This window comes from Podarcis tiliguerta, assembly GCF_965153285.1.
Source record: "Podarcis tiliguerta genome assembly, chromosome: 5".
NCBI lineage: Eukaryota > Metazoa > Chordata > Lepidosauria > Squamata > Lacertidae > Podarcis > Podarcis tiliguerta.
The window spans coordinates 75,542,780-75,682,838 of NC_139538.1; the positions used below are offsets into that span (position 1 = coordinate 75,542,780).

Consider the following 140,059-nt stretch of genomic DNA (forward strand, 5'->3'; position numbering starts at 1 on the left):
GATCTTTTAGAACCTAAGGTGCCCAGGTGGATATCACCAATGGAAGCCCTAGCGGTTAAAAGGAAAAACACAGAAGGAAACTGGCCGACGTACCAAATATTATTGAAAGAAGAAGAGAACCAACTAAAGCTGAAATAATTTGAAGTAAGAGAATATGTTGTTGATTGGTTACAATATTATCAATTACTTGAGAGATTTAAAGTGGACAAAGGAGAAGGCTTTGCTCAAGAAAGTTCAAGATTTGAGTTAGACTTAATTAGGACAAAAACTAGAGCCCTCTCGAAAGTATACCGACTCCAAGGTCAAACCAACAATGCTTAGATGGGCCCAAAATTTGGGCCACAATATAGAGGTGTCTCAGTCAGAAAGTCTTTGGAGGGTAAATTGGAAGTTTACATCTTTTTATACTATAAGGGAAAACCTCCAAAAGGTTTTTTATCAATGGCACTTGACACCTTGTGAACTCGCAAAGATATATAAAAATCGCTCTAATAACTGTTGGAGATGTGGAGAACCTGGCAGGAATACATTACATATGTGGTGGACATGCAGGGAGATTAAACCATTTTGGAATGACATTATATTTGGAAAAAATAATTTTGAAAGTGAATATTCAACACCCCCCGAATCATTCTTATTAGGTATTACTGGTTTGGATATCCCCCCCCCCCCCCAAACAAGGAAAATCTTTCTGTATGCCACCACAGCTGCAAGGGTTATAATAGTTACACATTGGAAAAGTAGATATAAACCCACCTGATCTGATTGGATGCAAAAGGTAACCAAGTATGCAGAGTTAGACTATTTATCAGAAAGAATCAAAGATAAATCCAAACAGGAATTTGTCTCAAACTGGAATTGTTTTAAGGAATACCTGAAGAGTAACTGCTGCAATTTAAAAATGGCGACGGTTTTTGAGTAGTTTCTGTGGATAATAATTTCAAAAGGAAAACTGATATATAAGAAAACATTATAAATAAAAAGACAATTGATGGATATAGACAATAAGTTTATTGGTACAAAATACAAGAGACAGGAATTCACTTATTTATGAAGAATATTATCAGTTTAAAATAACATATTTTTTCTTTTTTTCTTTTCTTCTTCTTTGTGTACAGCGATGTTTGCCGATCTATGATAATAACAATCATGAACCTACTTTGAAAACAAGAATATGTATAATTGCAAGATGTAAAGTTACGATGTAAAGATACACTTGTGAGTACTAAAGGAAAACCAATAATAAAAAAGAAGTTTGTCAGATTCATTTATTTGTTACCTATAGCCACCAGACTTCCACAAAGCAAAAGTTTAGCAAAGTAACATGTAAAAAAGGTAGCCCAAATAAAGTCTTACTGAGTTCCATGGAGCACTGAGAAGACACATAAGGCCACGGATCCTAAGTAGTGCCAAGGAGGTTGACATCTGCATACTATCTACAGTAAATGATAATGCCTTGATGTTGCAGAATTATGACTAGGCGAATTCGAGGAAGTACTCTGACGAATGCTGTTGAAGCTCATTAAGCCTGCCAGTGGTACAACTTTTGGCATTAGTATGGAGTCCAGACCATCTTTATTTGTGTTATCAGTCTGCTGAGGCCAGCAGGAAAGGCAGTGGTTATAATAATAATAATATAATAATAATATAATATAATATAATATAATATAATATAATATAATATAATATAATATATATTTATTATTGATAATAATAAATTATAATAATAAATTGATAATAATAAATAATGGCTTCCAAGAGGATATTAAAAACACACTAAAACATCAAATATTAAAAACTTCCCTGAACAGGGCTCCCTTCAGATGTCTTCTAAAAGTCAGGTAGTTGTTTATTTCCTTGACATCTGGTGGGAGGACATTCCACAGGGCGGGTGCCACTACCAAGAAGGCCCTCTCCCTGGTTCCCTGTAACCTCACTTCTCACAGGGAGGGAGCTGCCTGAAGGCCCTCAGAGCTGGACCTCAGTGTCCAGGCTGAACGTTGGGGGTGGAGACGCTCCTTCAGATACACAGGGCTGAGGCCATTTAGGGCTTTAAAGGTCAGCACCAAAACTTGCGCTCGGAAATGTACTGGGAGCCAATGTAGGACCAGTATTATATGGTTTTAGTGGCCACTCCCAGTCATCAGTCTGGCTGCTGCATTCCGGATTAGTTGTAGTTTCCGGGTCACCTTCAAAGGTAGCCCCACATAGAGTGCATTATAGTAGTCCAAGCGGGCAGGTGAGGTTTCAGCCTGCGTACCAGATGGAGTTGGTAGACCGCTGCCCTGGACAGAGAATTGACCTGCGCCTCCATGGACAGCTATGAGTCGAAAATGACTCCCAGGCTGTGCTCCTGGTCCTTCAGGAGCACAGTTACCCCATTCAGGACCAGGGAGTCCCGTTGGCAGTAGCAGGCTGCTGTGTAACATTTAGTGGGGATGGTCAAATGTATTTTCTCAGCGAGCTGCCCTACAAGTTCCGTCACAGGATGGAGACTTTGTCAGAGGATCTGACCCCCTCATGTGTTATTAGGTTTGAGTTGTGTAGCGCATGTATATACCCCTGCCTGAGATGTTCCTATGCAAAATACAAATAGAGACCCCTGACCGAACCCCTGAATAAAGTTTGGTAAGCTGGCTGTGAGTCCAATAAGACCTGTTGGCTTCGCAGCTACTGGTTTGTCATTGCTGGTTTAGTCTTCAAAGCTCATCTGCGCCAAACTGCAGAATCATGAGGTGCAGTTCCTGCTGGCTGGCGTCCCGTCTTGTTGCAGCTGGGAAATTGCAAGACTGAATTGCTTTCCTTGTGTCAATTGCTTCTTGATCAGAGCAGGCAAGATCCCATGAAGAAGGCTTCTAGCTTGGCAAGTTAGTTCTTTTTGGGCAGGATGTTGTGTGTGTGTGTGTGTGAGAGAGAGAGAGCATCAAAACATATGCCCCCCCCATTTTGAAGTGGAACAGTCCAGGAACATTTCTACCGCATGATCAGGGCACAACTATGACATAAGTACACAAAGGAATGCCTGATTCAATGTGAAATTGCTTACTTAGATTAGCTTTAGAGTGTCTGCCCAGGAATTAGACAGGAGATGGCGGATGGATGGAACCATTTCTATAATGGCAGTCCGGATGCAGAATCACCACCTCCAGAGATGTTCCCCTGGTTTCTACCTTGTTGTGTTGTGGACTCCAGGTTAAAACTGTTTTATTTACCCAGGCGTTTAATGAACAAGGAAGTGGGTTTTTTTTAGCACTGTTACTGCCATTTTATTGCTGTCTTTACTAGCTGCTTCTACTGGTTGCATATTTGGTAACTGTGGGAATGTTCAGGGATGCAGGAGAGGATATATTGTCTGATTATATCCTTATCCAACTTGTGTTAACAAGTTCCACAATTTCAGCAGGGTAACATTCCCCTTAATTCTAAGCTTTGCAACGGATGTGTTTGCTCAGGCTCGCTAAAGCCTCTATAATAACTGTTCTGGTATTTTCCCCTTATTCCCTCATAAAATAGAAGAGACGACACAGTCTTTTACAAAAGTATAAAAAGAGTTTACTCACATTCTGTTCACAATCAGATCCCAGAAGGCAGACTTAAGCTTAATGAAGTAATATACATTTGGAATCTATCTCTTAAGAAGATGTTCCCTTTGTCCTCTCTTGGCTGGAAGCCAAGAGGGCATCTTTCACTCAGTAGATGTTGTGTCTTTGATGCATGTGGTGAAAAAGAGAGAGAGATGTCTGCCCTGCCCTGTGCTTTTGTCATTACCTGCACAGGTGAGGCCACACCCACCTATAGTCACATGTAGAGGAAGTCTGTCCCAGCCCAGAGGGAAACAGGAAGTTTACCTGCTGACTGGACAAACATCCCTCCCCATGTGTAAACATGTTCATTCTAGGAATGTTGTACTTGACTGCTCTTGTGTTTCACATCCCACAGTAACTATGATTTTATTTTGGTTTTGCAATTGGAAGCTTCCTTGTGAATTCTTTGAACTGGAAGGCAAGGTATGAATAAATATCAGAGAGAAGATTCATTATGTGCAAACACTGTTTCATTTGTACACTGCCTTTCCACAGTTCAAACCATGCTCAAGGCAGCTTACAGCATGAAAAAAGGTTACACAGTTCAAAACACTACAAAAATTGCCATCCGCAATGAATGAAACATCAAAAAGTACACAACCAAATTGAACCATTTCCACATAAATCACAATAAAAATACGAAATAACGATTAAAAAAAAATAGCAGCAACAACTCTGCCCCAACTAAAACCTCTAAGCAATATTTCAGCTCAAGAGTCTGTTTAGCACCTTTTGTAGCTGCCATCCTCCATGAATTTGTCGGATCCTTTAAAAAAAAAAAAAGAACAAATGGCAGTCGCTGTATCCATCCATTTCTAAGACAGCTTGTATCTTTACATCTTTACAAAAGTGTCTCTCATCAAGAAGGATCTCTTATCCTCTTAACCAGAGCTTTTTTTCAGCCAGAATTCTCCAGAACTCAGTTCTGGCATCTCCCAGGTGGGTGCCAATACCATTTTAAGAGTTATGGTGAGTTCTGGCACCTCTTTATACTGTATTGTTTAATTAGTGTTTTTATGGAGCAGTCAAGTAATTTCGTTGTCCCCGAAGGGGGCAATGACAATAAAGATATTATTATTATTATTTTTCTAGAAAAATAACACCAATCTTAACTAGGGATGGGGAACCTGTGGTTGTTTGGATGCTACTGTACTCCGACTCCCATCTGCCCCAGCCAGTATGCCCAATGAGCAGGGACGATGGAGTTGTAGTTGAGCCACAGGTTCCCCATACCTAAGTCATTGTCTGCAGGTCTTAGATGGATGCATTAAGTTGTCATGGGGCTTTTAAAAAGAGGTCCTCTACAGACGAAACCAAGAATGTATAAAGGAGGAACTTAGCTGAAGGGCGCTCTCCTTAATTTGAGATGCAGGTCACATCCGCAACAAATGGTAATGGGTTTTGTGGCTGCAGTACGAAGAGGGACATTGACTTTGTCTTACTGCTGTGCGGCAGCCAAGAGTATTGGAATCTTGGCCCTTGCTTGACGATGCACTCTATTTGATTAGTCCCTCTTTTAATCAAAGATAAAGCCATTTCCCATCACGAAAATGGAATCTGTCCGAGCTGGAAGGCGGGGTGGAAGAGGACGAGTTGTGTCTGGAAAATGCAAAGGTCTCTTTTCCAGTCTCAAGGGAACCAAAAGCGACATTTTTTATTATTATTATTAGCAAGGAGAAGCTGGGATTACATTTGCTAAGAGGGGCATAATAAATTTAGCCTTCTGGACAAATCAAATCAGCTGATTTGGTTACAGCTGTGGTGGATGAGTCATTTGTACGTGGACTTCATTGAGTGGGCAACACAAAGGGTACCTTTGCAATGCGACTATCCTTGAAGGCGCCACTGCAGTATTTTGGAATGAAATATCAATGCGGGGACGCTTACAGGCCAAAATTCTCATTTCAACAAAGGGCCGCAAGCTGATTGGAGGCAAAATAGCATGTCATATATATATAATTTTTCAACTTAAAATTTTACAGAGATATATCAAACATAAATAATAAAAACAAGATTCCAAGGAATCTCCTGGACTTCCACCCTCCCCTATGTGGGTCCTATTATTAATCAATTCCTCATACATCTTTTACGATAATCCAAACCCTTTACCTTTTCCATTATGTCCGGAATCAGCCTTAAACTACAAGAGATATTCCAATCCTACTAATGATTTTAACTGTTTACAATGGTCTTTAAGATAAGTTATAAAATTTCCCCATTCCTTGTTAAAATTTTGCTTTTCCTGATTTCTGACTCTTCTGGTCATTTTAGCCATTTCAGCAAAGTCCATTAAGTTAATGGACTATGCTCTGTAAGGTTTTTAAAATGTTGTAACATCTTTGGAACTCAAATGGTAAAAACTACAGGGTGATATTTTTTTAAACTAGCCCTTCCATTTTTACATTTGCAGTCCAAAGACAAAATAAAGGGTTTTTTCCCCCCAGACGTGGATAATTTATTAGCACTAAACCATTGCTGCCCTTGCTTTAAGCTGGAAGTGGGGGTTACTGTTCTGTTTCTAGATTTCTGGCACTCTTTTCTCTTTTTCGAAGCCCATAATGATTGGGACCATTACATAGGTGAAAGAGTGAAAAACATGTTTCCCCACTCTTCACTGTGCTCCTGTTCATAAAACCAAATTCCAATAACATGGGGTGGGGGGGGAGGAGGAAGAAAATTAAAAATATAAAATGAATGCAGTGCTATTTGCAAAAAGATGGGTTGAAGTAATTGAGAGGGATTTGAGTGCAGAAGCAGGTTCCCAGCTTCCCAGCCCCCCCCCCCCAATTTTTACATCAACTTTTAAGAGTGTAGGTTTTTGCATTGTCACCTGGAGTCAACTCCTGGTGGCTGCAGGTGACTGCAAGCATCTTCTATAGAGCTGAGTCAGCATTTTGTGAACGTCATTTTTTTGGTGCCAAATACTTGAACTACTGCACCACACTGGCTTAAATTCTATATATCTAATCACAGAGGTATGAGATAATTTTAGATCTTTATCAAGAAGAAAAAATAGGTCTACAACTGGTGACAAATCATAATCAAATAATCTTGATAAGATAATTTTAGATCTTCATCAAGAAGAAAAAATAGGTCTATGACTGGTGACAAATAATAACCAAATAATCTTAAGTGGCTTCACAACATTGCAATGCAGACTTGGTATATAATATCACATAAATATCAGCACAGCCAGATATTCTACAACATATTTAGGGCATTTTACACATTGCAGTGTTGTGAAGCCACTTAAGAATATCTGGTTATTATTGTACATTCTTTTGGCCACCAGCCATAGACCTCTATTTGTTATGTTTTAAAATTATTTAATCCTATGTTATAATATATAAATATTACATTTGTTTAGACCTTGGCATTCATTCATTTGTATCCATATGATTGACAGGATCTCAACCTACCACTTCCCACACTACAGAATCTATAACCTCCCACACCATAGCGTACTTCATTGAAGAGGTTCATGAGCCTTTGAAACTGTACAGGCATCTAACCAAGAAACCCATGTCTAACTAGGATGGAACCAGTTGTAGGGACCAGGTCTAGGTGGTTTTGTCACACATGAGGTCATCAGACTGAACCCTTGAAACAAGCACTCTTTATCAAGACCTGGGAGGCAACCCACCATCATAGGCACACCTCTAATAGTGCAGTGCAAGACTCAATCATAGTTAACTGCCTAGCTCTTCTTCTTTTTAAAAAATATAATTTTCTTAAATTTTCTGTTTTACAACTTAGAATACTCACTTAAACATCCTTAAAATGCCAATGACTTCCCATCTTCTCTTTCCATGGTTCATTTTACATATCATAATTCCCTGCATATTTTAGGTAAGCTAAACCATTCAGTATTCCATTAGTACGTCCATCAAAACTTATTTACACTATTGAATTTATTTTAATGCTGCCAGCATTTTCAGCTGTACACAGTTATTTCCCATATATTCAATAAACGTTGTCCAACGTATGTTCTCCTTGTTCTCTTATTTCATATGTTAAGTCTGCAAGCTGCACATAGTCTGTCAACTTAAGTTGCCATTCTTGTTTAGTTGGGACCTCTCTCGTTTTCCATGCTGGGGCTAACGAAACACAGGCCACATACATAACCCTTTTTTGACACCTGGTGTTAAAACTGCCTAGCTCTTCTGTGACTCAGGTTTATTAAGTCCATTGGCCTACTCCCCTTCAATCCATCCCCATCTTCATTTGCTTCATTGCTAATGCTGGCTGGTTACTATCCCAGCAAGGCCTCGTTGTCCATCACCCTGCTTCTATTTTCCATGTCCTGCAGCCCAGTGATATGGTTCACCCCACCAGGAACCAGGGGGCTCATGAGCTCTTAGGATCCTGCCCCCTTTCCTCTCTCAGGCTTCCAGAGTATGGATAAAATGCAGGTCCCGAGCCCTGGTTGTGTGTGTGTGTGTGTGTGTGTGAGAGAGAGAGAGAGAGAGAGAGGAGAACTCCTTGGGGACCTTCCCAGTGAAAGTCCCATCCCGAGGAGATCAGCTTGACAATCCTGAAGTCAGAGATGGAGTGACCTCAGAAAGCAAGGCAGATGCAAGGGGCTAGCCAACCTTCTTCTTCTAGCAGGGCTCCTGTGCTTTTGAGAGGCGGACAACAGAGGAGCCGCTGGCAGTGCAGCTGTTAAGGATTCCACCTTGCCTGTCCCCTTGCATGGCAGAAGGGGAAACACTTTGGTGTAAGGACACTTAATGATTCATCAAGTTAAGGTCGTTGATATCTTTCAAAATACCCATTTCCTTAATGGCTCCTCCTGCACTTAATGTCTTTAATAAAGATTTCATCCTTTTAAGGATCTGGCAGTACATTTTGGCATTCATCTCCGAGCTGACTTCTTCTTTCTCACTGGGACCACAATGTCTTTTTCCTTTACGTGGGAGTGGGGTGGGGAGGAAGAGGAATAATTATTTTAAAGCAATTGTACGAGGTCCTCTTGGACAGGGAATTGAGGAAACAGACTCAAGAGACAGACAGGCAACGCAATGTGTTCAATGGGACTTACTTCCAGGCAAGGGAATACAGGGTGGAAGTGAGTGGTGTGTAGTCAGTAGACTAGTGAGACTAGGCTAGCCTCCCACCACCTTCCGAAAACCAGGTTTGAGAAGGAGGGCTCCAGCATCTTGTTGGAGGCCTGCTGCCTCCTCCCCAAAGCCCAGGAAGCTTCTGTCCAGCTTAGGGAGGGAGGTGTGATGCTTGTGATGTCACAAAGCCACCCCCATCACCCTCACAAGCTGCCCCCTCTAGCCTTAACTTTCCCCCTCCGAAAAATTTCACTGCATGCCACTGAGACAGTCATCTACATATATCCAATCAAGGATCACCATCAGCAATGTTGGCAAAGACCTTGACCCATGACTGTGGAGTATTATTTATTTTTATTTACTACATCTTATACTCCACATTTCTTCTGTCATGAAGCTCAAGACAATGTACATGGGATTCCGGGGCAATCCTGTGGGAATGTTGTGGATACTAGGAGAGGATATATTGATTAAATATTATCCTTCCTCACTTATGCTTGTGAGACAGCAGCAGAATATATTCCCCAGCATATAGCAGGAAGCTAGTTGGTAGATTGGTTTGAATCTCTTTACTTAAGCAATCCAATCTGGCTTTGTCCAGATTGGGTTTTGTTCCTGGTAATAATACCTTTATTGTCATTGTACAACCTGTATACAATTAAATTAAATGAGCCTCCCCCCCAAAAAACACACACTCAATCTCTTATTGAACAACATACCACCTCAAAAGTCAATTTCGCTATGTTATTTTCCACTCAACAGCCTAACAGCCCACGGATAGAAGCTATTTTTTAGCCTGTTGGTACAGCTGATTATACTTCTATATCCTGTAGAAGATTAAAGAGGTGATGGCCGGGGTGTGAGTCATCCCTGAGAATTTTTCTTGCTTTCCTAAGGCAACGATCCCTTGCGATGTCATCTAGCGGACTCATGATATCATGTGCTGTATTCACCACCCTCTGTAGAGACTTTCTGTCCATGGCTGTCAGGCCAGCATACCACACTGTGATACAATATAAAAGGACACTTTCTATTGTGAACTGATAAAAGGAGTTCATCAATTGTTGTTTAACATTATTCTTTCAGAAGACCCTGAGGAAATGGAGTCTCTGTTGGGCCTTTCTGACCACCTATGTTGATTTCCCAAGTGAGGTCCTCACTAAGGTAAGTGCCCTTTTATTCCTCCTAAAAAGAATAAAACAACAATCTTCTTTTAAAAGTAATAAGAAGTTTACTCACGTTCAGTTCACAGTTGGATCCCTGAAGGCAGGCTTTAGCTTAGAGTTACAGAAAAGGGTTTGAGTTCACCCCATATGGGAATGAGCCCAAGTCCTAGAGGCTGAGAGCCAGCAGACAGCAAAATACATCAGTATCAAGAGATCATGCCATCAAGAAGAAGAAGAGACAAAAGAGGAAGATGGCTGCATGACCAGCCCCTTTTATGGGGTCTCCCAGGGTCATGTCCACCTACCTGGTCACATGCAGGGGGAGGAAGCTCCAGACCAGGATTGACAGGAAGTCCTCCTGGCTGGAGTAACACCCCCCTGCGTGCCCACTCTGGGTAAACAGGAAGTGTTGTACTTGACTGCTTATGTTACATCCCACAAATCTCCCATCTGAACACTGGCCAGACCAAGATCTGCTTGGCTTCAGCAAAACAGGTACAATGTGCCCTTAGGCAATGCTGGTATTTATTCTACCTGCTCCTTTTCCTCATAACTTGGGGGGTTGGTTTGTGCATGGTTATGCATTATGACAGCTCCAGCATCCATTGGTGACCCCAGAACTAAGTCTACAGGTAGAGCTTCCACATCAGCTCATACGCAGTGCTTTTCAGGTATAAAATACCCACAAGTCACTTCAACAGAAAGTCTTGATTTAAATCCAATCAAGAGAATGGTCAGGGGATCATACCGAGGCTTTCAGCTAGACATCTTTAAAAATGCCATGAAAACCTACCAAAGATGAAACAAAATTCAGTGTGGCGACATGCCCACCATTTGACGGGTTATAAATTCTGTTAGGTTACCTTGCAGTAAGATACCGCGGATAATTAATAGGGATGAATGGAAAAGCAAGCAACACTTTAAAAGGGTTTTGGCAGAAAGGGGAATGAATGCATCACCACTCTTCTCAGCTGAACCCCTGGAGGGGATTAAGACATATGGAAGAGATTCAGCAATAGATTCTTGGCATGTGCTGGGAGACCCACAGTGCCTAGGCCTCCGTAAACTTGCTCCAAATTCTTCAGCGTGTAGATGAAATGATGATACCACTGCCCTCCTTTGGGCACTGGAGACTTTGCAGCGCACACCTCCCCATGCCCAATAATTGATCTTTCATATTTGGCGACATAAATAGCATTTAATTGCCAGTCTCAGAACTAAAAATACAACGGCTAGCTTATGCATGTCTGTGTAAAATCTCATCAGTAACAATAGGAGACTCAAATGTATTTCCTGTTAGCTTAGAACTAACCTTTGCGTCTCATTACCAGTCCGATCAAAGCCTCTCTTGGTAGGAAGTCGTCTTTCCTTCATGGCAACAAAGCTGTCTTTATTCACCTGTGCTTTCTGACAGGACCTTCAGTTTTCATGCAGGCTATATGTGCCTGCCTTCATATAACCACACCTATTCTCTCCCTACCTGTAAAAGTTGCTTCAAAACAGCTTTTTCAGCCAACTTCAACGCCTTATGCAGAGAATCAGGTTTCGTGATTACCGTAGTTAACCGAGCGATGTTTTCCAGCATTGTGGGCATTCTGATCATGCTTCAGGTGCAGGAGCAGCGTCATAAACAAGCAATCTGGAGAGTCATGTTAAGCAACCAGTAGGATGATTGATAGGTCTCGTGCATCCAAAACACGAACAAACTGGCTTTGGCAGTCAGACTGAATGGATGATGCAGTGGAAGGAGAAGCAGGGAACTTCCGCCGCTCACGGAACAAAGTGTCTAGTGACTCTAATCTTATGACACCTTCATGGCGCACAACTGCCTTCTGGCTTAAAAGACTTTTGACATGTGCTGCTGACACAGGCAGGCAGAGGACAGATGCACAGATATGTGCCTGGCACATTTCAGTCATTTTCATCACTGCATTTTCCAGTATCACGGCAAGTTAAAAAAAGAGATCAACACTGCGGCCAGAGATTTCGAATGTTGCAATAACTTCCCATATGTTAGCTCATTCGTCTGTACAACAATCCAGTGAGGTAGGTGCGGTTGTGTAAGTTTAAACAACAACCACGACACTTTTACATACTGTATATGCAGTCTTTTCTTCCTTTTTTCCCCTAGAGGAAAGTGTCTCACGGATTCGGAAGCTGCCTTTTAATGAGCCAGACCCTTGGTTCATCTTGTCCAGTGTACACAAAGCGGCAAGGGCTGTCCAGGGTTTTGGGCAGAGAGTATTCTTAGCCCTACCTGGAGAGGGCAGGAATTGAAGGTGGGATCATCTTCATTCAAAGCAGGTGCTCTGCTACTTGGGTCATGACAATTCATGTGAAAATGGGGGGGGGGGGGATAGATTTTTAGTTTCATTTAGGTAACTTTATCTGCAATGTGAAAAGGCTTGTCAGTCTGGCAAGTACAGTGGTACCTCTGGTTACGTACTTAATTCGTTCCGGAGGTCCATTCTTAACCTGAAACTGTTCTTAACCTGAAGCACCACTTTAGCTAATGGGGCCTCCTGCTGCCGCCGTGCTGCCACCGCATGATTTCTGTTCTCATCCTGAAGCAAAGTTCTTAACTCGATGTACTATTTCTGGGTTAGCGGAGTCTGTAACCTGAAGCATTTGTAACCTGAAGCGTATGTAACCTGAGGTACCACTGTATTCTCTCTCTCTCTCTTTCTCTCTCATCTATCTCCTCCTCCTCCTCCTCCTCCTCCTCCTCCTCCTCCTCCTCCTCCTCTTCTTCTTCTTCTTCTTCTTCTTCTTCTTCTTCTGTCTCGGAAGAGAATGGAAGAGTGTCCCTTTGGGGAGTGAAGTCAAACTGTTGAAATGTCCTCTCCATCATTATAGTCATCATCATCATTTTATTTATTTATACTCCACCTTTCAGGACAACTCCTTACAAATAGCTTACGGCTTTCAAAATATACAACATCATGTAAAACAAAATACAAAACAATCTCTTCTTAAAAATTTATCAGTCTCAGGTGACAACAAATGGGACTTCCTTCTCGCCTCCAACTCACAATGCTTTTCCAGTGGTTCAGTGGTTCATCGGTTCAGCTGTCAATCACTGAATATTGAGACTGGCAAGAACTGACTGGCAAGCAATCCAATAAATCAATAAATATGTGTACATGTGTGAACCTGGCAACCTGCCCTTTGAGGACCGTGGTTCCATTAGATGACTTTTTTTTAAAAGAGTGGTGCCAATGGCTTGAGGCACATAGCAGCCATGGAAGAGGTTGGGACCATAGTAAGGGCAAATGATTAAAAAAACCCCGTCCAGCTATGGTTCTGATCAGACTCCCCCAATTACTTTAGATCAGCTTCCCCCAATTAAGGGTCTTTCATTTGTTGCGGAACGCCAGCTCTTATCAGACCCTGTTAGCATGGCCAAAATGATCAGCAATTATGGGAGTCATGGACAACAACATCTGGAAGGTAACAGGTATGGGAACAACAAATCATACACATGCTAATAATCAGAAAGAGCACCATGTGTTGCGCAGCTCTGAATGTGAAAGGACTCTAATGTTGGGGGAGTCTATCTGGAGCGGAACAAAGGAGGTGAGAGGTTGCTCCAATCTACCTAGTAGTCCTTGTGACACCTTGTGGCTGAAAAAAAAAATACAGCTTGAGTGTGGAAAATGGTTTTTCTTTTACACAACAGCCTCTCCTTTTAGTTGACTTAAAATAAATAAATAAAAGAATGACTTATTCCCTTTGATTGCCTGGGGGCAATCACTTGAAGTGCACGTTCCATTTTAAAGGTAGATTTGTCGAGTCTGTAGGTTGTCCTGGCAGGTGTCAAAAGGTCAGGTGTCCACGCTGATTCCTTTAGAAGCATCAAAGTAATCTTTGATACCATGGGGACAGCCAAGTGCATGATTCATAATTAATACATTTTCTCAAGGAACTGAGCTGTTCCTGCTTATGAGCTGATTTCTGAGTGATCTGGGTTTGTATCACATTCATAATCTTCTCCCAGGCCTTTGGCCAATTAAACAACCAATGTCCTTTTAAACTGGGTGTGTTTTGTTTGTTACTATGGGCTAACACCCACCTTTTTGCCCTGCTCTTTCAAGGCAGATGTCTGCGCTTTAACGCTCCATGTCCGTGTGTGTGTGTGTGTGTGTGTGCCACAAGCTTCCCTCACGAAAATCAACTCTTTAAAGATGAACCGGAGCAAAGACAATTTCCCACGGATTGCTGTTTGCTCCAATTGAGTTTTAAAGAGCAGCTGTTCTTGGGGAAAGCTCCAGACTGCAGTGCTTCCCAAACTTGGGTCTCCAGCTGTTTTTTGACTACGACTCCCATCATCCAGCAAGACCGCTGGTCAGGAATGATGCGAATTGTAGTCCGAAAGCAGGTAGAGATTCAAGTTTGTGAAACACTGCTCCAGAGCAAAACAGGATGCTCATACGCAGAGCTTTAATTTGTGGACCATGCCTAGAAAGAGTGGAGGAAAGGTAAATGTGGATATGCTATGTATTTTTGTGTTTTTATATTGTAAACCCCCCTGTGTTCCTCAGATGAAATTTAATAATAATAATAATAATAATAATAATAATAATAATAATAATAATACACCGGACTGGCAGTTTAGTAAAAACACTTTATGTACCAGTTGGTCTTCATCTGCTGTTTCCTTTCCAGAGCTATGAGCCCTTTCTGCTGTTCTCTTGACGCATGATCTTTTACATGCTCCTCCGCCACTCAAACTTGGCACCAAAGCTGTGGGAAACCTACACAAGTGTGTCTGACCTCGTACTCTTGTGGAAAGCTCATAAATGGATTCTGGTGCTATGATTAACATCTGGAGGGCTGCCATAAATCAAACTATATGTACTTAAGAAGGCTGGGCTAGTCTAATGGGAAACAATGTGCAGGAGCGATGAAAAAAATTAACCCGGGGCAGTGCAGATCAATGCAGTCATATGATGCATCCCTTAATGTTCTGATCAGTGCTACTACGATAAGGATCATAGGGACTATCCAAATCTCTCTCTCTTAAAAAAACCACCATGGTCCCAAAGATATCTGACCGAAGCCTCTTGGGTTTTTAAAGGCTAATTGGCTGCAAAGATTGAATTGTTTTTGGCTGGTGAACATGCTCTCCATTGGGTAGAATAAACTCTGCTCTTTATAGGATATTTTCAGCTGAAAATGTTTTTTTAATTTTTTTGCTGCTTCTCAGATATTTGCTGATGGTTTGAATATTTGCTAAAGGGTCGCTGAATTTGATTAATGACTACATTTAATTTTAAGATTCATTTTTTATGTTTGTTTTAAGTTCTTTTCATTAGTTTGCCAAATGAAATATAGGTATGCATTTTAAGCACATTCTCTGTCTATTCCACTGTGGTAGGCTAAATGCAATCATTGGGTTGTAGCCAACCATGTCATCCCATTAGCACAATAACTTCAATCAATACAATTTTTCCTGTATCACTATCTTCCAAGCTCAGAGCAACCAGCTGCTTATCATGGGAATGCCCTGACTTTAATATCTGCATGCTGCCTTAATTCTTGGCAATGCTGAATTAAACTGGTTACTAATTCTACATCTATATAATAGGTATCGCTCAACCCAGCCTCCTCATACTGTGAATAGTGGGACAACTTTGCACCCAGCAATGGATGAGGTACAGGCAACAGACATGTGTACAAATTTTGTTCAGCCAGGTCAGTGTGGAGGCACAGCTCTGGTTGTTAGAAAGCAGAGGTGGGGAAATGAGAAGTGAGGTTACAGGGAACAAGGCAGAGGGCATTCTCGGCAGTGGCGCCCACCCTGTGGAATCCCCTCCCATCAGATGTAAAGGAAATAAACAACTATCTGACTTTTAGAAGACATCTGAAGGAAGCCCTGTTTAGCGAAGTTTTTAATGTTTGATGTTTTATTGTGTTTTCAGTGTTCTGTTGGGAGCCAACCAGAGTGCCTGGGGAAACCCAGCCAGAAGGGTGGGGTATTATTATTATCATCATCATCATCATCATCATCATCATCATCATCATCATTATTATAGATGTGGAGCATTGACACCTGCAGCCTCAGCCTAGGGAGCTACCTGGACTGGTGGAGGTTTAGTTCAAGTTAAGGCACTTGAATATTCTGTTGGACTTGTATACCCATTCACCTTGGAGTGAGGTCCATTGAAGACAGCAGGGTTTCTTTCTGAGTAGACACTTTTTTTTTTTTTAGAAGAAGACTTTGGATATGATATCCTGCTTTATCACTATCCTAAGGAGTCTCAAAGCGGCTAACATTCTCCTTTCCCTTCTTCCCCCACAACAAACACTTTGTCAGGTGAGTTAGGCTGAGAGACTTCAAAGAAGTGTGACTAGCCCAAGGTCACCCAGCATCTGCATGTGGAGGAGCGGGGACGCGAACCCGGTTCACCAGATTACGTGTCTACTGCTCTTAACCACTACACCACACTGGCTCTCCTGAGTAGACACTGTTAATGTAGCTGTAATGTAGATGTGTGGCCCCTTGTCTAGATTTTTAAGTTTAGATCAGTGCTTGGGAAATAGGTCTACAGGCAACTCAATGGACCTTCCCTGTTCAGAGGCCAACTACATGCAGAGGGGGACAGTTAACGTTGGAGGGTTGTGGTCTGCTGGATCAGGGTATTGGTCCATCTAGTCTAGCATCCTGTTCTCACAATGGCCAACAAGTTGCCTAATGGGAAGCTTAAAAGCAGGACCTGAGCACAACAGCACTCTCCCCTCTTTTGACTCCCAGCCATTAGCCTTCAGAGGCATACAAACCCACCCAGTTTATACACAAACACACGTCCCCCATTTAGGAAGCTCATGTACTGAAGCCACTGCGCACAGCTGTTTCTTTCTCCCAAGGTACCTTTGGGAAAGTTCTGCTCTGTGACCTCTGCACCTGCACCACCCCCCTAAGTGCTAAGAGTTATGTTTAGCCTACTAATAGCATGTCAAGAAATGTCTCGCCCAGCATCTGCTAAGGCTTGCTTACCCCGCAGGGATCTCCTCAGTGTGGTTGTCAGAGGGACACAGATCATTTTGTTCCCACCTGACATGATCAGCCTTCAAGGTTACCAACAGATTATTTAAAGATGACTTGGCATGGCCCCTTTGGTTTATCATGTTGGTGACAGAATGTCATTTCCTTTACTGCAGGGCTGGAGCGCACCTTTGTCCCAGCATGTCGCCATCTCTTCAGAAGCAGAGATGGGACCCTCAAGTCCTGAAATAGCTTCAGTCTGGAGATTGGCTAAAACTGGCTAATGCGAGTCTCTCTGCAGGTCTAGTTTATTGTCAGAGAGCATTGTCTCTATTAATGAATGCCTTTTATGGTTGGCAAACAACGCCCATTTACAGTGAAAGATTTCCTGGTTCTCACCCCATTAATAAACACACATCTCTTTTTAATGTGTTTCCTTGTTCCCAATCAATTCAAATAATACTTGTTTTACAAACGAAGACTAAAACCATGCTCCCCCACCCCCCTGCTTCATAAAAGGAAACTTTTTAAAAAAATTAAAAAATTATTGATATACAAAATATATTAAAAGGGATAAGTGTAACCAATACAAATGCATGCAGAAATTGAAAAAAAAAACCACACAAATAATATGAAAATGCAGTGCAGAGGAAAATCTGAAAACAACTGACAATACAACATGACACAATACAATAAAAGGAAACTTGAAACATTAGGGAATGGAGCATGAAAGAGAGGAAAAGGCTAGGAAGAGAGGCTGTGACAGAGCTTTTTCCTCTGAGTCACAAACAGTCTGATCTGAGAAACAAGGTTTTGAGGGAGCATTTTCTGTGTGAGATAGGCAAAATGATAGGCTATTGGGTAGTGGTAAGCGCATAGGAAAGCAAATTCTCGTTCAGGTCCTGGAGTCTGCACTCTTAGAACAAACTTGTAGATAAGTGTGCTCAGAGAATTGTGTTCAGCTGGGAATTGCTGTGGATCGTGACTGGGATCATGTCCCTTTCTGGTGCTCCTTGGCTGATTTTTCTTCAGACTAAAAGTGATATAAAAGGATGTCACATAGAGGAGGGAGAAAGGTTGTTTTCTGCTGCTCCAGAGAAGCGGACACGGAGCAATGGATCCAAACTACAAGAAAGAAGATTCCACCTAAACATTAGGAAGAACTTCCTGACAGTAAGAGCTGTTCGACAGTGGAATTTGCTGCCAAGGAGTGTGGTGGAGTCTCCTTCTTTGGAGGTCTTTAAGCAGAGGCTTGACAACCATAAGTCAGGAGTGCTCTGATTGTGTTTCCTGCTTGGCAGGGGGTTGGACTCGATGGCCCTTGTGGTCTCTTCCAACTCTATGATTCTATGATTCTATGATCCGTTGAAAGGCCCTCAAGCACACACAATTAACTAGCATGAAGGGTAGCCTGGTATTGTGTAGCCGGGGAAAGGGAAAGCACAGCGGTGGGAAGTCCAAGGTTCAGTACTTGACACTTGCACTTCAAAGGAACAGGGAGCAGGTGAAGAATTGCCTGATGCCCTGGAGAGCCACTAGCAGCTGGACTAGACAACAGCCCCCTCCATGCTTTAACATGTTTTAGAGCCTGTGAAGGACAGATGGTAGCTGGAGGGGGGGTGAAGGGGCAGCTGCTGGAGCTCAGTTGCTGTGCCGCTGAAGCTGTTGGCAAGACCAGAAACAAACAAAGTTCAGAAGTTTTAAAAACTCTAAAAAGAAAGAGAAATGAGAAAGGGTGGTGGTGGACAGAGACGAGCAAACCCCCCTGCCAAGAATTGTAAGCTCCTCCCCACCAAGCACATTGGTTCCAATTCTGAACCGTTTTATCACACCCCTTTTATATCTCTGCTGGTTTCAGTCTAAATGCCCCACCCTTAGATTCCACCAAAGTGGAACGAAATGAGACCAGCCAGCTAGCTAGATGAATGGATCTAGCCTGATCTGGTCTAAAAGAGCTTCCTAAAGGCTGGATATAAATTCTCTTTTACATAATTGCTCAAATAGCTTTATCAATAAGTTCATTGGGTCGCGCTCTCTCTCTTGCTGAATAAGCAAGCAGAAGATGCTACAGGCTGAGCAAGCTCCCCAGTTTTATTTCGCAGCCAGTGTTGTTATTTGTGAATCGAAACAATAAAGGCCATTTAGTAATCAGTCAAAACAGATTTGGCTGTCCCTTAACTTTGCACAGAAAAGGGAATGCCATTGACAATGTGGGACGACCACCTGCTCTGACTCCCAGGCAAGCACACGAGCAGAGAGATATAGTGAAACATTAATACAGTGGTACCTCAGGTTACATACACTTCAGGTTACATACGCTTCAGGTTACAGACTCCGCTAACCCAGAAATAGTGCTTCAGGTTAAGAACTTTGCTTCAGGATGAGAACAGAAATCGTGCTCCGGCTGCGCGGCAGCAGCAGGAGGCCCCATTAGCTAAAGTGGTGTTTCAGGTTAAGAACAGTTTCAGGTTAAGAACGGACCTCCAGAACGAATTAAGTACTTAACCCAAGGTACCACTGTAGTCATTATTGTACTATTAAAATGGCATATAAAATTCCCCTTTGTGCAGTATAAACCATCTGGAAAGGTAGAATGTATCTGAATTCCGCCTCCCCACCCCCCAGAAGCCACCTTTTGGAATAGGACCCATTTTACATACAACCTATAGTACAGTGGTACCTCAGGTTACAGATGCTTCAGGTTACAGACTCCACTAATCCAGGAACAGTACCTCAGGTTAAGAACTTTGCTTCAGGATGAGAACAGAAATCGTGTGCTCTGGCAGCACGGTGGCAGCAGGAGGCCCCATTAGCTAAAGTGGTACCTCAGGTTAAGAACTGTTTAAGTTAAGAATGGACCTCCAGAACGAATTAAGTTCTTAACCCGAGGGACCACTGTATGTCAATGAGACAAATTTATTTAAGGGGCGGCTTATCCTACCTGCATGCCCACCAGGGAGCCAGGAATGGTTCCTGGTTACCGTCAGGCCAAAGCCAGATGTTTCTGCTATATAATCTGTGGAATAACCATTAGACACAGAATAGTTCATTTATCAGTTCTGCTCACATAAAAATGATCCTTACTTCAGCACTAGGGGATGGCGGACAGCGGATTACAAAGAGTTCAACAATATCTTTGGTTATCTACTGTCACCTTGTGTTTAAAAAATATAATTGCACTTAAGACCCCATTACTGTGAGCGGTAAACCCTGGAAGGTAGAAAAACAGCTTGCAAAACACATATGTCTTTTAAAAAAGTCATTGAATTAGCTAATGTGTATTAATTACTACAGCATGTGTCTGTTTCCCCCCTGAAATATGTAAAACATGCCTTTTGGGCTCACATATGATTTCCCCCCCCATATCAAATTAAACAAACAAAAATAAGTATTTGCAGTCATCACAAGAAAGCTTGATTGTGATGACTTTTTGAGCTCTTACTGAAAGAAAGGCATTTAGACTTCCCCATATTTTGTTAATTTCACATATTGTTGCACATATAGTTATGCAATAAGGCTAAGGAATGTAAAATGCAATTCCTGTCAGGGAAGAAACCTTCAGTCATGTAGCCCTTTGACTATTTTGCAGACATTGTTGAGGCATTACACTATTTTTTGCTGTAACATTTTGTCTCCCTGGATTAGCTCTCAATATTTTTCCCATGCACGGAGATGTTTACCAGACATAAAAATGTTGACTTAGTTTTCAAGACTTCTTGATCGATGACCCTATGACCTGAGGATGGATACCTGGCTAGATCTGGAGGGTAGTCATTTCCGACAAAAATGTATTTTTCCTGTCTCTGTATACACAAGAATCCTGTGGAGACAAAGCACGACATTCCAGCTGAATTGCAGCTCCTAGACAACAGAGAATGTTTGTGTAGTAAATGAGATTGATGCCATTCCAGTCAATATTGTTTTGCCCAGTAGGGGGTGCACATGTATTTATATTTTTTATTTTGTGTTGGCGGTGGGGAACATTTCATCAATATACTTGTTTCTGTTCCTAGTAAAAGATCGTTTCTGTATAAAAAGGGGTTTGAAAAGTATCTCTGCGGAATGCAGATTAGAGAAAACCATGCCCAGGTTGACTCAGATATTTCCTAATTCAAACGAGACTTTGCCAACTTCATGCAGTCTCATAAGGTCCCAGTTTATTGTTCTCCCATTCCTAGGATGAGGTAGAATTCAACCAGGTGTGGAGTGGAGGCCTACCCCTCCTTCTAGAGACATCGCTGGCAACATATCTGTGCTTGACCAACTCTTTAGACATGTAAGCAGGGTGTCTAACAGGTTGGTCAGACCCATTAACCCAACAAAGGACTGGTTTGACCACTTCAGTAGTTCCCTTTGCTACAGACTCCCATCCTGGGACACAGGTGGCGCTGTGGTCTAAACCACTGAGCCCCTTGGGCTTGCCGATCAGAAGGTTGGCGGTTCGAATCCCCGCGACGGGGTGAGCTTCCGTTGCTCGGTCCCAGCTCCTGCCAACCTAGCAGTTCTAAAGCACATCAAAGTGCAAGTAGATAAATAGGTACCGCTCCGGCAGGAAGGTAAATGGCGTTTCCGTGTGCTGCTCTGGTTCGCCAGAAGTGGCTTAGTCATGCTGGCCACATGACCCGGAACTGTACACTGGCTCCCTCGGCCAATAAAGTGAGATGAGCGCCGCAACCCCAGAGTTGGCCACGACTGGACCTAATGGCCAGGGGTCCCTTTACCTTTTACCCATCCTACAGATACAAAATGAAAGACTTAAAGGTGTCCCACAGCATTATCCACTCCCCCAACCCTGTAACAATAAGCTTGACTATAAAGTTCAGTTGCTATAGGTGTTTGACAAATGGGACCCACAACAAAATGTTGCAGTGTTGAGTGCTCCTGTTCTTGCTGCCTGCCAGCCAGAAAGCCAGCCAGCCATGCCTGCCTGCCTTCTTTCAAGATACTCCATTCCACTTTCCCTCAACTTTCCCATATTTCCCACTCTGAACTGTCAATCCGCATGCAGTATCTGCTGAGCATGCTCAGGGCACACAGAGATGTTTTTGTACTTCTAAACCTATTGAGGATGATGATGATGATGATAATTTATTACTTATACCCCACACATCTGGCTGGGTCTCCCCAGCCACTCTGGGCAGCTCCCAACAGAATATGGAAAACACGATAAAACATCAAACATTAAAAACTTCCCTAAACAGGGCTGTCTTCAGATGTCTTCTAAAAGTCAGATGGTTGTTTATTTCCTTAACATCTGATGGGAGGGCGTTCCACAGGGCAGGCACCACTACTGAGAAGGCCCTCTGCCTGGTTCCCTGTAACCTCACTTCTCGCAGGGAGGGGACTGCCAGAAGGCCCTCGGAGCTGGACCTCAGTGTCCGGGCTGAATGATGGGGGTGGAAACGCTCCTTCAGGTATACTGGACCGAGGCCGTTTAGGGCTTTAAAGGTCAGCACCAACACTTTGAATTGTGCTCGGAAACGTACTGGGAGCCTATGTAGGTCTTTCAGGACCGGTGTTTTATGGTCTTGGTGGCCACTCCCAGTCACCAGTCTAGCTGCCGTGACTGGGAGTTGATGCCTACCTCTTGCACCAATAGGGACATGGAGAATAAATTTGTTATTAGTATATGTTCAACAATGATGGTCAGTTGATGGTCCTACACTCATGTTCTGAAATAGCATGTAGTCTAAAGCATACCTCATTTTTCAATCACACCCCTACTGAACCATTTATGGTTTATGTGGCTACAATTTTGTAGCAGAAAAATAATAATAAAAATAGTGTGTGCAAACTCTGAATGTGGATGATAAATCTCTCCAGAATAAGAGGACCTAGTCACATACAAGCTCCGGCAACTGGTTTACCCTGCCATTACATGAAGGTCATAGTAAATTACCACTTGGTCACTTGCCTGTATTCACCGACAGAGAGAAGAACCAGAGGCATGTGAGATTCTTTTTTTGTGGCAGTGGATACAACAGAGATTTGCTTTATTTCTGGAAAGAGAACAGGAAGTGGGAAGCCCAGCCTGCAAGTGAGTCGTGTTCACGGAAGGTGAGATTTGCCAGGTCCCAAAGGTCATGTCCACAGGTGAGTCACTCCATAAGCCTTATTGGGAGTGCCCCTAAGTATTTAATAAAATTAACCTGTCTCCTTAAATTAGTCACTTGTCCCCTTCCCCCACTGTGTGTGTGTGTGTGTGTGTGAGAGAGAGAGAGAGAGAGAGAGAGAACTAAAATGCCGCTTCCTCATCTCAATGAATACTCAGGACAAAAGGAACCATAACCAGCCTTCTTTTCCTATTTTAATCTTTTTATTTCATTTTAAGGGGGGCAGAACCAGTTGGTATTTTGAAACATCAGCCATAGTTGCTGGTTGTGCGATATAAGAGCGTAAGAAGATTATAGTAGTTTGAGTTTCCTGTGGAAATCAAAGCACAGGTAACCACTTAATGAGCTAATCTCGTAAAAACATCAATTAAAAAGTTGCAACAAATGGTTCAGACACAAGTTATATATAAAATTCATTTGGCTTTCAAGGTTGTCATTTAGAAAAGAAAGTCTTTCCCCCTTGCCCCAAACACAAGTGTTTCACAGTACATGTGATTATTCCTCTGAGGGAGTTCTTCCGTAAGAGGTCCCCCAGCCTGTTTCTTCCACAATCCAGTTTGTAATTTTAATTTTGCTCCCCAAGGTATTTTTTAAAAATAAAATAAAAAAGCCTTACATAAATTAAATCTTTTGGGCGCATGGCAAAGGTGTGGAAGTGATTGAGGTGCAACGTGAATCACAAAAAACCCCACCAATTTGTCAGATATGGCAACCACATTGAATGAAGGAAAGAAATAAACAGCAGCAAAGTGCTGAATGAAATACCAATGTCATAAAAATACCTGAATCAACATTTGACTGTACAAATGCCCAGCGTCCCCTGCAAGGAATCATTGATTGTTAAACCACACCAGGAACTGTAGCTGTGGGAGGGGAATCAGGGTCTCCTAACAACTCTGAGCACCCTTAAACAAACTGCAGCTCCCAGAATTCTTTGGGGGAAGCCATCACTGTTTTAAATGGTATCCCTTTAAATGCATTGTGTGAATGTGGCCTTTGGGGAGGCTCTGGCTCCCAGACATTCTGACTCATGGGTTCTATTAATGCAATAATGTATGTCACACAGGCCAATTTAGGGAAGATAGGTTTCTTTTGTCTTCAGTTTTAATCTTCCATAGTGAAGGCCTTTGAAGATTTCCCTGATTCTTGTCTATTTCTTATGCTTCATGTTGAAACCTAAAAAGGGGCCTCAGTACTTTCTCCTAATCATTCTCACTTTTCCCAGCTTGTTTAATTTCTTTCTTTCTTTCTTTCTTTCTTTCTTTCTTTCTTTCTTTCTTTCTTTCTTTCTTTCTTTCTTTCTCCTTCCCTCCCTCCCTCCCTCCCTCCCATTCTGCTCAACTAACTGGCAATGAACCATCTGAGAAACCTTGTTTGGAATTTCCCATTCCTGCTTTCAGAGAAATAGTTCCAGCTTAATCTGGTTTCGCCATAGTGCCTTTCCTTAAGCATATTAGCTGGCAAGGCTCTCTTGCGGCCTCCACAGTCTGGCTGGAGGTAGTGTGACGTCTATAATAAGGTCTGCTCAATTTCTAAATCGGTCAAATCCTCTTGGCGCGTTACAAGTTACCAGTCACCTCAAGTAAACAGGTCACTGTTATTGAAGAGGACTTGGGATTTGTAACACATGCAGGAATTGACGTTGATGGGACTTGGTGTCTACTTATTGGTCTGGGGAGTTCTACCACATTTTCTTTCCTCTAGGCCAATCTACCCCTACCTGGTACCCTCCAGAGAGTAATGGCCAGTGGGGCAACATGGCTGGGGCTGTGTTGCTCTCCTGGCTTCCTAGCATTGTGTGTCGCTGCTGTTGACAGGGAGGGTGGGAGGGACATGGCAGTATGAAGCTTGGATAAATGGTATCCTGCAGAATAGTGTGAGCAAGGGAGGATGAAGGTATTGCAGAAGAGCAACCCACCAAGGTAATTGCTTCCCCCAGTGTAAGTTGCTCTATAAACCTTATGGTTCAGCAGGGGATACGGGTGGTGCTGTGGTCTAAACCACTGAGCCCCTTGGGCTTGCTGATCAAAAGGTTGGTGGTTCGAATCTCTGCGACGGGGTGAGCTCCCATTGCTCTGTCCCAGCTCCTGACAACCTAGCAGTTCGAAAGCACACCAGTGAAAGTAGATAAATAGGTACCACTGCGGCAGGAAGATAAATGGCGTTTCTGTGTGCTCTGGTGTTCTGATGCATGAGAAGTGGTTTAATCATGCTGGCCACATGACCCGGAAAGCTGTCTGTGGACAAACGCCGGCTCCCTCGGCCTGAAAGCGAGATGAGCGCTGCAACCCCATAGTCACCTTTGATTGGACTTAACCATCCAGGGGTCCTCTATCTTTTATGGTTCAGGACCCCAATATCTTATGGAATGCCTTGCCTAATATGAACTTACTTAGACTCTTGGAGGTTCATCTGAGGACCTCCTCTGAAGAAGTCTTGGAAGCTGTTGATGGGGGAAAGAACCTTTACAATGGTGGCTCCCCATTTGTGGAAATTTCCCCAAGCGAGGTCTACCTTGTGCCTTAGCTGACATATTCTGAGCACGAGATAAAAATGTACCTGTTTACCTGGGTTTCCAATGGGCTATGAAAACATTATTTCCTGTAAATGTTGCTGCTGAAGTTTTCCTGCTGCTGTAATTGGGGGTTGTTTGTGGGTTGTTGTTTTTTTAAAAGAATTGCACGCTTCTATTATAGTGTGTGTGTACATGTATGGATATATATACAATGCTTATGCTCTTAAGATGTTGCAAGTTTCTGGGAAACCTTTTTTGTGTAACAAGCAACTGACAAATTCAGTTGATAATAATTCTGGAAAAGATCTGTTCAAAGTTCTCTGTGGACAAAAGTTATTTGCTACTGCTTACTGATGGACTTTCCAAAGCATCAGTCAACAGCAAAGGTCTTAGAATGAAATAACTATTTTTGTGGTTTTCTGGGTAACAGTGCATACACTCCTTATAATGTACTCCTTTCCTTGCTATTGGATACAATGACAAATCCAGATTCAGGATGGACATCTGGCCGGTCCCAGTTTATAATCTCATGTTTTATTCTGCCGTTGAATTGGCTGCAGCACGTTGACACTGTGCATTGTCCTCACAAGAGTACAGTCTTCTTAATCCTTTTCTGAACGTATAAGAGGCTTAAAGTATGGAGAAATATAAAGCAAGCACTTGTTTTATACTAAGCTCTGGCTACGCTGCTTTAATCGTATTTGCACTTACACAAATTCCTCATTTGCCATGGAAATTGTTCACACATTGGGATATAGCAATCAGGGCTGTTATTTCCCCCCTCCTTCCAATACTGCAAGGAAATAACAGATTATTCCCCCCTCCACTGTTCAACCCAAAGCCAAAGCCACATATATCAGGCTTCCCACAACCTCGATCCATGTTTCCATCACCTTACTTCTTAGTGAGGTAGTAAGTCTCTGTGTGTATCATACGAAAAACATTGCTTCACATAGATAACTTGCATGTCAGGGAGGCTAGAACCAGGGATGGTGCCCCACCATAAGGCAAGGCAACCGCTTGTCTCAGATGGAAAGGTGCAGCAAACTGGTGTCCTCTTGGCCTGTTTGCCAGTTCCTACCATTTGCAGAGTCCCACACTACCTGTTTTGTTGACTGGCTAGCAGACTGCGGCTGGTGCTATGGCCAGCCGGCCACCACCTCCAGCCTAGTGATAGCTAGCCAGGACTTCAAGAGTTCTGCCACCACTTTACTGCCTCTGGAAAGTGGTAGCAGGGGTCCCAAAGTGCTGCCCTTGGCCTCTGCCTTTGAGGTCCCTTCCTCAGAACAAGGCATCGAAAGCAAGGTGAGCCTGCAGAGAAGGTCGGTTTCAAGTGATGCTGTTTATTACCGCAACACGTTAAATGATACTTTGCGGTGGCAGGGCAGGCCTCTTTACCCACAATGCCTCACTCTGAGGAAGGATACTGTGCTCTGCAGAGCAAAGTGGCCCCAAGGTAGCTGGTGGCAGCAGTGGATGAGGGGCATCATTGGGAGCAGGGGAAGAATGAAGAGGTGATGGTGGTGTGGTGCCAGGAGTGGGGTCCAGGGCACAGGGAGGAGGCAGCTGGTTTGCTGTCTATCATAGACTCATAGCATCATGGAATTGTAGAGTTGGAAGGGACAACAAGGATGAGCCAGTCCAACCCATTGCAATGCAGGAATCTTTGTCTCAAGCTCTACTGACTGAGCTATCCCAACACTAGTTGGACCTGCTTAGACCTAGCTTTTCATCTGGAGAGCATTAATTTTTGAATGGAAGAGTATTCAGTCACATTAGGCCCTGCCTGAAGTCTGTAGTGGTACAACCCGAGGCCTCAACAAAAACTAGGCTGATATGAGAAAGGGGCATTTGCTTGTGCCAGGAGGTGGAAGGCCTTTTATATCATAAAAACCTGCCTAAATAGTTATGATTAGCTGCTCCATCTTTTATTCTGTTTGGGCCTTAAAAAAACACACAACTCATTAAGGAAAATTCAGTGTGAAGCTCTTCTTAACAGTGACCCATTGGCTATAATGAGTTAGTTTGACACAAGGCAGTTTAAAAACAAGATGGTGTGTGTTCCTCCTTGCCTTGGCTAAAATGAAAGGACTTTAGCATGCATGTCTCTCTCATGCAAGGCATTCAATCCAAAGTTGTTTAGGAACTCTGCTGAGCATGGGAGATTCTGTACATGGGAAAGACAATTTTTGTTGTATATTGCAGCCCCAAGAGGGGACCCCCCCCCCACTTTCCTTGCTTCTATCTCATCATCAGATGATGATTATATTTCCACTAACTGAGGTTAAAGAATGTTCAACTCCAGCAAAGCCGGAATCTGTGGCCTAAGACCTCAGACATAGCAGAAAGCTACAATTACTGCAAAGCAGCTTCCACCCATAGTTTGGAATCTACTTTGGCAGCACCTCACAAACTATGGCTTGTAAGCTGTTGCAGTTTCAGATATAACACCAAACCATAGTTTGGCATAACACCTGCACAGAGCCATTTTGTGTTATTAAATATTCCGGGGTTGCGGGTGGGAACAGCATCAGCATCAGCATCAGGGGGGCTGCCTTTTGACTGAAATCACAATACATCTCACAACATTAATATAGCAATACAGAACTCGCCAGGCAGATTGCTAAGATGAGAGGCATTAAACCTGCACAACACATTACATAATGAAGACTGATTTGGCAGGCTTGACTGATGAGAGATCCAGTCACGCATCCCTCCATCAGTTGCCAGATTTAAATAAATGATATTCATGAAACAGTAAGAATTTTAGAAACAATTCCCTCCTTTTGCAAACACCCATTTTATGCAAATAGGAAAACAGAGGCACAAACATACGGCCTAAATACTGGATACTGCCTTAATCGCTCAACAACCCAGAAATACCCTATGTACAAACAAGCAGAAAGCCTTAACAGATCCCCACTATTCCCCCCCCCCGCTTGGTTTCCTGCAGTTCCATCTTGCAACAACAACAACAAAACAATGTGCTTCACAGCTTGCAGTTCGTTTGAGTGACATGTAAAATGAGAGTGACCTGCAGAGGTTAGAGGCATCTTATTTGGCAAATGGCACGGGGCAGATGGAGAGGCAAGTTCGGCAGCGACATCTGCACGGCGTCCTTTCAGTAATGAGATAATTGCCGGTAGACAATGCACAGCCTTTCTAGTGTGGGACCACAGTCGACTGGAGTCATAGTAAGTGGTTTCTGCTACTGGATGCCTCCAGTTGGGCCTGCCTCAATTTGGGACTGTTTCACACATTACACAGCAACAAGCCTGACACAGAGTGGGAGACTCAACGAGAGTACACAGCAAAACCTGGATCCCTGGCAAGCATGCCTAGATGATGTACAAAGTTTCAAACACCAATTTGTCACGATATTTTCGAGTGCGCACTTCAAAACCCAACCTAGGTGTACATTTAAGGGATGTAGCATGTGTGTGTGAAGAGGCCCTTGCTTAATGCCACAGCGCATTACTTCGTTTTGTTATCAACTTCAGCTTTCTCAATCTTCTGTCCTGTGAGGAACTGCCATATTCCCCCTCTGTAGTTCTCGTTCCCCAGAGCATAGACCAAAGCATTCACGGCTGGCGAGGTTTTGGCAATAACAGCAGGGATCTGTTAGGGAGCAGAGCATTTAAGGAGGTTAGATAAGGATGGGTTCGTGTTTACACAGAATTTCATAATGAAATGTATGAGGTCTGGGTGGTACCCTGATCAGCAACTAATTTTTAACAGCCACCATGGTTTTCACTGAGCTGGGACTGATGGAACAACCTCCCCCATTCTTCCACTTTCTCTCTATTCCTACGTTCTGCCACTTCCATTTGGGCTCCTTAAATCTTGGGCCCACAAAGCCGTTCTTGGCTCTACCAGTGGAGCAAGGGACCACACATTTCCTCTAGGTTGTGGTGCATTTGCCAGGATCTCAGGTGTGCTCCTCTTTGCTTGGACTCAGTGGCCAGGCAGGGGGCGATGATGTTTATTTCCCCACTGCCATCCATTTATACTGTGCTTTGCTGAGATCGGCAAAAGGGTTAGTGGCCTGTTCCCAAGGATTTTACAGTCTAAAATGGATTGTGTTTGGGGAAGACAGCAGAGGGGGTGGATGGAGAAGAAAGGGATGGATGGGAACCTAAGAAGCTGCCTTATACCATGGCAGGCCATTGATCCATCTAGCTTAGTACTGTCAGCAGTTCTATGGGATTTCAGACAAGTGACTTTTCTAGCCATATCTGGGGACACGAGGGATTGACCCTGGGGCATTCTGCATGCAAGGAATAAGCTCTGCCATTGAGTTGCCTGCTCCAATCTCCTTGCCTCAGGCTTCTGGGTGTTCTTTCTTGTACTCTCCCATTGATACCAAGTGCTTAGAATTGTCTGCATTGCACGAAAGATCTTTGTGCTCTCGGGCTATTTTTACATACCATTCGAATTTTGGGGGAGATGAAAGTCACATTTTCAACTGCGGCATAGAAACATAAAAGCGAGTAGGGACCCCAGCAGATGACCAAAGATTTCACTGGCAAACCAGTATTAAACTGGAAAAAAACAAGAACAGAGAACGTGGCATTGCGTAAATAAAACCCATATAAAAAGTTAAGAATGATACAGCCAACAAAAGCCCTTTTGGTACAACAGGAGCACATGATTTTGAGACAAAATAAATGTTTCCAGCACTTTGCCACAAACAGATTCCACCCCCCTTTAAATGGCAACCATGAGGAAGTTGAAAGACTGCTTCTTTTGCTTATCAGACTGTATAACCAAGCTATAGGAGATGGTTCCTTGAGTGGGAAAGGAAGCTGTGTACAACCCATTATATGCTGGGGTATTTTCTTACCTTGAACTGTCCTGTTTTCTTGAATTTGTGATCTACCGATTGATAGGCTGTTAGCATGATGAACACCGGAATCAAGAAATTGAAAAGGGCCAGAGGAATAAGATAGGAAATATAATTCCTGGAGGGGGGAGGGGAGAGAGGAAAGGACAGAGATCTGTCATTCTGTTTGCAATGTTATATAATTGGTATTAAAAACCACTTAGGAGAGAAATCATATATTCAATTAGGTTTAGCAAAACATCTTAAGGGGCAGCTCTCTGTGTTAAACATAATAATAGTTCTGTACGACAACTCTCTCTGGTGGGCTGCCTGATTTCTTAGGAGGCACAATAAGATTAGTGGAGGTGGGGCAGGTGAGGCACAGGGATGGAAAAAATCCATCAATTTCACTTTCTCTCACTTTCTCATTTTTCTAGCCTTAAGTTCAGTTCTCCACATTAGCTTGCAAACTTTTTTAAAAAACAACCTCACGAAAATCCACCAGCATTTCAATGCAAAATCCTTTGAATATGCACAATGCCTATTTTAGTTTTGCCTCATATACAATTTTTTTTGGTAAAGCAATTTCTCCTAATGCATTTTTGCAAGTGATTGTCGCCAACGTGTGTGTTTTATGCATATTTTACCGCAGTATGTGCATTTTTGTACATGTAACATGGCTGCAGAACTGCATTGCACCATTAAGAATGTCAAAGGATGGCTGCGTTTTAGCAGCACAAGAGCGATATTCTGCCAGGCAACCTTTTCCCCCTGCCGTGTATATGTTTGTCTGTAAAATTCATTTTTACCAGTTGCGCCTGTTTTTATTTTTATTTTAAAGCCACACAGAAATGCCTAGACGGAACACACCTGTCTCCTTTGCTGTAGTCCAATGTGCAACATGTTCTTAGAGGCTCATAGTCATATTCACCCCATCCTAGAAGAGGCATCACAGCCCAAAAGCCAGCAAAAAGCCATAGAAATATCACCATGGAAATCACTGAGCCCCACTGTAGCTTACTTCCTGTAAATGAGAAGAAATCAGATTCATAAACTTGGAATGGAAGAAAAAGCCGCAACTCTGAATCAATTGACCAGGGATTTCTATTGAGAGAGTAGGCCGTGGTTAGAAATAGGAGTGACTAACTTATGTTGAAACAGGGAGTTTACTCTTTAAGACAATGGATGGAGAAAGAAAAAGCCAACCTTCATGATATTTTGGATATATCTAAAAATTCTAATATCTGTTTTTCTACACTCCAATGAAGGCTGCTTTAGATTGCCTCAAGATGGATACTTAGGACAAGATAATTTTTAAAATTCTGACTTTAAATTGTTCATGGACAATCGAATCCAATTTAAGGTAGAGATAACACTGTTTTCCCTACTGGTGCACGATTACAATGCCTCATAACAATAGTATTGCATCATGAGCCCTGTTCTACAGGCAATTTACTGTACTGTCATGCCCAAGAATTTACTGTTCTACTGTCATGCTTTGGACTTGTAATGTGGCAGAATGAAGAGGAAGCAGATGTTCCTCATGTTTCCTGCTCTCCATGCCAGAAAAGCATCTCCTCTACCTTGGAAAATTGCAATATATCTGGTGCATCTACCAGAATCCAGAAAATGTGGACATTTTCCCCCTCCCCCACCACCCCATAGCTCTAGTTATTTTCCAAAATATTTCATGGAAGGTTATGCTCTCAGAATGTTAACGTCCGTTTCAGAGCTACTGCAAACAATGTCTGATGCTTTTTAAACTGACAGGTAAAGATGAAGGTATGTATCAAATAAAGTCAACTGGTTAGTGCAAGGACTTCTGCCTGTGCAACAGGACTTCCACCCTCTCTCCTCTCCTCATGTGCCCTTGCCCCTGCATGTTCCCAAACTGTTCTGGGTTCCCCCCATTCTCTGGAGGAGATTTCAGGAAGGACACGAGGGGGGCATGCAAGGATGTAAGATGGGCAGAAAGCCCTGTTGCACAGGGCTTTGTCTTTGTCTTAAAGTGGTAAAACTTCATTCCGCTTTCTACCACCAACCAGCAAAACTCTTTTAAAATTCTTAAGTATTTTGTTTGTCATGTTTCCATAGCAATTTGTAATACTTTTTTTAAAAAAATAATTTTTATTAAGTACAAATTAGAAAACATTAGAAAACATACATATTTACAACAAAAGAAAATACAAATGAAAAAGAAAATACATATAACCAAGGAAAAAAATTAGAGAATACTTTGCCTCTTTTCATATTTACAGTTATTTATACCTCTATAAAATGCTATTCACAATAAAGGAGTGAAATGAAAGATAAGATATCAGAAAAAAGAAAAAAAAGAACAAAGAAAAAATAAAGAAGTAAAAGAAAAGGATCATAGGTGAAAATTTGTAAAAATTTTCACCAATTTGTAATACTTTTACATCATCTCTCCTTCTTGTAAACCAGGGTGGGTGTAATTTACAATGATCTAATGATCTAGATCAGGCATCCCCAAACTCGGCCCTCCAGATGTTTTCGGACTACAATTCCCATCATCCCGGACCGCTGGCCCTGTTACCTAGGGATGATGGGACTTGTAGTCCCAAAACACCTGGAGGGCTGAGTTTGGGGATGCATGATCTAGATCTATACAAATACCAGGCTAGTACTTACTAGTGCAGTATTGATGATATCGGTCCCAGGCAATGGAAGCTGCAGAGCTAATGCTAGTCAGTGCTGTCAAAAATCCTTGAAACCCATGAATCTGGCAACCATCAGAGCCATAGGGCCAGTATCTGAAAAGAGATAAATGAAAACATTGGAACTTGCCATAGGTGGAGCGATCAGGACACTGATCTCATGCCCTACCTGGTTAGGAAGCAGGGCTGACCAAGACATTTTGCCACCTGAGGTGAACCACAAAATGGCTCCACCCACCCACCAGGGAAGAAGGGCTGAGGGAAGACCTATGTCAGGAACAAGGGGGAAATGAAGATTTACTTTGGGAACAAGGGGGAGTGCAGAGGCAGCAACAGGGGGCAATGCATTCCTTGGAGGCTGAATCTGCTGCCCTTGTGGATCTGGGCACCTGAGGCAGTTTCCTCATCTTGCCAGCCCCGATAGGAAGGCAAAGTGGGCATCACCAGAGTTGTGTGGGTCCACTCATGCTGTATCTTTTATGTTTGTGTTGTTGGAAGTACAACGGCAGGGAACATTCAGTGTGTGAATTAAGGGGTTAATTCTGTTTCTGTTTTGGCTCACAGCAGACTCTGAGTGGCTGGAGGTTCCAGTCAGCTGGGAAAGAATTGCAAGCGAGGAAGACATTTGATATTTGACAGTTAGTGGCGTTTGCAGGGAAAAGCTTCTCCTCTGTGCAGGTCTGGCTGAACAAAAGAAAAACCTCTCTGTATATTTCTCCTTGGGTTATACCCTGCTCTTGTTCACTTTATCCTAAGTAAAGTACTATCCATCTCTTTTTCTCTTTATTCCAGTCACTCTGCTAACTGGTTATGGGCTCAGAAACACTATTGCTGCCAGAAGCAAGTGTGGTTATTTTTTTTTTTTAAGTTCTTATTTATACCTTTCAAGTTTTTACATTTCATTAGTTTTACAATCCATTTAACATTTCAAAATTGGACTTCCCCCTCTTTTTGTGGTTCCTTAAATTTATTTATTTTTAATATCTTCTGCCTATCCAAATTCATTTCACTTGCTCATTTAATTATCTACTGTAAATATATACTCTTGTGAAACTGTGGGTTATTACAATAATCCTGCTAATGTTTTTATCTGCTTACAATTTACCTGAAAAAAACAATAAACCATTTCCATTATTTTATAAAAAGTTTGTTATCTTGATTTCTTATTCTTTCAGTAAGTTTTGCCATTTCTGCATATTCTATGAGTTTCTGTAGCCATTCTTCCTTTACTGGGACTTCTGCTTCTTTCCACTTTTGGGCAAGTAGCATTCCTGCTGCTGCAGTAGCATAAATAAATAAATTTCTATACGATTTAGGTAGTTCTGTCCCTGTAATTCCCAAGGGAGCCTGGCTCTGAGAGAAAGGGAAAGTAAACCTGAAGCAGAACAAAGCATGTGAGGGGAAAATGGGAAGCAGTTCAGGTTTGAAATTGGGTACTGAAAAGCTGAGCAACGGGAACGATCCACTATGGAAATCCAAACTAGAAATCCTACTGGAAACCTACCTATGGAAAGTGCTGAGTACAGACAGACCTACTGACAACCCTGAAAAACTGGGCCAAAGAGAAGAGGCAAGCAAAGGCAGCGGAAGATGTGGAAGATGACCAGCTCATTCACATCAGGAAAGATGATACAGCTAAGGGGATTTGGAATGCCTCATACAGACTGTGTGAGCTTGCAGATTTAAGCAATGACCGCTCCCCACATCAAATGGGGATGTGGCCACACCTTTTGCGTGGTCGCGCGCAGCCCCCCAGATCCCAGTGCGGCTCCTGGTAGTATGGGCTGGCTTCGCCCTCCCCAGGCTGGATACCTGGAGGTCTCCGCCTACCTCAGCCAATCGCCCAATCCTGCCTGGGGAGGCATTGCCAGGGGATCGGCCAGGTAGGGGGACCGCTGTGCCCACACAACGGAAGGTGAATCTTACCTGCGAAGCGTCAGTTGGCTCCAGAGCTTCGCCCACTCTGCCCCCCTCAGTTAAGCCTTTTTTTTTTTTTGCAGGTTAACCTCTTCTCCACAGGTACGCGGGCACTGCTGCGTCATAGTCACTGTTGAAGGGCCAGAAAGGAATTTTCCTGCATTGGCAGGAAAACGTCACAACTTTGACGGTTTCAGGCCTTGGGCAGAATCCTTTAGTCTATCTTCCTAAATGGGGGGGGGGGTGAAGCAGTGATCCACCCCCCCCTTGCGGTAGTGATCCCAGGGTTCCCCATTAAAGGGGTCTTGAGGGGAGGCATAGGCCATATGCCGAGAGGTTGTCATTGCTCTCCTCTGTGACGACGGCAAAATGGGGGGTGGGCTCTCTGCTTGAACATATGTTCTCCAGAGCCAGCCCAATTCCCACATATTCTGGGTAACCCTGATGTCTCCCAGATCCCCGGCTGGGGACTGGGAAGGATAAACGCCCAATGCCTGAGCCAAGGTCTCCCTACACCTGAAACTTAATAAAATTGTGGCCAATTTTAATCCCATAGCACGTTGTCTTGTCATTATTCCACTCGGGGGTTGCCTGGGGTTGGGAGGACTCCGCCTGTCTGTGCAATGTATCTGCTGTGCAAACTGTATGGAATCTGGATGCATTGCTCCATTCCCTCCTGACTCACTGCACATTGACACTTCTTACCAGGAGCTAACCCCAAGTATAGGAATGGTCAGTTTAAGAAGACTGGGAGCTTCTACTATACAGAATTTTGAATTTTGTATGTCCAGACATTGTAGCACCCTAATTTATTTTAAAAGCAGCATGCGTGAGTATCACACATCTGAAATACATTAGTTTATCAGTGGCTTAAAAGGACGGATAAAACACATCAATTACTTTTTTTTCTTAGTGGAAAGGCACGTTATATTCTTGAATAAATGAATAAATAAAATCTACCTTAAGAAACTAGAGAAAGCTGCAATGAATGCATTGGTGCAGATTCCACAGTCGGACAGTGCAAGGTTGAAAACCAGAAAGTTGCCAGGTGTTCGAAGTGCTTTGATTTTCCAGAAAGAGATGATGGTCAGCAAATTCAGAGAGAATCCAAGCAGCGCTGAAAACAAGCACAGGCTTAAAAGGGTTGTTTTATAACTTTCTCTCATGCTTGGACTCAGATGGACCAGAACAAACTACACCAGCCATACCACCAAGCATTCAACAATGCCCCAACTCTTCTTACTCCCATAGTTACTTTTGTATCCCTGTATCTATTTATAACGATCAGAGTTGGCTTGGACTAGTTATGACAGAGAGAAGAATAAGGAATCAGATTGAAGCATGGGGCCTTTTGATTTGCATAAAAATAGGGGGGGGTGTCCAATGCTATTCTTCTAGCTAGTACAATAGAGTTTTGCATGCACACACCCAACTAGGATAACTAGTCAAAAGAAAGAACAAAAAAATTGGACAGAAGGGGGAAAGGGTTAACTTCACTCCCTCATCATAGTTCCAGTGCAAACTGTGCTTAATCACCCAGGGCTGTTTTCAAATTTAAGCACAATAATTGTGGCAAAACACATTTTCAGTTTTCCTGCATCATGTGTCATTTGGTTCTTTGCTTTTACTTGCATTTTTTAATTATAAAAATAGCATAGTGTTTTCCTTATTGGCATTTGTTCCTCACCAAACAGCAACCAACTGTTAGTAACCCAGTTAAGAGATGCAGCCTCTTCCAAACTGGTGCCGTCCAGAAGTTTTAGACTGAAATTCACACTAGCCCCAGACAGCATCAGTCTGTGTATCTCTAGCACACAATTTATTAAAAAGGGGAACAAATTAAATTCATTTTCCAAGAGACCAATGTGGGTTACAATAGATCCCAGTCTATTATTTTAATACGTTGCATTTTTAATAAAAATCTAAACATGTACAGCAAACAATCATGACAAATAAATAAGGAATTATATTATGCAGATTATAAAGATATATAGAATAGATTATATAGATGATAAACAACTCAGGTTTATGGAAAGCTAAATTTGGTATGACAAAAGACTTGGATAGTTGGTTAAAAGGAGGTGGAAGAGAGAAAGGATGACAAATTATTCAGTGGAATAGCTGAAACAAAATTGGTTGATTCTCAGCGTATTGATGGATGGCCCTCAGTAGGAAAGTATGTGTGGGTAAAAGGACCAGACATGCTCTTGTCTGTAAGATGGTGAGATGTTAATACCACTAGCACTGCCAGTCAGGTGACTAAGCATGCCATCTTGAGTTTGACATCGCTAGGAGCTCCCTCAGCCTCAGGAGCAATCCTAAGTGTGCCTTCGAGCAAGGTGGTATAACTGAAGCTTCAGAAAAACCAAATCTCCCATGAAAGCTATCTGCAGATTGCTAAAACCATCTGGAAGTTGCCCTGCAATAATTCCCAGTATCCTCAAATTTCCAAAGCACAAGTGTGCAGGATTAGAAGAGGCACTTATCATGGTTTACTGGGGCAGCAATTGTAACTCTGATCTCCCACGGCCCCAGTTAGGACTGCTCTGCCTGTGAACTAAAATGACCTTGGTCCTTTATATTATTGGTAGAAAGCCACAGCTCTGCTTTGCATGCAGAAGAATAAATCTTTAAGCCTCAGCATCTCCAGGAAAGCGTAGGAGAGACCCCTGCCTCAAATCCTGAAGAGCCACTGCCCATCATTCATTGTAGATAATACCGAGCTAGTTGGGGAATCATAGAATTGTAGATCTGGAAGGGACCATAAGGGTCATTTAGTCCAACCCCCTGCTATATATATGTGCTCAGAACTGAGGCCCACTGTGTCCAATTAAGTGTGCATAGTATCGGAATTTGAACAATTTCTTCTACTTTATGTGACATCCATTACACTGCTGGGTAGTTATAATCGAGGGGCCAGATTCAACTAAATAAAGCTAGCGGGAGCCAGTGCCATGGGTCCTGTTAGTTCAACAGGGCTTCCCCCCTCACTTCCCAAGCTTCCCCAAATCTGCCCCTCCCCCAAATCAGCTCTGAGGAGTCCGGAGAACACCCAGAACAGCATTGGGGGGGGGGGATAGGGGAAATCGTTCCATCTGGCCAGCACAAATGCTTGCATGTAGAGCAACACTGAATTCCATCTTAAGACATGATGTAGCCAGAGCTAAGTAATTTTAATTCCCATTGATTTAAACAAGAGAGTTAAACGCACGTGCTTAGTTTTGTGCCATGGATATCAATGAAACTGGATCGTGCCCTACATTTATTACAAAACTTCAGCGGTGGACATCTGACTTACGTTGTTCTTTTTCCTGCAGAGATAATCCCTTGAAAACCCACCACCAACATACTTTTTACTAAGACTGTGGCTGCAACCTTAAATACACCTACCTGGCAGTAAGCCCCTTCAAACTCAAAGGGGCTTACAGCTGGCTGCAAATTTACAGATTTGTATTGTAAATGTATCTGTCATCCACACAACTCACTCCTGGATTGGAGGTCAAATATTTTCCCCAGTCAAAGAATTGAACAGTTCTTTTTGACCATTAGAATAGGACCAAAATACATCAGCAGGAATGAAAGCATTTTTTTCCGCTTGACAGTGATATATGCCACCATCAAATTTCATATGCATAGGGTCATCACACATGGAGTATACTTCAGCTACAAAGTGGCTGATTTCAGTAAGACAGATGCATTTTTTAATTCTTTGAATTTTTCATTCCTTGGGAACTAGAAGTGTGTTTAATTTTTACCAGATTGCCTTCTTTTATATCATTTTAAAAGTCAGCAGGCAATTATCTGTGTTTTTAGTAACAACATTAAAAAGCACAGTAAAAGGGGGGGGGAATGGTACAAAACTTAACAGGTTTCAGCCGAAGTTTAAAAACGAAACTATAAATAACAAAAAGGATCAGAATTCTCAACTAGGCTGTTTGCTAATTTATCACTAGCACAACTGTCTGTGAAGCTGAGACACCCAGCTAATTTATTACTAATGCAAATGCATTTGCACAGTCTGTTGAAATTCCTACAAGTTATGTGATGAAGAAGAAATAGAGGCAAAATCCATTTAGCTGGACTTTTGAGACAGGTTTTTCTTTTGCGAGTAATACATGCTTAAAATCCAGTGCTGCTGAATGATGTGTCCTTCAGCCTATTTTGGGCATCTTCATTCAAGTATACAAGATTCTGTTATATAACCTTGTTAGATGAAAAAAAGATGGGCACAAATGGAAAGCGATGAGTTTCAGAATAAACAGTAAGATATGAACCATCTGTATGAATCCTCAGTCCTAAATGCAAAACCACCTTTTAAGTCCATACGGAACAGAAACAATAAAGATCTTTATTCCTGGAATCAAAACAACAAACTTAACTTTCGCTCCTCAATAGTCTTGTTGCATAACATGCCTTGCAAGCAACTTCTGCCCTGTTTCATAAAGGCATAATGAACAATGGCGTAGCCATAGAAACAAGATTTACCCTGAAGCCTATACTGCTCTGTTGAAAGTGTTATGTGGTTATATATCATCTTTCCCCCTTCTTCTTCAAACCACAGTTTTGCTTGGCAATGAAACAGCAAGAAGGTCTGATCTGATCTAAGAATTCTCTGACCACACCACCCTTCATCCCAGCTTACCTTCTGCCATCATCAGGGTGCCCAAACCAAAGACTTCAACTTCAGTGAAACCTTCAGGGAGCGTGTGTGGTGTTGCCATCTTTAAAGCAGCAAGGCCAGACTAGCTTAGGCTCTGCCTCCCCTACAAGCAAACTCCAAGTGACAATCTCTCTGTCTCTCTCTCTTTTTTTTGGCTAGATGTTCTGACTCTTCCGAAAGCCTAAAGCAGCTTCCTTCTTAAAGGGCCAGTTGGTGCATCGACATGGACTGAGTACAGTACAGTGGTTCCTCGGGTTACAGATGCTTCGGGTTATAGATACTTCAGGTTACAGACTCCGCTAACCCAGAAATATTACCTTGGGTTAAGAACTTTGCTTCAGGATGAGAACAGAAATCGTGTGGTGTGGCGCAGCAGCGGCAGCAGGATGCCCCATTAGTTAAAGTGGTATCTCAGGTTAAGAACTGTTTCAGGTTAGGTATGGACCTCCAGAACGAATTAAGTTCTTAACCTGAGGTAGCACTGTATTATGAGAAATGAGCTCTCTGTGCAACCTTTTCCAAAATCCCCATAATACAAGCAAGTGACAGCAGTCACCTGCCATTACCAGTAAGCTCTGAAAATTATAGTTCACAGAGGGGGAAACAAATCAGGAATGTGCTGTTGGTCTTTATAGCAGTTACTGTTGCAATTTGGATAAGAAATTAATCCATTCCTGGTTTTATGCTTATGTAGATTCAGAGTGACCATTATTTCATCCGAGTATTCCTCTCATTTGTGTACAGCTTAGGCTTCATTTGACCATGCATGCAAGCATTTAGCTCCAACATAAATCTCAAGTAACAATGGAGTCTAGCCCAACTCCCATCGCTATCTACCTCACAGAAGAGCCCTAGCTTTGTCTGCACAGAAGAATGTCCTACTGAATTCAGTGAGGCTTACTCCCAGGTAAGTGGGGTTGGCATGGCAGCCTTAGTCTGAAAACCAAATAAAGTACTGTGCTGAACAGCTATTTGAAGTAAGGTAATTGTCTTAGCTAATGGTCAGGGGTCCCTTTACTTTTACCTTTTACTTTAATTTTCTTAAATAATTTGATATGTAACCATAGCTTGGTATCGCTTTCTCTTAATAAACGGCCTTTCTTGGGCCTCCGTACAAATACATTTATCGTGGGTAAATAACCACTAATTACAAAAAAAATACATAATGTTAAGCTGCCTTTATCATTTAATTCACTTACATGTTAAATGAGCGACTCAGAAAATGAAATGAGTCTTTAAGAGAGCGAACCAAACTCTTTCAAAAACTAGGAACATGGGAAGCTGTCTTATGCTGAGTCAAACCATTAGTCCATCCATCTCAGGATTGCCTACACTGACTGACAGCCGTTCTTCAAGGTTTTAGAGGCTGACACTCCCAGTCCTACACAGAGATGCTAGGGACTGAACCTATAACCTTCTGCACGCAAAGCAGACATGCTATTGCTGACGTATGGCCTTTCCCCATGAAATGACCTCAGTATGAAATGACCTTCTTCACAATGAAATATATGATCAAATAAACAGCAGAGCTGTTACCTCTGATGAGCAGATTCCATAGTTTCACAGAAAAGCACAGTGAAACATGCAAAACCCACATGGATGCACAGCCTTGTCTCAGCTATGAAAACTTTGATAAAGCCTCTTTGGCATCCAGCTTACATAAATAAAGTACCACACAGCTCTGTAAAATAAATTTACCTGACTACAATTGCTCATTTCTCCATGCCCATAATGATTTTAGGTTGTCACCTGAAAGCCTGCGGACAATGGATTAAGCAGTAGTTCCAAGGGCTATTCTGGAAAATCATTTTAGTTCCCGAGTTTCTTTTCTTTCAGGATTGCTTCTTGCATCCATAGCTGGTCTTCATAAACTATGCGAAGCACCTGAGAAATGGCAATACCTTTTAATCTGAGCTATGAGGTCTTAAGCAGCTTCAGCCTCTCAACTACAATGGAAAGAATAGCACTGACCTATACTACAGGGTATATTATTAAGTATAATGTATTTTTTTAAGGATGATATATAATAAAAAGTGCTTTGAGCTTCTAAAGTGAAAAATAAATGCTAAATGTTATTACATTTACAATTCCCACCAGCTTTTGAAGGTGTACTAGGTGTTTTGAAGGTATTCTATTGTTCTAGGCACGTTTTGTGACAGGCAATAGCATTAATGCATGCAGTTTCTGAGCTCTGGGTACAGTAGTGAGCCTAAGATTTCAGATTAAAACGGCCACTGCTAGGCAGGGAAAGGACTAGACCATGTGAAAAATGAACGTAAGATATTAGCTGAAGTTCATTCATTTTCAGCTTTGTTTTCTTGCTATAAAAAAGCACACCTGGACATTCCATTGTTGCGCCCATAACCTAGGCTTAAGGTGCAACTTAGCTAGCATTCATATCTCAGTTTCTAACTCTGGTTCCACTATATGGTTCATCTCTGTCTTATGCAGAATTTCCACAAGTGATGCACATTCCTGGCATGGAGATTCTGTAATCATTGGGTGAACCAAGTGGTGAGCAGATGTCAAGTGTCTGGTCTTCTGCATTGTGGGATTCTCTTTTGATGGCACCCACATTAGGATTTGGACCTCATATCTGACGTGACTCATATATTTCAATGAAATCAATGGGTCTTATTTCCAAGGAAAGTATGGAAGAAACCATGAAATATGGTGGTACAATCAAAATTGATGTTCACCTATACCAGTCTGATATAGTACTTACTATTGTACTCCAATTTCCTGATCTATTGTCTGTGGTTCTGGAATTGAGAGCCTTCAATTCTGAGTGGAAGCACCATATTATGAAAGTGGTAATTATTATTAGTTCTATTTAACACAGGCTTCCTTCCTTCCTTCCTTCCTTCCCTCCTTCCTTCCTTCCTTAGGAGGTCATATCTGCATTTCATCCAGTCTCCATCCCACCTCCAGTTCATCTGAACTGTAGAAGATGTAACCACAGTAACTACAATGACCCTGTACCCAACAGTATTTCATCACAAGCATTTTTCATTGTTTCAAACCATCCAACATTTTTCCCAGTTGAAAAACTGAGACACTTTTGTAACATTCGTATTCTCACTAAGACTCACCACCTGGGCATCAGTGCCCATTATATTCCTCATATGCTGTATCCAGATACATATAATGAATCAAGTTACTCTGCAATGGTATATCTTGCAAGGGTATCTAAAATGGCCATAACCTTTTCCTAAAAGTGTTTAACAATGAACCTGGTTTTAGTAATCAGGGACAGGTCTTGGGGATAGATGCCCAGGACCCCACTCAGCTGAAAAAGGTGGGGGGAGGGGCAAGATGCAACAAACCTGGTTTATCATATTTGGAAGGGGATGAAATAATACATGTTACCATTTACAGATGCCACCCCCCCTTCAACAAGACAGGTAAGAGGTCTAGAGCCAAAATTTGCAAGGGCATGATGAGAACATGCAACCTTTTCCCTCTCCTCCAGTGTATAGCAGGGATTATTGACTTGCACCACTGGTATTACTATGGAACAGCTGCAACTCAAATAAATTCAGCAATGCTTACAATCAGTGATGGGAGGAAGGGAAGAAAATGCACTGGAAGATTGTTCCCATGTGAGTGCATGTCCTAGAGTAAGTTGCAGCCCACCTCCCATTGCACCATCTTCTAGATAGGGGCTTGAAACTTGAAGGATACTGTTGTGCAACGTGTTAACAATTTTAAAAAGCCATTCATGGCATGTTCCACAAAGCTGATTTATCAAGATCAAAAGCAAAGCATAAAGGAAAATAAAGGCCCGTTCATGATAAATAGGTAAAGGTAAAGGGACCCCTGACCATTAGGTCCAGTCATAACTGACTCTGGGCTTGCGGCGCTCATGTCGCTTTATTGGCCGAGGGAGCTGGCGTTTGTCTGCAGGCAGCTTCCGGGTCATGTGGCCAGCATGACTAAGCCACTTCTGGTGAACCAGAGCAGTGCACAGAAACACCCTTTACCATCCCGCCAGAGCGATAACTATTTATCTACTTGCACTTTGATGTGCTTTCGAACTGCTAGGTCGGCAGGAACAGGGACCGAACAATGGGAGCTCACCCCATTGCGGGGATTTGAACCGCTGACTTTCTGATCGGCAAGTCCTAGATTCTGTGGTTTAACCCACAGTGCCACCCACATCCCCTCCATGATAAATAGGGGTGGTTAAAGTATATGTGTTGACTTCTATTTCTGACGCCATTTTTATTTGGAGCTACCCCAGCTTACCTTCTACCAGCAGGGCGGTGCCAATACTAAACACCTCTAATTCAGTGAAGCCTTCAGGAACAGGGTATGCCGAAGTAACCATGTCTGCAAGAAAAATGCACCCTATTTTGGGCTCTCCACCCCAGCCACAGAAGTGACCCGATCACTTCTTTTCACTGAATTTCCCAGTAGTCTAAGACATCCTTCCTTCTTAAAGGGCCAATCCGCGTGCTGACACATGAAAGTTCTTATAGAAAAGCTTTGGGGCTTTAATGCCAGCATGGCAATCCTTACAAAAATGCCCTTAATGAGTCCGGCAGAATCCCCATCTCCCCGCACACCCCCTGCAACTGCTGCAAATCGCATTTGTGTATTGTGGCAAAAGGAGAAGCATTCACGGAAACCACAACAGGCTCTTTGTAGGGATGAAATTTAAGAACGCCCTCCGGTTAATTCTGCAACACTGGGAAAGAATTAAAGGATGCTGGAATGGCCAGTGGGGGAGTGAGAGGTAATTGGGGAGTGACCTGAATAAAAGCAACAAATGTTATTCAATGTCTAATTAGGGGAAAGGGGACAAAGGGAATTTCTGGAGCACATATTTTGTTGTTCTTATGAAAGAAATCCAATGGCCAGCAATTTTTGTGAAACTGTTTTCCTCCTTTCTGGTCCTGTTTTGTAATGGGCTGCTAATAACTTTGCAGATGAGCAAACCACAGTTACATATCTGAGCTGCTCCCAAAGACAAAGCCTGCTCAAAAGGCCATGGCCCCTTGCAAGTTGGTGCCCGCTGCTGCAAGTCCCACTAAAAGCTGATTCACAAAATACATTTCAAACTTGGGACCAGTTAGAGGTGCTGGCCAATGCTCAGCTGAGCTGCTACAAAATGCTAGGCCATGTGTCAAATTTGTTGTCTAGTAGAACTTACGTTATCGCTAGGAAGGATGGATGGATCTGCCAGTTTTGGTTCTCTCCATTTCTCATTTTTCTAGTCTTAAATTCAGCTTTCCACATTTCTGAACAAGTTGGCAATTGTTTCAATAATAACAAAAAATGCTTGTGAAAATTCACCCGCATGTTAGTGCAAATTTCTCTGAATAGACACATTTTTGCAAGGCGACTTTCTCTTACAATGCATGCTTGTGTGCTGTTTTCACTGCTGTGTAGCCATTTATGCACACTAAACCTTATCATATGCATTTTTCTACACATTACTTGACTGGAGTACTGCATTGCAAAATTCGGAGAAGTGCAATTTTTGAAGAATGGCTGCCTTTCGGTTCACAAATTGTTTCAGAAAGTGTGAATTTGGCAGGTTCGACATCAGAAGTGAGAGACTGAGCAGAAGAATCAATATTGCATTCCCCTTTTTCTTCTCCCAATAGTGGCCATCCATCAAGGTGACCAAGGCCGATATTATCCCTGAACGGGGCCTGAACTTGGACTGAGATGGGTCTAGATAATCAGTTTCACCCAAGAATACCTGCAGCTACTTCACCACAACTCTCTCAATTACCTACCCCAAAAACAATGTATTAGCATCCAGCCAAAAACTATTGTAGACTAAAGGGCACCACTCCATCACATTCACCATATCCTGGACCGACCAAGACATGCTGTGCCAGCTTTTATTAACCTCCAGGGACAGGGCACATGGCTGGATGCATAGATACAAGAACCTTGTCAGGGTTCTCAATCCACATCAGCTGAAACTGATCTCATAAAACCTGGCCAGATGTGTCACTGGAGAGCTCACTTGCTTCTGCACGAACTATGTCATCAATAACACGATGAAGATGAACACAGTTTATGAAGCCTAACACTTTGTTTTCAAGTAGTGTTGTCATCTTGGGGTGGATAGGCACATGCCATGTTACTCTTGTCTGAAATGTGTTCAAATGACCAGGCAACCCATGTTCAGGTGGAAAAGAACTAAACTTTTGGAGTTCTTACTTCCACCGGAAGTTCATAAATCAATCTCTAGACCAGAGGAGGAAAAGCTCTGATCCTCCAGATGTTGCTGGAGTCCATCTCATATCAGCCCCAACTGAAGTGGTCAAGGATGATGAGAGTTGGAGCTCAGAAACATCTGGATGGTCACAGGGACCTGCAACAGAAACAAAGTATTTTTATTGACTTTGTTAAAGTGGGGAAAGCACTAAAAAAATAAAAAATCAACAGGTTACTAAATTGAAGGCATAGTGTATTAAACTATGAGACAGAGCAATCTTAAGGATGCTAACCTGGCCCATCTGGGTTAGTCAAAGTGTATTAATAGGTCTCAATGAGGCTGAAAATGTCTTAAACTTTATTGGAATGCCAGACAAAGCAGGACAATCGATGATACTTTTCCATTATTTTTTGCATTATTTTCTGTTTGGCTACAGACTGTATGACCTCAATCTCAAAACGTCCTGCACACATGGTCTTTGTCCATTCTGTGCATTCACAAAAGAGCTGCAGGCTTGATTTCTTTCTCCTACACATCCAAGCAGAAGTAGAGATCCAGGCACGGCAGCCTATTCAGTGCCATCCACTTACAAACCGTTAAAATGGGATTACGAGCCTGTCCTGCTATAAAACCTTTTTTTCAGTGTCTCTGCTGTCGATTGTTAAAAGGCCTTTCCATTATGATGTTCATGAAAAAGGAGAGCAGAGTGTTCTAGGGAGAGGACACGGCTGTTGCATAAACTCTCCTTTCCAATTGTCCCCTGTGTGCTCTTTTGGTGAGGTCCAAAAGCCTCTTGTTTTGATTTCTCCTGAGATTACACGGTACAAACAGTATGGGTGCAATCAATAAAGAACATCTCTTGTTCTGGCCTTGTGCCTGTGCCCTTCTAGTCTCACATTTATTTCATTCTCCGCAGCACAAAGTCGTTTCTTTGTTTTGTTTTTGCTATTAAGCACTTATTGATAAGCTAATAAAGTCGGAGCAAATTCAAAAAATAGACTTTCAAGTGTCAGAATTCCAGAATTGAAAATGCTCTATTCAGCAACTGGTGAGTGAGAGGGGGTAGAAATATGCTGAACTGGGGAGGCCTGAACTTGAGTTCCCATTCAGACTTTAACTCTGCCTCGTTGGAATTCATTGAAATACAGTAGAGTTGCCATATTCCCAAGAGTGAAAATCCGGTTTTATGAGATCAGTTTTGGGGGATCAAAGTTGTTGAGCTTTTTTGAGGAACATTTCCCAAAAGACATTCATTTTGGGGGTTTTATTATATTTTAAAAAATAAAAATAGCCCAACTTCAGCAAAAATCTGTCCAGGTGCCATTTTTCTTAGCGATTCCAGAACGTGTCCAGGGAAACCAGGACGTATGGCAGCCCTGGGATGCAACATATCTTCCAGGGCAAACAAAGTAAAGAATATGAAGTAGATCTTTAAATTCATATTTTTTTATTTTTTTATTAAGCTTTTGAAATAGCTAGTTTGTATTCCCTTGCCAAGATATTGGATCCAATATCATCAATTGCATGAACAGGAAAGATAAGAAAAAAGGTTTCTCAAATGAACCTTCATTATTAGAAAAAGTGTTATTACAAAACCAAACCAAGGTACAGTGGTACCTCTGGTTACATACGCTTCAGGTTACACACGCTTCAGGTTACAGACTCCGCTAACCCAGAAATAGTGCTTCAGGTTAAGAACTTTGCTTCAGGATGAGAACAGAAATCTTATTCCGGTGGCGTGGCAGCAGCAGGAGGTCCCATTAGCTAAAGTGGTGCTTCAGGTTATGAACAGTTTCAGGTTAAGTACGGACCTCCAGAATGAATTAAGTACTTAACCTGAGGTACCACTGTAATATCAAAAATATATGATACATTATTGGAGTGGGAGGTCAAAGATGAACAGGTCAAGGAGGTAATGATCAAGTGGGCTTTAGCTATTGGGAAAACCATTAACTTCACAGCATGGGAAGAACTATGGAGAAAGAACTGGAAATTTACAGCCTGTGAAGTATTGAGGGAAAATCTAATCAAGATGTTTTATAGATGGTACTTAACACTTACCAAAATAGCTAAAATGTATAAGACAAAAAGAAATCTGTGTGAACGGACACTTATACATGTTTGGTGGACCTGTGAAAAAATCAAAAGCTTCTGGAACATAGTATATGATGAGCTTAAAAAAATGTTTAAGTATAACTTTATGAAAAATATAGAAGCTTTTCTACTAGGGATAACAGACACAGGTATAGCAAGAGTAGATCAGAAAATATTCCTCCATGCCACAGGAGTGGCAAGGATCCTAACTGCTAAAAACTGGAAAAAAGAAACTGTGCCAACAAAAAAGGAATGGCAAGACAAACTGTTAGAGTATATTGAACAGGCTAGAGTAACAGAGGCAATTAGAGATCACAGTAGACAAGACTTTCAAAAAGCATAGGGGAAATGCAGAGAAAACAGTGCCCTAAAATACATACCTGGACTTGTTTCGATTAATGTCTGCAGGAGACTTTGTGGATACTTAAGTTATAATTAGAAAAATCTTAATAATTATTCATAAACAGCTTATAAGAAGTAAATAAGGAGGCCAGATGCAGGATAAAGGAAGTCTTTTATTTGGTTGTTTGTATTGTTGTATGTTATGCTCATTGTATGTTATGTTCACATTTAATTAAGGTGGATTTCTGTGTTGGGGGTGGGGGGTTTATGTTATGTTGTAAATAAAATTTCCAATAGAGAATTCAAAAAATAAAAAATAAAATAAGGATCTGCAATGATTCTGTTGTGGCCATGATAAGGCTGAGCCCAAACTGCTCACTTCATCTGAGATTCATTTCCATTAGTGTCAAAATTGTGTCATTCCCAGCAATTATTCGTGTCCATTGTGAGCACACTTGTATTGATTTTATTGGGGGTTTTTTTGGTGTGTGTGTTTATTGTTTATTTTATTTATTGTTTATTTCCCCCCCTGTCTATTATGCTTATTTCCTCACATTTCTGTTTCTGCAAAAATGCAAAATGTGTATGCTTCCTTTCAATGGCTAATTGGCATTCCCAAGGCAGTTTATAGAGGAATAAAAATCCCAATATTGTAAAATAAACAAACAATAAAACTACACAGCTTAGGATAAAAACCATTTAAGTCATATTGGCCTTGGAAAGCTACATGATTTTGTTAAAGTTGTTGCAGCATTAAACCTGATATGATGATGTGATGGATACTTGTAAACAAAATTATGTGGCTTACTATACCCAATACATTTAAAGGCGTGCAAAGGGGGAAAACGAATTCATTTTTATTTGTAGTCTTTTTAAGTATTCATTTGTTTCGTTTTCAGTTTGCTGAAAATTGCATTTGTTCCTCTGTTTTCTGCAGAAGACCCGGATTATCACTTCTGCTTGTTTGATCCAAATGGCATGACATTTGCAGCCCCTCATGGCATTCATCACTCCAAATTACAGATAGATAGGACAATGGAAAACGGTTGGAATCTGAATACATACTGAGATTTATTGATTTACAGTGGTACCCCACAAGACGAATGCCTCGCAAGACGAAAAACTCGCTAGACGAAAGGGTTTTCCGTTTTTTGAGTTGCTTCGCAAGACGAATTTCCTATGGGCTTGCTTTGCAAGACGAAAACGTCTTGCGCCTTTTTTTTTTAAACCGCCAATGCATTCCTATGGGAAACCGTCAATACACATTGGTGCTTCGCAAGTCGAAAAAACTCGTAGAACGAAAAAACTTGCAGAACGAATTAATTTCGTCTTGCGGGGCACCACTGTATTTAGTTAGTATTTAATTTTTATTGTTGTTGGATAGAACCATCCATGTTATTGAAAGACTGCATTTGTTTTGAACATTTTGTAATGTCAATCCATCATCACAATTTTTCTTTTAAAAATCAATAAAATATTTTTTCTTAAAAAGACGAAGAAAAGAGAAATCCTATATGATTCACATTGCTTTCAATGGAAGACCCGGCTGAATTTCTCCTGCTTCTAGCTTCAGTGCTTTTTATTCTACTGTAATGAAATTGTATGAATTCTATGTGCAATTTTGGGCCAGTGGTTTACAGGGCCAGAAATTATTTTTTTCTCTCAACTTCATTGGCACTTGGTTGGTTCCCCGCCCCACCTTTCTCTTTTTGAAATTATGGCCTTCCTTTGTTAGGTAGAAGAAAGTTTGCATGACAAGGCCCCATGCCCTGTGGTCCCCTTATACACATGGGCATGGTTTTAGGTTAATGTGCAAAAAATAGGCCATAACTTTACTGTTTATAGATGTGAGTGGTTTGGCTTAGGCACTGGGTGAAACCAGACTATATCCTGACTCCTGTCCATCTGCAGGAAGTTTCCTAAAGGCAAACCACTGGTAGGCAGAGCCCTATGATATACATCAAATTGGGGCACCTCCAGGGCCCCTGATGGGGGCGTGGCATGGCCCTAGCCGATACCCAGGCTACGGACAGAATCCACACACCAGGATCCAGGATACTCTTATTGAGGAGGGGCAGGCAGAGGCTACAACCACCCTTCCCATCACAAAGGCTTACCCAATGCCTAACCTCACAAAGTTGTGGTGATTGCTACAAGGTAGGCAGAAACCAAATGGCTGGTGCCAATTTGCCAAGTGGGAAAAAATCCCTACCCGGCCCCATCAATATGGCGGCCGACATATGTCCATAGCAAGCTCATGTCATACCAAAGCTTAAAAAGAGAGCGGGTGGGCTGGGAGATCAGGTGAGGAAGCAAAAGGAGGCTGCCCCCCGGCCGTGCCACATTTTAAACGTCCTGAGTGTTAGAATTCCTGCTTCATGATTGCAATCATGGGATTGTTGTCTATCACATGACGGTATATGTTTTGACTCCACAAAGTGGAAAGTGACCGAGACAGGATGTTTGTGTTACTGTGTTCCGTGAAGTGGGACTATTGTCCTTTGTCCTTTCTCTTTGCTGTCTGATGCTAGAGAGAAAGGGAGCCATGTTGCAGTGCTCCGTGTGTGTTTATATGTAAATAAAGTAGATTAGCCAAAATGCTGAGTTGCTGAGGTCTGCCACGCAAGCTGTGAAGACTCTGTGGATCCCTAAGTGTGCCGATGTCTGTTGGCATCGGTCGCTGTGATATTCGGGCAGAAGAAAGCTTTTGAAGCTCCCAAACGATCAACCAGGAGGGAGAGAACATGCCAGTTGGGCATGTGTCTCTGCCAGGGTCCTACTCAAGTGTAGGACGAGCTCCTGACACTGAGGTCACATCCCCCAGCTGCCCAGATTATTGGTGACATGGGCAGCATCCCTCCGCTCCCAATCTGGGTTGCTGGGGGTCCCGGATGCCAGTCTGCAACACTGCAGCACTCAGGGAAGGGGAGCGGATTTGCTGAGGGTGGAAATAGCTTTGGGCAGGATCAGGCCTGAGGGGAGGATGGACCACAGCACCTGCAACTGCAGGGTGGAGCATCTCCCAGGTTGGAATCTGCACCCTAGTTGCCCAGTGAGACCTTGCATGCCTGGCTTGCCCCACAGCAAGGTTCAACCCTGGCTGACTCACATGGAACAGGTTTTGGGCGGTCCAAATCTGGTGGATCCATTCCATCAACATGGGGTTTGGGGAATAATGAGCTGATCCTGGCCCCAATGTCATGCCAACCTTTAGCCTACCTGCTGCTGCCAATAAAGATTTAGGCTGATTTTATCCCATCACTGTTGTACAATTTGGTTTTTTGCTGCTCTCATCAGTCACATAATGAGCCTACCTGGGCAAGCATGATTTGATACTGGTGTTAAAAAGTCTTTAAGATCTCTCGTCTCCCTCTCCACGGGGTTTCCTGAAGAAATGGAATCATCAGTAAATTACAGTGGTACCTCGGGTTAAGAACTGAATTTGTTCTGGAGGTCCATTCTTAACCTGAAACTGTTCTTAACTTGAGGTACCACTTTAGCTAACGGGGCCTCCCATTGCTGCTACGCCACTGCCGCACGATTTCTGTTCTCATCCTGAAGCAAAGTTCTTAACCCAAGGTACTATTTCTGGGTTAGCCGAGTCTGTAACCTGAAGCGTCTGTAACCCAAGGTACCACTGTATTTCCATGTTTAGTCAAGATGTGACCTCAGTCTCAAAATCAGGGGGACAGTGGGCATTAGGGCCAGATGTTTAGTGCTGGAGAAGTTCCAGTTGGCCATGTTCCTAATTGAAGAGTTGGGGGCTAGCACAAGTGGCATATTGTTTGAATTTCCCTGAATTAATTTGGCTAGCTTAGTTGGGCTGAATTCTTCTACACCAACTAGGAACCTGCCCCAACCTTTGTGCAAGCATATGATTGGTACGGTGCAATGATATGGAACACAGTGCATGGTGTTTTCAGGCTAATGATGTCTCTTAACACACATTGGCATCATGTTAATAATAATTCCAGTCAAAGCAACAAGAACTTTCATCGCTGTGACTAATCTCATTTTCTTCCTCAATGCTCTGAAAATTGGATTTTTTAAAAAACCCATTGTTGTAAGTTTAAATGTTTATTTCCCCCAAACAGCCTAGTCTGGATTTTACTTGGATAAATTTCATAAACTAGTTTTCTGCTGTGTCTAATTTCAAACTTTTAACTATATTACTGATGATAAGGAATGCTGAAAAAAATTAACTGAGTGCAGCAAAGAGTGTTGCACTGTCATCAATTCATGAATGCCGGCTGGTGCAACATTTGTTGTTGTTGATCGGGGTGGTTGCCTCACTCTGACGAAGGCTAACCCATCTTGCCCTTAAGAACTTCCAGTCATGCTGGTAAGCAAACCAAGCTCTCCACAAGACTGAGAAGGGCCCCAAAAGCAAACTGTATTATATGTGATATAATTGTATGCTAAATGTCTCTAGTATACCCAAGGTAATTTTTTTCTTTTCCATTGCAAATCATGTAACTTTTTCCTGCATGCCATTTCTACTGAAGCTAGGGAGATATTGCCTTTAAAAATATATCTTCATAATTTTAATTTATATACATTACAACAACAGTTCAACAATAATCCTAACATTTTGAATATTGACTTCCTTCATCCTCTTTCTGCGGTTCCTTATATTTATTTTCACATTCTCTGCATACTCCAAATTATCTTAACTTATTTCATTTGTTCTCATATATGCAGGTTTTTACAATAATCCTGCCAATGTCTTAATCTGTTTACAGTTTATTTGTAAATATTCAACAAACCATTTCAACTCCTTTATAAAAAGTTTAGTGTCTTGATTTCTTATTCTTCTGTTAAGCTTCACCATTTCTCCATAGTGGGTTAGTTTCAGTATTCATTCTTCTTTCATTGGGACAACTTCTTCATTCCATCTTTGGGCAAGTAATGTTCTTGCAGCTGTAGTTGCATACATAAATAAATAAATTTCTTAGGGAGACATTGCTGGAGCATACTGGAATATGAAAGGCCGGTAAAGTGATTCACAATATTAATTCTGCTTGTGTGCTCTGATGAATCGATGACGAAGATGATTCAGATGTAAGCAAGCACCATCTCCTAATCTGAGGTGACCCGACAGAGCTTAGTGTAATACTATTATGCTTCAAATCAGAATAGATTGTTTCTGCATAAAGTGACATGTAGGAATAATCTAGTGTGACCCCTAAAAATAAAAAAGTATGTTTTGAGCAAAAGGTGCCTCGTGTTCTATTCTATTTGCAGGGGGAATATTTTGAAGAAAGCATAATCACGTGCCTTAGAATTCTGATTTGCAATGTGCACATTTTAGAAGCATTTAAGGTGCCATCCTTTTAAATTCTTCTGATTGCCACCACATTTTGTTGTTCCTCCACTGTGTGTTCTTCTGAAGATGCACCATGCCTTGTAAAAATAATGGAGGTGAGGACATAGGAAGCTGTCTTATATTGGTCTGTCTAGTTCAGTATTGACTCCTTGATGGGTAGGCAAACTAAGGCCCGGGGGCCGGATCCGGCCCAATCGCCTTCTAAATCCGGCCCTTGGGCAATCCAGGAATCAGCGTGTTTTTACATGAGTAGAATGTGTGCTTTTATTTAAAATGCATCTCTGGGTTATTTGTGGGGCAAAGGAATTCGTTCATTTCCCCCCTTCAAAATATAGTCCGGCCCTCCACAAGGTCTGAGGGACAGTGGACTTGCCCCCTGCTGAAAAAATTTGCTGACCCCTCTGACTGGTTTTAGCTCTCCAGGGTTTCAGGCAGGAATCTTATTACCAGACCTGCCTGGAGACGCTGGACAAATGTAATATTTACATGCCAACATTAGGCCCTTTAGGGCATCTTGGTGGTTTGCAACCAATGGCCATATCAGAACTGCAATAAAGCCAATCTAAAAGGCAATGGGTTGTATCCAATGGTATCCTTGCCCTAGTGGAAAGCACTTACACATTTGCAAGTTGGAGCTGACATTTTTTCATGAGCTACCTCATCCATTGCAGCTTCCTGTTCCCCTCCAGAAAATCTACTACTGATGGTGAACCTGTAGAATAGAATGTGATGTGGAGGGTTTGGGGGATAATTGGGTGTAATGTGCAGTGTAATGACATCAATAGATGGGACAACTTGTACCAGACTTTATGGCAGGAGGAAACAGAGAACTCACATAGGCCTACCAGTTTGGGCTACAGCCCAATGTTTCTTTAAAGAAACCAGAAGACTGTGAGTTGTGAAGTCCCCAATTCACATCTTATTTGAGTCATGGATTTACTTCTCTTTCAGCTGAAGCAATATGGTCATACACATATATTGACTTACTTTAAATATATTTTTAGCAGTAGCATATTATTACTCTTTCCATCCATGTGTTCAGCTATCTCAGACTCACTTTGAACTCCAATGTGGCCCAGCTCTCCAGTTATTACAAAGTGAGGTGCTTCTGGCAAAATGCTCCTTGGGCTCAGTGGGCCCCCTGGGCTAGCTTACCATCAGTGACGGGCAACAGCACTGCTGTGATCTGAAGCAGGCAGCCATGAGCCATTTGTTATTTTAACTATCCACAAGAATCAGGTGGGACTGTGGCCCAAGAAAGGTATCAGCCATTGTGGGCCATGCTGGGGCATTCGGCCCTTTGTAACTGCCTGATAGTACCAGGTGCTGCCACTGGGTCTGGCTGTGCATTGAGTTTCCAGAGGTGCTGTGTGGAAAATGCCCGCAATCTTTTCCAGCTGTTCTCCATCAATTAACGAGAAAAACTGTATTTGATTATCAAAGGGGAGTGAAATTTTGGAGGAATTCTCATTGGTACAGGGCTTTTGTGTGTGTCCCCGTCCCTTATTTTCAAGATGGCCATGGGATGCTTCTGAGTGCCTTTTATTCTACAAATCATCTTTGCTCTGCAGCCTTCCTGGGTGTCGCACTTATGGAAATCCTCATTTGGGCTGTGCTGTAAGTGTAGAAGGCAAGTATGCTTGTGTCTATCATGTGTCTGACTGCAGTCCATTGCTGTTGCTCTTTTAAATGTGAAGTATTTGCATTTTAAAGACAATCAGTGCAGAAATAGGTTTTTAAAAACGTAAACAGGAGTTCCCTAAAGAAGAAAAAAACCCAGCATGCATCTAAGGTGCTCAGTAGCCCAATCGCCTGTCTTCTAACACTTCAGTTAAAACCAAGTGGAAGAATACATTGTGGCTTTAACTTCTCTCTTGGGGATATCTGAGATCAGGAAGCACAGGCAGCTGGGGAGGCTGCAGAGTCCTGTCAGTTCCTGCATCCACTGGAAGCAATCCTGAAGCACCTTGAGAAGTAGTCGGAAAAGTGGAAGCCTTCTTCACAGGTGAGCAAAATGTTTGAGAAACTGGAGGACAGGTTTTCACATGGTACAGCCTCCCATCTGGACACAGAGTGGATCCAGTCCTGCTTCCACAAGATTGGCGCATCATGCGCTTTCAGACCACGCCAGGGATTCTGCATTGGCTGTTGATAACACAAGTGCTGAGCTGCAGTCATCCTCCTCCTATCCCATCCCCCTTTGCTTTGTGTCTTTGATTTTTCCTGATGGACAAAGAAGAAAAAACCTTAAACAAGGAAAGGAAATGGTGGCAGGTGTTTCAACCTGCTTTTAATCAGGTAATGTTCCAGTTGCACAGCCCTCAAAGAAACCGCTCTGATAGGCTTTAATATTCCATGCCAAAATGCATCAGGGTTTCTTTTATTTCATTCGCACACCTAGAAGTTCTACTTAATGACTTAAGTCCTATAGGTCTGGAGGAGCTTTCTTCATCAGCCTTAAGTGCAAAATCCAATTGCAAATGACATAATGCATTAATGTGCTCTCAGGCTTGCACCAGTGGGGAGGATCTGCCCCTTTCCAAGATGTGCCCTTTCAGAAGCTTTGGCATGATACATTGGACTAATGAAATTGCTTGAGCAGCTGGCGGCAAAGTGCCCGCTTTCAAATCGTCTAAGGAAATGTAAAAAGATATTGTTGCTGCTGGTAGTTTATTTATACAGATTTTCTGTTTAAACAAGTGTGTGTCTATTGCTTTTGTAAGCATGTAAAATAGCAATCATGGCTGAACAAGTGTCACAAATTCAGAGTGTATTTAGTGTCCAGAGTATATTTATTTTGTGTGGTTCTCCCCCCCCCCCCTTAGGAGCCCTGCTGTGTTGCTGCATAGCTGTAAAAGTGCATTATGGAGAGATGATGGCCTCCTGAAATTATTCTCCTTGTTTGCAGGATGCAAAATAGAGGTAGCCATTTTAGCAAATGTTCTTGGGGTAGGAGCAGAATTCTTCAGCTGTGTAGAGAAGGGTGTTGAAAAAGAAAATTATCAGAAAATTTAATATACTTTTTTAAAGACACCTTGACTGAATGAGACTACAGTATATAATTACTTCCAGTAGTGGTGTACGGAAGTGAGAGCTGGACCATAAAGAAGAATTGATGCTTTTGAATTATGGTGCTGGAGGAGACTCTTGAGAGTCCCATGGACTGCAAGAAGATCAAACCTATCCATTCTTAAGGAAATCAGCCCTGAATGCTCACTGGAAGGACAGATCCTGAAGCTGAGACTCCAATACTTTGGCCACCTCATGAGAAGAGAAGACTCCCTAGAAAAGACCCTGATGTTGGGAAAGATGGAGGGCACATGGAGAAGGGGACGACAGAGGATGAGATGGTTGGATAGTGTTCTCGAAGCTACCAGCATGACTTTGACCAAACTGCGGGAGGCAGTGGAAGACAGAAGTGCCTGGCATGCTCTGGTCCATGGGGTCACGAAGAGTCGAACACGACTAAATGACTAAACAACAACAACAACAACAACATAGTTACTTCCTTCATATGAACTTATAGGCAAAGAAAGGAGGAGGAGGAGGAGGAGGAGGAGAGGAGGAGGAAGAAGAAGAAGAAGAAGAAGAAGAAGAAGAAGAAGAAGAACCACTTAAGCTAATGGGGCCTCCTGCTGCCGCTGCGCCACTGGAGCACGATTTCTGTTCTCATCCTGAAGCAAAGTTCTTAACCTGAAGCACTATTTCTGGGTTAGTGGAGTCTGTAACCTGAAGTGTATGTAACCTGAAGCATATGTAACCCAAGGTACCACTGTATTTGAAACTGGGCTGGTGGTGCAAGGCCTGTACAGTCATCCACCAGGCTGAACAAACCTTCTGTTTCTGCTTTTTGCCTTTGCGAAAACAAGTCTTTCTAGCACCAGGTAGGCCACAAATATACAGCCAGTGCAGCTCAGTGTGTTTGCCTGCAATAAACCCAGTGGCTGCTCAATCCATGGATTCACTGTGTAATCTACTCAGCATTTAAAGTGATATTTGGCATTTGTAGAACTTGTAAAATATTTGCACATATTTGGGTTGCCATATGACCTCTTTTTCCAGGACACATCTTCCTTTCCAGGATTAAAATTTCTGCCTGGGAGGATTTTTAAAATTTGGGAAAATGTCCAGAGGGGTTAGTTAGTTTTGTTTATAGTAACCGAAGAAATTTTTTCTAGTGCATTAGATCTAAGGCACCCAGCTAAGCTAGTCTGCAGCAGAGAATCACAACAGAGCAGCATCTTAAACTAGCTGCACACTGTATAAATCCCTTGTGGCTGAACTAAAAAGACACTGGCTCAGCCACAAAATCTTGGAGGAGGAGTCTAGGAGGGCAAGAGCTAACATCCCCCTGCCATTAAGGAGAGTCCATATGTACACATTAAACAGTTTAATAAACTGTTTTGTGCACACTTATGTTCACAAAGATGTGAACATGAGCCCAAATACGTTCATGTGGCAAGTGAGCAAGCAATATGTATTATTATTATTATTTTGTTGCTGAAAGTTAAGAACATTGCTACTAGCAATATATCAGAGCTTCTATAGCCTACATATAGTAGTATTCAAAATGAGAGTTGTCATAGTGATCCATAATTAAAAGTAGAACGAGTCCTCTTTTTTGCTCTTCGAAATATGGCAACCCTGCCTTATAACCCTGGAAGATAGGCCCATATTATTATCTCCTTATTGCTGGTTCTAGCTAGGGGAGGTGCTCAAGCTGAGAACAGTGGGCTGGCTAAGGCAAGCTCCTGAGCTCGTGGCCTAGAGGAGGTCTGAGGCAGAGATTTTCTGCCTTGCAGGTCACGACTCATACCTGAGCTACTCATTCGTGTGAAAAGTCTGTCAATCTTCCTCCGTTTGGCTGAGATTCAGACCAGGCTGTTGCTGTACCACTGAATCTCTCTTCAGTTCAGCAAAGATATGTGTGTGTGTGTGTGTAAGAACAATATTATTAAAATCATCGTATTATGGCTTTTTAAAAGCTATTTCCCCCCCAAAAAAGTTTCCACATTTTCTACCCACAGCACGACTTCAATCCATTCATCCATGTGAAACATTTAATACTGAGAGAGGTTGCTCCAGAAGACCCAATCCCCCAGATTGTTAAAATTTTGTTGTCTGGATAGTGAAAAGGATAATTTTTGTTCCATAAGCAAAAAGCTGCTCATCTTTAGGAACATTGCTTTGAAACTGTGTACTGAGGGAAGAAAGAAACCTCTCTCCCCCTCCCTCCCTCTCTCTCTCTCTCTCTCTCTCTCTCTCTCTCTCTGTGTGTGTGTGTGTGTGTGTTTCCAGGAAGCAATAAGCACCTACATGAAAATAACTCCATCCTTAATCCCCTGCCTATCCGTTTTTATCTGATGGCTTCGGCACGGGCAGGAAGATCACTGCGCGGCAGAAAACGAAGGCGAGTTAACAAGATGTGGCCAGTCCCATGGATAAAACAATAGAGAAAACCCTCTTCCACTTTGTCTAGCACCCTGGTGCCGTTCTCATGCCCAGGTCGCAATGTGGCTCATGGTGGGCTTAGTGTGTTGCCTTGTGTTTGGGGGGCTGCCGTTGGCTCTCGCCTCGTGCCCTTCCCAATGTAGCTGCGCTTTCCACAGTATCAACGAAGGGACGAAAGCAAGGTATGTTGGCAACTGTCTATTTCTTTTATTCCTCGGTGGGCTTTGAAGTGTTGTTTCGTGAGTAGAGGTTAGCGCATCGCCTGAGCAGAACCGCCCCCCCCTCCAAGTAGACGTGGGTCACTCCATGGCTCTTTGTTGCAAATGTTATTTTCCCAATCACTTTGTACTACAGCTTTCTGCACAGTCGGATTAGCTCCAGAGCAGACTGTAATCTGATTTCAGAGATGTCATTTGCTGATCTTCTGTATGCCAAAGGCAGAAGCAATATAATTAACATTGGTACAATGTTAGGCAAAAGGGGCACTAAAATTGAGCTTTTGGAAAATATATGTCCAGGGAAATGGTTTTCATCACCATGTTGGACCAACAAATAAAACATAACCGTGGACTTTCCATTATTTAAAAAACAAAAAAACCAGACAGCAACAGTACCTATATATTTTATTTTGCTTCCAACCTTCCAGCTGAATGCTTGTTTCTGAAACTAGCTAAGATATGAAGCTTACTCTGTTTAAGGATTTTTTTCATTTTGGTGTTTTTTGTTTTGTCTTGTTAAAGAAAAGCAGCAACAGATGTTTCCATTTTTTCAAGGGCATACATGTTGATCATGGCGACAGAGATGCTCATTCAAAGTATTATGTAAAATGCTTGCAAGCGTGGAACAATATGAGCCTGCCTGAACAGGCAGCCAGTGAGATTTGCAGAGAAGCGAGCTTGTTTTGTTTATTTAAATTTGTAAGCGCTTAAAACACACACCCCACAACTCTAGTGCCATATGCAGGAATTAATAACATGTAAAATAAAATGTAATACTCAGGACTCATATAGTGCCTTTTGATCTCCGCCGAAAATACTTTGCAAATATTGCCTTGGCAGTTCTTATAACAACCCAGTAACACTGGTCGGAATTATCTCCACATTACAGACTAAGTTTTTTAGCCTGAGAAATAACGCTTTGCCTAAGGTTGCCTGGTATGTGCCAGTGGCTTTGCAGGCAGCTCACATTTGTAGCCTCCACATCTATACATGCCAATGTGCAATTGCGCATGGATATACAGTGCGCACAACAGGTTTCCTGTTGAACAATTAAGTCGAAAGAAATGAACGATTGATTATTGTAGCACATAATATGAATATATGGATGCTCAATTAGGACAAAAGGCATGTTGATTGCTGTGAGAGTAATATCATCCAGTAATATCATCCATTCTTACATATAAACCAATGGCTCTAGTAAACGTTCTTTGGTTACCATTTTAGGAACAAAAGGAGAGTTATTTCTAATTACTGTGCAGATCCCACGACTCCTTATAGAATGATCAATGCTCTGGGGTGTTGGAATATAATCTAATCTAGTTAGAAATATTCAAAGCAGTTAGGCAATGGAACAAGCTGCCCTAAGAGTTTAAAGAGGAAGGCGGACATTAATTTTACCAGGGCGATTTTACTTATAGTAGCATGTCTCAGCACAAGACATTAGGGCAGACCCTTCCAAGCCGAGCAATTTATATATGAACTTTGAAGTGATTTCTGTTCCATACTGAGAAGCACACATTTAGGGCAGCAGCGTTGCCAAGTAAAGCACTTTATTTTTCTCTCTGTAGGAATGAATGGTGATGTTTCACTTATATGAACGAAAGAAGCAGGAGCAACTGAGTCCTGCTCCCTTCCTCTAGTTAGGAGGGATGGGCAAATTTCAGTTTCTCACAGTTTCTCATTTCTCCATTCTTAAGTTCATTTCTCCACATTTCCACATCAGTTTGCAATTATTTTTTCTAAGCTCTCGTGAAAATTTCATCAGCATTCCAGAGCAGATTTCTCTTCATATATATGTTTCTTTATGCCATTTTGCCAAATATAAACAATTTTGCAAAGCAATTTCATCCAATACAATGCATATTTGTACGTCATCTTTACAAATGCATGTATTTATATGCATGATTGCCCCCAATATATGGATTTTTATATGCATTACATGACCGGAGAAGTACATTGCAAAGTTTGGAGAAGTGCAAATTCCGAAAGATGGCTTTGTTTCAGATTTCAGATTGTTTTGGAAAATATCAGGTAGGTTCACCTTGAATGTGAACTGAATCTCATTTACATCTCCCATCTCAACTAGTGAGTGGACCTGGCCACTGAAATTCATCATCTACTTGCACAAAAAGCCATGCTGGATTCTGCTTCTTGGAAGGTCATTCTTAGAACACTGGAGACTGGCTTTCACGACTTGAGTACTTTGGAAAGACAGGATAAAAATATTTTGAGTACATTATTGGAATAATACTTATATAGAGGTGTTACAAGCTTTTTACCTGGCATAATAAACAGCTATGAATCTTAGCGGATTATTCAGATGTTGTTGGACTCCAACTCCTATAATCCCAGGCTACTAACCATATGGACAGGGCTAGCCCACCCAAGAGGCAAGGTGAGGTGACCTCCTCAGGTGGCAGGATCCACAGGGGCAGTAGATCCTGATGTAACTCTTCATCGACTCCTTCTTCCCTGGCAGAGAGAGGAGCGCCATTTTGTGGTTCACCTCAGGTGCCAAAATGTGTTGGGCTGGCACTGCATGTGGGATAGGGCTGATGGGAGTTGTAGTCCGAAACATTTAGAGGGCCACAGGCTGCTCATCCCTGCAATGGGCAGCTGCAGAGGACGGTCACTCTGCATAATACAAGATGTGGCCAATGCCCTGCATGAACTCAGTGTGTATCCTAGAATGCATCCCAGAATCCTCTGTGGTGTACAGGAGTCCTTTGGCAGACACGAAATGGGTGTGGAAGGGGTTCCATGAATTTAGACATGTTCAAGGATTTTTATTTTATTCTATTAATTGCATTTCTAGCTCACCCTTCCTCCCAAAGTAGCTCCAGCAGCAAACAATGACACAATGCAATTTTAAAAATCTGAATCCAATATCAAGTCACGTATTCGTACAACGAAAAATGGCCATGTTGCCAGGAACGGTATCTTTCCACCATTAAATGCCTGGGAGAACAGGAGTCTTTAGAAATTCTACTAGTGTAGGAACAAGGGGCAACAACTAGCCAATTTTATGCTACTTTATGCTTCTGTTGATTTTGGTGAGTTAAAGATCTGCAATAGGCTGTGATCCTAAGCATAGTCACTTGGATTTCAATAGGAGTGACTCTCAAGTTAGTTCCATTATTTTTGTATTGTTTATAGCCCATCTCCCTTTCATCAAAGTGGTGGCCTACAGTATGTGGTTCCCAAGCATTCACCTCTGCAGGCACTGAACAGACCCAGAGCTGCTTAGCTCCAGCAAGGTGGCGCCCACACATGCCTTCAGATCACACCCTGGTTTCAACACAATTAGCCTTAGGTTTCAAACATCTCTCTTTGAAAGTCATGGGGTTGAAAACTGCTTACTACTGAGTTATGCCAGGACCTGCATGATGGGTCAGCACCACTGGGCATCTGCTGAGACCCCCCCAGTTTGGGGGAGGGCACTGGTGGCCACCAGAGCCAGGTGGTGCTGTTGCCATTGCCAACTACCCAACCTCTCTGGCCAAGGGTGAGAAAATCAGCAAACAATGGAAATGAGTAGAAGGAGCAGCAGTTGCCACTGCCTGCCCACTCGTGCCCCTTTTGGGGGGCAGAGATGGAGGGGAAGCGAGTAGTAGTAGAAGAAGAAGAGTTTGGATTTAATATCCCGCTTTATTACTACCCTAAGGGGTCACAAAGCCGCTAACAATCTCCTTTCCCTTCCTCCCCCACAACAAACACTCTGTGAGGTGAGTGAGGCTGAGAGACTTCAAAGAAGTGTGACTAGCCCAAGGTCACCCAGCAGCTGCATGTGGAGGAGCAGGGAAGCAAACCCAGTTCACCAGATTACGAGTCCACTGCTCTTAACCACTACACCACCCTGGCTCTGTAGGTAATTACAGGATATAGGAGCATTTGCCAAGGTCCTCCAGAAACATGCAGCTCACACTGGGTGTGAGCCCCGAAAATTACCCTTATGATTTCCCAAAGATTTAGCCATGTTCCTTTGTCACATAAACGCTCCACCCAAGGCATGATGGAGATCAGCAACAACCAGGAAAAGATAGACATAATATTTTACAAGGACAGGAAGAAACATTATGGACAGAACAATTGCCACACACAGGAAGAATAAGGATATAGTTTGAGTGCTTCACCTGCAGATTTAGAAATCATTTAATGTGTCGATACGAATGGAAGTTGTTAATATTGCAGTTGTTGTATAAGGGATTGGTATTTTGACTGGAGTGTAATTGAAATTAGTAAGGTTTTGGAACACAGAAATTAAGTAAACAATCAAACCACAAATTCTAGCATGGAGGGGGCCACCTAAATTTTATAATTTGGCATCTGAATGATTGGTATTAGTAATTGTATATATAGTTTGTCACAAAACAACGGAATCCTGTTGTCACTCAAAGGCTAACAAAAGGATGTCAGGCCAAATCTGACCAGCTCGTTTGACTATTAGCCTTGGGCATTTTAGCAGTATACAAAAGAATGAGCCATTAAACCCCTTGCTCAGAACCTTGTCCTGCAATGAAGTTCTCTTCCTCTCCCAAAGGTCCAAAATGGTATTCTTCATGTTGAAGTTCCCAGGTTCAACTCGTGTCATTTTTCATCAAATGATCTTAGATAGAAAGACCAGGAAAGTCTCACAGAAGACTCTACCACTGTAGATGGACTGATGGTATAGCCTTTACACACCTTTCTTTGTATGATTCATATAATGCAACAGGTACTGACTCCACAAAACGTTGCAATACTGTGGCCTTTAGAAGACAAACAGCAATAACTGGGGAAAAGGGAAGGCTATCAAAAGCATGCCAGGCAGACAAAAGCAGGGATTCGCAGAAGTAATTTATAGCTTGCAAATTTGTACAGTCAAACCTCGCATGTCGAATGTAATCCATTCCGAAACGTTCGACAACCGAGGCGCAGATTCCGATTGGTTGCAAGAGCTTCTTGCGCTTAAGTGGAAGCCACATCGGACGTTCGAGTTCTGAGGAACGTTCAAAAACTGGAGCATTTACTTCTGGGTTTTTGGCGTTTGGAAGCGGAAACGTTTGAAAACAGAGCCGTTTGAGAACCGAGGTTTGACTGTACCCACTTATTTATTCTTATAAAATGGAACAAAGTTCTAGAGTAAGAATGTGTGTAAGGAAATAAAAAGGTTAAAAATGCATATAAATGAACCAATGATTAAAGGGTTTCAATTTGAGAAATGTTCATTCAGCGATCCGTTTGTTCCAACAGAGCAGTTCTGTGCAATGACCCAGAGATGACTCTCACCCCCGTGAACTTCCCCGCGGATACATTTAAACTCCGGATAGAAAAGACAGCCATCCGCAGAGTCCCGGGGGAGTCGTTCCATTCCCTCCGCAACCTGGAATTCTTGTGGATGCCCTATAACTCTTTGGCAAGTCTCACTGTGACAAACTTCCGGGGTCTCCGCCGGTTGCAAGAGCTGAGGCTGGATGGGAACGCTCTGACCTCCTTCCCCTGGGAAGCCCTTCTGAGCATGTCCCAGCTGCGGCTGCTGGATCTGCACAACAACGAACTTGCCTCTCTCCCAGCTGAAGCTGCTCAGTACATCCGGAACATCACTTACCTAGATATCTCGAGCAATAAACTGGTGACGCTTCCTCAAGAACTCATCGCTGTCTGGTCGAACCTCCAAGCAGTTCCATACTTCCCCAATGACAATTCTAAGATCATCTTAGGTAAGAGGTTTAACTATGAATCTGAATGAAGGAAAGCTCTTATTATTCACATTATTTACGACCATACCTCAGTGGGCTGGATCGATTTCTCTCACTTTCTCATTTTTCCAGTCTTAACTGCAGTTCTCCTCATTTCCATATCAGTTGGTGATTTAAAACAAATATCTGTGTCAAAATTCAAGAGCATTTTCATGCAAATTTATCCTTACACACACACATTTGCTAAGCAATTATTCTACATTATTGTCAATAATATTTGCATCTTAATGCCTGCTTTATCCCACCATATTCATCTCCATACACATTACTTGGTTGGAGAGCTGATTTGCAAAATTTTGAGAAGCGCTAATTTTGAAGGTTGGCTGTGTTTCTGTTCACGTATGGTTTCAGAGTGTGCAAAACGAGGTGGGTTTGCCTTTGAACATGAACAGCATCGAATCCCGCCCCCATCCCTAATCCAGACTAAGTTACTAGGAATTTAGTTTTCATTGAAATCGATGGGACGGAAGTCATGATTAATGTGTCCTCTTCAAAGATTTCAGTGGAAGTTAAGCTCAACTAACTTTGACCATATCCAGCTTACACCCATCTGATGCTTGAGGCATATTTTTTACCCGAAGGAAAATAATCTCTCTATACCAGTAGTTCCCAAACTCTCACCCCTACCTACTGACCTGGACCACTTCAAAATTGTTGAGGGTCTTGGCGGACTACTTAATGATTTTTCTGACTATTGTTTAGCAATTGTCATGCTAAAGTGTTATTAAAAAAATCTATATGGATTTCAAACATTAGTACAATAATATACAATAAGAATAAAAAGAAGCAATAAAAATACAATTATAAATCAATACAAATATTTTAATGTAATGGATATGCCTGCTGTGTTAACAAAATTGTTCAATATTTGGCCTGATCTTTGTTACCCTTGATGTGACACTACCAAGACCACTTCCATAGTTGCTTCCAAACCTACCTCTGAAGGATCTCCAAAGAGGAGATTTTACAAGTGTCCCAGATAGCTGATTACATTATGTCACGAATGAATGAGGTCTTACCAGAGCTGAACAGCAGTATCCTTTCTTTTACATGATGCTCCTGTGAACACAAGCATAAATGACACCAACTTTTTGTGAGACAACATTACATGGCTGACTCATTTTCAGCACAACATTCAGTGCAACCTCCAAACATTTCTAGCTCTTAAGTATGTGCTTACACTTTGAATTTCATTATGTGGTTCCTTGTCTGGTGCTGCTCACGGTAATTGTTGCATTGAATGCCTAGGCTGTCCTTGAAAGTGTTTGCAATTTGTTGAGGTTTTCTGTCATCTGAAGGCTGCTGCTAGCACAAGAAACCCAAACTGTGGCTTTAGACAACAACAGACCCTGGAGAAGCAGCCTGAGATCTGAGAGATCCCTTTCCATCTGTCAGAAGAGGTTTGAACAGAACTTTTCAACACCAGAAGAGCCAGATGGGATTAATGGGGTAGAAAGCAAGGATGCCAGTATATGGAGACAGAGCCAAAAATAGGTGGAGCCAGCTAATTCTAGTTTTTCCCTCCTCCTACTCCCTCCTGGCTTGGGGGCCCAGGGGAAGGAAAGGTGGAGAAACTCCTGTTGTGGTGGCAGGACTCATTGTGCTGGCTCCAACATTGTTGTTGTTTAGTCATTTAGTCGTGTCTGACTCTTCGTGACCCCATGGGCCAGAGCACGCCAGGCACTTCTGTCTTCCACTGCCTCCCGCAGTTTAGTCAAACTCATGCTGGTAGCTTCGAGAACACTGTCCAACCATCTCGTCCTCTGTCGTCCCCTTCTCCTTCTATCTTTCCTAACATCAGGGTCTTTTCCAGGGAGTCTTCTCTTCTCATGAGGTGGCCAAAGTATTGGAGCCTCAGCTTCAGGATCTGTCCTTCCAGTGAGCACTCAGGGCTGTCTTCTTTAAGAATGGATAGGTTTGACCTTCTTGCGGTCCATGGGACTCTCCAGAGTCTCCTCCAGCACCATAATTCAAAAGCATCAATTCTTCGGCAATCAGCCTTCTTTATATTCCAGCTTTCACTTTCATACATCACTACTGGGAAAACCATAGCTTTAACTATACGGACCTTTGTTGGCAAGGTGATGTCTCTGCTTTTTAAGATGCTGTCTAGGTTTGTCATTGCTTTCCTCCCAAGAAGCAGGCATCTTTTAATTTTGTGACTGCTGTCACCATCTGCAGTGATCATGGAGCCCAAGGAAGTAAAATCTCTCACTGCCTCCATGTCTTCCCCAGCTCCAACATTACACAATGTCAAAAGAAAACATTGCAAATGAAAATCAAATACAAGATACAATAAAGACCTGCATTTAAAGCAGTATGATTAACAGGGAGACAAGACATTCCCTAAACATAAAAATCAAGTAAAATCTAATATAGAAAATGAAATGAAAACTCCATGTAGAAACATTATTAGCCACTAAACAAAATAATGGAGATAGATGCTGCTCTGCCCTCACACAGTAACATCTCCCAAAGATATCCTTAGCACTCTTGCACATATAAATTTCTCCATCACTCGAGCATTCCTGCCATCCACACTCATAGCACAGACTAACCTCTAGGCAACCATCTGTCACAAAGTGATTGTCTAGTTTATGAAAGATCTCTGGCAGCATTCAGCACAATTCACAACCAGCCCATTCACCGACCTCCATCTAGGCTTAACATTTATATAGCACTTTCAAATTTTCAGTGCTTCATCATATGCATTATCAAGTTGTAAGGTAACAACGTCCTGTCATGTAAGCAAATATGATTATTCCTCATCTTGCGGACAGGGGAGACCGAGGCTGAAAGTGAGCGATTTGCCTGAGGCCACCTGGCAAGTTTATGACAGAGGTGAGATTCAAACTGGGGCCTTCCTGATTTGTAGCTCCATCTCTTAGGCATTGTAAATCAACATTTTTCTCTCAGAAAAAGCTAGCAACACAGCAAAATGTTGCTGCCAAACACCTACCTTTGTGCTTAAATTTACCAGGTTGGCTTTTTCAGGAGGCTGCAGTAAAATCCACAGGCCTTGCCAATGTGAATTTTATTCATATTGTCAAACTGGCAAATTGACACATTCCTTTGTTTTCCTGATCAGAGCTCATTCTTGCCATTGATTTATTCAGCGTTTCCACATATCTCAGCATAACATACCCTGCCTCCTTTTTTCTGTGTGTGTGTGTGTGTGTGTGTGTGTGTGTGTGTGTAAAGTCTGAAGCATGGTAGACACTTAATAATTCAGCATTCTTTATATCCTCTGTCACTGCCTTTCCTTCATCGCTGAGCAGCAACTTCTCATATACTTCTAAAAAAAGAAGAAGAAGCATTTAACTTTTACTGGTCTTTGCTTGTTTCGTTTCTTGATCTTTTCTTTCCTTGAAGACACCGTAAGGTGCAGGTCATCTTAGGGAATGCAGGAATATAAGAATTCTCTGCATAGTAGATAAGCATATAGAACATGCTTGCATCCTTTGGTACATTGTACAGTAACCCTTCATGACTTTACCACAGGCATAATGGTATGGGGATATTTCCATGCTGAAGTGTTTCTGCACAGCCTGACAGTCAGCATTTTATGGAATGATCTGTAGACTAGGGGACGATTCTTTTATAAAGACACAGGAAGCTGCCTTTCCTTGTTTGCACATCATGGTAAGCCAAACTATAGCTTTCTGGGACAATGCAAGAATGCTCTCTTCCATCTGCTCCTCCTTGGCCCTTTCAGCACAGAACGGTAATCCAAGGTTTAGCAGAGTGTTTCCTCTGAACCTGGTGTCATAGTAAAGGTCTTTCTTCTGAATCACAATCTGTAATCAAAGAACAACCAGTGGTTTTCAACCAGTGTGCTGTGGCACCCTGGGGTGCCTTGAATGATGGTCAGGGGTACCGCGGGCAACACTGGCCTCTGTCCCTCTTTCCTTCCTTCCTTCCTTCCTTCCTTCCTTCCTTCCTTCCTTCCTTCCTTCCTTCCTTCCTCTGATGCCCTCTTGCATCTCTGCCTCCCAAAGGAGCCCTGGCTACCAGCAGCCCTGGCTACAAGCTCAGCAGGTGAATGGAGCCTCTGGGACTTGCCAGGGGGTGCTTCCCAGGCCCCTCTCGGGCAGTGGGAGGAGGCACCTCTATTTGGGGCAGGGGGGTAGCTCAGAGACCAGGGGCGGCAGCTTCGGCTGCCCAAAGAACTCCCACGGAAAAGGGAGAACAGAGGAGGCAGAGGGAACACTCCAAAAGGGAGAGTGTTCAAAAAGGGGTGAGAGGCTGCCAGCTCTGCAGGCAAAGGATGACATAACTGGGCTCCAGAGCTCCACAGGGGTGCCACAGAAAGAATGCAGTTGGTCAAGGGAGCCATGGATCCAAAAAGGTTGAAAACCATGGTCCTGAGTTCCGATGGCACCCTAATCCAGATCTTCACTTAGCTGCTGCATTATGCAGGGATGAACAAAGTGGGTGTGATCAGTCCCAGTATAACATTGTTTAGCTTATAGTGACATATGAATGAGGCCGCTGAATCAAGCCATTGATCATAGCTGTCAACTTTCAGATTTGAAAATAAGGGATCAGCAGCCTCGAAAATAAGGGATCAGCAGCCTCACCTGTCCTGGGGACAGTCTACGGGATATCTAACAATCTGGGATAGGAGCGGGAAGCAGCGGGAAATGGCGCTGGAATAAGGGAATTTCCCACAAAAAAAGGGAAGGTTGACAGCTATGCCATTGATCAATCTAGCTCAGTAATCCAGCTCAGTACATGACTGGCAATAGCTCAATAAGGGTTCAGACAGGAATATCTCTCAGCCCTTATGTGGAGATGCTTGGGACTGAACTTGCTTTCTGAGTGCAAAGCATGTGCTTTAGCATCGACCCTTCCCCGAGGTTTTGTGTTATCCTTTCCATTGCTGTGACTTTGCCATGCCGAACCTCTACCCACAAATATCAGAGTCGTTCATGATCTTGGGTGAGGAATCAGGGCTGGTTAGAACCAGAAACAAGGAGTGAAGCAGAGAAGGAGGAATGGCCAGAATCAACCTCTGTTTGACCTGGAGAAATTCCAAGGGTCAACATCTGTGGAGAGAGACTTGCCTCAAGTGTGCATTGGCCATTAGAAGGGCATCAAATGAATGCAGAAGCAAATTCAAAGCATTCTTTTCAGCATGGTTAGAGGTTATGTAGGGGACTGTCAGTGCTGTAAACATATCACTTTCCCCCTGAGGCTACAGAGCACGCGACAGGGGAAGGCATCCAGACCACAATAACACACCATAGTGCAAGCTGAAGCTATAATATTGACGGTCTGTTTTCTGGGCCATATCTGTCTTTTGGATCACAGAAGCTGTGATCTTGAACTATTCTTTCTCTGGGTGATGAAGACAATCAGGAGAAATGTGGCTAGCCTAAAGAGATTTAGAATCCGGCACTGGATATTTTTATCCTAAAAAATTAAAGCAGAAACATATTAGGGTAATTTCAACAAATAGGCAAGCTTGCCACATTTCTCCCTCTGCAGTCTTTTTGACAATCTTTGCTTCCTCTCCCGTGATATTTATAGACTGCTTTTCCAATAAACTTGCTCAGGAGCAGACAAAGATGTTAAAAGAAGCAGTAAAATCGTGCAGATAAAAAACCCCAACCCAGACAGTTTAAAACAGCAGCAGCAAGTAAAAGCCACATGAGAAATCATTGAAAATGATTTACAAATGGTATTTAACTCCAAGTAGACTTGCTAAGATGAACAAGACTGAATCAGATAAGTGCTGGAGACACAACGAGGTCGAGGGTATGTTCTTTCATATGTGGTGGACTTGTAAAAGGATAAAAGAGTATTGGGAAATAATTTATAATGAATTGGAAAAAAAGGTTAAAAGGTTTAAAAAACAACAACCCACCAGAGTCCTTTTAGTTGGGAATAATTCAGATGGAAATTCCCAGGTCTCAAAAAAGGTTATTTATGTATGCCACTACAGCAGGCTGTGTTTTGTTAGCCCAAAAGTGGAATATGAGCGAGGTCCCAACTAAAGAAGAATGGCAGCTTAAACTGGTGTAATATGCACAGCTTGCGGACCTAACTTATAGAATAAGAGAAGAAGAAGAACATAATGTTTAAAGAGGATTGGAAAACGTTATTGAATATATGGGGGGAAATTGTGTACATTTGAAAACACTTGCATCATTAAGATAAATTCAACAGTGTAAACAAGTTTTGATGGAAGTAATAATGGAATACTGAATGGTTTAGTTTACCTAAAATATGCAGGGATTTATGCAATGCAAAATGAACCATGGAAAGAGACGACTGGAAGTCATTGATATTTTAAGGTTGTCTAAATGAATATTCCAAATTGTAAAACAGAAAATTTAATAAAAATTATATAAAAGCCACATGAGGCGATGATGATGATATGAAGGAGGAAGATAGTGTGTGTGTGTACATGGGCATGTGGAAAGTGTAGAGAAAGCTTTGGCCCTTTTCCATTAATACTAGAACTCAGGAAGTTGAGTCCTGGAAGATCCAGGAGAGGCAAAGTGCATAAGCATTTAAATTTCCTCACACAAGAGGCAATGATGGCCACCATCTTAGATGGCTTTAAAAGACGATTAGAAAAATTTGTGGAGGATACGGCTATTACTTGCCACAACGACTGTTTTCTGTCTATGCTGTCAGAAGCAATATGCCTCTGAATATCATTTGCTAGAACCACAGGTGGAGAGAGTGCTTTTGCACTCAGCTCCTGCTTGTATTAATAGGGACGCGGGTGGCGCTGTGGGTTAAAGCCTCAGTGCCTAGGGCTTGCCGATCGAAAGGTCAGCGGTTCGAATCCCCGCGGCGGGGTGCGCTCCCGTTGTTCGGTCCCAGCGCCTGCCAACCTAGCAGTTCGAAAACACTCTCGGGTGCAAGTAGATAAATAGGGACCGCTTACTAGCGGGAAGGTAAACGGCGTTTCCGTGTGCGGCTCTGGCTCGCCAGAGCAGCATTGTCACGCTGGCCACGTGACCCGGAAGTGTCTCCGGACAGCGCTGGCCCTTGGCCTCTTTGAGTGAGATGGGCGCACAACCCTAGAGTCTGTCAAGACTGGCCCGTACGGGCAGGGGTACCTTTACCTTTTACCTGCTTGTGGGCATCTCATCGTCACCTGGTCTGCTAGGAGTCACCCAGAGTGGCTGAGGAAACCCAGCCAGATGGGTGGGGTATAAATATTATAACAACAACAACAATTAGAAAAGGATGTTAGACAGGCCATTGCCCTGATTTGGGAGGCTCTTCTTATGATGTGTTTGTGTCAAGGTGGTTTGGTGGGCATCAACAAATTATTGAACAGAATACCATAAGAGAATTTTATTTCCTGGCTATGCAGATACATAATAGTCCAGCCAGCAAATGGTAAGGTAGAGAAGGGGCATAAAAGTCTCAATAGCAACAGTCCTGATGCCTTGTATAAATTCTTATGTTACTCCAGGTTAGGATCACCATACACCCCAGTTTTCCCGGACAATATCCAGAATAGTGTGGTTGGCAGTACTGTTTGGGCGAAAATTACCCAAATGTCCGGGAAAATCCGGACATATTTCATGCCGATTTTCTATAAAAATAGATTAAAAAATCACTAAATTTTCTTTAGTGATTTTGCAAAAAAAACACCACCTCAACAACTTTGGCGAGACCCAAAATAGCTCATCAACTTTGGCCAAACCCCCCCAAAAAACAATGAAAAGAAAGCTCATCAATTTTGCCAAAACAACTCAATAACATTTCTGTCCGGATATTCACTGTTTGAAGTATGGCAACCCTACTCCAGGTTTAAAGACGATGCATCCTGTTTGCTTCTAAGGAACCCAAAGAGTGTGCAGATACACTAAACGGCAACATTTTGGATGTTTTGTTCCCTCTTTCTGCCACATGGTAGCATTCAAGTCACATCAGGGGGAAAATAAACCGTTTAACCAAAGCAGGAACAAATAATCACATTACAATTGCATAACTGAATATTATAAAATATCTTGGGTAAACAGAAGTACCTTTGGCTAGTATTTGAAAGGTACTAAAGTATCTGTAATTTTTGGTGGTAGGAATGGGGACGGGGCATGTTCTGTTACTGGAGTATAGGAGAGTAATAGTAAGAATAGTTAGATATGGTAGTGGCCTTGGTTGTGGTGATTTTTTAAGTGGGCTGGGGAGGACTTTTTCGGTTTAAATATATTGTCAGATGAATATTTTTGTTTTTGTGTATTGTTATTATGTATGTTTATCTGATTTTTTATATCTGTGCTATTTTGCTTTACTGTGTTACTTTGAGGAACTTGAGTGAAAAAATGTGACTAAATAACAACAACAATATACAATTCAGAAGATCCCCTTACTGAGATTCAGCTTCCTCATCTTCCAGAGATGGACATGTTTGAAACACATTTTTTGCACCCCAAGGCATTTGTATCAAGGACAGAAAATGTGTGTGTGTTGAAAACTCTTCAAAATCTAAATATATTAAATATTGAACTTATTTGCAAGATCAAGACCAGCTTTGGATTACCTTTTTAGGGCATATAATTTACTATGCTTAAGGGTGGAAGAGAAATTCACTTTCTGAAGCACTTTCTGAAACAATATTCAAACTCAAACACAGCCATCCTTTGAAAATGGCACTTTTCTGAATTTTTGCAGTGCAGTTTTCCAGCCGTGTAATATGTGTAAAAATGCATATAAGTGTAAGCTAGCGCTCTCTCTCTCTTTCTGTGTGTGTGTGATGCAGATTTTGGTGAAAATAGCATTCACTATATTGGGGGACATTGGTTTGCAAAAATGTGTATATTAGGCAGGATTGCATTCAACAGTGGCTGGATCTAGACACATCAAAAAAGCGATGCAGTTAAACGCATTGTAAACTTCGTAAAGGGAAATCCTGTTGGCAAAAGATCCTCACAGTGCCATCTGGTGTCACAGCGTTATAACTCATATAAAGTGCTTTTTCTTTACTAACGTAGCTGAGTCCAGTGTGTTTTCTCAGGAGAAATTTGCACAAAAATGTGATTTGGATGAGGAATTTTTTTTAAAAAAAGCAGATTGCTGTGGAAATGTGGAAAACTCAATATAAGATTGGAAAAATGATAAATTAAGAGAAGTAACTACATGTAAGTTTAGGGAGAGTGCTGTTGCACTTGGTCCTGTTTGTGGGAGTCCCATAGGCACCTGATTTTGGACTAGATAGGCCTCAAACCTGATCCAACAGACTCTTCCTTTTTACAATTTTAATTATTTGCATTTCTGGTATAATTCCATGTCAGCGAAATATGGACAAAAAGAACACAGTAAGAAAAGAATCTCTGAAATATAAAAGAGGTTGCAATTTAAAATTTCTAAAAATAGACCAAAAAACATTCCTTAGCCAACTTCCTCTCCTCTCCTTCCATGGTTCCTTTTTTATCTCTTTTCCCCATGTTTTGTTGGTTCACCCCAACTATTGTAACTACTTTTATAAACTTTATTTATTTCTTACACTGCTGCAGATCTTACCATCCTGCTAGGTAGATTGTTTCCTTATAATGCTTTTTCATATATTCAGTAAACAATATCCAGTCCTCCTTATATATTTAATCAGTTACATTTCTTATTCCACTGGTCATTCCTGCAAGCTCCACATATTCTAACAGTTTAATATGCCATTCTTCTTTTGTTGGTACCTCATCTGTTTTCCATTTTTGGGCTAGTGACACACGCTTCCTTCTCTTCCCAGGTTTGCAGGACAATCCTTGGACGTGCGACTGCAGCCTCTACGAAATGGTCCACTTCCTCAATTTCCAGTCCCCCAACGTAGCGTTCATTGAATCCAGACTGAAATGCTTCACTCCCCGGAGCTTGGCTGGAGTTTTCTTCAGCCAGGTTGAACTGCGGAAGTGTCAGAGTCCCGTCGTACACACATCCGTCGCCAAAGTGAGGACCATATTGGGAAGCACTGTGCTTCTGCGCTGCGGCACCACAGGAGTGCCCATTCCTGAGCTAAGCTGGAGGAGGGCTGATGGAAACCCTCTGAATGGCACAGGTAGGTTTTCCTTTCTCGGTTGCAGGCCCTGTGACTGCGGTTTGTAAAGAAGAGTGTAATCGTATGGTGCCCCTAAAGGATCCTGCTAAGTAGGTAAATGGGACGGAGGTGGCGCTGTGGTCTAAACCACTGAGCCCCTTGGGCTTGCCAATCAGAAGGTCGGCGATTTGAATCCGTGCGAGGGGGTGAGTTCCTGTTGCTTTGTTCCAGCTTCTGCCAACCTGGCAGTTCGAAAGCATGCCAGTGCAAGTAGATAAATAGGTGCTGCTGCAGCAGGAAGGTAAACAGCATTTCTGTGCACTCTGGTTACCGGATTCTGTTGCACCAGAAGCGGTTCAGTCATGCTGGCCACATGACCCGGAAAGCTGTCCATAGATAAATGCCAGCTCTCTCAGCCTGAAAGAGGGATGAGCGCCACAACCCCATAGTCATGTTTGACTGGACTTCACCGTCCAGAGGTCCTTTGCCTTTAGCTCTGCTAAATAATTTGTTAGAACATTCAACAAAGTCCTTTGGGCAGTTTGCATCAAGTTCAAGCCATGTTCAATTAAGCCATTGGAACATTAATTGAGACATTAAAAATCTATTGTTGTGGTTTGCTGCCTAAAAACCAACATAAGCAGCACAACAGCATTTAACGCCAGCAGAAATAATCTGTTCCAAGGGCAGATGATTTCTTGAGCTACGCAGCTACAATCCTATACATGCCTACTCAAAAATAAGACCTTGTTAATTTAATGGTGATTATTCTCATGTAAATGGGTATAGGATTGTAGCCCATGCCTGCTGCTCAGGTGATGGTTTAAAGATATACTGTAAATTGCATTAGCATCTTGCATCTGCAAAGGCATCCTGTTCTTATGTCAAAAGATATCATGGGGCCCTAATTAGACTTCTTTAGAAATACACCAGGGATGGGGAACTTGTGGCCATCTAGATGTTGTTGGGCTATACCTCCTATCATCCCTGACCACTGTCATGCTGGCTCAGACTGATGGTAACAGGAGTCTTACAACACCTGAAGGACCACAGCACAGGTACCCCATTCCTGCTATAAACAGTGGCAACTGATATGATCATATGTTCAGAGCACTTTCCCTTTCAGGAAAGGCAAAAGCATCTGAGGATTTTCAGTGGGACATGGTTGAGGTTTATTAAACAATGGTGCTCCAAGAATGGTTGCAGGAATGGTCTTTTTATTAACACTGGGACTCAGGTGTCACCTTGGGAACTGAATAAATAGAAGCACTTCTTCACACAGTGTGAAGTGACTTTTGGACACTAGCTTAGAAATAGCTTTTAAAAGGATTCTACAACTGCATGGATAATGGGTCTATCAATGGATGTTAGCCATCGTAACTAAAGGGAAGCCTCCATGTCCGGGGGGAGGGGTATATATCAGGTAACCGGATTCTGGAGACAAATGGCAGAAGGTGGCTGTCATCCTCTTCTGAGATTCCTAAAGGCATCTTGGCTGGCTGCTATTGGAAAAAGATTGCTGGACCACACTGGTTTTAGTTTGCAAGGCTGTTCTTAAGCAGAAGGATGTTCTTGCCACGCTGTGGTTGTTCCCAAGCTCACTTGAGTAATGTCTACAACTTTTACTCAAGTGTTCAGGGCGGAGCAGATAGAAGTTTGTCCAACCAAGCAGAGCACCACTTCTGGTCTCAACTGGGCTATCATCTTAAGAATGACATCACTGTAAAATCTATTCTGATCTGATGTACTTTGATGTTTAGGGAACAGCCATAGTTCAGTAGTAAGAATACACACTTTGCAAGTAGAAAGTCCCAGGTTCATTCCTCAAAAATGCCAGGTAGGGATGCAAAGTACTTCCTGATTGAAACTCAGGAGAGCTGCTTTCAGTCATTACATGCATCACTGATCTAGATGGGCTAGGTAAAGATAACTGCAGGGCTCGGGTGGCACTGTGGTCTAAACCACTGAGCCTCTGGGCTTGCTGATCAGAAGGTCAGCAGTTCAAGTCCCTGTGATGAGGTGACTTCCCATTGCTCTGTCCCAGCTCCTGCCAACCTAGCAGTTCAAAAGCATGCCAGTGCAAGTAGATAAATAGGTACCGCTGTGGTGGGAAGGTAAATGGCGTTTCCTTGTGCTCTGGTGTTCCGTTGTGTCAGAAGCGGTTTAGTAATGCAGGCCACATGACCCAGAAAGCTGTCTGTGGACAAACGCTGGCTCCTTTGGCCTGAAAGTGAGCAGCAACCCAATGGCCACCTTTGATTGGACTTAGCACACATGACTAAGCCAGCATCAGCCTTTGACTGGACTTAACTGTCCAAGGGTCCTTTACTTTTTTTTATATAAAAAAGATGAACTAATGTCCTAATTCAGTAGAAATCCAAGGAAGTTATCAGAACAATGATAACTTTCAGGTAATGAAATGATTATCTAAAAGAGGGGGGAATGGAATCTAAGCAGTCCGTTTTACTGAATTTCATCCTGTTTCTTCCTTCCAGTGCACCAAGAAATTTCCAGTGATGGAATGAGCTGGTCTATTCTAGGCTTGCCTGTCGTTTCTTACCTTGATTCTGGAGAATATATATGCAAAGCAAAAAACTTCCTCGGAGCAACAGAAGCTTTCATCTCCCTTATCATCACTGACTCAGAAAGCACAGATGACCCCACCACAAACTCAAAAGGGACATGGAATGGAAAAGTGAGTGGGATGGAAGCAGCGGCTTACAATGACAACTTGGTAGCCAGGTACGTGATCAGCACGTCAACTTCCCCTACCATGGGTGCTCGGTCCATTCGTGCCAACACAGAAGGGAACCTGGCACTTCGAGATCAGGCACTAAATGTGATCAACAACCCGAGAAATCTCTTAGCGAGTCCGCCTACTGCCCAACAGGAGCCAGAGCGCATTGTGAGATCTGTCAGAGTCATAGGAGATACCGACCACAGCGTTTCCTTGGCGTGGAAAGCTCCTCAAGCCAAGAACACGACCGTCTTCAGCATCCTTTATGCGATCTTTGGAGAAAGGGACATGCGTAGAATCAATGTGGAGCCAGGTAAGACCAAGATCACTATCAATGGCTTGATGCCGAAGACCAAATATATAGTGTGTGTCTGTGTGAAAGGGCTGATTCCCAGGAAAGAGCAGTGCATCATCTTTTCCACAGATGAAGTAGCCAGTGCAGGTGGAACCCAGAAACTTATCAACGTTGTGGTCATCAGCGTGGCCTGCGTCATTGCCGTCCCTCTGACGTTAGTGGTGTGTTGCGGGGCGCTGAAACGGCGCTGCAAAAAATGTTTCACCCGGAAACCCAAGGAAATCCAGGACTCTTACGTCACCTTTGAAAGCCTCTCTCCAGGCGCCAAAGCCAAAGGAATGGAAGGGGAATACTTGACTAGACACACACCCGACGAATCCAATAGGTTGCTCTCTGCCAGGTCGAGTGTGGACTCAGAAGCAATACCGAAGGCAGAGGGACAGCCGAACGAGTACTTTTGCTGACACTGATCTGTTAGTATGCAAAGCGATTGCGCTTACACCCCTATTGGACAGTGCAGAAATGGCATGACTTTGAAGACTTACATGTCACAAGTATTGTCTCGAAATATTTGTCAAAAGAACAATGGACAGCTCTACCTGGACTGTGTTCCCCTCACACTTCAACAGTGAAAAGTCTATGTGTGCATTTGCTGAGACCTCCCCCATGCCAATCCAGTCCGGAATTGAGTGGAGTACTTATTGAATCTACACTGAGAAGATTTCGTTTTTAATTTTTGTCTCTTGGGGCATGCAGGAAGGAGGATAGAAGTGGAAATTGTAGGTTATTAGGACCCAGCAGATGATGGCTGGATTCTAGTTTCCTGGGACTCCAGAAAGGGAGTGGGTGTGAAAATGTTTAGGCTGAGGGGATGGAAGATGAGGGGGTATATTTATATGCAAAGAAGCAGATTGATATGGGAATGACTTGAGTCTTTGTCAGGTAGATGATGCAAAAAGGAAGAACTCACCACCATCACAGAAAAATAGAAAGAAAATGTGGGAAATGATTCAGGTGCAGAATAAACATTATAATATTATCAAGTACAAAAAGTCTGATCAAGGACAAAATGAAATGTGAACACATTTAGAATAACACTCATATTCAGGAAATCAGTTACAACTATTCTCCTGTTAAAATACAAAGTAAAGGAGGAGACAACTTATCAAGGACTCACAAGAGATGACGACCAAAGGCTTCATCTAGGTCAATACTTTAAAGCAAAGGTAGACAATGTGATGCTCTCTAGATGTTGTTGGGCTCTCTTGGCTATCTTCTATCAACTTCTATCATGACCAATGGTCAGTGAATCAAAGCAGTTGCAGTCCAACAACATCGGGAGGGAACCACAATGACTACCCCTGCCTTAAAGTATCTGTCTAGTCCCAAATTCTCTTATCACTACTGCTCCTAATAACTGCATGGTTTCCTGGAAGGAATTTGTGATCAAAGATTAGGGAAGGAAGAAGGATGGATAGTGGGAGTGTCCCCCAAGCAGTCTAGGCCTATGGTTCCCTTTGCAAAATAAACCCCATTCCATGAATACATGTACATATATGTCACAATGTTAAATGTATATTATGGTGTGTTGTCTATTCTCAGTTTTGAAGTACATTAAATAATTTAAAACATGGTTTCCTGAATTTATTTTAGGATGCTACGCAGAGAAATGGCTTTTGATTATGATAAGGTAAAATTAAAATACTGTCCGGATTCACAGTCATCCTTCTGACCTAAAAGAGGAGCAACTTCAAGGGCTGGTTGTCTCATCATTCTCTACTCTCTTAGAGTGGGAGGAAGACAAAGAGCTGCATCTGTTGTTGCTCCACATCAACAAAATACCGTATTTTTGGCTCTATAAGACGCACCAGACCACAAGACGCACCTAGTTTTTGGAGGAGGAAAACAAGAAAAAAAATATTATGAATCTCAGAAGCCAGAACAGCAAGAGGGATCGCTGCGCAGTGAAAGCAGCAATCCCTCTTGTTGTTCTGGCTTCTGTGATAACTGCGCAGCCTGCATTTGCTCCATAAGGCGCACACACATTTCCCCTTACTTTTTAGGAGGGAAAAAGTGAGTCTTATAGAGCAAAAAATACGGTACTATTTAGCAGTTATATCTGCTACTGAATCAAGTTTTCTAGCAGCCACTGCCTTCGTCTAGCTAAGCAAGATCAGTTGCTGCTAGAGCAGACTACTCATAGGCTTTTTCTTTAAAAAAAAAGGTAGCTGGAACTGCTAAATGGGAAGGGTTAAAAAGGAGTGGCAATTGCTCCTCATTATCCTCTGCACCTTCCTATCCACCACCCGCCAGAAAGGACAATATGATGAGCTGTGCATTGGTCCTAGAAATCTCTCTTCCCCTGCTGTCAAGTCAGAGTGCTGATCAACGGGACACCCTTCCATTCCTCATAATTCCAAACTAGCTGGACTCTTCCCCGTGTGGTGGAGAAAATGTTGTAACAGCTTCAGGCCTTTTAGAAAATACGTTGATTGCCAGATCACAAAGTCAAAACCCACCAGCAATGGCACAAAGTTAAACTTTGTATTGATCTAATCAGATACCAAAAAGCTATAGAAACAAGTGACACTTATTTAGAATGGGGATGGGGGTGAATGATGGTATTTAATTTCACTTTTTTTAGTGTTGGGTCCTCAAGGAGATTGGCTAGATGATGAGATGACCTAAAATCTCTGACCTGGCTACGGCAAATGTTTAATAAAGTATTTCCAAAACATATCACACCTCTTGCCCCAACATGCACCAGCTGTTAAGTTTGTTGAAAGATCGCCATGATGGTGGGTGGCTTTCATGTTGTGCTACATCTTCTAAAAAAGTTGTCTGGGTGAATATATCTTGGAGGTGCTTCCTGCATCTCAACTCTGTGCCTAGGATTTTATATAGTCAGGACAATGTATGGCTTTTGGGGGGGTAAATGGAGCAAAGCCCGAGTGATGCATTGTTCTGGAACAAGGCCCATGAAGAGAAATGGTGTGGAGTAGATTGAATTACAACTGCTTCAATTTCAGCAAGACTAGGATGTGTAAAATGCAGGCTGTACAGTAGTAAATGTTCAGTCTACAGCAGGTTCATCTCTCTCTCTCTCTCTCTCTCTCTCTCTCTCACACACACACACACACACACACACACACACACCATCCCCACTGACTCCTGTGGTCTCCCGGAGACAGACTGTATATACTGAGAATCCCGTCATTGTTTAGTCAATATTTTGACTGTCTGCCAAATTTTGCAGAAGGCAGCTTTAGTCAAGAGAAAAGGCAAATGAAGGAGCCTCATTAGTTTAGTGCTGAAAGAAAACTGGTGATATGTTCAAAGCCCAGTTATTCAAGAAGAGGTGCTGCATTGCAGAGGATCACCTGTAATTCCAGACTCTGATTGGAGTTTTCAGCAAATCACATACAAATAATCAGCATTATTCTACTACTAGACCGACCACTTCAAACTGTTAACAGTTGCTTCCTACTTCTTATCTAATGGGTTACGAAATGCAGAAACCATCAAGTCTATCACTAATGTTGCAACACCATGGTATAAAATAACAGGGAACGGGAAGAATCAAGTGTACACCTCAAATGTTAGTGCTGAACTGAGATCTAGAAGACCTAGGTTCAAAACCCCACTCAGCCATGAAGCTCACAGGGTGATCTTGGGCCAGTCACGATCTCTCTGTTGGCTTTTCGCAGTGTAGTAACGCTGCAGAGAGCTTGCTGGGGAGACCATGCATTAGAAAAAGAAGGGACTCAAAAATAACTCAAACAAGGTTTTAATAAGAAAAACAAAAACTCCTTATACACTGTATACATCTACAAACAAACACGACCCAACCACCAACCCATCCCCAGGGTAAAATGGCAGAGCTAGGTGCTGCTCCTTATATACTGCAGCCAATTCCCGACACAGCTTAATCAATGCAACTCAGCAGCACCTGCTATGCCTCGCAGCTGTAAAGCTGGATCTCGTTAGTTCGCTCTGGCCCTTGCTCTGGCCCCTTAAAGGTATACACATTGGATGAAACAATGATGAACCTTTAGATTTAAAGAAACAATTCAACACTCTCAGCCTGCTCTACCTCACAGGCTTGTAGTGAGGATACAATGGGAAGGGGGAGAGTCATGTACCATGCCTTGAACTGCTTGGAGGAAGAGTGGAATCTAAATGTAATAATAAAATAAATAAATACATAAGAGCAGCCCTGCTAGATTGGACCAAAGGCCCAGCTAGTCCAGCACCCTATTCTTACAGTGGCCAACTAGATGCAAGCAGGATGCAAGTCGAACAGATGTGGATCTCTAATGTGAACCCAGTTAAAATTGTAACACAGTGGTACCTCAGTTTTTGAGTGTCTCAGAAGTAGAACGTTTCACTTTTCAAACGCCGAAAACCTGAAAGTAAAGGCTTCCATTTTCGAATGTGCCTCGGAAGTCGAACAGCTTCTGCTGAGGTACCACTGTATTTTTCCCAATTTCCTCTGTAAATTTGCAGGCCGCACTTTGCACCTCGGTTTTTGAACGTTTCTGAAGTCAAACGGTCTTCCGGAACGGATTACGTTTGAAAACCAAGGTACCAATGTACACAAAAAGGCATTGGCTTTTTAGGAATGTGATTTATGATAAAATTTGAGTTCCATAAAACTTTTTTGATGGGACACAGTCTTCTAACCCAAGCTGGAGCCATTCTCTCTTGCTGTCTCTCAGCTGTTCACATGAGATCAACCTTGACACGCAGACCTTCTCAAATAATGAAATCCAAGCTCAACATTTGAATTTGGAATGATGACTGGAAAATGTGAGATGCTAAATAGGACCTTTAAAAATATATTTTTTAAATGTAAATTGTGCTATATATTTGGGAGTTGGAAAACAGGAGAAAATTATAATGGAATTCCATTCACTATGCACAGTGAACTCTTGGAGCTGAATTCAGAAGAAGAAGAAGAAGAAGAAGAAGAAGAAGAAGAAGAAGAAGAAGAAGAAGAGGAGGAGGAGTTTGGATTTGATATCCCGCCTTTCACTCCCCTTCAGGAGTCTCAAAGCGGCTAACATTCTCCTTTTCCCTTCCTCCCCCACCACAAACACTCTGTGAGGTGAGTGGGGCTGAGAGACTTCAGAGAAGTGTGACTGGCCCAAGGTCACCCAGCAGCTGCATGTGGAGGAGTGGAGACGCGAACCCGGTTCCCCAGATTACGAGACTACCGCTCTTAACCACTACACCACACCATAAGGTGTGTTGGAGGCCACAAGGCAAGATAAAAGATAAAATGGGAAAGTGACATACACATCCAACCAGCAATCACCTCTAGATAGTTTTTTGTTTGAGAGTGAATTTCATAGGAGAGCTGGTGGATTACGTGCAGTGTTAACTATCAATTGGCTGCAGAGCTGATGGCATGTAGTGTTTAGTTCAGCATTAGCACCTTGGACAGCTCACAGAGGAGGCAAGAGCTAAGAAGCAGGGCTGTCCCACTCCACCTTCAAGCAGCATAAAAACTCTTCCATCTCCTGCCTAAATATGCATTCCATTGACAGAATAAGAAGCAGCCACCTTGCCTGGACAAAGCTACTCCAGCATTTCTATATTTTAAGCATAGATTGTCTGGGAGAATGAAGATCTTCTTTACATGGAGACCTCTGCCTGCTCTTACTTCCTCTCTTGCTTCACCTCCTGTCTTTTTCTAGTGGCACAAGCGCCACCCAGTCCATTTCCACACAATTTAACTATCTCAAGCTGTAGAAGAAGCTGTACCACACATTCAACAGAAGGCCTCTTCATATGTTGCCTGCATGTAAGTCTTGGCTGTGTTGTTCCTGGACCAGATCTTTAGTTCCACCTGTAGACATCACAATTCCTTCCTGCAGCAACTGCAGGGCACACATTAGGATGAGGATCAGGCTATTGCTTTGTCCCACCCCAATCTCCAAGTGGTGAGAGACTCCCAGGGTGCCTGTTGTCCACTTCTTTTCCAGGAGGCTGTTTTGGTGCCCCCTTTTTTGGTCCTATTGGGGATTCTTCTTCATAATGCTATTCCAGCCAATCAGGGATTACTTTGCTGATGTCACAAGGCCAAACAGCTCAACAGAATCAACAGTGCAGCAATGACACGGGAAGCCAATGTTGCCAGTTCAGAGTAGGGACATTTCTTTCTGTATCACATTGCCCTGACCAGTCTGGCGGGATTAGGGTGGCGGGCACAGCTGCTATTGTAAATGCTGTTGTCTGAGGTGGTTATACAGACGAGTTGTAGGAGCAGCATAAAAAACACAAGAGCCTGTTGGATCAAGCCAATAGCCCATTTAGTTAAATACCCTATTCTCACAGTGGCTGACTAGATTCCTGTGGGAAACCTTCAAGCAGGACCCAAACGCAAGAGCACTATCCCATTTCAGGCTTCTAGCAGCTCCCCTATCCAGACAGAGAGAGCCAGTGTGGTGTAGTGGTTAGGAGCGGTAGACTCGTAATCCGGTGAACTGGGTTCGCATCTCCACTCTTCCACATGCAGCTGCTGGGTGACCTTGGGCCAGTCACACTTCTTTGAAGTCTCTCAGCCCCACTCACCTCACAGAGTGTTTGTTGTGGGGGAGGAAGGGAAAGGAGAATGTTAGCCGCTTTGAGACTCCTTCGGGTAGTGATAAAGCGAGATATCAAATCCAAACTCCCCCTCCTCCTCCTCCTCCTCCTCCTCCTCCTCCTCTTCCTACTGTTGTCTATGCTCTGGTAACCTCAAGGTTAGATTACGGTTCAGAGACTTCAGCTAGTGCAGGGTTCAGTGGCCAGGTTGCTCACCGCAGCAAGACAGTTTACACCAATCCTGGTCCAACTGCACTGGCTACCAATTAGTTTCTGGGCCCAATTCAAAGTGCTGGTTTTGACCTATAAAGCCTTAAACAGCTCAGGACCGCAATACCTCAAGGACTGCCTCTTCCCATATGAACCTACCCCTCTGAGGCCCTCCAACGTGTGCCCCCTCCTTGAGAGATCAGGAGGGTGGCAACTGCAGTGGCTCCCCATCTGTGAAATGCTCTCCCCAGGGAAGTTTGCCTGGCACCTTCATTGTACACCTTTAGGTGCCAGGCAAAAATGTCCCTTTTTAACCAGGCCTTTGGTTGATCTGATTTACATCCTATGCTCTTTTAAAATGTGGGGTTTTTTTTGGGGGGGCTATTGGGTTGTTATTTTTATTATGTGTTTTGTGGTTTTCTATCTTGATTTTATTCTGTGAACTGCCCTGAGACCCCCAGGTATAGGGCGGTATATAAATTCTAATCATCATCATCATCATCATCATCATCAGAAGAAGCATTATGGCCTCTAACTGTGGAGTGTTTGGCTAGTAATAAGCTTGATAGCTATCTCCTCCATGGATTTGTCCAATCCTTTTTAAAAGCCATCTAGATGGGGAGCCATCACTGTTTTGCGTGGGAGCAAGATCACACTTGTACAATAAGAATTATTAGCAAAACTCTGAGATTTTTGGAAAGCAAAAAATAACAATGAACCAAAAAAAAAAAAAAAGAGTTAACACTTGCAACAACTTTCTAAATATCTGGCTAGGCTTGTCTAAACAAAAATCTTTTCGGCATTTTGATAAGGTAAGCATCCGAGGGGGCAATCTGTTTCGCTGTGTTGAATGCTCGGCTCCGAAGCAAACATAAAAATTACAGAACATTTGGTGAATGTTTGCGATATAATTGTGGTGGGATTGAGCAAATATGATTTCATTTTGAAATATAATTTTCATTTTGAAATGCTCCTCCAGAGCATTCTTTTTCTTGCTGCTCTAATTTAAATGTAATTGGACACATGGCCACCAGAGGGCAGATGCAAGCTTAATATCTTATGCTTATTATAGCCTATTGTTGTCTACTTCTGGTTTAATACCCAGTTTCTCATATTTTCTATAAGTTGTGTAGCAGTATTCTTGTAACAGTGTGTTCTAGAATATGTCTGCTTATTGTGTTGAGTGATTCCTTTACATAGTATATATAATTTTTATTAAATTTTCTAATTTACATTTCAAAATATTCATTTGAACAACGTTAAATCGATGACTTCCCTCCTTATCTTTCCGTGGTTCATTTTGCATACCGTACATCCCTGCATATTTTACATGAGCTAAACCATTCAGTATCCCATTGTTACATCCATCAAAACTTATTTACACTGTGGAATTTATCTTAATGCTACCAGCATTTTGACAGGCAAACTGCCGGGTCTTGGGCCCAGTCTTATTCAACATCTTTATCAACGACTTGGATGATGGACTCAAGGGCATCCTGATCAAATTTGCAGATGACACCAAACTGGGAGGGGTGGCTAACACCCCAGAGGACAGGATAACACTTCAAAACGACCTTGACAGATTAGAGAACTGGGCCAAAACAAACAAGATGAATTTTAACAGGGAGAAATGTAAAGTATTACACTTGGGCAAAAAAAATGAGAGGCACAAATACAAGATGAGAGCAGTACATGTGAAAAGGATCTAGGAGTCTTGGTTGACCACAAACTTGACATGAGCCAACAGTGTGACGCGGCAGCTAAAAAAGCCATTGCAATTCTGGGCTGCATCAATAGGAGTATAGCATCTAGATCAAGGGAAGTAATTGTGCCACTGTATTCTGCTCTGGTTAGACCTCACCTGGAGTACTGTGTCCAGTTCTGGGCACCACAGTTCAAGAAGGACACTGACAAACTGGAACGTGTCCAGAGGAGGGCAACCAAAATGGTCAAAGGCCTGGAAACAATGCTTTATGAGGAATGGCTAAGGGAGCTGGGCATGTTTAGCCTGGAGAAGAGGAGGTTAAGGGGTGATATGATAGCCATGTTCAAATATATAAAAGGATGTCGCATAGAGGAGGGAGAAAGGTTGTTTTCTGCTGCTCCAGAGAAGCGGACATGGAGCAATGGATCTAAACTACAAGAAAGAAGATTCCACCTAAACATTAGGAGGAACTTCCTGACAGTAAGAGCTGTTCGACAGTGCCGGTTTCTGCTGATAAAGGCTTGGAATCCAACAGAATTTGCTGCCAAGGAGTGTGGTGGAGTCTCCTTCTTTGGAGGTCTTTAAGCAGAGGCCTGACAACCATATGTCAGGAGTGCTCTGATGGTGTTTCCTGCTTGGCAGGGGGTTGGACTCGATGGCCCTTGTGGTCTCTTCCGATTCTATGATTCTATGATTCTATGAAATGAACAGTTTTCACCTATGTATTCAGTAAACATTTTCCAGTCTTCTTTAAACGTGCATTCTTCTTGTTCTCTTATTCTATATGTTAAATATTCAAGCTGAGCATATTGCATCAGTTTAAGTTGCCATTCTTCTTTGGTTGGGACCTCGCTCGTTTTCCATTTTTGGGCTAACAAAAACATGGGCTGCAGTAGTGGCACACCCACACCCACACCCACACCTGAGAGTTTCCCTCTGAATTATCCCCAACAAAAAGGACCCTTTTTTTTTTTTGAAAAGGTACTTTTAAACTTACTTTTCAATTCATTATATATCATTTCCCAATGCTCTTTTACCCTTTTACAAGTCCACCACATATGATAAAGTGTACCCTCAACCTCATTACATTTCCAATGCTTATCTGATTTGGACTTAAACATTTTAGCGAGTCTACTTGCAATTAAGTACCATCTATAAATCATTTTCAGGTAGTTTTTCTGCAAAGAATAACATGCAGTGAACTTCAAATCGCTCTTTCAAAGTTTTCCCCAGAGATTCAAATCTATATTATGTCCTATATCTATTGCCCCTTGTATTATAGAAACTTTAACAAGCTCATCTTTTGTTTCCCAATCTAACAGCAGATTGTACATTTTTGTGATTCCTAGGCTTGGAGAGATGGCAGATGCGAGATCTATATGTTGGCCTTTATTCTATATCTCATCTTTTGGTTGGTCTTGTATCATGTGATACAAATGTCTGATGCAGCAGCACTACACATACCTTGCGACAGTGTGTTTCCTGACACCTCTGCGGTTGCTCCCTAAAGTTGTCCGTCCCCACGGACACCTCAGAGATCTTGGTTAGCAGTCATGCAAACACCACACCTTTCAAGGCAACCTTCCTGTCACCGGGAGGAAAAAGCTGCAGCAGCCACAACAGCCACTGGCAATTTTGAAGACCCTCACCAGTCATGATGTCACTTGCATGCATCATTACACCAAGCAACAGGCAATGACATCACAAACGCAGAGCTTACCTCACTTAGCCCACTCCCCCAAGGGGACAACGGTACCCTTCCTTTGTTGGCCCCTCTTAGCTCTGTCCCCATTGCTGAGTGGTGAGGAAGGTGACTTGTGGAACTGGGGTTCAAAAATCAAACCTAAACATTGTCCCTTGGGAGGATGGTTCAAGCCTACCATTTGCTCTTGCCAAATCGACACAATGCAATGTCTCTAGACACTGAGGCCACCAGGAACAGCAGACAGATCCAATTTTTATTTCAGTGGTTTCTTTGAGGGCAGTGGAGCATGGCTGCCATTCATATCTATGGGGGAAACCGAGGGCTGCTCTTGAGAACAATGGGGCAAAACACCTGTAATGAACTGGCCACATATTCTGTGATGAATTGATTTCTGCGATGAACCTGCCCCTGACAATTTTTGCTGATCTGGTATTGATTTCCCCCCCTTTTTAATCCCACCCCCTGTTCTGATATGGTTTCAAATACAGTAGCTGGGTTTTTTTTGATGATGTGCTATTATGTTTATATGTTTTATCTTTATATGTTTTATATGGTCATGCTGGCCATATGACCTGGAAAGCTGTCTGTGGACAAACGCCAGTTCCCTCAGCCTGAAAGCGAGATGAGCGCCACACCCCATAGTCGCCTTTGACTGGACTTAACTGTCCAGAAGAGAAAAAGAAGAAGAAGAAGAAGAAGAAGAAGAAGAAGAAGAAGAAGAAGAAGAAGAAGAAGAAGAAGAAGAGTTTGGATTTGATATCCCGCTTTATCACTACCCTAAGGAGTCTGAAAGCGGCTAACAATCTCCTTTCCCTTCCTCCCCCACAACAAATACTCTGTGAGGTGAGTGAGGCTGAGAGATTTCAGAGAAGTGTGACTGGCCCAAGGTCACCCAGCAGCTGCATTTGGAGGAGCAGGGAATTGAACTCGGTTCACCAGATTACGCGTCTACCACTCTTAACCACTACACCACACCTTTACCTTTATGTTTTATATGTAAACCACTTTGATGAAACGTCCCAGAAGTGAAAAGTGATATAGAAACTCTCCAAATAGTTAATAAAAAAAATACAAGCTTCACTTTTCCATAGGACAGCCACAGTGTCAAAACCAACATTTTGCTGTGAGAAGTACTGCAGATCTAAAGGGAGAGAAAAAGCAGGCTCCCTATAACAGCTTAGTCAACACAGGGACTTCCCACTCAAAGGAAATACTGTCATGGTTAGGATGACTGTATGGGGGCTTATACATAGCACTGATCCAGTCTGAGTAAATAGGATTCCAACTGAGGTTACTTATCCCATTCTCGCCCCTCCTGCTTGCACCCTTTCCATCATCACCCATTTTGACCTTCGTTGACATTGCAATGTTTTAGTAATGACACGGGGTACAGCATGACAGCAGCATCACAATGTCAGATTATGGCATGCTAGGGGACTTAGTAGTGACCCTGCCTTGTCCAGCCTGCATAACAGGAGGATAGGCTCATGCTGTAAAAACAGCCAGTAATTAAATAGCTTATTTGGGAGCAACACTGAGCACACAGCCTGATGGGCTTTGTTATAATTAGCTAATGACACATAGAACCAAATATGCAAAGCAGGTATCTTGGGGGCTCTCTTTATACAACAGAACTTTTCCAGAATATGTCTGCCATGTTGACTATGTCCATTTCCTACTGGGGATTCAAAGGCTCCTGTGACTTAAAGGGCTCTACAGAATCAGGACCAGTGTTCTCTCTCTCTCTCTCCAAACCAAGTAGGACAAAGATGTTTATAGACCAAATCTGTCACCTAGGTAGCTATAAATACTTTTCTATCCTAGTCTTCTAAGGTGATGGGTTAAGCAGGTTCAGGCTAATCTCTGTTTTCAGCTAGGCTTCATGGGGATGAGACTAATCATTTTTCCATCAACATAGTGTTCTCTGAAAACACTAATACCAACTACTGACACTAGATGTCACCAAAAGAATAGATCATTTCCCACTCCAAAAGGTGCTGGCTCTGTGTTGTTGACACATTTTCATGCAGGTGAAGGCTAAGACCTGTTTTTGACCCATCTTCCTAAGGATTGTTGTTCCATCAGCAGGGTTTCTGCCTTTGCTCCTTGCTTATGACATATCTAGGTTTATATTGTTTTATTTTTGTTACTGTTCTTATTTATGCTCTGTTACTTAAGCCATAGGGACGCGGGTGGCGCTGTGGGTTAAAGCGTCAGCGCCTAGGACTTGCCGATCGAAAGGTCGGTGGTTCGAATCCCCGCGGCGGGGTGCGCTCCTGTCGTTCGGTCCCAGCACCTGCCAACCTAGCAGTTCGAAAGCACCTTCGGGTGCAAGTAGATAAATAGGGACCGCTTACCACCGGGAAGGTAAACGGCGTTCCGTGTGCGGCTCTGGCTCGCCAGATGCAGCTTGTCACGCTGGCCATGTGACCCAGAAGTGTCTTCGGACAGCGCTGGCCCCCGGCCTCTTAAGTGAGATGGGCGCACAACCCTAGAGTCTGGCAAGACTGGCCCGAACGGGCAGGGGTACCTTTACCTTTACCTTTACCTTACTTAAGCCATATTTATGCTACATTTGGGTTACAATTTGTGAGAGCTTGCTGAAAACTACAAAACTAGCACTAGATGTTGCCAAAGGAATACAGATTTCTCATTTCAAAATGTTTCAGCCCTGGGTCGATGTTTTTAAAGTGCCACATCACTTTTGGTGATCTCCATCGAACCACGTAAAGAGTAGCATCTAAACATTTAGTTTGGGGTTTTCATTGCAGAGCAAAAAGCTGATGGGTCCCCCTCTCCCCTGTCAACACCAGTGAACAATTATATATAGGATAGACTGATGGGAGTACCTTGGTCTTTGCCCAACAACTTAGGCACCAAATTTTAAGAGATATTTCATTCGTAATAGTGGGCCCCATGCAGTTGGCTTGTGAGAACATTGCAGCAACATTGCAGCCATGGCTGTCTTTGTTGGGACACTGCCAGGGAGATGGAGGCATCAGTCAGGCCTCCAGTTGTCTCCGGACGATCACCGTTCTCCCATGGAACAGCATCAATTAGCGGCACAAGCCTCAGAGACATTCCAAGACCTGTGCACACCCTTTCAGCAGTCTCCACAATGAAAGATGCAGACAGGAGAGCATATTTACAGCTTTATTCAACATAGTTCAGAACAAAGGAAAGCATGACTGCTTGCCTCCATGTCCAGGAAATAAGTCAGAAACAAAAGCTATATACAAAATGGAAGTTCCCAGCAGACAGTGCTGGGAGTAAACAGGCATGTGATACACAACAATCATGCCTGACCCTTTAAGGTGGAATAGAACTATATCCTAACAGTCTTGTACAGGAATTACTGTTTGTGTGAACCACCAACATGGGTGTCGTGTATGTTTCAGTGGTGGAGATGCTTGTTTGTACAGATGGGTGGTGCTGTGGTTTAAACCACTGAGCCTCTGGGCTTGCTGATCAGAAGGTTGGCAGTTCAAATCCCTGAGACAGGGTGAGCTCCCGTTGCTCTGTCCCAGCTCCTGCCAACCTAGTTTTTTGAAAGCACACCTGTGCAAGTAGACAAATAGGTACCGCTCCAGTGGGAAGGTAAATGGCATTTCCGTGTGCTCTGGTTTCCGTCACAGTGTCCCGTTGCACCAGAAGCTGTTTAGTCATGCTGGCCACATGACCTGGAAAGCTGTCTGTGGACAAACGCCGGCTCCCTCGGCCTGAAAGCAAGATGAGTGCCGTAACCCCATAGTTGCCTTTGACTGGACTTAACCATCCAGGGGTCCTTTACCTTTACCCTTTTACAGACGGTGGATCCATGTAAACACGACTAAGCCAGCATCAGCCCTCCATTATGACATGTGGGCATAATGTCATAGGTGAACTGTTGCTTTGCGCCACCTTTTATCCGTCTCACAGGCCCCTTTAGATGAAAATTGTGAGACTACCCCCCAGTGTCACTGAACTCTCCCACTCCATTTGATGTTCACCAATTTCTTGTGTAGAAGATCTAGTGACTTTAGAGGTTTATTTTCTCTTGTGTCATTTACACCTGGGGTGTGTTATTTTCTTTTGAGTCTTTTAGGTAATTTGGAGTCATTTAGATTGTTTTCTGCTGTGTTGTTTACACCTGGGGTGTGTTGCATTTCCAGAGATGGTATAGCAGAGCCAGTGAAGCAATGTGGCTATGAGCTAGAAAGCCCCTTGTTTAAACCTCACCTTAGCCTTATACCCCTCCCCCCAAGAAGCCTATATATGTTCTTCCCTGGTCTCTTAGCACAGGCATGTGAACACCCCCCTTCCACCAGGCATTTGGGAATTAGATTGAGATTCCATTTTTATTTTCTTTTATGACCTTCCAATTTTTTGAGGGGGGGGGGGAGGGAGGGTAATTAATTACATTTTCAGTGCTATTTTTCTAGCAATGGCGCCCACCTGAGAGGTGCTGGAACTGAGTTTTGTTGAGTTTTGGCTGAAAATCAGGCCTGTTTATTCTTATATTGGGAACTTGTGTCATGTTGAAAGCTGGTCTCTAAACAGTTTAGAGTTAACCTATCACTTAACCATGGGCTTCCTGGCTGAATGTCCACTGCAGTTTCCTTTGCCGTATTCTATATTCTCACGTCATCCATTGAATTAAATATAACTGTTACTTAGGGACAGATTTATAGCTACCTAACAGAGCAGTTACGTCTTGATACAGTGATGTTTGGAAAAACATGTGCAAAAATCCATAGGATCCCACCAGGTCTTCAGAAGCAACTATCCCTGCGTCAAAGAAGATTACTCCTAATAGGATTTGCTCCTTGGAGGCTGTTGTTCTGTCTGTTGCAAAACCTGCACAGTGTTTACTTCAGGAAGAATATGGATCTCATCTGTCATGCATGTCTTCTTCTGCTGCTGCTTTTCTCTTATGGGACAAACCCAACAATTTCGTCTTGTGTCACAGGATGCACCTGCTCCAACGATAACTTTGGAAGGTAAGAAACATTGGTAGGACTATAGAGGAACTTGGGAACAACAAGTAGTGGCTGAATTGTGCCCAATATTGCTCGTATTTTTTTAAGAATTCTGTTTAATTTCAAGTTCATTTTTAGGGCATGATTAGTTTTCTGAAATAGTAAGTCTTCGGATATGATGCTAATAGCGATGTTAATGTACTTTTGTTTGGGTGTTAAAACAAGAAAGATGAAAATGAAGCAAGTGCATTCTTAACAGTGTCATAAAAACAGAAACCTTCACTTTGCGGTCATTCCATGTACAGTGGTACCTCGGGTTAAGTACTTAATTCGTTCCAGAGGTCCGTTCTTAACCTGAAATTGTTCTTAACCTGAAGCACCACTTTAGCTAATGGGGCCTCCTGCTGCTGCTGTGCCACCGGAGCACGATTTCTGTTCTCATCCTGAAGCAAATTTCTTAACCTGAAGCCCTATTTCTGGGTTAGCGAAATCTGTAACCTGAAGCGGATGTAACCTGAGGTACCACTGTAATGGATTAAAACCAACTAAGCAATATGTTAACTTTGCTGTTTTGCTTTCTAGGAGTTTACTTTGCATGTCAACATCATTGAGAAAGATCCCTGGGGGCATCCCTGAAGATATAAAAAAAATTAGAATAGAAAATTCTCACCTAACAGAATTGCCTCGTGGGTCATTCTCTAATGTCAGTGCCTTGGAATATCTTTGGCTTAATTTCAATAACATCACGGTCATGCATCTGAAAAGCCTCGAGTACCTGACGGATTTGACTGAGCTGAGATTGCAGGGGAACAAGCTGACTTCAGTACCATGGACAGCGTTCCAAGACACGCCGGCTTTGAAAATACTGGATCTAAAGCACAACAGGCTCGATGTCCTTCCAGAACATGCCCTCCGCTACCTGCCTAGCCTGACCTATTTAGACATCTCTTCCAATCAGCTTACTGTCATCTCCAAGGATGTTTTCTATAACTGGCCTGTGTACCAAAAAACCCAGCAGCTGGAGAAGAAGCTAGATGCTATTTCCAACGCGGTCTTGGCTTTGCATGACAACCCATGGATATGTGACTGTCGCCTGCGAGGGTTTGTCCAGTTTATCAAATCTATTAGCCCACCCATCATTCTGATGAATTCTTACTTAACTTGCTCAAGCCCCAAATTCAGAGCAGGAAAGTACTTTCATGAAGTGGAGCTGAATAACTGCATGAAGCCGTTGGTATCACCCTCTGAGCCAAATCCCACTGTATATGTTGGGCTGAATGTGACCTTGACCTGTCTGGTGCAGGCCAGCCCTTCCCCAGCAATCTGGTGGACCTATATGTTAAAGCACCTACGAGGATTTAATGGTAAGCATTACTCCAAGGAAAGTTATATCCATTTGCCTCTGAACTTCTAGTCAGGGGCTGACCGCAAACCAGTTAAGCTGAGTTAGCCCACTGGATTCAATGAGAATAAACTGCCTTATTCACTTTTTTTGTGAATGGGCTGCCACTTACCAAATAGAAAAGGTGGGTGAAACGTGGACAACCATTGTGTGATAATATATGAGTAAAGCCAGTCAGATTCTTGTTAAAAAGTCATGTTGATTTAGGAGGGCTGAAGTATTAGATACCTTCACCGCCAGTCCCTTCTCTGCCTATTATGTCTGTATTCCACCTTTCCTCTAAGAAGCTCAGGCTAGCATGCATTGTCCCCTCCCTCCATTTTGTTCTTACAACATTTCTGTGTCCCTTCCCTCCATTTTGTTCTTATAACATTTCTGTGAAATTGACTGGCAAAGGGATAGCAACTGCACAAGATCACTGAATGAGGTTCATGGTTGAGTGTGGCTTTGAACCTAAGTCTTCTCAGTCCTGTTTGATTAATAATAATAATAATAATAATAATAATAATTTATTTGTACCCCACCCATCTGGGTGGGTTTCTCCAGCCATTCTGGGCGGCTTCCACAAATACCACAAATACACTAATATGTCATACATTAAAAACTTCCCTGAACAGGGCTGCCTTAAGATGTCTTCTGAATGTCAGGTAGTTGTTTATCTCTTTGACATCTGATGGGAGGGCGTTCCACAGGGCGGGCGCCACTCCTGAGAAGGCCCTCTGTCTGGTTCCCTGTAGCTTTGCTTCTTGCAATGAGGGAACCGCCAGAAGGCCCTTGGCGCTGGCAGAACAATGGGGGTGGAGACGCTCCTTTAGGTACAACCAACAACCAACAATGGCTCCCCTCTATATGAGCAGGAGACTGATGAAACAAGCATAGTTTTGGTTTAGACGTACAAAAATCTCTCTCTGTGTCATCAAGAGAAATAGGATTGTCATGATTTCAGATTGAGTATTATCATTTGATTTAGGTTTTGTATGCCCTGTCTTCAGTTGGCTATATTATTGAAATTTTATTGTTGTTTACTTGTTTCTCTGGTTCCATAATATTTTTTTTTTTTGGGGGGGGGTAGAATTAAAACAGAAACAAACATACTATGCCTGGATGGATATGCTGAGCTTCCTGGATGCTCACATTTATTATGACTTGCTTAAAAATACCATCCTTTGGGTATGAAACCCATACCATGGTGACTTAGGGAAGGAGCATAACCCAGTGGCTGATCACATTCTTTGAATGTAGAAAGTCCCAGGTTTAATCCTTGGAAACTCTAAGCTAAAAGGATCAGGTACCCAGTGATTCCTGCCTGAGATCTTACTAGTACTAGTAAGACTATAATGGGGTAGATGGGTGAATAGTCAGACTGGATATAAAATAGCACTCTGTGTTCCTTAGAGTACATCAAATGATTTTAATTGGACTGTTCCAGTGTCAATGAATTGCTGAAAACAGCTGAATATATCCATCATATGCCATGTGCTCTCTCACATTTTCTTTGAAACATCTTAATGAGGTTGCCAAGTCTACTCATATTTCCCTTCTTCCAGACCCCTCCTCACATCCTCAGGGTTGACCCATCACTGGAGTGCCATTTTGTAACAATGACTTCTCTATATCTAGTATGACTTGCTTCATTAGTAATACTTCGTTTATTAATTACTTTATACATTGGCCATGGTATAGCATTCAATTGAAACAAACTGAATTGTGGGCTTTGAGGATAATCCAGCACAAATTAGCCACAACTGCATTCAGCTAAAATCAAGGGAAGCTGAATTATTTTCTTTCCCTTCCTTCCCTCTTTATCTTTTTCTCTCCCCCACCCTTTGATTTCTTAACTGTGCTTTCCTCTAATGTCCTGGGATGACTTACACAAGCTAAAAAACAATCATGAAATAGTAAATATAACCCGCAAACCATAAAACAACAGTATCAATGAATGAGATACAACTAATGATACAATTTACAGGGAGGACGACGACGATGACAAAATACTTCAGTTACAAAAGGAGAGGTGAAAGATGTGCCCCTATGGGAGGGAAATTCCACAGTTTTGAGGACACTTCAGAGAAGGCCCTGTCATGAGTCACCACCCTCACACCACAGAGGGTTTCATTAGTCACAATGAAGCCCCTTTCCATTGTTTTTGATAAGAAATAGTTGTCAGCAAATTTTTGCTGGACTGTGACTCTTTAAAGCATATTTGATCCTGGAGCTTTTCAGACATCCATTTACTGCTTATGAATATCTGAATGGTGTATAAAATGAAGGCAAGAGTTAACAATATCAACCAAGCAATTCTATACACTTATACCTGGAAGCAAGCTCTGTTGACTTCAAGGAGACGTAGTCTTGCATACAACCAAAGGCTGCAACCCAAAGTTCCAGATGGAGGCAGTAGGGCTGAATGGAGCTGCATTTGAATCCCTGCTGCTCGTGCCAACCATGGCTGAAGTTGGCAGAGTAGATCAGTAAAACGGGTGATTCTTGCTGTCCCACTTCCAGGCTGCCACAGAAGAGAATCCTGGATTGCCCCATTGCCAGTAGCTGCACTGGCTTAGGATACAGCAGAGGCTTGGTGGGCATCCTCCCTTCCCACAAAGTGACCCCATTTGGGGAGTTTATGCTGGCTACCACAGGCGAGCATATAACCAACCAATTGGTAGCATGTGTTGCCAGCAGGAACAGTAGGGACCTCCCTAGCAGCAGGGACCCCCTAATAGCAAAGCCTTGTAGAGCTGAGTGGAACCAAGTGGAAGGAATCCTTTGACACCCCCTCCAAGCCATAAACTGGGGGTGAGGATTGCTATAGCCACATTTGCAGTCTTACTGTATTGGCTAAATTGCATGCAGCTTTCCTAAACTGATTCCTACAGGGCTGGAATTTTCCTAGGCTGGACTCAGCCTTGAAGTAAATTATTCTAGACAGTTGAAATGAAATTGCTTCAGCTAGTTTCTGAGTATATATATATATATATATATATATATATTCATTCCCATAGGTCTTAATTGCTTCTTTTGCAGTTCACCTGAATGGTTGTAGCTAGAAACAGTGACCTTGATTTGATTCATAGACCTTATGGAGAGGAAAGTCTCAAGAGCAGGGTAAAAGAGTTCCATATTATTCTGGCATTTGGGGGTCGGTTGCCAACCAGTATGGATGACTGCTGCTCTGTTGACTTAAAAATCCTGAATGACACTAGACACTTCATCATTTTTGCAGTTAGGGTTTGCCACTGCGTAGCTGCCTTCAGTGAAGACCTGCCATGTCACACCTGAGAGTTCTACGATCATTGGATAAATCCATGTTCTTCATAGCAAGCTCTCTTGGGTCCCCATGGTGTATGAAATGTACAGAAGCTGTCGTTTCCTCGATCACTAGGTGATAATGTGCACTAAATAAGTGTAGGGGTATCTGAGGCCTTCTTCATCCTGTGCCCTTCGATGGCACCTTCTCCGCCATCGTCTCATCATCTTGGTAACGAATATGATGAGGTCTAGTGGTGATTGTAGTGAGGGTCCCATCTTGCTCAGGAGGTCCTCAGAGAATAACAGGATCTGAATTCCAGAGTCCACAATCAGGCAAGACTGTTTTAAGGCTAACCAAAATAAGGAGCAAGTTTCTGGGTTTCCCAGAACTCTTCATCGAAAGCTTGCACACCCTTCTGACATTTTTCATGGCATTGCCCTAATGTGGAATTTGCTGCTTTTCTTATGGGCCAACACAGCTGCCTTTCAACTTCGGAAGTTTAGAATTGTCGTTAATATTTTGTCTAGTATGATACCTTTTCAAAGATGAGTTTGGAGGTTCTTTTCAGGCAAGAACACCTGAGGTCATTGTGAGAGAAGTGACAAGAAGGGCAGTGAAATTTCTGGGGAAGACTTTCCCAAAAAGCAAACCTTCTGGGAGATTAGTTTGGTCATATTTGCATACTTCCTTTTTCTCCTAAGTAGCATGTGTGGGACTTCCCTGTTTTATCCTTCACATAGTGTGAGGATAAAGTTTCCCACTTGATCCTCACGACAGAAGTCTTTTAGGCTGGGGTTTTTATTTAAAAATAAATAAAAAGAAAACATTTTATTGAGTGTTGTTGGAAGCAGTATCATGCAAGCCCAACCGTGGGACATAGGTGAGGTAGCATGGAACAGAGAATTTGAAGGATCCATCAATCATGGGAGAAGAGATAATGGAAGAATAACGACTTCCACCCTTGGAGTTGCATCCACACTCCTGTTATCTGAGCAGAATAGGATCGGCTCATGCAATGGGACTTCCCCTGCCTCGCCTTCTTCTTACAGCCCTCCGCATACCCTGAAAATATTCTGCAGAGTATTGAAGGGCTATGTGGGGGAAGGAGTGGAAGGGAAATTCCATGAGCAGGTCTACTTGCACAGTGTGGGATTTCACCCATTATCTGCATTTGCAGCAAAACAATGAGTTTTATGCTGCTGAATTCTACCGAGTAAAATTAATGGACCTACATCAGTTATGTTCACTAGCTCTAAGGCAGAGCTTTCCAAACTGTGTGTTGTGACACATTTGTCTGTTGGCTGCAGTGTGTGGGTGTCACACAAACGCTCCCTGCACTCCTCCTGGGGCTGGAAAGGGGTTAGGTTAACCACCAGTTTGCTAGTGAAACTGAATGACTGTGTTGCGAAATGATGCGTGTCTAAAAAGTGTGTACCCGGCGTGAAAAGTTTGGAAAGCTCTGCTCTAATGGGTTACTCTGAGTATGACTTGCATTAAATACAACACTTTTATTATGATGACAGCAACCAGCATCATCATAAGTTATAGGATATGTTGAACCCTAGAGAGATTAAAAAGGAAATGGCTGGCACAGTGGCGTAGCGTGGGGGGTGCAGGGGGGGCCGGCCGCACCGGGCACAACATCTGGGGGTTAGGGTTAGGGGGCGCAAATACACAGGTTAGGGGGTGCAAATCCACGGGTTAGGGAGCGCAAATTACTTGCCTTGCCCCGGGTGCTGACAACCCACGCTACGCCACTGGGCTGGCATAAGCAGAGAAATAGTAAGTCCTAATCCAATATCGCTGAGGGAACTTCATGAATGAGCATGGATCTCAGCCCAGGTCTCCCCAGTCCAGATTCAGTACTTTAAGTATATCACACCTGCTCTCCTAATTTGGCAAACCATTTAAGGAACATCAAGCCCTTAATGGCCTTGGCCCAGTATATCTGAAGGAGCGTCTCCACCCCCATCATTCTGCCGGGACATTGACGTCCAGCTCTGAGGGCCTTTTGGCGGTTCCCTCACTGTGAGAAGTGAGGTTACAGGGAACCAGGCAGAGGGCCTTCTTAGTGGTGGTGCCCACCCTGTGGAACGCCCTCCCATCAGATGTCTAGGAAATAAACAACTATCTGATTTTTAGAAGACACCTGAAGGCAAACCTGTTTAGGGATGTTTTTAATGTTTGATGTTTTAACGTGTTGGGAGCCAACCAGAGTGGCTGGGGAAACCCAGCCAGATGGGCGGGGTATAAATAAATAAATAAATAATAGCTGAAATCATTGCGTTGAAACCGCTGCAATTTTAAAGGAATTTTTGCACATCTCTATGTTGTTCTATTAAAACATCAGGGATCTAGAGTGCTGGTACTACTAACATGTGTGTCCTTTTTTCCTTCCCCCTCCCTAGCATCCACCACCCATATTAGTGAAGATAGAATTAAGTCAGAATTGATTATTCCTTCTGCCCACCTTGTGGATGAAGGCAATTATACATGCACAGCTGCTAACTTCCTTGGCAACACCTCAGCCACAATGATGCTGAAAGTTCAAGCTCCAAGGGCAGCAGCCTCCTCCTTCTCTTCCTCAGTCTCAGGTGAGAATTCATACATCGATGTGAGGATTGCCAAGCAGACGGTCTATGGGATCACTTTGGAGTGGTACAGCTTGACAGAGAATCCAGGAGAAGCCTGGTATACCCTCCATTTTGGGAAGTATGATGACTCTAAGAAAGACATGATATACATTGGCCCCGGCATCAATAGCTACTCTGTCAACGACCTTCTCCCTGCCACCAAGTATGAAGTGTGTGTTACTCTGAGGAACCAGATGCCTCAAAAGGGGCAGTGTATTGTGTTTGTTACAGGAAGTGACATCAGCGAGCTGGAGCAGCGGGAGAAGCTCATCCATATCATCATCATTGTATGTGCCATGGTGCTCGCTGTCCCTGCTGGGATGTACGCGTGTACCACCGAGACCAGGTTTAATTGCATGGAGAAATGTGCCGACTTCTGCCGCCAGAGCAGGAAAGGGCAAAATCTTCGGGCGGCCAATAAAGAGAACACGTTTGACAGCTTGCCAACGGGCAGTGAAGAGGGGCTGTGCCACCGAGACTCCAGTGACGACAAGAAAAAGCTGAAGGCTTGCGAGGACAAGGAGAAGGCCAACAAGCAGAAACCCGAGCACAGAAATAGCGCTGATCTCTATTAGCCGATCTCCAAGCACAATCCCATGTTAGATAAGAGAGAGGTAAATATAGAAAGACTGGTGGAAACATCTCACACACGTGGACAGTAGGTTTTCATGATACATCAGTGTCAACAGGTGACAAACATATAACAGAACTTCTGAGGCCACCAAAAACCTACAGCGGTTGAAGTTGTGGGAAAGCAAGAGAGGAACGCACAGGGTCATCATTTTAGCAGGAACGCTATGCCTCTGCCAGCCTTCTAGCTGTGATTTATGGTTAACAATGCAGGGGGTGAATGGAATTGCATTGCTTGTTGAACGAGCATAGAGTATGATCTATCAATATACAACCAGAGGGTTTTTCTAGAGGCATATCTGTAATTTAGATTACTGAATTGTTTTAGGACATCCCCACACCTTTCCTTCCCATTGTAGCTGCTGGTGATGGTTTTTTTTAAAATAAATAAATAAATAAATAAATAAATAAATAAATAAGGCAAGTTCAGAAATAGAACCTTAGCAATAGCACTGGTCAGACCAGGAGAGTTTGACCAAGTGCATTTAAAAGGTGCAAAAAGTGGTGGAGATTTCTAATTCAGATTAAGAACTCTTCTTCACAAAAACAACTCAGAAAGACTGAAACTGTTAAAGAAATAGAAACAAAACGGTTTTCTTAAAATAAACTGTTTGTTTGTTTTAAAATCACATCAGTCCAAATGTGTAATGACTATTGGTTTCAGAAGTAAACATGCATCTCTACCAGCATGAAAAGAACATTTAAAGCACACCCATAACAGCGTTTACCCTTAACTGAGCTACAGTTCCTAGCACAATACAGTTATCATGATTGTTTGGGGCAGGGATCTGCTTTCATTGTCTGGTATGTATGCAGCTTTGGTTAGATCCAGCAGCCTTCTCCTAGGTTCTTGTAGATCTCTCTTACTGGTTAAAGTCAGGCATAACTTTAGATTTAACTTTATTGTCGCCTTCTAGTGAGCTTGCAGCAGTAATTTTTATCAGCAGCACAAAAAGTTAGTGGTGTCTTAGTTAATGGTGAAATTATACAACAGAGCTTATCGTACAGAAACCCTATTTGCTGCTAAAATGAAGTGATACTTAAAAGTACAACCAGCCACACAAGGTACCCACTGATCACAACAAGGATTCTTAGCACAGACCAAAATCTAATGTCCATGGAGAAAAGATGCCAGTTTCAGCCCCCCCCCCAGTAGTAGTGAAGCACATCACTCCCCAGGGATGAGTGAATTTGTCAATTATGGTTCTCTCAGCTTCTCATTTTTTCAACTGATACTCAGTTCTCTGCATTTTGCAGCAATGCAGGTTAAAAAAAAAACCTCATGAAAATTCATTGTCATTTTAATGTGAATTTATCCTTTAAAAGCTACGTTTTTAATATGCAGTGTTGACCCCAAAATAACACTTTTTTGTACGCTATTTTCACCAGTATCTTCATTCTTGTGCACACTTTCCCCCAATAGATGAATTTTTGTAGACACTGGCTGGAGAACTGCATCGCAAAATTCAGCTAAGTGCGAATTTTGAAGGCAAACTGTGTTGGGGTTTGCTTATTGCTCCTGAATGTGCAGTTTTGATAGACTCAGCTTTAAACGCACAATTGGGTTACTCCTCCATCCCTCCATCTCCTCACCAATCAATTTCACACACACACACATTGCATTAAAAAAAAAGGGGGGGGGACACACTTCTCAGATCTTCCATGCCACATCTGATTTTGCCATTAGAAACAATCCAACAATACTTTATTCCCCAAATGCAAAATAATTGATAATAGGACACGGGGGGGGGGGGGGAGAATGCAATCCATTTTCAGCAGAACTTACTAGCAGAAGCAGAAAGTTGCCCCCATCAGTAAATGATCATTATGTTTAATGAAGCCATTCTCTTTTAAATGTGTGTAATCCCCCTCTCCTGAAAAAGGTATATAAACACAGTTGCATATTTGCATGCAGAAAAATTATCTACCTGTTATCTACCTGTCTGTCTTTATGTATGTATGTGGCAATTTTGCCCCAGAGTCTGAAACTTTCATCAATATTTTTTAACTGGGCTCTTAAAAGATGATGTAGAAACAGTGCTATTTTTAAAAAACAATAATAATTATTTTTGAAGTTTTCAAAAGAGTTCAGCATATTTAGTTTAATCTCCCACAGCAACTCTATGAGGTAGGTTCAACTGAGTGGTCCAGTGACACTTAATGATGCTGACAACCAAGCAGAGATTTGGCCACAGGTCCCCACTGTTCCCTATGCCATGTTCATAATCTCAGCAAAGTTTTATATTCCAGAGCTTCCAGAGCAGGCATGTCCAACTGGTTGATCGCGAGGCGTCCCTGGTCTATGCTGGTCGATCGTGGGCTTCTGATTGCTCCAAAAAAAGCTAAACAACTTTGGTTAATCCAATGGTTAATCCATTGCCAGTTATAGATTGCAGTCTCTTGGGAGTTGGACATGCCTGATTTAGAGCAACTAATTTACAGGATTTCCTTGCTCCTCTAACAACGACCATTTCAACACATTATTATCCTGATCCTTAGATATGACTGTGTTATCTTTTGGATATTGAAAGTATATGCGATAGAAAGAAGTTGCTGTTAGCTGGAAACACACGTCTTGAAATAAAAGAAATGGTTTTTCCAAATGCTCTGACGTTTCTTCTCTGTTGCGACACCATTTTGCACATATACATGTGGAGGTTGATGGGGAAGGGGCGTATGGGAAGAACACCCCCCCCCAGCAAAAATGGAAGGCTTCAAACGTTAACGCTTCAAATGATTCAGGTGATCATAATGGCGACCAGCTATTAGGAAGAGAAAACAATTAGGGGAGTTCAGTGACCTCATTAAATAGATTTTAAAAAGTGGGATGGGAGAGGACAGAAATGAGCCAGGTTTTAATTTGGCATCTCAAGCATCCTCTGCAAAGCAAAGTGTTCTGAGCATGAAGCACCTTTTGAACAATGTAATCCCGCTTGACAATTCTATGCCATTAGCTCACGAGAAGGTGGTACAAATGGGGAAATGGAGTGGTCGAAATAAGAGTGCATAGATCTCAGGCCTGCCAATAAAGTTTTGACATTTAAAAAACTTGTAGTGCAATGGAAGTTGAATTGATCATGGCTCAGAATAGCGCCGGATTTACGTATAAGCTAAACAAGCTATAGCTTAGGGCCCCACTCTCTTGCTCCCCCCCATTAAAGAATAAAACACCTGGATGTGCATTTCCAAAATATAAGATAAAAAACAAATAAAATAAAACCTACATACGGCAACAGTGTTTTGTGTTGTGTAGGCTCCTATGATGTAAGCAATGGGCCCCGCCTGCTAGCCTGCTCCCTAAAATATCACTGGTTTACTCATTTCTATATATAGGGTGCTTACATTTTGCATGGACTGGTTGTATGGGCAACATGTGCAAATGGCTTTAGATACCTATTAGGTCCATAAATTACCATATAGCATATATTCAACACACAAAAACAGCAACAACTTGTTGACAAAGGACAGCTGGACATATAAAGGGCACCATTACCTTCAGTAGCTTAGGGCCTCATCGAACCTAAATCTGGCCCTGGCTGAGAACCACATTTGGTAGCGTTTCTAATGCTAAGAGGGTGTTGTTTAAGTGCCATGAAAAACTACTTGTCCTTATCCATAACTTCTGATTCTATTCCTTGTCTCTGAAACCCTACAGTCCATCTCACTGTGATCCCCTTTCTCTGCCAATTGCTTCAAAAGGGTGAATCTTAACAACGAAATTGTTTTAAAACTTTTGTTGTGGTTGCATGCATACACCTGTGGGATGTGCGTGTTGTATTTGTGCCGTGGCAGTGAAATTCTGCATGTGGGCTTCACAGGGACATCTGATTGACTATAGTAAGAACAGGATGCTGGAGTAGATACTGGGCAAGCAGGTGGCACTGTGGTCTAAACCACTGAGCCTCTTGGGCTTAGTGATCAGAAGGTCGGTGGTTTGAATCCGCATGATGGGGTGAGCTCCTGTTGCTCTGTCCCAGCTTCTGCCAACCTAGCAGTTCAAAAGCACGCCAGTTTAAGTAGATAAATAGGTACCACTGCGGTGGAAGGTAAACGGTATTTCTGTGAGCTCTGGTTTCTGTCATGGTGTTCCATTGTGCCAGAAGCAGTTTAGTCATGCTGGCCACATGACCTGGAAAGGTGTCTGTGGACAAACGCCGGCTCCCTTGGCCTGAAGCGAGATGAGCACTGCAACCCCATAGTCGCCTTTGACTGGACTTAACTGTCCAGGGATCTTTTACCTTTACCTTGTGGAGTAGATGGGACATGACCTGATCCAGCAGGATCTTCTTATACCCTTACAAATCAGATATTAGGTAAAAGGACATACCAACTTAGTGTACTTGGATAAATCCACACTGACGTTTTCATGAGGCCTTAAAAAAAAAAAATGCAAACAGATATGGAAACGTGGATAACTGGACTTAAGGTGGGAAAAATGAGAATCTGAGAGAAGCCAAATTCGATGGATTCACCCATCCCTAATTGTGACCTTAGGACCCTAAAGGCACTGAAGGCCAAGACATCTTCGCCAGGGGCAGGGTTGTGAGAACAGGATCTCACCTATTGATTTGCAGCAACTGGGAAATTTTGGGGCTGGAAGCTTCTAGTAGAATCTGGGCCAGATCTAGGCACAAAAAAACAAAGTTTCAGGAAAATGCGCATTAAACCTCATGATGGGAAATCATGTTGCCAAAAGATGGAACTCCACAGCACCATCTGGTGTCAGTGTTATAACGCATTTGAAACGCTTTTTCTTTACTAATGTAGCCGAGTCCCTGGATTGCCTTCTGGTATGGAGCACTTGCAATGCTGAATATGAAGAATTGAGAGGGGTAACAATGGTCAGAACATCAAAATAAGGCAACAATGGTCAGAACATCAAAATAAGGCAACAAATGCATTTTTCAAGTTTTTATTAACAAAAAACATTTGGAACGCAGTTCACTCAGTACAGAACAACTGCATTCGGTTTGGGGGGTTGGGAGTTGAACGATGTAAAAGAAAAACAGTTATCTCTTAATTATGTTGAACTCTATTCAGTCTAATATTATAAGTCTTTTCTTGAACATGGTGCTGAGGGTTGCCACCTTTTCAGCTGCCAAAGGATGGGGCAATACAGATGTTTTTCATGTAGGTGGGCAATAGCTGCTTTGGACTCCTTTATGGGGGGGGGGGGAAGAGAATTTGCTGCCCATTCTATCAGTGCAATCGGGCCCTCTGACTGCATTGTGAAGGTGCACCACACTTCTGCTGGGGAGAGAGGAGGAGCTGCAGGAGAAATTTAATCCTGCTACACCTTTCCTCCCGTCTCGTTCTAATTCCAACATTCTATTGCTAAAACCTGATAAAATCTTGTGGTACCTTAAACACATTTCAAGGTGGCATCTTTAGCATAATCAAATGTGCTGGTCTTTAAGGTTCCACAGGGCTGTTTGTTAGTTAGCTACTGTAATGGTTCTAGGGGTTGCTCGTGCGTAAGTTGCCGTTACTCCTGGCTAGGTTGCCTGGTTGAACCCTTTCTGTCTGGACAGCCTCAAGTTCCGTGGCTGCCTCAATCGCTGGCAGAATCCGTCAGTGGGCGTTTCCTAAACCTCTTCCAGCATAGAAGCATAGAAGTTTGACGCCCAGTCTCCTCCCCTTTTGCCTGCGCGGAAGTTTTCTGCGCAAAGTGGGTGTGGGCAGCGGAGTACTTGTGCCCTCTCCGCTGGTCTCCGGCAAAGAGTCCTGGAGCCACCTCTCCGATTCCCCCATCTGCCCCCCTTCTCCGCTGGTGTTACGCTGATTTCCTTCCCCAGCGGAGGGGCTACCTCTCTCCCCACTGGGACCCTCTCCACCATCCCTCTGGAACCTCCTCTCCACCTCCAGCTCCGATGGCAGTTCCCTGGCAGCTACAGACTAACACAAATCACCCCCTGCCCCCCCCAAAACCTGGCAAAATGCACAAGATGCTTTTTGTGGTTCCATAATTTTTTCTCCCTCAAACGCATCATTTAAAAATAAAATGTAGAACTGATTCAAGTTTGTTTGTGCACAAAATGTTGATTCCATAAAAAGTATATCTGCAATAGGTTTTTTACATATAATACGGACAGATATATTTCAAAAATATGAACAATCCATACAGATTACAAATGGATGACAGCCCTGGAGTTTTTTTTGACCTTTGTCGCATTGTGCAATAAAACACCGTGTTAGGAAAATAGCAATGCAGATAATTCTTGGAAGCTTTTGGTACCTCAAAGAGAATTTGTTTAAGTAGGTTCAGAAACAAAAGGAAAGATGTTGCATGATTTACAAATCTTCCCATGATTTGGATGTGCCCCTCTGGGTGCAATATAAGAGATGTGCCTCTTTTTAAAGCTATTTATGACGCGTATACTCAGCTCTTCAATCTGAAGAGCTCCAAGCAGCTCACATATAGTTCCTGGGAGGACTTTCTTCCAAGCCATTACATGGCCAGACCTGATCAACAATAGGACTCTTTCATGTGACTTCAAGCTATTATCTTCTCCTGTGACTATTCATGGAGATCTCATGTGGTGGATTTGCCCAGGAGTGAAATTTACCAAATTGAACGGAGGGACATTTTGTTAATCTGGTTCGGGGGTAGCCAATGTTGCGCCCTCTGGATTTTGCAGGGCTACAAGTCCCAACACCACTGGCTATTCTTATTGTTTATTATATTTGTCAGTTGGTTTTCTTGCAAAGCAAATGAAAACAATAAAAAACGAAAAACACAGCAACACAGGCTAAAAACATAGCTAAATGAAAAGGCAGGGATACAAGTCCCCCCCCCGCCCTGCAATGCCACCCTTCAGATCAAGGGCCCAAAACATAGGAATGGAGAAAGCAAAGGGGGTGCCACTGAAAAGGCCCATTCTTGAATTGTCACTCTCTAAATCTCCAAAGGAGGTGGCACACAAAGAAGGGTCATGCTGGCTAGGACTGATGGGATTTGGAGCCCAATAATATAGAGGGGGGAATGGAACCACATTGGTAACCCCATGTCTGGTTGAACCAGCCTTTGTCTCCTTCCAACACCCTGATATTCCTTCCCAAAATGAACCCATGAAGTCACCATTAATTGCTTTGATGGCAACTCCTGCTTAGAACTAGTAAGGAATCAAGTTAGGGCCACCAGTAAACCAGTCTAGATATGATACAGATAGTGTTAGGCTTCCCTCTGCCTTGTGGCTATTAGAGCCAGGGGAAGGTCAGGCTATCTGGACAGGTCTGTCTGTGTCACAGCTCACCTGTGGACCAGTCACAATGGGTGAAATGGAGGCGGTTTCAGGAAGAAAACACACACAACATCCTCCTATATTCCTTGGTTAGCGGGATGCAGCTTGAAAGCCTTACATCATGTTTGTAAGGGTATGGCACTACCATTCCACATGATACGATTTTAAGGGATGTTGCTACATTCCTTAAAATGGCCTCAGCTCAGAAGTTTGCCTAAATTGTGCTGCATCTCAAAATGATGCAGGGCTGCAAGCGATTTCTGCCTTTCTCCTGCTCACACCTTTTCCTAGCCCAGCTCCACTCCAAGGCAAACACTTCTGACACCATGTTTCTCATTTAACTGCCTCATTTGTAGTAATTTAACACCAGGGGGATGTTTAGGTTGTCCCTCTGCAGCACCTTAACTTCAAATTCCCATAAACACCGGCATTTTAAACATTCAGTGGTTAGGATGCTCGTAAAGCAGTAAAGCACTGTTTTGCAGCAGTGTAGGGAGCAATTTTGCCTTTTATAGAGAAAGAACTCTTGGTTTTTCCACTCCTCCATAAAAAGTTTTACGTCACTGGTCTGTTGCGATGAGGCATATCACATAGAGACGTGTCGACTCTCAATAATACTGAATGTTATGAAAACATTCCTGTTTTCAGTATAACTCATCTGCTTGCTTTATGGACAGAAGTGGCTCAGATCTCTGCGTCTGATAAATTTTTGTCAACCTATCCTTACTTGTCATTCAGTGCATGTGCCCCAATACTGTTCATGTTACCTGTGATTAGGGATGACATGAATACCCCTGACTGCACACCTGTGAGCAGAATCAGGGTAAACACAACTCTCCTTGCTGTCTGTGTTCATTTCAGTCCTGAGAACTGCTTCCTCCATCACCTTCCCGAAGGTGGAAAAAACTGGATTGCAACTAGAAATACCACAATCCTTGCTGGGAAAGTGATGCTGTTGGCTGTCACGTCCTGCCATGATCCCTCACCTCCTTCTTTTCTCATTCAAGAGATTTTCTTGGACAGGTTAGGGCAAATTGCATCATTCACACCTCACATTGGGACATGTTAATCTGTATGCTTGATGCCTATATGATTGGGAATGCTGTCAAATTCCAGCCCAAGTAAAGCCCGAGTTATGGATGGGGTAGAACAATTTAAAAGGTCAATCAACATCTGAGCTGGGCTCTGGAGCTACTGAATTTCAGCGAGTGGCATGCTAGGAGATGGGGCAGCTTGTTAGGCTTACTTGGCTATTCCTTGAGGACTCCGGCATGAGATATTTTAAAACATTCAATATTTCAAGCTGAACTTTAAAACAGATCACTGGAAAGCATTGGCCAGAACAAATTGGCATCCTGAAAATTGCCGCACACAAACACGCAAGCAGCTTTTGCAGCGGGAACCTGTATAAAAACATTGTAACAAATGCGCACCACATATTACCATAAAGTTATAGGTGAAACAATTGCACCGGGCGAGATGATATGTACCGGCATGCGATCCGGGTGAATGGATGCGAAACACCGAGAAGAGATAATGAGCGTTTTCAGCTTGCGGGGAGATGGGGAACTGGTACAAAATGCAAAATAAGAAAATCACACCATGTACCTGCAATGGCACACAGAAGACACACTCCCCGTGCAAGCTGTGGGGAGGAGACACTAAATGTGAGGGCTTGCCGCATTTCTCATTTCAAACCTCTGCTTGAGCTCCGACACCAGGGCATTGTGGGATGTGCAGACCACGGCACCTTTCTTTGCCTGCTTTTTAATAAGCTTCGGACTCAGCGATCCGGATACTGTGGGGACCCTCCATTCAGAGACATTAGTCTTGAGTGCTGGAGCTGGAGGTAGGGCTGGAGCAGTAGGTGGTGGAGGAGGAAGGGGCACCTGGAAGTTGTTGTTGCTGTTCTCATTTTGCAGACTCTTGGTATCCTCTTCAACGACAAACTTCTCCGCAGCGTTGCTGGGCCTCTTGAATTTCAGCCACTCCATTCTGATCATCCTGGTTGGTTGGTGGTTCTGCCTTTTTTTAATGATCCGTCTCACGGGCATGATTTTGTTGGACCTCTTATTGCGCCAGAACATGGCGGTGGAGATTAAGATGGTGATCGCCACCATCACCCCCATGACACCAGCTAGCACTCCTAAGGCTTTCATGGGGTTATCTTTTGTTTGCATCAAAAAGGCAGCCATAGGCCCTTTGTGAAGAGTCTGTAAAAGAGTACAAAGAGAACATGGTGACTTAACTCTGGGGCACAGAGAGAGAGAGACTGCGCTTTCATTTGTCCAAAATATGTGATCCACACCACCAAGCCATCTCCAATTTGGCATCCAAAATTCAGATTTAACACTAAGAAGGTCAACTGCAGCAATTAAATAGTGGAGCCTTTCACTTAGGATGTGGGGAGTTTTGCATCATTTCTATGCAATACTCTATTGTCCGTCGGTTGCAAGTGGAAACAAAACCACTGGGTTGTGCAGTCAAGGACATAACCATACAACAAACTGGTGACAAGAGTCATTCCCTATTCTAAGACGGAACCCTGGAAATTGTAGTCCTGTTAGAATGGACACCAGGGATCCCTAACCAGGCAGAGGGCCTTCTTGGTAGTGGCGCCACTTTGTGGAATGCTCTCCAATCAAATGTCAAGGAAATAAACAACTATCTGACTTTTAGAAGACATCTGAAGGCAGCCCTGTTTAGGGAAGTTTTTAATGTTTGATGTTTTATTATATTTTTTATATTCTGTTGGGAGTCTCCCAGAATGGTTGGGGAAACCCGGCCAGATGGGAGGGGTATAAATAAATAAATTATTATTATTATTATTATTATTATTATTATTATTATTATTATTATTATTTTATTACTATGAACACCCATAAACTAAAACGTCTCTGATTCTTTTGGGGAAAGCTGTCACAGTTAAAACCGGTATCAAATTGAGATAAACTCAGTATATATATCCATAACTGGAAGGTGTTCCTTATGCTTCAAATTTCATTTCAGAATCTGCCAAAATCAAAGCAACGCTTTCAGAGAAAATACTAGTAATAAGATTTTCTCATCCTATTGATGCATCTTCAACTGAAAACATTTTGAGGCTGTCAAATCGGTTCTTAAACAGCAGAAACTGAACATGTTCTAGTACTCTTTTACAGACATTACAAAAACAAAACAAAACACTCCAATGCTATGAGGTAATGAATCTGAGATGAAGGGACAGGCTGTTTGTTTCCCTTTTAAAGAATCCAAAGCTTGATTAAGAGGTAATGCAGCCTCTCAATATGGCATATTGAGGACAAATGAATGAAAAGTTCGTATAGCATTTTAGCACACAGAGCGCTGTGGTAGTCGCCGTTTAATTTTCCTGATTTTTCCCTGAGGATGGAGTCTGGATCTTTTCACACTTTTCCAGTACATGATGGTGGAGATCACCATGGTAACAGAAATGGTAGAAAGGACGCCACTCGTGCAAATCCCAAATAATGTCCATGGACGTTTCTTGAGGCCTAAAATATAGGATCTTACCCTTGATTTGATCTGAAAATGTCAAAAATAAGAAAACCAATCAACCTGTGGACCACCGTCATAAAGGAAACAGTGGGTTGCATCCAATGTAGTGCAAAGTACCCCATTCTGTCAGTGCAAGGATGTCTGCTTGTGGGACACAACTTTCTCCTCCCTCCCTAAACATTAGGAAGAACTTCCTGACAGTAAGAGCTGTTCGACAGTGGAATTTGCTGCCAAGGTGTGTGGTGGAGTCTCCTTCTTTGGAGGTCTTTAAGCAGAGGTTTGACAACCATATGTCAGGAGTGCTCTGATGGTGTTTCCTGCTTGGCAGGGGGTTGGACTCGATGGCCCTTGTGGTCTCTTCCAACTCTATGATTCTATGATTCTATTCTATGGTCTGGGATTCCTCCCAACCCCCTGCAACATATTTGGGGAGGGCGAGGGGTGAACACAGGCAGAAGAAAGGGAAGGGAGTTCTGTTGTGCAAGTGGAAATCCTCGCACTGCCAAAATACATTGGCAAGTAACTGAAGCAGATAATTTAATTAGACAGTGCCTATATGATATCGAGCAACAGAATTTGGCCATGATAAAGAAATTTTGTCGGTTGTACGATTATTTCCCACCTAGTCATTTTGACACTTTGGCACCCTATTTGAAAAATTTAATAATTCCAAAATATACAGATGCACTTTTACTTATGCAAGATTAAATATACTGCCTACAGCTGTGCTTGAGGGTTGATTTCAAAAAAATCTGTGGGGAAAAGGGCTATGTCCATGTGGAGAGGGCAGTATTGAAACAGTAGCTCATGTGCTTCTAGCTTGCATTCTATGTAAAGATTTGAGGAGTGAGGTTATTACCCCTCTACTACTATCCCTACCAGAATAAAAAAATTCCTTCTAGTAGCACCTTAGAGTTTGTTATTGGTCTGAGCTTTCGTGTGCATGCACACTTCTTCAGATACACTTCAGATCCCTACCAGGTCGCTCCACCATTGCTACTGTGTGCTTTCTTTTAGCAGATCAGGATAACCAGGTGACAGCAAAAACTGCAAAAAATAAATAAATTAGCAGGGGCAACTAGAATAAGATGTATTATTTGATTATTGAGGTAAATCTCCAGAATGTATTTTGTATACTTAAGTTTTTATCTCTATCTCCAGTACATTTTATTTTACTGCTATGGCTGGTAAAGGTAAAGGTAAAGGAACCCCTGACCATTAGGTCCAGTCGTGGCTGACTCTGGGGTTGCGGCGCTCATCTCGCTTTATTGGCCGAGGGAGCCGGCATACAGCTTCTGGGTTATGTGGCCAGCATGACTAAGCCACTTCTGGTGAACCAGAGCAGCGCACGGAAACGCCATTTACCTTCCCGCCGGAGTGGTACCTATTTATCTACTTGCACTTTGATGTGCTTTCAAACTGCTAGGTTGGCAGGAGCAGGGACTGAGCAATGGGAGCTCATCCTGTCACTGGGATTCGAACCGCCAACCTTCTGATCGGCAAGTCCTAGGCTCTGTGGTTTAACCCACAGTGCCACCCACGTCCCTGCTATGGCTAGTAGGGGATGCAAAAAAAGATTCTTCTGAATATATTGGTTGGAGACCATCATAGGACCCTCCCCTCTTTAAAACATAGCAGGGCTAAGAAGCCACTTGCTGTACCAGGACATTAACAAAAAGCGATTGGGCGGGGAGGGATGCAACTACTAAATATTTTTGAGCCCATCCTCCTCTAATACATGGTGGTGGGACAGAACACAATAATAAAATTAAAACACCAAACAAATAAATGAAACAACAACACACCACTCAGTGTAAACACAGACAAAAGAATAACATCACAAAATTGGTGGTTAAAAGACCAATTTTAGAAGCTAAAAAAACCCTACCCAGGTAACATGGATAAATGAGTGCCTGTAATTGCACATAATAGTAAAAGAAACAGCAAGGCTTGAAGACTGGAGAATGGAAACATGCAACCATCGGAGATGTTTATAAGTCATTATTACTGTAACCATGCAGTTACATACATGCATGTATAAACACCTTCAGAACGAGACTGGCTTAGTTGTACAGTACCTATATCTAATCATGAAGTAGATGTTCTTCATCTGAGACCAGGGACTGGAGCCTGAGCTGCAGAAGCAGGCAGAAGATACTGCTCTCTTGAACTGGCAAAGGCAGATATCCAAGCTCCCATTATCTAGCTTGGACTTGGCCAACTTTCCTCCTGACTGTCCATTGTAGGAGACTGCAATCTCCTCACAGGATTGTGAAGCAGCAGATTGCCAAATCCTGAGGCACCATTCCTTTCCAGCTTGGCACCCAGTGCTTTCTGCCTCCTTTCTTGCTTCCTGCCAGCTGCCTTGATGGCGACAGCACAGTTACAACCCAGAGGTAATGGTGCGCAGAATTCCAGCCTTGAGGACTGACTACACTGCTGCTCAGGTCAATGGGAACATTCTTCTACTGATTTGAATGGTACAGAATCTCGTCTTCCGAGGATTTGTGGAGCAAGCCACAATCAATGCATGTTCTCTTTAGCTGCCTGAATAAGATTATCTGTTACACACTTGACTTGGCAATGAGCGTGCCAGAGAAAAACATATTCATCGCATGAGGCACACTTAATCTGAGTTCCATCTCCTCAGTGTCCCAGCACGTCGTCACGACACATCCTGAGTCTGCTTATGTCAAATGCAAAGGAGATGCGGCTGTTAATAAAACATTCAGGTGTGTATTCAATGATACCTGATTTCTCATACGAAAGCTTCCTGCTGCATGCCGTGCTCATTTTCCACATGGCACTAGGATGCTACTGCAATGATATGTATCGGGGCTGGAGCGTCCAGAAAACCGTGGAGCTGCTAGACTGCTAATTGGGATCAGCCATTGTGAACACATTTTGCCATTGCTTAAAGAGCTGCCCTGGCTCCTGGTTCATTTCTGAGAGCAATATACAGTGTTGGTGCTCCCTGTTAAAGCTGTATATGGCTTGGGATCTGGAAACAGCTCACATAGCTGCCTGCTCTATATTCACCTGCCTGTGCACCAAGATCATCTTTGGATGTCCTCCCCTAGGTACTCCACCATCTGATGCAAGGCATGTGGCATCTGGGAAGAGGGACTTCTCCAGAAGACTAAGCAGGCAGAGCCAGGCTGCCTCCCAAGCCCACACAAGTGTAACATGTAGCTCGTCTCTGAATGAACCTTGTTCCTATCCATTTATGTTCAGGGCAGAGGGTTAGATAGCCACCCCTTCTAATCTTGTGGACTATAGACAAACTATTGGTGTGCTCTGTCACTGCAATGATCAGTCTTTCCATTCCAGGGCACGGAAATCTAGGACTATGTAATCTGTCATAAAAAAAAAATACCTGTAATCAAGGACAGGGGGAAGCAAACCGCATATGCACTTCAGCACTTCCCCCCCAGTGGGTATGAAAGAAAGCATAGTCTTATCATCAATATCCCTTTTTTGTGTAAAAATTGTATCCGTTAAATAAAATAGCCTTGGGATTTTTTTATTATCACTGCATTGTTTCAAGAGCAAAATGTTTTTTTGATGCATGAAACCACCAAACCTAGCCGCAGGGCATCCATCTCGAAGGGAGCAGCGTTCTGCTAATTGTGATGGTAAATGTTAATCAAAAATAGGCCTGTTTAATTACTCATTGTGATTAACACTGCTGGACACCTCTAGTTGTCAAAAAAGCTTTTCCTTCAGAAAGGAAAACAGAGCACTGTTCTGTGGGATGAAGAATGCCGGGTCAGACACAATGGAAGAGGAACAGATGCGTTCAAGTACATCCTGGGGCACATTATACAAAGAGAATGCCTTATTTGCATGCCACTATGCATCCTGCCATCTCCAGTTGGAAATGATTCCCAGTGTAGTATATGCTAACCCTTTTCCTCCTGAAAAAAGGTCACAAAGAGGGAGAGCACAGTCTCAGAGATGGATTCATGTACCATGCAAGCTTACGGTTCATCCACACTTCTGCTCGCTATCAAATTGGAGCAAACATCAACCAGGTTTTCTCCAGATGGACATTTGCTCCAGTTTAGTGCAGAAGTGTGGGTTTCCTGGGGAAAAGCTGTGAGGAAAAGGCCAAACTGCTCGTGGGAGAAGTGGAAATGTGGATAAGACCTATTTACAGGGGCTAAGCACCTTTGCAATGAAGGCACGAAGAGGACAAACAGTCACAGGCTCTACTATAAAGAGACCAATATATGAAAGCAAGGAACTAAGCTGTTGCTGAGGAAATTACAGACAGCATAGCAAAGACCGGGGAGTTTCAGGTGGACACTTGTAAATTGTAAGGTTTCGGGATAAGAAAGCTAAATATGGCTGAGGGGGTGGCATTTCAAATCTCTTCGCCACCAATTTGCAATGCTTATTCAAGGGAAATAAATATTCTAGAACAGATGGGTGGCATTCTGTTTGCTGATATTAGATCGCCACATGTCTACGTTGCCCCTGCCACATCTATGTGGTCTGCAGGGTATAAGGGAAATGACAGTTTGACGAATCCTCTGTATATGTGAAGCAGAGTGACAAGTCTGTCACACTCACCCCAGCGTTGGAAAATATTGTTTGGGAAGTTAAATGTAGTAATAAAGGAGGAGTTATTCTTCTAATGAACCATCTGGAGAATGGTTGGTAAAATCAAGGGCGAGTTAAGATACAAAGTTAAAAGAAGAAGGACAGATTAGGCGTGGACCTTTAAGACCATTGTTGTGGGCCTTCATAAATTCCTCCTTCTCCATTTTCAGTATAGGGAAAGCAATTGTAACTTCTATTTGGTACCAATGAGGCTGAACAATGCAACAGAGAGATCAGGGATGGACCCATTGCCAGCAGCTGAAATGGCTTAGGATCCACTTGATCCTTTGGCAGACTCTACGCTTCCTTGACCCAGAAATGCCAGAAATTCTCATCTCACAGCTGACAGCACTCCCTTACTTCAATTTAACTTCAATGACTCAAATTATGAAGCTTTCGCAGCGGTGCCCATTACAAATCACTGTTTCTCAGCCACAAATCTTGGGTCTCCCTGTTTGCCATTTCTCTCCAGTATCCTATCCCCTTACCTCTTCTGTGATATCAATCTTCAGGACAGCGGTGGTGCTAAATGAAGGAGAGCCCCGGTCTTTGGCTTGAACTACCACCGACCATATGCAGTCTTTGTTGTTGGTGATGTTGTGAATTATGTCCAAGGATCTTATGTAGGATTTCAGTTTTATTTCTCCGGTGCTTTGGTCTATATCAAACACATTGGCAGGATCTGCTTGCATAATAGAATAGTCAACTATGTTATTGGGTTCTTCCGCATCTTGGTCTATTGCCTGTTAGGGATGGGGAGAAAAAGTGAAAGAGAAATGTTTATTGAATGGCAATCTATTTTAATGAGGTTTGGTTCTTTTTGATTCTGAAGTTCCATACTTTAAGCATGGTTTCTGTACCAGAACTTTGTGGGATGGGGTTTGGTTGGATTCCAGAGTAGTTTAAAAATCTATCTTGCACCAGTCTTCCATTTTATATTCTGCTTGGTATAGAGAGGTGTGGGATATAGCTATTCATGATAAATTGACATGTGCCATTAAGGTAAGATGGAGAATATGCAGGAGAAATGATTTTGAGGAGATATGGAGAATGTTTGTAGAATTTGTACTGTTAAAATGGAAAGGAGTCAAACCATCACAAGAGGTGTTAGAATTTTGGGAGGTTGGATAGTTACAATGGAATGGTTTCAGTGGTGGGGTGCACATTTTTATTCTTATTTATTTATGATTATTAATTTGTTTAAAAATTGAAACAAAAAAATCTATCTTGGAGAAAATTGAAATGCTAGGAGTTTGAAGGAACAGTTCCCTCTTCCCTTAAAAAAAAAAAAACCCTTGGAAAATTCAGATCTCCTACCAATTATCCTCTTCTCCCTTTTTATTTGAAAAACTCTGCAATGGGGGATTATTATTATTATTATTTACAAAAATAAAACCAAAGTATGTTTAATTTTCCGATTTGAAGTAAATGGCCATTGTGCAGAATTCTGCCCGCTGCATCTGAAATCAGCATTTCCCGTCAGAAAAACAGCAGGAGGTTGGAATTCTAGAACAATTCCAGAATGGAACTGCTCCATTCTGCTCAACCTGTCAACAGTTTTGTTGTATTCCATCAAAGCGGAAGAGTAATGAGGCACAGCAAAACAGAAATTGCACCTGTGATGCAACTCTAGTATTCGAAGAATGGTTCTAGACTAGCCTTTTATGATTATTTCTTGTAAGCAAAAGACCCATGCCATTTCATGAGTAATAATAATAATAATAATAACAATACATTATTTATACCCCACCCATCTGGCTGGGTTTCCCCAGTCATTCTGGGAGGTGAGGCTCCCAACAGAACATTAAAAACACTATAAGATTGGAGATATGCCTCATCTCTTTCCACTCCATTCTTTCACCCTCTTCACTCTATCCAAGTTAACCCCTTTCTTGCAAATATCCCCTTGGCTCTCTCTCTCTCCCCTTCCCTAACTCCTAAATCATATTTCCGATGCCACCTCTCTGACACGATCTTCTCTGTCTCTCGCCACCTCTCTGACACTGTCATTCTCTGCCTCCCACTCCAACATTGACTCTCTTTGTGCCCAGACACTCTTCTGGGTCTTCTTCTTCACCCACTCTGTGCCCTGATTTGTCTTCCTATTGGTATTTCCATGGGAATGACTGACAGCTATTCACAAATGAAGGAGAATGTAACGGGATGCCCTCAAAGTGTACCATTAGGGCTTAAGGCAGGATGAGGAACCTCTAGCCTGTGGGCCAATGTTGGATTGCCATTGGGCTCTGGGTTGGCCTGTGAGGCCTTTCCCTCAAACCATGTCCAACTCCCAATTAGCTGACTTAATTTGTGATGTCATCTGATAGGCACTTGAGTATGGTTAAATCCTGCGCTGGCCCTCTGTCTGTTCCCAGCAGGGAATAGCAGTGTGTACCCAAACTGAGCAGGATTTAACCCCCCACTCATTAGTTGCCTGCCATTAAGAAGAATCAACCCTGCTCTTCCAAGCCTTGATTTTCCACGGGTCTCTCTAAGCTGTAAAGGTAAAGGACCCCTGGATGGTTAAGTCCAGTCAAAGGCGACTATGGGGTTGCGGCACTCATCTCTCTTTCAGGTTGAGGGAGCCAGAGTTTGTCCACAGTCAGCTTTCCAGGAACACCATGACAGAAGTGCACAGAAATGCCATTTACCTTCCTGCCACAGCGGTACCTATTCATCTACCTGCACTGGCATGCTTTTGAACTGTTAGGTTGGCAGAAGCTGAGACAGAGCAATGGGAGCTCACTCCATCGCAGGGATTTGAACCACCAACCCTCTGATCGGCAAGCCCAATCAGTGGTCTGATCGGCAAGCCCTCTGTGGTCTAAACCACAGAGCCACCCACGTCCTCTAAACTGTAATGGAATATTGAAAAGTGGATTATACCCATAGCTGCACAGATTTACTTACAGAAATGTAAGCTCCTTATTTAGCCTTTGAGTCCGTAACAGGAACCGTTGCAACGTAACAAATCCATTGCAATCACTTCAATACCAGTCACTACAACCAAACACACAAACGCACACATCGACCAACCTCCACTTTCACTGGAGTGCCTATAATCATGGTTTTTTCCTGGATGTTCTCGTTGAACTCTGGGGAGTGATCGTTGACATCAAGCACAGTAATGAAGACTTCGGCCAAGCTATACTTCCCCTCTGTATCTTCTGCCTTCACATAGAAGTTGTACTTGGACGTAACTTCTGCATCTAGCGTGGCCCATGGCTGGGTGTAAATGATTCCAGTGGATGGATGGATGAGGAATCTGGAAGGAGGAAAAAAAATTGGCCAATATTTCATCTATTTCCTAGTCAGCTGCACAGACAAAAGAAAAGAGATCACCCTTATGTTCAGATGCACCCTTTTCAGAGTGATATCTCCCCCTACGTAGCTGCCGTGGGTGGCTGCAGTCCCAATTGTGCTTGGAAAATGGGAATTTATTTGTTACAAATCCTATTAGCCAATTCTCTATAAAATACTCTGAATAACATACAAGTGTTTAACACGATGCATCTCTTAAAAAGAACATTTCATACCAATGGCTACACAGTACCCATTTAAATTCAAGCTTAACTCAGCTATTCAACATTTTTGAAAGTCATGACGAATAAAAAATATGTTGACCTACAGGTAAAAAAGGGAGCACAAGGGTGGAGTCTGGTATACTTCTATGTGTACAGAGTTCCACAGGGAAGAGTGTCATATAACCAAAAGCCTTGCTCTCTCTGTGGCCAGCCTTTCCAAAATCAGCTTTCTACAGAAACTTCTCAGTTTGTACACCTTATGGGCATGGAAAAGATCCCAGGAGAGGCCCATTTTGACTTATTAAGATTAATGAAGGGTGGAGTTATTTGTGTAAGATGGCAGAAGTTATTAACACAAGGGCTCTGAAGTAGGAAGCGAAGTCTTATATTGAGGAAAAACGTTAACAACTTTGGACCCCTCTAATTTGAGTTATTTCCCGTTTAATTTTAATTAAAAATGATTTTAAGGAAACAAGAAAGCAATCTGGAACTTATGGAGTATTCCCTGGGTCTGTCAGAGGGGTCAGGGGGGTCATGTTATTCTTGCACTATTCATATATTATATATATATATATATATATATATATATATATGCAGGTTTTGGTGTCCTCGGGTGTCTTCCCGTGTAAAAGTTGGGGTGTCTAGGCGACGTTTCGACGAGGTCTCACTCGTCATCTTCAGGCTGGTGCTTTCGGCTTCTTGTTACTGGAACAGAGCAGGATCTCAGTGTTTGAGTTCCTATAAATACTGTTGAGGAGGTGTGGTGTATAGCCTCCAATGTTCTGGGCAGAGAGGAGGTTCCCAGGCTAGTGTGCCTTTTCTTCTTTTGTTCCTTAATTACTTGAGGGATATCTTGAGTGATTTCTTGAGTGATTTCCTGAATCCCACTTAGGTGGGTCATTAGGTGTGGATTAGTTGCTAAAGCCTTCGTGTCTTGAACTCTTGAACTTTGTGAAGAGTTTTTCTGAGAAGATGGCTGTACAGCACTTGGTTGTGCTCTGGCTTGGCTTCGTGTATAGGGGCGAGCTGTGGTTTTGTGGCCTGTGCCAGCCAGATCTGTGTAGGGATTGCAGGGGGGTGCAGCATCCGGAGGTGCCACCCTGGTTTGGCTACTGGATGGTGTCTGTAATTTATCTGTGGAGAGGGTCTGGGTTTGGGTCTGGTGTGGTTGATTGGTGATGGCGTTCTGTGTGCCTCTGGATCTGGTGTCAGATTTTGTGGGGAGGGCTAATTTCCAGATGTCTGGCAAGCGGGATGTGTCGTCACGCTTGTTCATGTTGTGAGGGTGTTTCTCTATCTCGATGGCTTCCATGATTATTCTCTTGTGGTGATGTTCCATGTTAAAGAGCAATTTGGAATCTGCAAAATTAATTTCGTGTCCTGTTTCTTTCATGTGTTGGAAAAGAGAGGAAGTTTTTTCTTCTTTTTTGACGGCATTCTTGTGTTCTGCGATCCGTGCATTTATTCGTCTGTTTGTTTGTCCAATGTACGTGGCTGGGCAGACTTTGCAGGGTATTTCATAGACCCCTTGGTTTTCCAACTGAATTTTATCCTTGGGGTTTCTGAGGATATTGGCTATTTTTTGGTTGGTGCAAAAGGCTGTTTTGATATTGTGTTTATGGAGGATTTTGCTAATTTTATCTGTAGTGCCCTTGATATAAGGAAGGAGGGCTATGCCATTGTTTTCTTCTGTGTCTTGGTTTTTGGGGGGTGTTTCTTTTTGGATTAGCTTCGTAACCCTGTTTTGCTGGTATCCATTGGCAATTAACACATTTGAGAGATTCTGTAACTCAGTTGTCAAGTGGTCTTCGTCAGCCAGGCGTTTGGTTCTGGAGATGAGAGTCTTGGCTACGGAGTTTATTTGTGCAGGGTGGTGGTGTGATTGTGCATGTAAGTAGCGGTTGGTGTGTGTTTTTTTCCGGTAGATAGTGTGTCCTAGGGAGCCATCAGGTTTTTTGTAGATTAGGACGTCAAGGAAGGGAAGTTGGTTGTTGGCTTCTATTTCCATAGTGAATTGTATTTTGGGGTGTAGGCTGTTGAGATGTGTGAGGAAGCTATCCAGTTTTTCCTTCCCGTGTGGCCAAATTACAAAGGTGTCGTCAACATATCTGAGCCAAAGTTTGGGTTTGTGTTCTGACTTGTCTAAAGCATTGGTTTCAAAGTGTTCCATGTACAGGTTAGCGATGACCGGTGAGAGGGGTGATCCCATAGGTGCTCCTTCTATCTGTTTGTATCTTTGTCCATTGTGGATGAAGTACGTGTTGGTTAGGCAGTGGTTGGTCAGGTCCAAGATGTATTCGGGGGGATTGTATTTGTTTTGAATGGCTGTCAAGGCTTCATTAATGGGCACTTGTGTGAAGAGAGATACAACATCGAAGCTCACAAGTAGGTCATTGGGTTGTAGGTTTTGCTTCTTTATTGTTTCTATGAACTGGAAGGAGTTTGGAACGTGTGAAGAGATGGATTCTGCATAGGGCTGAAGTTGCTTGGCGAGAAATTTAGCGAGATTTTGTAGAGGTGAGCCTATGGAGCTAATGGATACCAGCAAAACAGGGTTACGAAGCTAATCCAAAAAGAAACACCCCCCAAAAACCAAGACACAGAAGAAAACAATGGCATAGCCCTCCTTCCTTATATCAAGGGCACTACAGATAAAATTAGCAAAATCCTCCATAAACACAATATCAAAACAGCCTTTTGCACCAACCAAAAAATAGCCAATATCCTCAGAAACCCCAAGGATAAAATTCAGTTGGAAAACCAAGGGGTCTATGAAATACCCTGCAAAGTCTGCCCAGCCACGTACATTGGACAAACAAACAGACGAATAAATGCACGGATCGCAGAACACAAGAATGCCGTCAAAAAAGAAGAAAAAACTTCCTCTCTTTTCCAACACATGAAAGAAACAGGACACGAAATTAATTTTGCAGATTCCAAATTGCTCTTTAACATGGAACATCACCACAAGAGAATAATCATGGAAGCCATCGAGATAGAGAAACACCCTCACAACATGAACAAGCGTGACGACACATCCCGCTTGCCAGACATCTGGAAATTAGCCCTCCCCACAAAATCTGACACCAGATCCAGAGGCACACAGAACGCCATCACCAATCAACCACACCAGACCCAAACCCAGACCCTCTCCACAGATAAATTACAGACACCATCCAGTAGCCAAACCAGGGTGGCACCTCCGGATGCTGCACCCCCCTGCAATCCCTACACAGATCTGGCTGGCACAGGCCACAAAACCACAGCTCGCCCCTATACACGAAGCCAAGCCAGAGCACAACCAAGTGCTGTACAGCCATCTTCTCAGAAAAACTCTTCACAAAGTTCAAGAGTTCAAGACACGAAGGCTTTAGCAACTAATCCACACCTAATGACCCACCTAAGTGGGATTCAGGAAATCACTCAAGAAATCACTCAAGATATCCCTCAAGTAATTAAGGAACAAAAGAAGAAAAGGCACACTAGCCTGGGAACCTCCTCTCTGCCCAGAACATTGGAGGCTATACACCACACCTCCTCAACAGTATTTATAGGAACTCAAACACTGAGATCCTGCTCTGTTCCAGTAACAAGAAGCCGAAAGCACCAGCCTGAAGATGACGAGTGAGACCTCGTCGAAACGTCGCCTAGACACCCCAACTTTTACACGGGAAGACACCCGAGGACACCAAAACCTGCATTCCTGTACCCGTGAAAATCTACGAAAGCAAATATATATATATATATATATATATATATATATATATGTGTGTGTGTGTGTGTGTGTGTGTGTGTGTGTGTTCACGTTATCTGTTGATCTGTATATGCTTCCATCCTTCACCTGATTCAATGAATTTGCAGACTGAATGATTTGGGGGTGCCTTTTCCAAAACACAATATATTACTAAATGTTCTGGGGTTCCCTCACCACTTTGACTTTTCCAATAGCAAGGCCAAGTCATAAATGCTCAAGTAAACTTATATATATATTTAAAAGTTCACGTTATCTGTTGATCTGTATATGCTTTCATCCTTCACCTTACTTCAACATATTTTAGAAACCCCTACAAGAGTTGAAAACTGTTCAGAGGAGTGCGTTACTTGCTGCCCATTGGATATTTTGGTTTAAGTCCCCCCAACAAAAAAATAAATAAATCCCTGAGCATTGGTCATGTTTGCTGAATCTGATGAGAGCTGCAGTTCAACAACAGGCATGGTGGTGGTGGGGCAACGGGTTGCCGAAGAGTGGCTTAAGGCATGCCATCTCTCTCTCTTTCTCTCTCTCTCTCTCTCTCTGTGTGTGTGTGTGTGTGTATTTGTATCTATATATAAAGGTAAAGGGACCCCTGACCATTAGGTCCAGTCATGACCAACTCTGGGGTTGTGGTGCTCATCTCGCTTTATTGGCTGAGGGAGCCGGCGTACAGCTTCCGGGTCGTGTGGCCAGCAGGACTAAGCAGCTTCTGCCGAACCAGAGCAGTGCACGGAGACACCGTTTACCTTTCCGCCAGAGTGGTACTTAATTATCTACTTGCACTTTAATATGCTTTCGAACTGCTAGGTTGGCATGAGCAGGAACCAAGCAACGGGAGCTCATCCCGTCGCAGGAATTTCAATCGCCAACCTTCTGATCGGCAAGTCCTAGGCTCTGTGGTTTAATATCTGCATGCAAATAATAATATTAAATCCAAATCTGCAAAAGTCAAAACAGAGGGGTGGGGGCGGGAATCAGTTCCAGTGTAACATGAATATGTTTAGATGTAATACTATTTTTATACAAGGTCTCTGGAGCCTTTGAATATGGCGTAAAAATGAGGGGGTAGGCGAACTGATTGCCTGGCATTTAAAGTTTCATATTTTTTAATCCATTTTGGATATATCCCTTGTTTTGTGAACAGCACAGTGCGGTGGATTTCCACTCAGAACCCCCTGCGCTGAAACAAGGAAGAATGGTGCAGTTGTGCAGTTTGTAACAACAATGTATTGGGTCATGTGCTGAATAAAACAACGCAGAGACCTTCAGCACGCAATAAATGAAAGTATGATGAACGCAATGTTTGGCTGTTGGTTAGTTTGGCTGAACACTGCGTTAGATCCCTTATAAAACAAGAAAGGGGAGAAGAATTTATTTCCTTCTGCTTCTAAAGGGAGTTAAGCTCTGCTCCTCAAGCTCTGAGGTATATTTAGACTATCTCGGAGTAGGCAAGTCTGAAAATCTTAGCTTAAATGAGTGTAGGACTGCAACTTCATCACACACAGACAGACCCTGAAGGCAGCGGGTAAGCAAAACTAATTGTCATACATTATATACCAATCATTTCAAACGACAGACTGAATTTATTTGAAAGATGCTAATGTGAAATCTGATTCTATGAATTTGCAGATTGAATGATTTGGGGGTGCCTTTTTAAAAACACAAGATAGTGCTAAATGTTCTGGGGTCCCCTCACCACTTTGACTTTTCCAATAGCAAGGCCAAGTCATAAATTCTCGAGTAAACTTATTTTACTCAAAAATTATTTGAGGGTAATGGAAGTCGCCCAGAGTGGCTGGGTATGGGTGGGGTATAATAATAATAATAATAATAATAATAATAATAATAATAATAATAATAATTCACAAGCCCCTGCTCTCACCTTTTCTTTTTTGCTACCAACTCCCCTTCTTGCCCTTACTCCATATTGGCTTCATAATAAAGCCAAATCAGAATGAGGGCAATGTGTCCTGCCATTGCTCCGATTGGCTTAATTGTAAAATAAAGACAACAAGGGGGTCTAGTAGAACACAGAACCATTGCTATGGCAACCAGGAATATCAGTAAGTGGAATAAACTTCACAGAGCCCCTACAAAATTGCTGAAAAATGGCCCCACCCAACTCTTGGATTCAGCCCAATAACAACAGTAATAACAACCTCCTAATGTAAAATGTCCCAAGCAGAAATTAAAAATCAACATTGTTTATTGTTTTTGTTCATGCCCAGTGAGTCGGTGTAAATATTGGAAGTAATTAAAAATCTAATTATTTTTGCTAATTCCTTTTGAGACCATTTGCTGGGTATTAGAGTTATGACTAGGGATCCGCTATTTGCGCCCAACTTTCTGCAAATGCAAAGGGCAAGATATTCAAAAGGTTGTTCGTGAAGACAGAGAATTACTATTAGAATTCCGCTCTTGCAGAAGTGCCTTGAGTATTTCAGGTGTAACCAAAGAGACAGCCCATCCCAAGAATTGTTTAACGGCATCCTAAAAGAGGGGAGAAATATCTAAAGGAGATGCTTAACTGTTGTTGCTGTCATATATTATTATTATTTTCTGCATGCAATGCAGGATACACTGAGGTTTTTCAAGGTCACTTAGGAAATGTGGCTCAGAACTGGAGGAAAAAGCACATGGTTTTCTGACTCTCTATCAGGGTCCATCGTTCTCCAGGATTTTCGTTCTCCATGGGTGAGGTGCTAAGCATTCTGCCGATGGATGCGCAGGAAGAACAATGGCTCCCAGGACCAGGATATGGCTGTGCTGGGCAGCAAATACCACTTACCTGAAGCCCCAGTTCAGTGGAGATAAGTTCTAAGGGATGCAGGTGGCGCTGTGGTCTAAACCACTGAGCCTCTTGGGCTTGCCGATCAGAAGGTCGGTGGTTCAAATCTGCGCAACGGGGTGAGCTCCCGTTGCTCTGTGCCAGCTCCTGCCAACCTAGCAGTTTGAAAGCACACTACAGTGGTACCTCGGGTTACAGACGCTTCAGGTTACAGACGCTTCAGGTTACAGACTCCGCTAACCCAGAAACAGTACCTCGGGTTAAGAACTTTGCTTCAGGATGAGAACAGAAATCACACGGCAGTGGGAGGCCCCATTAGCTAAAGTGGTACCTCAGGTTAAAAACAGTTTCAGGTTAAGAATAGACCTCCAGAACGAATGAAGTTCTTAACCTGAAGTACCACGGTAGTGCAAATAGATAAATAGGTACCGCTGCGGCAGGAAGGTAAATGGAGTTTCCGTGAGTTGTGGGTCCTGTCACAGTGCTCCGTTGCACCAGAAGTGGTTTAGTTATGCTGGCTACATGACCCAGAAAGCTGTCTGTGGACAAACACTGGCTCCCTGGGCTTGAGATTGAGATGAGTGCCTCACCCAATAGTTGCCTTTGACTGGACGTAACCATCCAGATCCTTTTTAAATCAGAGTTTGAGGAGATTTCCAGTCAGGTGAAGGCACCAAAATATGACGCGAATCAGGAAAAGGAAGGGGCCTTGTTATGTACTGAGTTGAATAGGATCCAAACTGCAGAAGTCTGATTGGTCCTAGAACAATAGGATTCAGAATGCAGCAGTCTGACTGGTCCTAGAACAATGCAGCAGTATGATTGTTTGGCAGGAACCACCCAATCATGCTCCAGATAGAAGTGAATCCACAACCTGATTGGCTTACAGTAGAATTCCGGAATTAGCCAATCATGTGCAGCCCATTGTGTAAATAATGTATATAAAGCAGATACTGTGAGGGGACTTTCATTCATTCCTCCTTACCACTATGAGCTGAATAAAGAGCATGAAATCACTTTGCGACTCTGAGTATATTTCAGGCCTAGATGGGGGCCAGATTTTTGGCATGAGGAGAGTCCAGAGGGCCAGATGGAGAGATTTATTAGGCGCCAGGGCGCCTTACAATGTTCCAGAAGGGAGATTATAAGTGGCACATCTTTTGAACGACATGCAGTTTTCATTGATAACCTCCTTAAAATTATTTGCTGCCCCCTAAGTGGCACATCTCTTGAACTGCATGCAGTTTTATTTGGTATCCCCCTTAAAATCATTTGCTCCTCCCGATCCCAATTTTTTATGCTTTTACGTTTTATTTATGCAAAACTTTTACAGCCCACAGTTGCTCAAGGCAGCTCACTCCATCGGTTTCACACAGATCCATGCATCAAAACAAACGAAAAGCACACACTAAAACGGCAAATGTTAAAATGAAAAACAGCAACACCCTTTCCAGAATCTGTTCTTCCTTTATGCATTATTGTTAGGTTCATGTGGAAGAACCTGGAGGTTTGGTCCTCTGTATATTGCTTTGCTTGAAATAGACCACTGTTGGTGTGAAACAGCCAGGAAAGATATACACCGCCTTTAAGAATGAATTTCATCATGTTTGAATCTGATGCATCAGACAGAACGTTACTCTCATTCATTTGCTAATAGCAATAAAAATTATGCAAACATTTTAAAAATAAAAATACACCTTAAACAAATATATATATATATCCATATGTATGTTTAAACTTACAGATCTGCACCAGTTCCATAAATGGAGTATTTCATTTCACCCCAAAGTCCTGAATCAGGGTCTGTTGCCTTAAGAAGAAAATGGAAAGGGGTACTGATGGATTAAAACAGAAACGAAGCAGACTTTCATGACATGCATAATTGGTCACATTGAGGATGGAAAATAGCAAAAACCAGAAGGCTACTTTCCCTAGGGGGACGCAGCTTTGGGAGTGGGATTTATAGGGCAGAAGTAGCCAAGGTGAAAGAGGGTGCTTCATCACTCTTCAGTCTAATAATAATAATAATAATAATAATAATAATAATAATAATTTATTCCCCGCCTATCTGACCTGGTTTCCCCAGCCACTCTGGGCGGCTCCCAACAGAATATTAACAACATTAAAAACTTCCCTAAACAGGGCTGCCTTCAGATGTCTTCTAAAAGTCAGAAAGTTGTTTATTTCCTAGACATCTGATGGGAGGGCGTTCCACAGGGCAGGTGCCACTACCGAGAAGGCCCTCCGCCTGGTTCCCTGTAACTTCACTTCTCGCAGCGAGGGAACAGCCAGAAGACTCTCAGAGTTGGACCTCAGTGTTTGGGCTGAACGATGGGGGTGGAGATGCTCCTTCAGGTATACTGAGCTGAGGCCATTTTTGGCTTTAAAGGTCAGCACCCCAAATGGCCACCACAAACTGCTTCTATCTCCCCACCCCACCCCACCCTTTCGCCGCCAACGTATTTGGAGATCAAAATGTGCAACTGAAAGTTTGTGACGGGGGGTGGGGGAGCCAAATTTCACGGCAGGGAAGAGTAATGTCAATTAATCTGCATCCATTTGCAATGTGTTGGGAGAGGATGTCGTTAAGAGATGCGTGTGTGTGACAGAGTAAATTTCGGGATCAGGCTCACAAAGGGCACACAAAGAAAAGGTGAAAAATTCCACCTCTGTACTAGCAGCATAACCAAGCGGGGCCACTGGGTGGCTCCCCTCACTTGAGGTACCGGTACATGTCACCATTAAAGTTGGGGACATGAAAAATGATGAAATGATCCTCTTTCTGAGCATATTATTCTGCTAAGAAAATATCTAGGCATTGCGCAGACTGGGCCCCTAGAAAATACGGGAGAAAATCAATCATCTAGCCATGTTTTATTTTCCACTTAGCTGTTCTAGTTTAAGCTAAACAATGTGTGAGATGAAGAAAGCATGCTATGCAGAAAGGTTCAGTTCTCTCCAATGGCTTATTTGGCGCAGACGCAGCGGTTTCATATCAGTTAACTTTCATATCTTCCACTCTTCCACTACAGAATCATAGGAAGTATAGTTTGTAGTGCAATCCTAACCAAGTTTGTCCTGCTTACTTTGGTGGGAATAACATCAGTGGGAATTACGTTAATCCAGAAGATACATCATCATCATCATCTATTATTTATACCCTGCCCATCTGGCTGGCTTTCCCCAGTCACTCTGGGCGATTCCCAACAGAATATTATTATTAATAATAATAATAATAATAAAAGTGATAAAGGATCAAACATGAAAAACTTCCCTAAACAGGGCTGTCTTCAAAAAGTCAGATAGTTGTTTATTTCCTTGACATCTGATGGGAGGGTGTTCCACAGGGCAGGCGCCACTACTGAGAAGGCCCTCTGCCTGATTCCCTGTAACTTCACTTTTCGCAATGAGGGAACTGCCAGAAGGCCTTCAAAGCTGGAAGTCAGTGTCCGGGCTGAACAATGGGGGTGGAGACACTCCTTCAGGTATACTGGGTTGAAGCTTTAAAGGTCAGCACCAACACTTTGAATTGTGCTTGGAAACATACTGGGAGCCAATGTAGTCTTTCAGGACTGGTGTTAATATCAATTTATAGTGTGAATATTCTCCTGGGGTCCTTGCATATTCTACAGAGTCCAGCAACATCTGGAACGGCCCAGTTTATCCACCCCCGCTTTAAACAGCCATATATTCTGAAGTTGTAGAACATGGAAAAAAATCCGAGGATAGACTTAGCTTGGACAGACAAACCATCTATCAAGTAGTTTCAGTACAGTTTTAAAGTGGTGGCAATATTATTTTATTTGTGTGGGTACTGACATACTATAATTTAATTTAAGAAACACACCCTTGCTCAGCAGAGCAAATTCCAGCCCGCATTGCTCTGTGCAGAATTACAGACTATGGTGAATTCAAATTCAAATTCTAAAAAGCAATCCTAGCTTGCGTCTGTGCTTAGACTCATGAGAGATGCAGCTCTACAACTCTGTGATTCTATTATTCTATTTTTTTTGTCAGTTTCTGCATATATAGATCCCCACCTCCTCCCAGGGGCAATAATTACAGATATCGAGAGACTCATGGAACTACACAGAATTATAAGTGCAACAGAGCATGGCTCTAGAGGAATGAATAAAATTTACCGTTACAGCCACAACATTGGAGCCGCCAGGAGAATTCTCTGGGATCCTCGCGATGTAGTAATCAGATGAAAACTTTGGGACATTATCATTCGTATCCAAGAGACGGATCACAATATCTGCTGTTGAACTGAACTTCTCAGGTGTGTTAACTTCTATTGCAAGAAGCTAAGGAGGTAATTGAGAAATTACGAGCTAGTAAGTCATGCAAAATTCAACAGTTTTGCTTCTACAGAGTCCAGCTATTTTATATGGAACTGACTAATTTGCGTTATGGCTAATAATGATGATAGATAATCCCATCAACAGAATATATTCCACATGGAACAGAAAGAAAGAAAGAAAGAAAGAAAGAAAGAAAGAAAGAAAAGAACTCACAAAAGTTGGAATTCCGTCATTGTTACGTTAATAAAAAGTTAATTTTCAAATGACTGCAAAAATCTGAGTATAAATCCCTTGTGGCACAGCCATGTCTGTGTGCTGCCTGTATATCATTTCGTTAACCACAGGAAGGACTCAAGTTTTCAGCACATCCTGAATCAAAGAGATTCAGCCAATGGCAATGGAACATCAGCATTGCCACCAAAGAAGGAAGCAGAACAAAAGAACATAAGAAGAGCTCTTGCATTCCTTCTTTGTTGAGACCTTGGTGGCGATGCTCAAGAAAACTACATGGCAACTAGCAACCAAGAATAAAATGAAACCAATAAGGCAGAATAAAATGAAACCCAATCAATCTTGAACATCAATACAGTGGTACCTCAGGTTACATATGCTTCAGGTTACAGATTCCGCTAACCCAGAAATATTACCTTGGGTTAAGAACTTTGCTTCAGGATGGGAACAGAAATTGTGCTCCGGCAGCGCGGCAGCAGCAGGAGGCCCCATTAGCTAAAGTGGTACCTCAGGCTAAGAACAGTTTCAGGTTAAGAACGGACCTCCAGAACGAATTAAGTACTTAACCTGAGGTACCACTGTACACCAGAACAGGTTATTTTGCAAAGGCATGAAGACTGTGGGTGTGGGAGCGGGGCAATATGAGTGGGATACACTTATGAGAAGTGAATAATAATAATAATAATAATAATAATAATAATAATAATAATTTATTACTTATACCCTGCCCATCTGGCTGGGCCTCCCCAGCCACTCTGGGCAGCTCCCAACAGAATATTAAAAACACGATAAAACATCAAACATAAAAAACCTCCCTAAACAGGACTGCCTTCAGATGCTTCGTAAAAGTCAGGCAGTTATTTATTTCCTTGACATCTGATGGGAGGGCGTTCCACAGGGCGGGTGCCACTACCGAGAAGGCCCTCTGCCTGGTTCCCTGTAACCTGAGTATTATTGTGACTAACTTAAAGCCAACATTTTATTATTCTGTGTCCAGCAATTCCTCAAAGAGAACATGGAGCAGCATGGAGAACATGGAGCAAGATGGAGCAATGGTCTGCCTTATGTCTCTGGGAATCTTATTTGGCCACTTCCACAGGGATGTTCACATGCCTCCTGAAGACCATGCGTTGAATACAGTGTAAAGATTGGTGGAGTCAAGAGCCAAGGAGGTCATCTGGAGTAATAGCAAGATGGTAATGAATCAAAGTGGGCATCAGCATGCCCCCCCCCCGGAGAACAAGCAGGGACAGCAGACAGAGGTGACTATTCCTCCTTCCCCCCAATTCAAATGCCCAAGGACCCAATCCAAATCTGTCTCTGAAATATTGCTTTCAGCTTGAATCGAAAGCTGCTGTGAATAGATGATGATATGCCTATTAAAGACTGTTAATCATTCCCTCCGCTACGAATAATCAAATATCGGGGACCGACATAAAACAAAGGTTATCTAAAATTAACTTTGTATATTCCATCGCTCTTGGATGAAAACAGCAGGCCTGCTATCTTAGATATGTCAGATAACGAACCATTGGAGGCAACACCAACACAACAAAACATGCGGAATGTACGATTTCATGTGGAAATCTGGTCTCCAATCAAGTTACATGTCTTTAGGTGCCAGGCAAAAACATTCCCCTTCTCCCAGGCCTTTGACCAATTAAACAATTGATGGCAAACTGTGGTGGCAGGGTTGGGGTGTTATTGCTTTTGCTTGTTAGTATGTTGTGCATTTTTGTGTTTTTATATTGTAAATTGCATTGTGTTCCTCGGATGAATGGCAGTTGTTGTTGTTGTTTAGTCATTCAGTCGTGTCCGACTCTTCGTGACCCCATGGACCAGAGCATGCCAGGCACTCCTGTCTTCCACTGCCACCCGCAGTTTGGTCAGATTCGTGTTTGTAGCTTCGAGAACACTGTCCAGCCATCTCGTCCTCTGTCGTCCCCTTCTCCTTGTGCCCTCCATCTTTCCCAACATCAGGGTCTTTTCCAGTGAGTCTTCTCTTCTCGTGAGGTGGCCAAAATATTGGAGCCTCAGCTTCACGATCTGTCCTTCCAGTGAGCACTCAGGGCTGATTTCCTTAAGAATGGATGCGTTTGATCTTCTTGCAGTCCATGGGACTCTCAAGAGTCTCCTCCAGCACCATAATTCAAAAGCATCAATTTTTCGGCGATCAATGCGATGAATGGCAGTTAATAATAATAATAATAATAATAATAATAATAATAATAATGTCAGTGGAGAAGTCTCTACTGGCAACCCATGGTGAATGCATCTCTGCCTTTCTTTGTTGCCAATGCATTTGGAATTTATAAAAGGGCTTTAAAATGTTGTATAAAAGCCCTTTGCTGTTTATCTTCAATCACTTGCAAACAACAACAACAACAACCATTTTTCAGAGACAAAGTGTACAATTTCTCAAGTAAAAAGAAACACACACTTTTCTCTTTTAATTACTTCCTTTGGTGTTTACAGCGGTGCTCTTAATCATGCTGAATTCTATTAGTATTCATGAGGCCACGCTTTGTAATTTCCTTACCATGCATACTTGGGCAGTGCTTTATAACCTTCTGAGAATTTTCTAGTTGTAACAGGAATAATTATAGGTTGTGTTCCATGTGCACCTCTTGGATGAAACACCCCATGAAATAAACAGGCAAGGGCCTTGACAGGGCTCAAATGGAGCACACAGTCATCAAATCCAGCCCTTTCCCATGAGGCAGAAAGATCCACACATCACCTCTCTCTCCCCCTCCGAGATTTACCCACACAAGCCAGAACACTGTATGCCGCAAACAGAGAGGTCAAACAAGTCGTAAATAAGACAGCAAGATACTTGCAAATCGCGTAGGTTGAGGTGGCTCTTGCAAATGAGCCAAGGGACACACTTCGGAAGGGCTTCTGTAATTTTAGCCATATGAAAAACTATTTTGGGGGCGTTTATTGTTTGTTTACAGATAGTTGCCTTGGTGATGTTATCTTGCGTCTGTTGAAGTAGCCGTTGCATCACCACCTGGTTTATTGTTTTTCAGTATATATATGATATGCAGTGTTTTTTTCTTAAAAAATATGTTTAGGGGTACTCTCATTTTGACTCAAGAAAATCACCATTTTGTAGTTCAAATCGGGGGAAATAAATACAGTAAATGGACAAATGGACAAAGATTCACAAAATGTTTAGGGGTATGCGTACCCCTGTGTCCCCCCAGGAAAAAAAGCACTGTATATATGACATCTCAAGATTCTATGCTACAGCTTTAATCCTTTGCGTAGTATTTTGGATGCAGGATTACCACACACCACCACCACCCCGGGCACCATTCCAATCCCCCTTCAGGAATTGGAGGGCATTTTTCTGAAGGAGGAAGCCTGCTGTAAACCCACAGAGGCTTCCTGCACATTTTAGAATGGGGTTCTAAAACACAGAGGGAGAGTCCGCCAGGGCAAGAGACTCCCCGCTTCAGAAGATTGCGCTCCAGCTCATGATGAACGATCGGAACGGCAATGCAGGAATGAAGTTAGCATGAAGGCAGAAGTTACAATACCTTGAAGGTGAAGACCTGGAACTTTTCGTAGTCAATGGCAGCAGAGTTTTCTACGATGATTGTGACCTGCGCTTCATTCAGCACAGTCTGAGGGACAACGCGGAAAATGCCGCCCGGCCCGACAAGCCGGAGGTTGAATTTCGCATTCGCCCCCTGTGAAGAAAGAGTCGGCATTAAAAAATAAATGACAAATTCATGAATCATAGGACTGTTGATTTCCTTACAGAAGAGAAACATGTTTGTGTGTGTAAGTGTAAAAAAATCCTATTCTTCCCGCAATAAATGTGGAAGTAGTGGGATCGTTATTGTTAGTTCTACCCTTGACCTAAATGGGCCTGCCAGCTATCCATCTTTGAACAGTAAATGGAAAGTAGGCTTGCATAAGCAAAAATGCGGAGGTCCTGCATTCACAACCAGGAACTCTGCTGTTATCATGGAACCCTGTACAACATGTAGAAATTGGGGAATAGAGTCGGCATTTCCTTTTCCCATGTGGGGGAGAGAATGAGAGGAGAGGGCAAGAACGCCTGCTTAGTATCTTCAATTCAGCAGCTACTGGATGAGAGAGAACTAAGAGGCTTTCTGAAGTAATCTCCCCAAGCTTTGGCTCACAAGACGTCGGTGGTTTTGATAAAAATAGATTTGGGAGCTTGCCTATTCCTCTAGTCACACTGGAAGAGCACCTAGTTTAGGTTGGCTAAGTGTGAGAATAATTTGGAAGGTAGACTCTGAGATGCTGAACATTCAGAATGACCCGATTACCTAAATATGGGTCATTTTAGGTACAAGGTACACCTCCATATACTATGATCAGGGACGTGCTTGAATTTCATCCCTCCTTCTGCTAAGAAAGTCCTGGGAGTGGCCTTAGGTTGGTAGCACAGGTATTTTTATTATTATTCCAGATTAATATGGTTGCTGCTCTGGAAATAAGTCACTACACCTTTCTGAGAGACAGAGGGCAGGCAGTTGTGGGGGACTCCCTGGTCCTGAATGGGGTATCTGTGCCCCTGAAGGGCCAGGTGCACAGCCTGGGAATCATTTTGGACTTACAGCTGTCCATGGAGGTGCAGGTCGATTCTGTGTTCGGTGCAGCTGTCTACCAGCTCCATCTGGTATGCAGGCTGAGACCCTACCTGTCCGCAGACTGTCTCACCAGAGTGGTGCATGCTCTAGTTATCTCCCACTTGAACTACTACATGGGGCTACCTTTGAAGGTGACCCGGAAACTACAAGTAATCCTGAATGAGGCAGCTAGACTGTTGACGGGGAGTGGCCACTGAGACCATACAACACCAGTCCTTAAAGACCTACATTGGCTCCTAGTACATTTCTGAGCACAATTCAAAGTATTGGTGCTGACCTTTAAAGCCCTAAACAGCCTTGGTCCTGTATACTTGAAGGAGCGTCTCCACCCCCATTGTTCAACCCAGACACTGAGGTCCAGCTCCGAGGGCCTTCTGGTGGTTCCCTCACTATGAGAATTGAAGCTACAGGGAACCAAGTAGAGGGCCTTCTTGGTAGTGGCGCCTACCCTGTGAACACCATCAGATGTCAAGGAAATGAACAACTATCTGACTTTTAGAAGACATCTGAAGGCAGCCCTGTTTAGGAAAGTTTTTAATATTTGATATTTTATTGTGCTTTTAATTCTGTTGAGAGCCACCCAGAGGTAATAATAATAATAATAATAATAATAATAATAATAATACTGCTGCTACTACTATATGGTCTGCCTTGCATCCTATTGGCTAGCCTGATGTCCTCCTATGTAGTAGACAATGCAGACTGGTTGGGGCCAGTGAGTGCTGCTAAACCTTCCCCTTGAACACCCAAAGACAGCTCCAGTGAGAAACAAACAGGTGCGGGTGGAACCAGAGATCAATTTCGGATAGGGACTGGAAATATAAATATAAATTAAAAAGCAATCTTGAAGCTCAAAAGAAAACTGCTTGGTTTCCTTGTGATAGGAAGGGGAGTAGAACGTGGCAAACAAAAGATCTGTGCAAAATATACAGGCCATGACAACTTTTGGCTGGTCTCTGCTTGCTCCGTAATATTAGTAAGCAGTTAATTTAAATTTTGCTGCCTTCTGCAACTGCAGAAGCAGCAATTACGAGGCTGGCTGCCTCAGAAGTAGTTACTTATCCCTTTGCAGCAGGCTGGCAGGGAACCTGCTGACTTTTATATAGAGCAGAATGCAACCAGGTTAGCACAACACTGAGTATATGCTACATGTTGATGGACTAGATTTTCTTTTCAATAATTGCAGTCCTTTCATGGGTATTAAACTTTCAGGCCTCAACTTTTCCTCTCCGGTTAGCTCAGGTGGAAGCTATTACAGAGGTTTCCTTAGCAACCTTTGCCACAGTTTCCACATAAAATAAACTGTACTGAACCTAAAGGAATCCCATTTCTCTGGTTAAAGAATACAGCGCTCACTGCATATGGGGTAGAGTGCTTATTTTCCAAAATAAGGCTCTAGTAGAGTAGCTTTAACAATGCTCCAGAAAGACCGGGACCAGAATTACTATTTTTTAAAATAAAAACTAAAAACTAAGTGGGGAAGCACGGAATATTATCTCCATCGGCTGATGAAGTAAATCAGCAATAATGCAATAAAGAAAGGGCACGACCCAGTCAAACTAAGAGGACTAGGCTTGCTGAATCGAACAAAATATTCATCCATTAACAGCATTTTGTTTCAAGGACACAAATGTCATATGCCCCTGGAAATCAAGCAGGACAAGAAGACAATGGATTGTTGGCTGTCACCACCACCTGGTTTTCAGTGCTGTGATACTTAAAACAAAAGGTTTATGGAATCAAGGCCAGCCCACCCATGAGGCAAGATGAGGCAACTGCCTCAGGTTGTAGGATCCACAGGGGCAGCAGATCCTGGTGTAGATCTTTATCCCCCCCCCCCCCCCGATCTTCCCTGGCAGGGAGGAAGCATTTTGTGGTTCGCCTCAAGTGCCAAAATGTCCTGGGTTGGCCCAGAATGGAGGTATAAGAGAGAGTCAAGAAAGGACAGATAAACAAAACAAAACAAAAACACCACACTGGCCTGATCTGAATCATTGACGGTAATTTTGAGGCCTCTCAGAATCTCGCCCTCCGGCGGATGCTCGTACATTGTGAGCTCAAATCGGTTCTGCAGCCCGTTTTCTCCGTAGAATGTCGGCGGGTGGTTGTTGAGGTCCACAACTCGTATGGTTGCTGTGGCAAAGGCGTGAGCAGTCGCCTCACCCTCCGGGCTGATTTCAGAAGCCTGTAGTGAACAAGAAATGGATTTGCTTACGATGCTTCATCCAACATGCAATTCTAGAGTTTGATCATATCAGTATCTTGCTGGTTGCATTTGAGACTTCAGCGACATCAGCTCTTCACCATTGGCCTCAGGGCTGACCAGAGGTGGAAGGTCCAGATTTGACTTCCCACAGCCCCAGCCTTGCACAGTGTTAAGCATACTCAGCTAGAATGAGGAACTGTCAGCTCTGTATGCAGTTGCCCTATATATTAGAGCACATTGCTGACAATGAAATATTTCTCGAGTTCAGACCTACTCTGACCATTTGGTCCTCCTGGACAGAAAGAACTCCAAAAGGCTTCCTGACCAACAAGGACTTCCTAGTTCTGGTATGTTTCTGTGCATTCCTCCCTGACTCTTGGCTTAGTCCCTTGCCTCACAGTCTCTGGTGCAAATCTGACAGTGTTATGGTTTAGCCATAACACATACTACATATGTGAACAAATTTGCATAACTTGAATAATGCATTCCTATCAATCCTATTAAACTGTCTGGTTACCTAGTTAAAGAATCCAGTTCTTTTCTCTTTAACACACCATACCCTTTGGGTAGGGTTGGCATTGACGGAGAAAATTGTTTTTTTAAAATGGTATCATAGCAGAAAGCAGCAATATGCATCAATTCTCCTATGTAAAGAGGGCACTACATTTGCAGTAGTTGAAATTCTGCACACTGCAGATCCATCAGAAGTGGTAAGGGGAAACATTTATAGCAGGAGAGTAAGACAAATACCTGAATTTTCAGTTCATATACTTCTTTCTTCAGCTGATTTGGGCTTTTAATAACAGAAATGGCTCCAGTTGCGTTATTTATTTCAAACGAACCTTCACTTCCTGTTACAAAACAGAAATATACCTATCAAATTTTCCAGCCCCCTCAAAAAGAATGCGCTTAAATCCAGTTGCAGTCAGAGGTAACTAGTTGTGCAGAGCAACTACTGGCCATACCCAGAGTACTGGGAAGTTATATTAATTGAAAATAGCTTCCCAACCATGCTGAACATGTGACCTGCTGTTTAAGAGACCCAGCTGCAAATGAAATGTTTTAAATGTGTTGTAAAGTGCAATATACAAATCTGACACTAGATGGCGACAGTGAGCTATGTCAAATTGAATGTATTTTTCAAAACTTTAAAAAAGCATTTTCACAGCGTTTTTTATGTGTGTGTAGATTACACCCTACTTGTGCAAATACACAGGTACATATGAACCTGTATCTTACTGATTACATGCGTGTTCATGGAAATATCGCTTTGGGGATCTTATCTGGAGTTGATTGTATACCACAGAGGCTATTGTAATGGACACCATTACTTTTAAAATACCAATCTTGTCTTGCTTACTGGGGGAATTACCAACCACCAACAAATGCCAATATAAACAAATTTAACAAGTTTGTTTACTAAAAAGGGTGGTCAGTGAGTCAAATGGTTCCACTGTTTGAAGTGACAGCACAGAAATGCAAAATAGCCAGGAGTTACAAAAAAATCAACACATCATTTGGGAAGAATGGCATGCTAATGCCAGGGTATTGGAAGAAGCAAAGACCACCAGTGTTGAAGCAACGATTCTTCAAACATCAACTTTCTTGGACTGGTCATGTTGTTCGAATGCTGAATTATCGTCTTCCAAAGTGACTATTCTATTCCAAACTTAAAAATGGAAAGCGTAAGGGTGGTGGTCAACAAAAGAGGTTTAAAGACTCTCTCAAGACAAATCTTAAAAAATGTAGAATAAGCACCGACAATTGGGAAACATTGGCCTACAAGCACTCCAACTGGAGAACAGCCTTTTCCAAAGGTGTCATGGACTTTGAAGAAGCTCAAGCTCAGGACGAAAGGGAGAAATGTGCTAAGAGGAAGACATGTTTGGCAAACCCTCACCATGATCAAACCTATGTCCCAACTGTGGAAGGACGTGTGGATCCAGAATTGGCCTCCACAGTCACTTACGGACTCACTTTTAAGACAGTGTTCATGGAAGACAATCTTACTCGGCTATGAATGATCGCCAAAGAAGAAGAAAGAAGAATTATCCGTCCTTTTGCTGGTGGAGCCATCTGTGCACAGAGGGGTTAGCATAGGGCTTAGTAGAACCTGGTACTTTTCTGTGTCCTTCATGAACCCACTTTGGAGCATGACACGCCATTGCTGGGAATGAGAGGCCTGTGTAAGATTCCCATAGGCAGTTCCACGTTACACTCCCTTTTTAGTACAAGTTACTTGCATGCATTCCTGTGCCAATCCCTCCATGTGTGGTTGGCTCCACCAACATGGAAATGGATCATG

At 42.8% G+C, this 140,059-nt stretch overlaps 4 protein-coding genes and 3 long non-coding RNA genes across 17 annotated transcripts in view; 3 read left to right on the forward strand and 4 right to left on the reverse strand.

The window, feature by feature from the left end:
• The first annotated feature begins 8,881 nt into the window (after positions 1-8,881).
• Positions 8,882-17,223, forward strand: LOC310677921. 3 transcript variants are annotated; one of them, XR_014511516.1, is made up of 6 exons: positions 8,882-8,985; positions 9,734-9,808; positions 13,141-14,288; positions 14,421-15,504; positions 15,732-15,780; positions 16,972-17,223. It is a non-coding gene; the product is annotated as an uncharacterized lncRNA (long non-coding RNA). The 3 variants fall into 3 exon arrangements; XR_014511517.1 differs by having other exon boundaries at positions 14,421-15,464; XR_014511518.1 differs by lacking the exon at positions 13,141-14,288 and having other exon boundaries at positions 14,476-15,464.
• A 10,661-nt stretch (positions 17,224-27,884) lies between these two features.
• On the reverse strand, positions 27,885-44,056 carry RGR (retinal G protein coupled receptor). 3 transcript variants are annotated; one of them, XM_083440113.1, is made up of 7 exons: positions 43,749-44,056; positions 35,801-35,957; positions 32,898-33,019; positions 31,116-31,269; positions 30,267-30,384; positions 29,851-29,964; positions 27,885-29,041 (listed from the first exon to the last, which is right to left on the reverse strand). In XM_083440113.1, exons 1-7 carry the CDS (start codon positions 43,828-43,830, stop codon positions 28,898-28,900), a joined length of 891 nt encoding a protein of 296 aa, XP_083296239.1. In that variant the 5' UTR covers positions 43,831-44,056; the 3' UTR covers positions 27,885-28,897. The 3 variants fall into 3 exon arrangements, with proteins under 3 accessions (XP_083296239.1, XP_083296240.1, XP_083296241.1); XM_083440114.1 differs by lacking the exon at positions 43,749-44,056 and adding an exon at positions 39,483-39,634; XM_083440115.1 differs by lacking the exons at positions 35,801-35,957; positions 43,749-44,056 and adding an exon at positions 33,225-33,529.
• Positions 44,057-57,044: 12,988 nt separating this feature from the next.
• LRIT1 (leucine rich repeat, Ig-like and transmembrane domains 1) lies at positions 57,045-79,520 on the forward strand. 2 transcript variants are annotated; one of them, XM_083440048.1, is made up of 4 exons: positions 57,045-59,073; positions 64,342-64,808; positions 74,557-74,862; positions 77,337-79,520. In XM_083440048.1, exons 1-4 carry the CDS (start codon positions 58,952-58,954, stop codon positions 78,335-78,337), a joined length of 1,896 nt encoding a protein of 631 aa, XP_083296174.1. In that variant the 5' UTR covers positions 57,045-58,951; the 3' UTR covers positions 78,338-79,520. The 2 variants fall into 2 exon arrangements, with proteins under 2 accessions (XP_083296174.1, XP_083296175.1); XM_083440049.1 differs by lacking the exon at positions 57,045-59,073 and adding an exon at positions 62,875-62,977.
• LOC310677359 lies at positions 61,023-65,918 on the reverse strand. The gene is made up of 3 exons (XR_014511124.1): positions 65,867-65,918; positions 64,697-64,829; positions 61,023-61,310 (listed from the first exon to the last, which is right to left on the reverse strand). It is a non-coding gene; the product is annotated as an uncharacterized lncRNA (long non-coding RNA).
• A 2,960-nt stretch (positions 79,521-82,480) lies between the features above and the next one.
• On the reverse strand, positions 82,481-83,965 carry LOC310677355. The gene is made up of 2 exons (XR_014511120.1): positions 83,106-83,965; positions 82,481-82,810 (listed from the first exon to the last, which is right to left on the reverse strand). It is a non-coding gene; the product is annotated as an uncharacterized lncRNA (long non-coding RNA).
• A 1-nt stretch (position 83,966) lies between these two features.
• Positions 83,967-101,583, forward strand: LRIT2 (leucine rich repeat, Ig-like and transmembrane domains 2). Of its 5 annotated transcripts, none has more exons than XM_083440042.1 (4): positions 83,967-84,021; positions 92,784-93,060; positions 93,622-94,403; positions 100,100-101,583. In XM_083440042.1, exons 1-4 carry the CDS (start codon positions 84,006-84,008, stop codon positions 100,897-100,899), a joined length of 1,875 nt encoding a protein of 624 aa, XP_083296168.1. In that variant the 5' UTR covers positions 83,967-84,005; the 3' UTR covers positions 100,900-101,583. The 5 variants fall into 5 exon arrangements, with proteins under 5 accessions (XP_083296168.1, XP_083296166.1, XP_083296167.1 ...); XM_083440040.1 differs by lacking the exon at positions 83,967-84,021 and adding an exon at positions 89,102-89,878; XM_083440041.1 differs by lacking the exon at positions 83,967-84,021 and adding an exon at positions 89,102-89,839.
• Positions 101,584-105,852: 4,269 nt separating this feature from the next.
• Positions 105,853-140,059, reverse strand: part of CDHR1 (cadherin related family member 1) — a 60,685-nt gene continuing 26,478 nt past the window's right edge. The window contains exons 10-18 of one of the 2 annotated variants that reach the window (XM_083439980.1): positions 138,505-138,605; positions 137,530-137,733; positions 134,463-134,615; positions 130,525-130,689; positions 128,125-128,192; positions 119,353-119,581; positions 116,805-117,059; positions 106,847-110,408; positions 105,853-106,400 (exon numbers count right to left, since the gene is read on the reverse strand). In XM_083439980.1, the coding sequence (XP_083296106.1) occupies positions 109,857-110,408; positions 116,805-117,059; positions 119,353-119,581; positions 128,125-128,192; positions 130,525-130,689; positions 134,463-134,615; positions 137,530-137,733; positions 138,505-138,605 (1,727 nt within the window). In that variant the 3' untranslated portion in view covers positions 105,853-106,400; positions 106,847-109,856. Of the gene's footprint in view, positions 106,401-106,846; positions 110,409-111,353; positions 111,739-116,804; positions 117,060-119,352; positions 119,582-128,124; positions 128,193-130,524; positions 130,690-134,462; positions 134,616-137,529; positions 137,734-138,504; positions 138,606-140,059 lie in introns of those variants that run through there. The other variant, XM_083439981.1, reaches the window with a different exon arrangement.

Bases quoted from the DNA above. Each gene is read 5' to 3' on its own strand.
- RGR (XM_083440113.1), bottom strand. From the start codon at position 43,830: ATGGTTACTTCGGCATACCCTGTTCCTGAAGGCTTCACTGAATTAGAG. The intron at 31,270-32,897 runs GTAAGTACTAGC...TCTCATTTACAG, and splicing joins ATATCATCAATACTGCACTA to GAAGTAAGCTACAGTGGGGC. The intron at 29,042-29,850 runs GTATGTAAAAAT...GCTCCCTAACAG, and splicing joins TCTCCCCCAAAATTCGAATG to ATCCCTGCTGTTATTGCCAA.
- LRIT1 (XM_083440048.1), top strand. From the start codon at position 58,952: ATGTGGCTCATGGTGGGCTTAGTGTGTTGCCTTGTGTTTGGGGGGCTG. The intron at 59,074-64,341 runs GTATGTTGGCAA...TTGTTCCAACAG, and splicing joins AACGAAGGGACGAAAGCAAG to AGCAGTTCTGTGCAATGACC. The intron at 64,809-74,556 runs GTAAGAGGTTTA...TTCTCTTCCCAG, and splicing joins CAATTCTAAGATCATCTTAG to GTTTGCAGGACAATCCTTGG.
- LRIT2 (XM_083440040.1), top strand. From the start codon at position 89,674: ATGCAAAGCAGGTATCTTGGGGGCTCTCTTTATACAACAGAACTTTTC. The intron at 89,879-92,783 runs GTAGCTATAAAT...GTCTTGATACAG, and splicing joins AGACCAAATCTGTCACCTAG to TGATGTTTGGAAAAACATGT. The intron at 93,061-93,621 runs GTAAGAAACATT...TTTGCTTTCTAG, and splicing joins TCCAACGATAACTTTGGAAG to GAGTTTACTTTGCATGTCAA.